Source organism: Dermacentor albipictus, chromosome 8 (genome assembly GCF_038994185.2).
Source record: "Dermacentor albipictus isolate Rhodes 1998 colony chromosome 8, USDA_Dalb.pri_finalv2, whole genome shotgun sequence".
Lineage (NCBI taxonomy): Eukaryota > Metazoa > Arthropoda > Arachnida > Ixodida > Ixodidae > Dermacentor > Dermacentor albipictus.
Window position 1 is genome coordinate 76089301 of NC_091828.1, and position 121896 is coordinate 76211196.

The 121896-nt window shown below is 45.8% G+C and overlaps 2 protein-coding genes across 15 annotated transcripts in view; both read right to left on the reverse strand.

The window, feature by feature from the left end:
- LOC135920974 (uncharacterized) overlaps window positions 1–49561 on the reverse strand; it is an 84699-nt gene extending 35138 nt beyond the window's left edge. For 5 of the 9 annotated variants that reach the window (XM_065455271.1, XM_065455275.2, XM_065455264.1 and 2 more), the window contains exons 1-7: window positions 49349–49561; window positions 46852–46868; window positions 45597–45733; window positions 36842–36939; window positions 33497–33628; window positions 16041–16287; window positions 1285–1447 (exon numbers count right to left, since the gene is read on the reverse strand). In XM_065455271.1, coding sequence (XP_065311343.1) covers window positions 1285–1447; window positions 16041–16287; window positions 33497–33628; window positions 36842–36939; window positions 45597–45733; window positions 46852–46868; window positions 49349–49352 — 798 coding nt within the window. In that variant the 5' untranslated portion in view covers window positions 49353–49561. The remainder of the gene's footprint in view (window positions 1–1284; window positions 1448–16040; window positions 16288–33496; window positions 33629–36841; window positions 36940–45596; window positions 45734–46851; window positions 46869–49348) is intronic. The other 4 variants (XM_065455289.1, XM_065455286.1, XM_070523612.1 and 1 more) reach the window with 3 other exon arrangements.
- A 10423-nt stretch (window positions 49562–59984) lies between these two features.
- On the reverse strand, window positions 59985–118842 carry LOC135921011 (uncharacterized). Of its 6 annotated transcripts, none has more exons than XM_065455311.1 (12): window positions 118654–118842; window positions 115423–115439; window positions 114490–114596; window positions 108631–108728; window positions 105504–105572; window positions 100670–100907; window positions 82810–82972; window positions 74940–75058; window positions 71566–71737; window positions 71060–71236; window positions 64014–64130; window positions 59985–60547 (listed from the first exon to the last, which is right to left on the reverse strand). In XM_065455311.1, exons 1-12 carry the CDS (start codon window positions 118655–118657, stop codon window positions 60263–60265), a joined length of 1566 nt encoding a protein of 521 aa, XP_065311383.1. In that variant the 5' UTR covers window positions 118658–118842; the 3' UTR covers window positions 59985–60262. The 6 variants fall into 6 exon arrangements, with proteins under 6 accessions (XP_065311383.1, XP_065311391.1, XP_065311374.1 ...); XM_065455319.1 differs by having other exon boundaries at window positions 59985–60457; window positions 105504–105575; XM_065455302.1 differs by having other exon boundaries at window positions 105504–105575.
- Between the last annotated feature and the right edge of the window lie 3054 nt (window positions 118843–121896).

Here is a 121896-nt window from a genome sequence, read left to right on the forward strand (position 1 = left end):
TTATACTAGCGTATCTGTCTAGTTGAGTTCCTATACGTGCCTGCGTTGCAGTTAGACAGCAGTTACCAACCCTGTTAGATGAGCGCCTATGGAGTGAAGTTGAAAGCCCAAGGTGGCGCTGTCGGTTGCGGCCGTGGTGTGTGTGTGTGAAAGCATTTATTGTAATTAGGTCCGGAGGCTCGACTTCCTAAGCCAAGGCGGGCCGCTCCCACGTTGGCACTATCAGGCCAAGCCTTTCAGCGACATCATGAGCCATCTGGACGGCCCTTAGTTGCTCCTGAAACAATGGACCTTGAATCCTTTTCTCCCACTGCGTCCATTCTTCAACGAGGTTGGGGAGAGTCGCGGGACACCCCGCCAGCATATGTCTGATTCCAATGATGCCATTACAATAATTGCGGCCCGATTGCTTTAAGGGCGGTGGGCTAGAACGCTCGTGTGCCACGCACTTTGGGAATTGCACAGCAGCTCAGGTGTCAAAATTTCTTTCAGAGTTTCCCACTACTGCATGACTTGTAGTCAGATCGCAATTCTTGCTCGTGAAACTGCGGAACGTTATATTTAAGAGCACTCAACAAATTCTTTACCTCGTAACAAGCCCGGACTTCTTAACTAAAGTACATGTAAAACGCAGGAATGCTCTTTAAAAAAAACTTAGAAGGTCAGTGAACCCAGTTGATTGGAAATTTTTGAAATGAGAATATGGGCAGTTCTACTTTCTCTAGCAGGTTCTGTTTGTCTAAGGGCAAGGAACTTTTTACAAAAATTTCTGAGATTCGCGAGTTTAAAACGAAAGACATACTGCAGGACAAAACCTACAAATACGCAATTCTACACCAAAGTTGGAGGTCGCCATTCGGTAAAGTACATCTGCTAGAGAATGTAAAGTGTACAAATTGGTAATATCAGTTTATAGGCAACGTGAAAAGTATACTTCAGAGTGGAATGTAATACATCCATTCTTTTTTCTCCTTAGATGTCTTAACAGGCGTAGCTTACACTACTGTGTTACTGTTTCATGTTTCAGAATCCAAAAGTTACATTCAAGCTTGTTTACTTTTGAATTTCACGCTGAGAAAAAAGCTTGCATAAATAAAATTAGTTCCCAAAGTGGTTTGATCTTTAATTGTTTAAGCTTTAGATCGGAACAAACTTTCTCAAACTCGGTGCAGTGTTTTGGGCGAAAACAATTTATCCCTCGGGAGGAATTTACATAGAAGATCCACTGGTAAGGTTTCCGCTTAAGTGTAAGCATTAAAAAGAAGGAAAAATAATGAGACTTACACGCAGTCGGTTCCATAGTCCCGCTGCCAGCGTCACAATGCTGAACGAGCGGATGTTATTTTGAAGGGATGCATAGTAGGAACATTTGTAAGTGTCCCACAGATCCTCGGTGATTAGTTTCCTCTTATCGTCAGTGTCGAATATCGATAAGCTGTCACTGGCACTAAATGAAAAGTGAGAAAATCCAGGTCAATAAAGGCAGCGCGAAGCGTTCAAACTTGCAAACAAATCTGAAAGAGCGATAATTTATCCATACTTCTTTTTCATATAATAAACGAAATTGATAAATGTTAACCCGGCGCAGATAGCACACTACTAATCATTCCACTAGACTGACGTAATAGTTTTGCGGAAACCCGAAAGGTGGAGAGAAGTAATTAATGAAGAGAAAACTAGATATCCAACTAATCGTAGAAATTTCTACTAAGAAAAACCATGCAGGTTCCTCGAAAATAATGCCTCAAATTTCAAGACCAGTTCGTCCTAGTCCGGCACACCTACCTGAGATCGCCGCTTTGCAATCTGAGCTAACCAGGCGGCAAGCAGATGGCATGGTGAAGTCGAACTTATCAATTCGAACCAAAGGCAAGTGTTTGACGTAATAGTATTGCGAAAACCCGCAAGGTGCAAAAAGTAATTAACGAAGGAAAATGAGTAGTAATTGCTACGATTGGGTAGATGTTTCATTTTCCGTTTATTAATTTCCACTAGATTGCTGGAATAAGCGGGTATTGCTTGCTAAATAAATCGAAGTTCATAGTGCACGAGATAACGGCCCTTCGTTCCTCACTGCCCCGTCATCTTTCAAAAGCGTCGTGCGCTACCGTCCGATCAGGCAAACTCGACCGCCTCCATCTTCTTAAGAGATGACCGTCAAGAAGGCCCTCGACAACGCCATACTGCTTGCTGAAGCAAAGTTTGACGCCCCCATGTTACTCACAGCTATCGCGTCGAACGTTGCTGTCGGAGCAGTACTGCATCATTTGCTCGATAGTGTTTGACAGCCGGTCGCTTTTTTTTTTACGGAAGACCTCGTCACTTGAGAGCCTTTACTGCGTCTTGGGTCGCGATCTGCTGGCGGCTTCATTGCGGAACGCGTTTGCGCCTCTTCCACGAGGGGCCGTAATTTCCTACCCTTACCGACAGGACGCTCAGGTACGCTTCTACAACTACCACGTCTGTCTACACTTCCCGTAAGACGCACCAACAGACTTGTACTTCAGAATTCACAAGCGAAATCCGACAACACGTCAGTGGGATGGACAAATCCATTGTGACATTGTGCCGTAGGCTAATGCTGGCGTGACTGCTGAATAGCGTCGACCTGGGGATTTGGCAGTCACGGCTACGCAACCATGAGCTAACTGCTGACACAATGACTCCAGCAAAACCTAATGGAATTCAATGATGAAAGTGCTCCAAGCTGCGCAGCTACCTTGCTTTGTAACACCTCCACAATTGCGTCCACGCCCACCCCCCTATCTCAGCATCATTTCTTCGGCTCTTCTTTGACACTTTGCACTCCTTGCACCATGGTGTCCGTGCGACTGCGCAACTCGTAATACGTGATGCCTATGACCACACAACTACTGATGTTTGCCGCTGGACACGCTGTAGTCTCCAATGCCAGCAAGCCAAGGTCCAACGACACACAATGACTGCCATCGGTACCTTCAGGCCTCCTGATTGGCGCTTCAGCGAACGTACACCTTCGCCTTGTTGGCCCATTGCCTCCATCGAAGAATGGCTGGTTCTTGATCTGGTCATGCTTTTTTGTCCTTGAACCAGTAACGCTCAGGATGCATTACTGGTTCACGCGTTGGCCTGAAGTTCTACCACTCAATGACATCACGTCGGAATCAATCGCCGCCGGACACGGTACGGTGTCGCCCGATTGCTTCCGAGTTCCCACGAATATTATCACCGATTGCGGTCGATCGTAAGTTCATCTCCTCGCTCATCCACACTTTGACCATAGAGTAACATGGCAAACGACAGGAGTGGGCACTCGAGCCACTTCGCTGCCCAGATATGGACATTCGGAGATTCCCCTAGGTAGCAGATCACATCAAGTTGCTGCGGGTGCGGCCATGGCGAGCAGCTGGACAGGCTAGCAGCTCGACAGGACCCGACACGACCGAAGCCCAGTCAGGCCCCGTCGGGGAGCTCGGGGTGTCGTTATTCTCTCAAATGCTCCCGAGAATCATTGTTGGATTCTTCTGCCAACCTCTGACACTACTGCTTCATCGCCGTTTTATGGTAAGGCCACAGGAAGTTCTTCTGCATGGTAAAGACTTATTATCTTCGTATTTCGTTATGTCACTGCTAGCTGCATGAAGGAGTGACGGACATGGCGGCCTTGAAGCCATAAACAACTGCTGGCCATTTGCAACGTTGAATTTCATTTTCCATTCTTCTTTTTTTTATCATGGGCAGCAATGAGAGGTGATACCAGCGATACCAGTGACGTGGCAGCATTTGAGCTGCGACGCACGTTTCAAACAATAAAATGATTTGTTGAGAAATACGGCCTGCGAACTCCTGCCATTAGGTGCAGAGATCTTTAAGTTGATTTATTCAAGAAGGTTAAGGACAGCGGCTTGGTGCGCCATTTTTTCAAAAGCAATGTGAATATTACAAACTCCGTACACGTGGAATATTTGCAGTATGGCAATATTGTGCGCGCTCTCCACCTCTGTAACAGGCTAGATGCGTTCAAGCGTTGTTGGCTGTTTTGCATCGGGCTGAAGATAAGTGTTTTCGTGTTTTGATTGCGCATGGGGTCCCTACAATAGACAGTTCCTTGTTTCTTAGCATTTCTAACAATGCCCTCTCGTCCTTTGATCAGAAAAATATGCATTATACAAAGGAATGGTGGATTTCCATTAAAAAGCTTTGACGGCTCCAGTATTGCTTACACGAAGGAATATAGCATCCATATTCTAAAGCTCTGAAGCCTCCAGTTTTGCTTACCTTCCGCCTTTCATTCTACGTATTGGAGGAATCTCCACTATTCCTTCTTCAAAATACACTCTACAGTCAAAGGGCATCATGGATATTCAAGGATAAATTTCCAAGTGTCAGAAGACGATTGCCAGGCTTCGAAGACAGCAGGCTAAGACCCCCCGACACAGTCGAAGTGCTTAACTGACTGAGATGTCAATACCTTGCAGCTGTTTAAGGAGAGGCTCATTGGATTACGCAGTCGAGATGAGGATGTTCGTGCGTGTCCAATTATTTTTGTAGCCATTTTATTTTGGCACGCAACCACCAGCGCAGCTTTGCTAGCTTAATTCACCTTCCTTCGTAGAAGTACAAGGAAAAGCGTCATATCTACTACTTCGAAAACAATCCTAGTTTGAGGAAATTATTTGCTGGCATGCCTGCGCAGATTTTTTTTCATTCTCTGGATAGTTATAACATGTCTTGCGTGTGTTGTTATGCTTGTGTCACGTTTACCGCCATTACGACATTAATTTCCGACTATTCTACATTACTTGCATTTCGCAATTTTTTCCAGTTTTTACGCATCTGCCAGTATTCTCACAATCTAACTGCAACAAACTGTCTATATTTCCATGTTCTTGGCTGTCCAGCAAGATGATTGATATTGGAGGAACATTGCACATTTATTTACGATACTCCTTTTTGGTGTGAGTTACAACAAGTATAATACCAGAAATGATGAATTTCTACTTCCTCAGGCAGAATTTGCATGAATGTTGCTCTATAAATTACAACTTGAAACATAACAAATATGAATTCAAATAAAACTAACACAATGTAAAATACGTTTGTGCGCTCGTCTTTGCACACATAAGTAGCTGCACAAGCGCCTGCATCAAATCGCTCTATTTATCCCACGTTATTGGTCACAAGAACGAAATAAGAAATGAAATGAAAATGAAATCTTCGCTTCAGAGATTCAGCGGCGAGCGGCAACAATCTTGGAGGCTGTTTCGTTTCGCTGATTCCGTAAGAGTCGCCGAGAGCCAATGTCGGCCGCAGGTACCTACGGGAGTGTCCACTTTTTACGTTTAATATATCACAGACATTGATACTCTCGCAGTGTAGTAACAATGAAGAAAACAGTCGCGATGCAGGAATGACAAAACTAACTTTTTATCGGGCGAACCTGTGCCCACAATAACAAGTCATACTCAAAGCACAACGATAGTGGCGAACACAGGAGGCGATTGCCGAAATCAGCTCTGGGGGGCAAGTGTGTCGGCTTTTCTATATAGGTTATCAAAGATTCCAGAATATTCGCTTGTGCTTGCGTGTTTTCCAGAAAGTTCTACGGAATTCGCGTCGATACGATCAGATTACACAAAGTTCAATGACAACAGACAGCGGATAGAACCCTCGATAACATTCAAGGATGTTCCGATACATGTAGGCGCGCCCTGCGCTGACCGATAGCATTTCTGAGAAGGTGAAACGTGGTTCCCCAATACAGGCAGATAAGTAAACATGTCAAAACAACGGAGGCAGCCCCTACGGTTCATTCATCCCGATCACATGTAGCAGCGTGCTACTAACTGACGATTCCTGCTGCGCAGCGAAGCTTGTTTTCCGCACCATTCTAAATGTACCTGGCTAGTGAGTTCTCTGACCCTTCAGTTGCTCAATCAGCCGATGTAGGAGGCCTCAGGGGTGCCACCCGCGTCGTTTATATAGCTCTGTAGAACATACACAACAACCGTTTATTAAAGGTGCTTTATTGTACGAACGTTTTTGTGCTGCACAATGAGATCAGACCACCACTGCCGGCGCCCTATGAAGGACCCTTCATAGCCACAAAGCGGTGGCCCAAGTGCTTTACCTTCCTATGCAAAGGTCTCAAAGACAGCGTCTCTCTTGGTGGAATTCAGCCGGCCTTCCTTGATACTGACGCCAATCCGAGAGTCGAAAATGGATCCGTGACAAATAAGCGCATGTTTTGCCACAACGCAGCGGTTACCAGCCCAGCGCTCTTAGGGACTCTTCGTGCACTTGGCCTCTTCCTTGCAAGATGGAACGGAGACCGGGACCACAATTTCGAGGATGAAGTTAAAGTTGAGCCTCCGCATGCTCAATCCAGCTGGAACGCGGCAGATCCTCTGGGCATCTTCATAACAGCGCCAACAGCGAATAGCTGGTGGTGTGGTCCTTCCGAAAGGGATTTAATAAGTGTGTGAGGCAAAGCCAGAGATACATCGTACGAGAAAGTATTTAGTAATTGAGTTCGTAACCGACTACTTATCCCACACATTGCAAATTTCCAATTGTATCCGATGTGCTCCATAGGCATATCCACTTGGAACAAATTCTGAGCTGAGCACCGCTTTCAAAATGTGCGCCTTCAGACATGCAGCACTGTTGCTGCACCTACGTTGTTTAGAAAAACCCCCTTTTATACATTGAAGCAGACAAATAAGCGGAGCAGCAATACACCTCATTGTATACTTTGGGAATGAGAACTTTGAAACTGGTGCTATCCTGAGAATTACAAGTGGATAGGCCTTGGGAGCTCGCCGGTTACCATTCGTGAATTGCAATATGCTTTGTAAAGACAGAAATAAGTAATGAAATTTCATTGGCCCAAGTGAAATTGTCATAAGTAGTGGATCTCAGGGAGAATTGGTGGTTTCAAGCCACTCAGACCAATTTCCTTCCTCTGCTCCCGGCTTGCACACAACTCCAGCCACTATCGCAACCACTGGTACTCCTCCGAGAGCATATTGAGTTGTTACTTGCACTTGTTTATCCTGTGGCCGAGCTGCATCACAGAAGAATTGCTATCGCTCAGCGCAGGCGCGCCTCACGTATCGGATGTTTCCGGAGTGTTAATAATTGGTCTTCTATCCACTGTCTGCTGTCATTGATCCTTGTGCAAGCTGATTTCATGTACGCCCGACGCTAATGGTGTAGAACTTTCCGGGAGACAATCGAGCACCAGCGATTACCCTAGAACGTACGAATACTGATGTATAAAAGCCAACGCCTGTTATCCGCTGATCAGAGTTCGACGAGCACCGACTGACTTCACCGCTGACGCTTTGCATTCAGTGTATCTTGGTTTTGTGGGCACCGGTCACCCAATAAGATGTTAGTTTTGCATTGACTATTTATTTTGCAGCAGAGGGCCGAAAGCCGACACTACAGTCTTCGACGACCATACGTGGAATACTAGCCTGGCGACCATGTTTGGATTTGCACCCCTATATTCCGACGCGGACTTAGCAAGGAGCTTTCACGCCGCTATTTTGAACCCCACCATATCACCCGACGCATTGGCGCACTGGACTGTGAGGATGTGCGAGACGGCATTTCGCAATCACAGCGCCACCGCTAACGACATGAAACAGACCATATTGTGCGACTTAAACCAGCACTAACGAACTTTGGTACTGCGTATAACTGAATTTGGACTTTGGACTTTGTTGCTTTGGACTTCGTTTCTTTGTAGTTTTGTTAGTTTTTATTTAATAAGTGTGCTTTTATTTTTTGCTCTCCTTTTATGTTTGTAGCATCGGAACGATGCTTTCTAACAGGGGGCCTTTGAAAGGTGCACTTGTTCATCGAGTGACCGCGGTTCATTGTTTAACAGATGTTATCGGTGAGTGCAAGACGTCCCTACATGTATCGGAAGTTCCTGGAACGTTATCGATTGTTATACCCGCTATCTGTTACCGAACCTTGGGTAATCTGATTTAATGTATGCGCGCCACGAATAGCATATAACATTCTGCAAGACCCGCAACACCAGCGATTACTTTGGAACCTCCGATAACTGATGTATAAAAGCCGACACGCTTCATCAGCTGCACATATGTGGATGATCGCCGGCCGTGTTCGCCGCTTTCGGTGTGGATTGAGTTTACCTTTTTTTCGTGGGCACAAGTTCGGCAAATAAGAACTTAGTTTCGTAATTTTGCCGCTTTCTTCGCCGTAACTACTACGGCGAAGTCTGTTCGTCTGTTTCCTGACCGATTCGTTTCCTGTTCCCATTGTTCCGATGTCGATTCCAGGCCTCCTCCTGCTTATCAGAATTGTCGCCATCCATACTGCCGCCTCAACTGTGGTTGCGGCGCACGCGAGCTCTCCTTTTAAGAGCTTCGACATGTTATCAGGCATGCGGCGCATCTAGCGAAGCGAGAGGAGGTGAGCGCAACGACGAGGAACGCGAGTGACGTCATACGAAATGGCAGCTGTTGAAATGCGTGGCTCTGCGCTGCGGCTGAACACCTGTGCCTCGGTGCTACTAAAGCCCCTTGATCATTTGAAAGTAGCGCCACTATCCTCCTCACGGCGCTTTCCTCCTCGATTCTCCTCGCCCGCCGGCTGCTCACGGCGCGCTTTTCCTCCTGGGCTACCGCAGACGGGCCGCAGGATTCTATGGAGGCGTGTTATTTTGGGCCAGTTGCTCGCCCCAGTGGGGTTGAAAATTTTGAGAAATGCTAATAACAGCATCGTTAATGCAGGAGGCAACGTTTATGAGGAGGTTGGTTTTTTCTTAAAGCCGTATGAACGGGGTATACCAATGTAAAGGGAGCTTTGAGGCGAGTTACTCCCCACACTTTTTCTGCCACATGAACAGATGCTTTACTTCGTGCGTCTGACCTAGTATTCCTTGTGACACATCCCTTTGCGCGTGGCTTATTAAGCGAAAGCCTTAGAACTCTGTTTTGAGGTCCCGTTGTGTGCTACAAAAATATCACGTGACCGAAGACCAAAACATGTGCAGCCGCGTATAAAAGATGATTAATGATTAGCAAAGTAATGATTGATTAGTGATTGGATTAAGATGAATTCGGGTGTCTTAAGGAGGATAGGGGTGGATTAAAGTAGATGAAGGTGCATTAGGGTGAATGAGGGTGAATTTAGGTGCATAAAGAACTAGGTTGGATCAAGGTCGTTGAAAGTGCGTTGAGGTGTATTAAGGACGTTTATAGTGAATTAGGGTGGATTAAAGTGCATGAAGAAGGATAAGGGTGGATTAAGGAAGATTAAGGTGCGTTGAGGAGAATTATGGTGGGCTAGGGTGAATTAAATTGAATGGAGGATTAGGGTGAATTAAGGAGCATTAGGGTGGACTAAGATAGATGAATGTGGATTCGGGTGGAATAAGGTGCATTAAGGGCGATTATAGTGGATTAGGATGGGTTAAAGTGAATGAGGAAGCATTAGGGTTGATTAAGGATGGTTAAAGTGCATTAAGGAGGGTTAGAGTAGATTAAGGCCGATGAAGGTGAATTAGGGTGCATTAAGGAAGACTTTCGTGGATTATGGTGGATTAAAGTGAATGAAGAAGGATTAAGGTCGATGAATGTGGATTCGTTGGATTAATTTGCATTAGGAGAATTATGGTAAATTAATCGGTCTTAATACTCAATGAACCCTAACTCACCTTAGTCCTCCCTAATCCACCTTAATACTCCTTCATCCACTTTTTACCAGCTTAATACTCCCAATCCACCTTAATACAACCTAATCAACCTACATCGCCTCTAATGCACTTAGCCTATTAGCCTTCTCTATACAATCTTAATCCTCCTTTATCAGCCCTAATCAATTACAATCCGTTTTAATCCTCCTTCATCACCTTAATTCTTATTAATGCATCTTAATCCAACGTAATCCTGCTTAATACTCCCAATCTACCTTAATACACCATAATCCACCTCTATCAAGCCTAATCCAGCTCCATGGCCCCTAATCAACCTTAATCTACCCTAATCCTTCCTAATCTTCCTGTATCAAATATAATTCACATTAATTATCCTTTATCACCCTAATCCTCCCTAATCCTTCTTCAGGCGCCCTAATGCACCCTAATGATTCTTAATACCCTTTCATCTACCCTTCACCTTTATCCACCATAGTCCTCCTTAATCCTCCTCCACCCACCTTAATCTTTATTCATACATCTTCATCCTTCTTAATGCACTCTAATCCACCTTAATCTTCTTTAATACACTTTCACCAACCTTAATCCTCCCTAATCCACCTTATGTCAATCACTGATGATGCATTAATTACCTTGGCTAATCATTCTCTCATACAGGGGTGGACATGCTTTGGGTCACCTCTGACCTTCCTTGGGTCACGTGATACTTCCAGTTTACAACGCGACCTTGAAACATAGAGATCTGAAGGCTTTCGCCTTAAAACAAAACCAAAAAAACTCTATGTTGACTAGCTAACGCTCATCACCTGCAATACCACGGGTATACTTGCCACTAATTTTTTCAGGGCACAAAGCAAAATCTATAATGCTGCACTTCCGACTGAATAACAACAGTCAGCGACATGCGAGGTGATGGAGCCGTCCCAGAATATTAAGCATACTGAGGGCAACCGTAACAAAAACGCTGGTGAGCAGGCCGGAAGAATGAAAAATAAATGCTGCATTACGGGATGTTTGCTACGAGCTCTATGAAAGACGCCTCAGCTCCTAAACAACGCTGTTCTTTGTCAGAACAAAGTTCTTTCGGCCAATCTCATGCAGCCACTGCTTCCTGCGCAAGCCGTCATGCTTTCCTTGTGGTATCATGAAAACGGGATAACCATCTTCAGGCTTCTTGATGCAGTTATATACCCAACAATCCGGCATAGCGCTAGCACATAGAGCAGGTAACACAGCGTACAATGTTCACTACGCCTAGCTAAAGCGCCGAGCCAGCCGTGCTCAGGAGGAAAATGGCACGAATGAAAAAGAAAAACACAAGCAAAACTCAAGATCCGCGCGTTTCCATGGGCAACGGCAGGGAGACCAATCGTCGTGCAGAAAAACGGGGGCAAAACTGGTTGCCGCGGGGGAACGCGCAAGGGCCGAGGAGAAGGAGAGGAGGTCGCACGGCGGCGGCAGAGTTCAAAGAGTGTCGCTACTTTCAAATTATCAAGGAACTTTAGGTGTTACTAGTGGCGCGGTCGCAGTAGTGACCAGGGAGCTAGCGAGAGAGAAATATCCGCGGCTAGGCGCGCGTTGTGACGTCATGCGCCTCCTCGGAGCACCGACACGGCGAAATCGCAAGTTTGCGGCCAGTAAAGCTTTCGCTTTAAGGCTGCTCAATGTAGGCAATGCTCTTCCCTTTGAAAGGAAAAGGAAGCGACATCCATCAAAAGAGAGGCGCGTTTGATTGGGCTTTTCAAACAACGCTGCGTGTTACCACCCGATGCGTGCGTCGGTGTTTACGTAAACTTGACGTCAGTGGATTGAAATAATAACAGGGGTGCCATAACGTAAAACTATTCTAAGCTTTCCTATTCCAATTTTGCAATCAGCCATCTACGATTGGTCAAAAACCTATTGGGACCACACCCACTTCACCTGTCTGTCACGCAACGTCACACTACCGCAAAAACTTACTGCGTCAAAGTGAGCTGCACGTGTTAAAGATGCATTTATGTGCCGAACACAACTGAATTTTCTTCTGAATAGCCGCAGGCCACCCCGTTCCCAAATGAAAAAATATGGCTACCGCCGATCGCCCAGGCACTGGCTACTCGTACCTACCAGAAAGCATGGGTTTATTTGCGTAGAATAAACCTTCTTGCGTGGCCGCGTAATATTTTTAGCACTTTGGGCACGTTTACAACATCGTTGTGGCAACTCTTTGCTGAGAATCCATTTTACGTCATTCTTAAGCTTCCGTTGCATGCCGCCGCGACATGCGACCAGTGACTGCAAGCTAAGTAAGGGAGAGCAGAGAAATTGCAGATGCCGGCACCACCCTCTTCAACAAGTTACAGATTTTCAGTGCAGTGGCTCTGCCCCGTCGAATCCCTCTCCATTGGAGCGTACTCCTCGCCTCTTGTCAGCCAATTAGATAAGACAAGACGCTCAGTGTAAGTAATGTTATTCGTTTATCAAGCAAACAAAAGTGACCTCCTATGAACGAGGAGAGCATTTGATTGGTCTTTTCAGACAACCCTGAGGGTGACCTCCCGATGCTTGCGTAGGTGGTTACGAAAATTTTACGTCAATAGATTGAAATAAGAACATATTGGAATAGTTTTACGTTATAGGACCCCAGATTGGAGTAGTTTTACGTTAGGGGGTCCCTAGTTGACATTTCTGCCATGCAGCCTGATTTGAAGTGTGTGCAGTATGTGGGTTCCCAAATGCTCATTCATTACCTGATGTTCAAAGTTTTATTAGGTTTTGCTCATACTTTTGACGCTAAATTAAGAACATTGCCTCGATCGCTGGTCCTCCTACAGATCCCCTCAAGAATGGTCTCACTTTCTGTTGGGTACCCGAACAAGCTAAGGCATTTTCAACTCCTTGCCTCAAAAACCCATTCGTTTTAGACCATTTGGATCCATCTTCTTATACAGTATTTCGGTCTGGCAAAAGCACCCATGTCCTTGACACTATTTTGTTGAAACGTCAGCGGTACGCAACTCGTGTAATCGCGCACGCCCGTCACCTTTAAGAGAAGACGAGTGTCTTTCGCCGGTTTCGGACATCCCAAAGTTGCGTCCTTATCTTTTCGACCGGCACTTCACCGTCTTCATAGATGACTGTGCGCTATGTTGGCTCACCTCGCTCAAATACCTAATAGACAACCTTCGATGCTCGGCTTTATGCCTACAGTACCATGCGTTCTCCGTATCCTACCGATCTGGACAGCTCAGTCAGGACGCCGGCTGCCTATCTCGCTGTCCTGTTGATTGACGTGGCCCTACAGAGCCCGAAGACAATCTGTGCCATTTTGGTGATTACCGACGTCGGCCCCATAGATTTAGAACACAGCTGCCACCCCTACTTACGGTCTATCATCGAGCGCATCACCTCACACGAACGCGACGCTTTTTAAAGTACAATCTTTATTACCCGCGTTGAGCCGAGTATCGCCGTCGCCAGCAATTGCACCTTCATTTGAATGCAGCCGCGCCGCAGCCTTGACAACGCATCACATGACTCGCCGCGCCGAGCTCCGCCGCCGCATCCGGCTTGACGGATGTGCTTTCCACAGCTGGGTCAAAGCCTGACTAAGTGATTCGGCGCGCGCCTGGCCAAAAGGAGCGCCACGTTCACCCAGTCAGTGCGAGCATGGCCATGGATAAGAGCGAGGCCGGGCTGTCTTCTCTGGCCGTTGCAAGGGAACGGGTGGCTTTGAGTCGTCGTCGCCAAGTGGCGTGTGACCACGCCGAGGACATCGCCCGGCGATGTGCTTCACTAGAGAGGGTCCGGAATGCAAAAGGCGTAGCACCATCGAGATCAATTTAGCAACTGTGTCCGCACCTTGTCCGTTTATTCTTCGACAATGCTCATGTTTACGGCTTCTCTGCATGTCTAACACTTGCGTTTTTCCTGTGACGCAACAGGTCTCGCACCGTCGAACGATGCATGTCTGCGCAAGAATAATCACTCTCATGTCAAGCAACCGACCTAGGCACAACTGCCATACTTGGCTTAACCTTCAGTGTATACATAAGTATAATAATGACAGTTAAATCAATGCTTAACCAAGTGAAACTATGAATTAACAAGACCAAACTAAGCTTTGTCTTTTATATCCAGGGTTGGCTGAGCCAAGCCGCCCCCAATTCTTGCACCTGTCGTCGCTGCAAGACATCTTGTGCAAGCGTAATGTGCAGACCAATGGGACCGAAATGCTCCTTGTTGTGCCCCACCATCTGCGCTTGACTATTCTCGTGAAGTTGCACGATGCCTCCCTCCAAACACGCCCCTCCCCCGTGGGCCATTTGGGTGTGTCGCGCACTTACGATCGAGTGCGCGGACGCTCCTTCTGGCCTGGACTATATAGTGCTCGGTTTCATGCTACGTCGTGGTATGCTGGCGCCTGCCAACGCCCAAATGAGAACCTCCAGGAAAGCCACCTAATTCACACGCCAGCGGAACCACTTATCGGTGTCGGCCTGCACGTCTTAGGCACTTGCCCCACCTCGTCTTCGGGCAACAAGTGGGTGGCCATCGCGACAGACTATGCCCCTGCATGCCATTACACGTGACCATACTCTCAGCTGTACAGCTAATTTAGCTGCTTTCCTTCTTAATGAAGTCATTCTCTACCATGGAGTTCCTTCTTAACTTCTCACTGACTGTGGACGCTGGTTCCTGTGAAGGAGTTGGATGATTTCTCCGCCCTAGCTCTACGTCTCACAAGTTCACCACGGCTTGCAAACCGTACACGAAGTAACTTGCCGAGCGCATCAACCGCACACCAACGGATATGTTCTCTATGTACATATTCAAGAATCACTGGAATTTACACTTCGCCTTTTCTGACGTTTGCATAGAACTCATAGCTCCATCACGCCACTGCCCTGCTATCTTCTTTCTAGCCGAAGGCCGCTGGTGCCTCTGGACTTCCTGGTCCACAATATACTACGCTCACGGCCACATTGTTTGCACCAGCCGCGGCACCTGACATCGACCGTGAGCACCTTCTGGAGTCTCAGACTGCTCAAAAACGGCTGACAGTGGGCGCTATGATGTTCATTTCATGCCTGAGTAACTTGTCTTGCTTTGGCTGCTTTGTCGCCGCTTCAGCCTGTGCGAAAAAACTGCTTCCACGTTTTACGTTGGGCCTTACCGGTTTCTTCGCCAGGTGACCAAAATGTCATGTAAAATACCGCCGTTGACACCACAGTCATCTGCTTTTCCATGGACCGACATCGTGCATGTTTCTTGACTGAAGCCTTATCACTCCAAAACAAGAACCTATAGCACACCGAAATGGTGCTGCAGCCGCTAGGGGTTAGTGTTACGTTGTATATTGTGATGAGTGCTCAAGTGAACAGGCGCTTGTACTCGTGTGCTGCGCCAAGAAGCAATTGCGCCAAGTCGTCAGATGCTGACGACTTTGCTGGCGCAAATGATTCCTATCGACATAATCGGATATTTAGGTAGTGTGTGCAGAATATATATATATATATATATATATATATATATATATATATATATATATATATATATATATGATAAGTATTCCTAATTTAAAATGAGGGCTCCATATTGAGGTGCGGCACTGTTCTACTGCAGAGAAATTGAAGACATTAAAGCTTTCGAGCGGTGTCGCCACATACACCCACGTGCACGGAAGTGGCAAGTAAAAACAGTACCTGTATGCGGAGATCACCAGATGTTTTGTTGTGAAAGTAGCGCGCATGTATTCAGTATGCAACGGAGGCAGGCGTAGCTTTGGTAATTCACATCAAAACCGCACTTTCGTCAGCGAGCAAAATATCGCTGGTGATCCAAAGCGATATATGTAATGTGTATTGTACCTTCAAGGTGCAATACACATTACACGTTATTACATGGAACGAACAATGCAACAAACGGGAAAAGGAACTCGCGAAAAGACGCAAATGACGCCTTCGAATGAATGCGTGGTAATGAGACATGCCAGGGAGCCGTACAGAGTTAACGTCAATAGAATGGTAAAATGCGCTCGGGGAACAGCCAAGCTTACGTAGATGAAACATATAAAGGGTCTTCACTACATCCGATAAAAGATCGCTGCAATTTTCGAAAATCTCTAGCAATCCGACTTATGCAAATCGGGCAGTCGGGACGACACTGACAATTTCGTTATTTCATTCGCTTTAAACAATGCTGAGTAGAAATAACTTCTTTGTAAGTGGGTGACGTTCTACAGATTTTTTTGCGAGCATTCTTCGGGAAGGAAAGTTCTAGCGATAAGCTGCAGTTTACTATAGGCGGGATCTATAAAACTGAGCTTTGTCGTTGTGTATTGGGCACAGAAGAAGCAAGCTTGAGGTGCGCGAAAACTTACTGAGAGTCGAAAGCCAGGCCCAGCCTTGTTCTCTTGTTCCTCGTTCTTGCTTCTTTAGCAGCGTCGAGAAACGCAGTGATAGCTCCTGTGGGGCTCCATGGTACACCTGGGCTGCAGGGCGGGTCTTTGCACACAGAGTCTAGGTATATCTGGTCACAAAAGCCGTCAGCAGGGAGTGGTGAACGCGCTGTATATTTTCGAATGTTGTACGTGCAGATCATCGGCGGCCCTCGTACGACTGGTGCAACTGCACGAAATACAAAAAGAAATAAACTGTAGGCGGACTGAAAGAGAGCGCAATTTGAAAACTGTCCATTAAAGGCCCGCAGGCAATTTGACAACGAGAACAAAAACAAGACGAGACTAGAGTGCCAGTCAACAGTCGGTCGAAATGTTGAATGGCGTGATCGCCGTTATTGTTTATGAATGCGTGACGAGCATCATGCACGTGACCCACATCTATTTCTTTTCAATTGTTAAATTGCATGTTGCTTCCAAATAAAAATTCATATTGTTAGAGTGGCGCTGGAATCGTTGTCTTTGTGTTGTCAGTTCGTGCGCTGCTAACGCAATTAAAAGAAAATCTAAGTGAACCCTAATAACGTGCTAACTTGAAATTGATCAATACTGGCGCATTACCAAAATAATATATTTATTAACAGATGTTACGGTAATGTAAAAGAGATTCTCACGAGGTAAATATAAAAAACAAAAACACAATAAATTCACCAACGCACATCGGTGTGGCTGCAAAAAAGTTGCATTTGGTGAAAAAAAAAATTTTCACTCACTAGCATGAGAATGATGAATAGTGCTGGGGAAAATCTTGCCAAACTTCCGCATGTCTCGAATTTCACTAATGTCTAACTTTTCTTTTATATTGCTACGGCACAATATGTGCGATCACGAAAGGCCAGCAGCGTGAAGACGACGACGACGATTTAGAAGCTAGCGCGGGCTGTTGCCTCTTGGCCAAGCGCAGCGTATTTTCCTTGTAAATATATTTGTACATAGCTTGTCGTCTGCGTCTTCCTACGTAACATATTTGGTGGAGGTGGACGTTCCCTGTACCTCGTCACGGAGCTTCGCAGTGGACGGTACGTCGAGCCTACCTTCATGGCTCCCGGCGACGCCAACCCGACTCCACCGGCTCCGACACCTGCTGCCACTTCGACGACCTACATCACCCTCTCCGCTCCGCGTGATCCTGGCGTATTCTCGGCAAAAGATGGGGAAGACGTCGAGGACTGGATCAGCCTTTACGAACACGTCAGCCGCAATAACCGGTGGGACCAAACTATCATGCTCGCCAACGTCGTCTTTTACCTCGGTGGCACACCTCGAGTTTGGTATCGGACGCACGAAGATGAGCTGACCAGTTGGGATTCGCTTAAGCAAAAGCTTCGAGACTTGTTTGGCAACCCCTACGGTCACCAACTTGCCGCGCAGAAGACGCTTTCCGGTCGTGTGCAGACGTCAACGGAGCCCTACGTCACGTACATTCAGGACGTCTTGGCTCTGTGCCGCAAAGTTGACACCCACATGACTGAGTCAGACAAGGTTTCCCACATCCTCAAAGGCATTGCCGATGAAGCCTTCAACTTGCTCGTTTGCAACAACGTAGCCACGGTGGATGCTGTTATAAAAGAGTGCCGCCGCCTGGAACTCGCCAAAAGCCGACGTGTTGACCAGCAGTTTGCCCGTCTGCCCAACACCCCAGCGACATCTTCCTGTGCCGACGCTCCTCGTCCCAACAACACTGCCGATGTTACCAGGATCGTCCGGCGTGAGATCGAGGCCGCATATCCGGCTGCCTTCGACTCCAGTCATACCACCACATCTGCAGTCACGGTCTCACTGATCCAGGCAGTTGTCCGCCAGGAGTTTGAAAACATGGGTCTTCACACCATCTGCTCGGCCCATCGCCCTGATACCCGCCCGGCTTCTTCGATTTCGCCCCGTCCCGCATCTTCTTACCCACCACGTTTCCGCAACCCAGCTGAATGGCGCACTGCTGACGACAGGCCTATTTGTTTCCACTGCCTTCGCATCGGGCACATTTCTCGGCACTGTCGTAGTCGCTGGAGTTCCCCGATCCGGTCTACTTATACAGCCTACTCTCGCCCCTCAGGTGGCCCTTCTCGTCCCTATGCCGCACGCTCCGATAATGCCGCCACTGATTCTCCTGCAACGAACCGCCCCTATTCTCGTTCGCCTTCGCCCCAACGCCGACAATCTCGCTCTCCCCAGCCCCGTCGCTCCTATTCGCCGACTCCCTTCGGACGCCGCTCCCAGCCGGAAAACTAGACGATGCAGTGCCTCGAGGTGACGCTGCATTGCCCCCTACGCCGCCAAATCCTCTACTGACTTTGCCCACTCATCTGAACCTTCTTGCCGTGCAAGTCGACGGTGTTTCTGTGTCTGCTCTCATAGACACTGGGGCGCATTTGTCCGTAATGAGCGCTGACCTTCGTAACCGGCTCAGGAAAATTATCACGCCCGCCACGACGCCTGTTGTCCGTGTCGCCGATGGCGGAACAGCCCCCGTCATTGGTATGTGTACCGCCCGCGTCTCCTTCGCCGATCGCTCAACAATCGTGCTATTCACAGTCATCGCCCACTGTCCCCACGACATCATCCTCGGCTTAGACTTCCTCTCCGCACATTCTGCTCTCATCGATTGTTCCGCCGGTACCCTCCGCCTTGACCTGCCTGTTCTGGATCCTGCTGAACCACACCCCAGTCGCCTCAGTTCCGCCGACTTCGTTCGCTTGCCACCTTCGGCACTGATCTACGTTGACCTAGTGTCATCCCCACCAGTCCCCGGCGGTCACTACATCGCGGCTCCTATGCCAGACGTCCTCCTTACACACGGGATCACAGTACCCCATACAGTTTTATCTATTACGGCGAATTGCGTCTGCCTGCCAGTGGTCAACTTTGGCTTGACGACACAAGTGCTGCCACGTGGAATGTCTTTGGCCCAGATTTGTTCATTCGAGGATCACTCAGTAGCATCCATTACAGTAGACGACACTTCATCCGATGCTCCTCTCCCATCGCAGTTGACAAATTGTACCATCGCTGACTTACGGAAAATGATTGCCCCCGACTTGCCCTCCGAGCACGCTCGTGAACTCTACCGCGTTCTGTTTTCCTACCACGATATTTTGACTTTAACGATCGTCCTTTAGCCCAAACTACAGCTGTCAAACATCGCATTAATACCGGCGATGCCCCTCCTATTCATCGCCGCCCGTATCGAGTGTCACCAGCTGAGCGTCAAGTTATTCACGCAGAAGTTCGCAACATGCTTGCCAAGAACATTATTGAACCGTCATGTAGTCCTTGGGCGTCACCGGTTGTGCTGGTAAAAAAGAAGGATGGCTCATGGCGCTTTTGCGTGGATTATCGGCACCTTAACAGGGTTACCAAAAAGGACGTGTATCCCCTACCTCGGATTGATGACGCCCTTGACTGCCTCCACGGTGCTCGCTATTTCTCCTCTATTGACCTTCGCTCAGGCTATTGGTTGATTGCCGTGGACGATCTCGACCGCGAGAAGACTGCCTTTGTAACACCCGACGGTCTTTATCAATTCAAGGTGATGCCGTTCGGCCTATGTAACGCTCCTGCCACTTTTGAACGCATGATGGACTCCCTTCTTCACGGTTTCAAATGGTCCACGTGCTTGTGCTACTTGGGCGACGTTATCGTATTCTCCCCAACGTTCGCTACGCACCTCGAGCGCCTCTCAGCAGTCCTGGATGTTTTTCGGCGAGCCGGTCTGCAACTCAACGCATCGAAGTGCCAATTCGGCCGTCGCCAGATTACCGTCCTTGGACATCTCGTTGACGCGAACGGAGTGCAACCGGACCCAGGCAAGATCCATGCTGTTACGCACTTCTCTGTTCCGAAGTGTGTCAAGGATGTGCGCAGCTTCATCGGCCTTTGTTCGTACTTCCGCCGTTTCGTGAGGAATTTCGCCGCCATAGCACGACCACTAACCGACCTTTTGAAGAAAGACGCTCCTTTCCAGTGGGGCGATACCGAGGCCTCTGCATTCTTTCATCTAATCGGCATTCTCACAACGCCTCCCGTTCTGGCCCATTTCGATCCTTCTGCGCCTACCGAAGCCCGTACTGATGCCAGCGGTCACGGAATTGGAGCAGTACTGGCACAACGCCAGCGTGGCCACGACCGTGTTATCGCTTACGCCAGCCGGCTCCTCTCACCCGCGGAGCGCAACTATTCCATCACTGAGCGTGAGTGTCTGGCCATAGTTTGGGCGGTTGCGAAATTCCGCCCATACTTATATGGCCGATCCTTTTCCGTTGTCACAGACCATCACGCGCTTTGTTGGTTATGCTCATTGAAAGACTCTTCAGGAAGACTTGGTCGCTGGGCCTTACGCCTCCAAGAATATTCGTTCTCTGTCACCTTCAAATCTGGCCGACTACACAAGGACGCTGACTGCCTGTCTCGCTACCCGGTAGACGAGCCTGACGACGCCGACAGTAGTACCGCCGGCGGCATTTTCTCTGTGTCTGCCTTCGCTAACATCGCCGATGAGCAGTACCGAGACCTATCGCTGCGAGTACTCATCGAGCGTCTGCGCTCTACACCTACCGACGCATCGGTTCGCCGATATGTCCTCCAGGGCGGCATTCTGTACCGAAGGAGCTTCCTCCCTGATGGCCCTGATCTTCTTCTTGTCGTGCCAAAACATCTACGACCGACTGTGCTCTTTGAGATGCATGACGCACCCACTGCAGGACATCTTGGGGTAACCCGCACGTACGACCGCGTCCGCCGCCGCTTCTATTGGCCTGGTCTCGCTCGCTCCGTTCGACGCTATGTTGCTGCCTGTGATCCATGCCAGCGTCGGAAGACACCTCAGGTGCTACCTGCCGGTCTTCTCCAGCCGATCACCGTCCCTGTGGAACCGTTCTTTCGTGTTGGATTAGACCTGCTTGGTCCCTTTCCCACGTCATCCTCTGGGAACAAATGGGTAGCCGTCGCGACTGATTACGCCACCCGATACGCTATCACTCGGGCTCTCCCTACCAGCTGCGCCACTGACGTCGCGGACTTTCTCTTGCGTGACATTATCTTGCTTCATGGCGCCCCGCGACAGCTGCTTACTGACCGTGGTCGAAACTTCCTCTCGAAAGTTATCGCTGACATTGTGCATTCCTGCTCCATTCAACACAAACTGACTACTTCATACCATCCTCAAACCAATGGCCTGACAGAGCGGTTAAACCGTACTCTTACCGATATGCTGGCCAAGTACGTTTCCAAGGACCACCACGACTGGGACATTGCCCTTCCTTACGTAACATTTGCGTACAATTCTTCCCGGCACGACACCGCCGGATTTTCTCCCTTTTATCTACTGTACGGTCGCGAACCTACCTTGCCCCTAGACACGGCACTTCCTCCTGCTGCGGTCTCAACAAGCGAGTATGCGCGCGACGCCATCGCCCTCGCCGACCATGCACGCCAGCTTGCCCATGCTCGACTTACGGCCTCACAGACCACTCAGCAGTGTCAGTACAACGCCCGCCATCGTGACGTACAGTTTTCACCTGGTGCGCTCGTGCTCCTGTGGTCGCCCTCTCGTCACGTCGGACTTTCAGAGAAGCTTCTTTCGCGATACACAGGGCCCTACCGCGTGCTGCGCCAGGTGACGCCTGTGACTTAGGGAATTGCTCCTGTGGGCTCAACCTCGTCCTCTCCTGTGGCATCTAGTGATGTCGTACACTTCAGTAGGCTCAAGGCCTACTACACTGCTTCCGAGTCCGATCTTTAGTCGCTCCGGGACGGCGCTTTTGCAGCCGGGGGTAGTGCTACGGCACAATATGTGCGATCACGAAAGGCCAGCAGCGTGAAGACGACGACGACGATTTAGAAGCTAGCGCGGGCTGTTGCCTCTTGGCCAAGCGCAGCGTATTTTCCTTGTAAATATATTTGTACATAGCTTGTCTTCTGCGTCTTCCCACGTAACAATATATTCTTCTATAGCTATATTTCTAACTGCATGAATTGTGAGATTGGCCAACTTAAACGTACGATAAAACGCAGGTAATGGTAGCGAGAAAAGTATACAAATGAAACCTCACGCATTTCTTTGATGCTTAAAAAGAAACAGGTCTCAGAGAAGCAAGAATATCTTTCAGAAAAGCTCACCCAGTTCCTGAAAGTTTCCCCACAGTGTTTTCGGCATCACCTTTCATCCTCGTACGAAAAAATGAGGTTCATTGAAACGGATGGTTGTTTTATGAGCGACCAATCAGAAATCGCCAACTGATGCAATGCTTATTTTCATTCTGTGTTCAGCCTTCCTAGTTCTTTGCCTCCGGGTTTCAGTACAGGAAGGTGCGCACTGCGATTTGACATGCTGGATGTTGTTTTGCCTGAAGAGGATATATTTTCCCTCTAACTTTATTTAAACACAAAAGTCGCCTGGGCCTGATTCTATTCCTAATGAGTTCATGAAGTGATATGCCGAAAGGGTCTCTAAATATTTACCTGTCATATTTAAGGCTTCTTTACAGCAATATTGCTTGCCTACTGATTGGTTACAGGCTAGAACAGTACCACTACACAAACCTGGAAGCAAGCACATTCCTGATGACTATTCACTTATTTTTATAACTTGCACCTGTTTGAAGAAACTTGCACATGTCTTAGCAAAGAGCTTATCCAAACACCTTGAGACACCAAGTAGCCAATTCCTAATCAACATGGTTTGACACGGAAGTTAAATGCTGTTAGCCAACTTCTAGAAGCACTGCATCATTTTTCCAAAGCAAGGAATGCAGAGATCAAGTGGCTATGCAATTTGCTTGGACATGCCGAAAGCATTTGACTCTGTTCCACATGAAGAGCTTGTTAATAAGCTGCTTGACATTGGTGTAAACAGAAATACTGTGTTGGGGATGAAAGCACACTTCACCAACAGGACTCAGTTCGTGGAGGTAACTTAATATCTGACGTCCTGGGGGTACCCTCTGGTTTCCCTCAGGGGTAAGTGCTAGGTTACATATTATATTTATGATGTGTAAATGATATTGCAGTTTCCATCCCGCCCCAAGTTACACTCCACGTATTCTCGGATGAGTGTTTATGTTAATCTGTTATTTTAAAACAAGAAGATCAGTTGACATTAAACTCTGGATTGAACACTATTGTTCATTGGTGCACAGCATGCGAAATGAAAATAATTATGCAACAACATCATATATTACAATTACAAAACCAAAAACGTATTTTTTATTACAAGATGAACAGGCAGTTTTTAACACAAGTCAACTATTCCAAATATTTAAGCGTCAATATATCATCAAATCTAAACTGCCATACGTATATCGCTAACATATGCTCTAAATACGAGAATAAGTTGTTGTTTACCAGAATAAAATTGATCCTTGCTCCCACAAAAGCAAAACTAACTTACTATCTCGCACTGCATGGTACGTCCAACACTGCAATATGGGAGCATCGTATGGAATCCGCACCATGCAAACACAGCTGGTAAGATTGGAAAAGTTCAGAGAACGGCAGCTATGTTCATATTAACTAGATGCAAATTTACAGATTCTGTGACTAACATGCTCCGTGAGCTAAACTTACGTTCACTTTCACGACGCAGAAAGGTCGCAAGGCTAAAATTTCTTAATCTGTTGCGAAATAATCGTTCCAACGTAAACACAAGCTCCTACTTGAAGCAGCGTTCCTTACGAATTGTGCGAACTTCTCACAAAAATAAGATTACATCCATGACGGTCCCAGTTAACTCCTTCAAGCACTCTTTCTTTCCGAGAGCAAAAGCTGAATGGAATGCCATGCCTCAGGACCTCTTACAAGCATATAAGCTGCTCAATTACGAACATTGCTTGTACCGTTACTTGTCCGAATAGAAGTTATTGTCATTCTCTGGTCTTTCTTGTCATGTCCTTCGCAGAATTTCCGATTTTGAGTGGTCTGAAACCCATCGTAGAGTTGCGACTATCAGTCGATAAATATGTTGTATTGGCGGCCTGTATCCGCATGGCCGCTGGGCGATTGTTTTATCGTGTTTGTTGGTTTCCAGTTGCTTGAACTAGGCTTGTACAAATGTTGTACTTGCGGCTGTATGCACTTGTTGGGTTGTATTGTTTGTATTTGCCCTGTAACGGCCTTACGGCTGACAATATTGATAAATATTAAGTAAATAATAGACTTTTTCTAATTTGGACACATCCGGGTGAGGAAACCTTTGGATGCGACGTCTCCTGGCTGTCTGACAATTAAACTCTACTTATTTATTAGCAATATACAGTTAAGCAAACCCGCCGTGGTCACGTAGCGGCTATGGCGTTGCTCTGCTAAGCACGAGGTAGCGGGATCGAATCCCGCCCACAGCGGTTGTATTTTGATGGTGGCGATGTGCAAAAACGCCCGTGTCCCATATATTGGGTGCACGTTAAAGAACCGCAGGTGGTGAAAATTAATCTGGAGTCCTCCACCATGGCGTGCTTCATAATCAAATCATGGTTTTGCACGTAAAACCCCAGAATTTATTTACCCTGAACTGTTTCCGTACCCCGCCCATTGGCCATCGTTAGCCCCCTAACGATGGTTTGAAACTAATGTTTCAAGACGTTCCGCACCACCCACCGAGACACTACGCTTTTGTACATGAAGGAGAACTATTCTTTTTTTTTAACAGTTCGGTTTCCCCCCCTTCCCCGGCGGAGATTTTTGAACGCGTTCCCTAGTTTTCGAGGTCGTCAAAGTAGCAAGCCAATATTGCCGCCCGCTATCGATGGATTGAAGCGCCGCTTTCGAGAACTTCCGCACCGCTCGCGGACACTCTGGGCCATCGGAGGGAAGGAGGACAACTATATTTTTGTTTTATAAGCAGTTCGCTTTTCCCGCGGAAAGCGTGAATTTCTAACGCACTTCGAATTTTCGCGACCGTCAAAGTAAAAAACAAAAATTTGCTGCCTCGGGTAGCGGCGCGCACGCTTCGAAAGATCGATTGTCGAATCTTGGACAAACAGATTGTAATACCATGCGCCAGAACCGAAATTACATTCAACATGGTCGCCTCCCTAACAAGGCCCCTTCAGCGAAACTGTCGCCTGGAACATACTGGAGTAAAAAGTGCCCGCCAGCAAGCTCACTACACCGGCCAAGCAGTCTGCTAATAGCGAGCCGCCAGAGGTAGAGGATCAAGCCGCACGGTTTGCACGGCTTCAAGCACTCCACGTTCCAGCAAAAAGAAATAAAATCCAAGATTCGATGATGGCAGTTCTCATAGGAGAAAGCCTACCGAAGCCATTTTATCTCCTGCGAATACACCCTAGCAGTGCGAAATAGCATGGGCAAATATAAAGAGTGCGCCGCGCACCGTCATTCCAACAACCTATCACGCACGGATAATTCCGAGTCTAGTGGACGAGATGGCGCAGTTATCCTTTGACTACGCGATATCGTGGTCACGCGACAGAAAAAAGAAATGTATAGGGACTGCGGCTTTAAGGTGGCAGACGTCAGCAGCAGCGTGAGCTAGGGCGCAGAGAACAGTGCACCCCCAACAACCCATTCCGGCAGCGCACCAGACGCTGCGGCGCTGTAGCGGCGTCACCTCGCGCTGCTCCCGATGATTAAATAGCGCTAAGCCGATGTTTGAGGTCTGGAGAGGCTGCGAACTAAAACGGACGCGCATGCAAGAGCAGACGTCTCAACACGTATCAGGCGCCTTTTTCACTTTTTGGCACTGGTCCGCGTTTTTTGCCCGAAGCCATGGTTCATTTCATTGCGTCCGCGACTGTAAATCGCCGACAAAAGAAAAAAAAAACGTCAGGTTTGGTTCCTTCACAGCGCGGCGCTTTGATGGGCTGCGGCCGTCCGCAACTGCGCGACAGCACTGAACTACTGGCGACTCACGCGCCCCTTCGTCCCGACCATCAGCAGCAGAGGAGCCGAACGTGGCACCAGAAATTTATCAAGCGCGACAAGCGCCAGCGCTAGAGCAAGGGTGCGGAGGAGAAGTTTGACGTCACTCGGGGTACTCTCGTCGCGAGCGCGCGAAGCGCGATAGCAGCGCCGGCCCCGCAGCCGCTCCGGCCGCTTTCGCCGTGGTCCATTTTATTCTGTCCGCGACTGTACATCTTGGTGTCGATTATTGATTTCTGCTACATGTGTTGCTTCTTGTTCGTGTTATGCTTAACTGTTAATCTTCCTGCATTATCTTGCCAAATGTCTATGGTAAAGTAAATATTGCACGCTCGTCCGATGATTTGCCGGGCCAAGTCCCTCGAGCCACTTGTGGCTTTGAAAGGCCTGCTTCTTGTATTCTGTATTACTTCGTGCAATAGACATTTCTTATTGGTATTATTACTATTAATATTGTTACGTAGGAAGACGCAGACGAAAAGCTATGTACAAATATATTTACAAGGAAAATACGCTGCGCTTGGCCAAGAGGCAACAGCCCACGCTAGCTTCTAATCGTCGTCATCGTCTTCACACTGCTGGCCTTTCGTGATCACACATATTGTGCCGTAGCACTACCCCCGGCTGCAAAAGCGCCGTCCCGGAGCGACTAAAGATCGGACTCGGAAGCAGTGTAGTAGGCCTTGAGCCTACTGACGTGTACGACATCACTAGATGCCACAGGAGAGGACGAGGTTGAGCCCACAGGAGCAATTCCCTAAGTCACAGGCGTCACCTGGCGCAGCACGCGGTAGGGCCCTGTGTATCGCGAAAGAAGCTTCTCTGAAAGTCCGACGTGACGAGAGGGCGACCACAGGAGCACGAGCGCACCAGGTGAAAACTGTACGTCACGATGGCGGGCGTTGTACTGACACTGCTGAGTGGTCTGTGAGGCCGTAAGTCGAGCATGGGCAAGCTGGCGTGCATGGTCGGCGAGGGCGATGGCGTCGCGCGCATACTCGCTTGTTGAGACCGCAGCAGGAGGAAGTGCCGTGTCTAGGGGCAAGGTAGGTTCGCGACCGTACAGTAGATAAAAGGGAGAAAATCCGGCGGTGTCGTGCCGGGAAGAATTGTACGCAAATGTTACGTAAGGAAGGGCAATGTCCCAGTCGTGGTGGTCCTTGGAAACGTACTTGGCCAGCATATCGGTAAGAGTACGGTTTAACCGCCCTGTCAGGCCATTGGTTTGAGGATGGTATGAAGTAGTCAGTTTGTGTTGAATGGAGCAGGAACGCACAATGTCAGCGATAACTTTCGAGAGGAAGTTTCGACCATGGTCAGTAAGCAGGTGTCGCGGGGCGCCATGAAGCAAGATAATGTCACGCAAGAGAAAGTCCGTGACGTCAGTGGCGCAGCTGGTAGGGAGAGCCCGAGTGGTAGCGTATCGGGTGGCGTAATCAGTCGCGAGGGCTACCCATTTGTTCCCAGAGGATGACGTGGGAAAGGGACCGAGCAGGTCTTATCCAATACGAAAGAACGGTTCCACAGGGACGGTGATCGGCTGGAGATGACCGGCAGGTAGCACCTGAGGTGTCTTCCGACGATGGCAGGGATCACAGGCAGCAACATTGCGTCGAACGGAGCGAGCGAGACCAGGCCAATAGAAGCGGCGGCGGACGCGGTCGTACGTGCGTGTTACCCCAAGATGTCCTGCAGTGGGTGCGTCATGCATCTCAAAGAGCACAGTCTGTCGTAGATGTTTTGGCACGACAAGAAGATCAGGGCCATCAGGGAGGAAGCTCCTTCGGTACAGAATGCCGCCCTGGAGGACATATCGGCGAACGCATGCGTCGGTAGGTGTAGAGCGCAGACGCTCGATGAGTACTCGCAGCGAGAGGTCTCGGTACTGCTCATCGGCGATGTTAGCGAAGGCAGACACAGAGAAAATGCCGTCGGCGGTACTACTGTCGGCGTCGTCAGGCTCGTCTACCGGGTAGCGAGACAGGCAGTCAGCGTCCTTGTGTAGTCGGCCAGATTTGTAGGTGACAGAGAACGAATATTCTTGGAGGCGTAAGGCCCAGCGACCAAGTCTTCCTGAAGGGTCTTTCAATGAGCATAACCAACAAAGCGCGTGATGGTCTGTGACAACGGAAAAGGATCGGCCATATAAGTATGGGCGGAACTTCGCAACCACCCAAACTAGGGCCAGACACTCACGCTCAGTGATGGAATAGTTGCGCTCCGTGCGTGAGAGGAGCCTGCTGGCGTAAGCGATAACACGGTCGTAGCACGGTCGTTACATAGGCCGATAACATGGTCGTAGTTTTCCGACAACCCACTTTGTGACTTCTGCGGGTGCAATGAAACAATCGCGCACCTTCTTTGTGAGTGCTCTCGTTTCAACCTGCAAAGAGCAGTCCTCTCAGCCACCCTAGACAAAATGGTCAAGCGCCCACTGTCAGAAAACAAGATCCTTGGACACTGGCCTACGCGAACATCAGCGCGATCGGCTATGAAGGCGCTGCTGCGGTATTTAAAAGACACTGGACTTTGTGACAGATTGTGACTTCACTGTGTGACTCAGGATTGTACGGTGCACTGCATCACAGTAGGAAGGCCTTTGCGGGGTGCGTGACGGTGCCCACAGAAACAGTTTGTGTGTACGTGCGTGTGTGTGTAGTTTTTTTTTAATGCTTCTCCCTCTCACCTATCGCTTCCCCTTTCCCCTCCCCCAGTACAGGGTAGCCAACCGGAGATAATCTCTGGTTAACCTCCCTGTCTTTCCTTTGCCTTTCTCTCTCTCTCTCTCTTTCTCGGTCGTAGCCACGGTGGCGTTGTGCCAGTACTGCTCCAATTCCGTGACCGCTGGCATCAGTACGGACTTCGGTAGGCACGGAAGGATCGAAATGGGCCAGAACGGGAGGCGTTGTGAGAATGGCGATTAGACGAGAGAATGAAGAGGCCTCGTTATCGCCCCACTGTAAAGGAGCGTCTTTTTTCAAAGGGTCGGTTAGTGGTCGTGCTATGGCGGCGAAATTCCTCACGAAACGGCGGAAGTACGAACAAAGGCCGATGAAGCTGCGCACATCCTTGACACACTTCGGAACAGGGAAGTGCGTAACAGCATGGATCTTGCCTGGGTCCGGTTGCACTCCGTTCGAGTCAACGAGATGTCCAAGGACGGTAAACTGGCGACGGCCGAATTGGCACTTCGATGCGTTGAGTTGCAGACCGGCTCGCCGAAAAACATCCAGGACTGCTGAGAGGCGCTCGAGGTGCGTAGCGAACGTTGGGGAAAATACGATAACGTCGTCCAAGTAGCACAAGCACGTGGACCATTTGAAACCGTGAAGAAGGGAGTCCATCATGCGTTCAAAAGTGGCAGGAGCGTTACATAGGCCGAACGGCATCACCTTGAATTGATAAAGACCGTCGGGTGTTACAAAGGCAGTCTTCTCGCGGTCGAGATCGTCCACGGCAATCTGCCAATAGCCGGAGCGAAGGTCAATAGAGGAGAAATAGCGAGAACCGTGGAGGCAGTCAAGGGCGTCATCAATCCGAGGTAGGGGATACACGTCCTTTTGGTAACCCTGTTAAGGAGCAGATAATCCACGCAAAAGTGCCATGAGCCATCCTTCTTTTTTACCAGCACAACCGGTGACGCCCAAGGACTACATGACGGTTCAATAATGTTCTTGGCAAGCATTTTGCGAACTCCTGCGTGTATAACTTGACGCTCAGGTGGTCACACTCGATACGGGCGGCGATGAATAGGAGGGGCATCGCCCATATTAATGCGATGTTTGACAGCTGTAGTTTGGGCTAAAGGACGATCGTTAAAGTCAAAAATATCGTGGTAGGAAAACAGAACGCGGTAGAGTTCACGAGCGTGCTTGGAGGGCATGTCGGGGGCAATCATTTTCCGTAAGCCAGCGATGGTACAATTTGTCGACTGCGATGGTAGAGGACTATCGGATGAAGTGTCGTCTACTGCAATGGATGCTACTGAGAGATCCTCGAATGAACAAAGCTGGGCCAAAGACATCCCACGTGGCAGCACTTGTGTCGTCAAGCCAAAGTTGACCACTGGCAGGCAGACGCAATTCGCCGTAATAGATAAAACTGTATGGGGTACTGTGATCCCGTGTGTAAGGAGGACGTCTTGCATAGGAGCCGCGATGTAGTGACCGTCGGGGACTGGTGTGGATGACACTAGGTCAACGTAGGTCAGTGCCGAAGGTGGCAAGCGAACGAAGTCGGCGGAACTGAGGCGACTGGGGTGTGGTTCAGCAGGATCCAGAACAGACAGGTCAAGGCGGAGAGTACTGGCGGAACAATCGATGAGAGCAGAATGTGCGGAGAGGAAGTCTAAGCCGAGGATGATGTCGTGGGGACAGTGGGCGATGACTGTGAATAGCACGATTGTTGAGCGATCGGCGAAGGAGACGCGGGCGGTACACATACCAATTACGGGGGCTGTTCCGCCATCGGCGACACGGACAACAGGCGTCGTGGCGGGCGTGATAATTTTCTTGAGCCGGTTACGAAGGTCAGTGCTCATTACGGACAAATGTGCCCCAGTGTCTATGAGAGCAGACACAGAAACACCGTCGACTTGCACGTCAAGAAGGTTCAGATGAGTGGGCAAAGTCAGTAGAAGATTTGGCGGCGTAGGGGGCAATGCAGCGTCACCTCGAGGCGCTGCATCGTCTAGTTTTCCGGCTGGGAGCGGCGTCCGAAGGGAGTCGGCGAATAGGAGCGACGGGGCTGGCGAGAGCGAGATTGTCGTCGTTGGGGCGAAGGCGAACGAGAATAGGGGCGGTTCGTTGCAGGAGAATCAGTGGCGGCATTATCGGAGCGTGCGGCATAGGGACGAGAAGGGCCACCTGAGGGGCGAGAGTAGGCAGTATAAGTAGACCGGATCGGGGAACTCCAGCGAGTACGACAGTGCCGAGAAATGTGCCCGATTCGATGGCAGTGGAAACAAATAGGCTTGTCGTCAGCAGTGCACCATTCAGATGGGTTGCGGAAACGTGGTGGGTAAGAAGATGCGGGACGGGGCGAAATCGAAGAAGCCGGGCGGGTATCAGGGCGATGGGCCGAGCAGATGGTGTGAAGACCCATGTTTTCAAACTCCTGGCGGACAACTGCCTGGATCAGTGAGACCGTGACTGCAGATGTGTTGGTGGGACTGGAGTCGAAGGCAGCCGGATAGGCGGCCTCGATCTCACGCCGGACGATCCTGGTAACATCGGCAGAGTTGTTGGGACGAGGAGCGTCGGCACAGGAAGATGTCGCTGGGGTGTTGGGCAGACGGGCAAACTGCTGGTCAATACGTCGGCTTTTGGCGAGTTCCAGGCTTCGGCACTCTTTTATAACAGCATCCACCGTGGCTACGTTGTTGCAAACGAGCAAGTCATCGGCAATGCCTTTGAGGATGTGGGAAACCTTGTCTGACTCAGTCATGTGGGTGTCAACTTTGCGGCACAAAGCCAAGACGTCCTGATTGTACGTGACATAGGGCTCTGTTGACGTCTGCACATGGCCGGAAAGCGCCTTCTGCGCGGCAAGTTGTTGACCGTAGGTGTTGCCGAACAAGTCTCCGAGCTTTTGCTTAACTGGTGAGCTCATGTTCGTGCGTGCGATACCAAACTCGAGGTGTGCCACCGAGGTAAAAGACGACGTTGGCGAGCATAATAGTAGGGTCCCACCGGTTATTGCGGCTGACGTGTTCATACAGGCTGATCCAGTCATCGACGCCTTCTCCATCTTGGGCCGAGAATATGCCAGGATCACGGGGAGCGGGGAGAGTGATGTAGGTCGTCGAAGTGGCAGCAGGTGTCGGAGCCGGCGGAGTCGGGTTGTCGTCGCCGGGAGCCATGAAGGAAGGCTGGACGTACCGTCCACTGCGAAGCTCCGAGACGAAGTACAGGGGACGTCCACCTCCACCAGATATGTTACGTAGGAAGACGCAGACGAAAAGCTACGTACAAATATATTTACAAGGAAAATACGCTGCGCTTGGCCAAGAGGAAACAGCCCGCGCTAGGTTCTAATCGTCGTCGTCGTCTTCACACTGCTGGCCTTTCGTGATCGCACATATTGTGCCGTAGCAATATTATTATACTAATTATTAATATTATTGTTATTGCTGTTGTTGTTGTAAGTCCCGAAGTAGCTTCTCTTTCGCCTGGTGTGTTTCGTAAATATGTCTTTAGATAACATGCTGCATTCAATGACAACAAACATAATTGGCCATCGTATGCGCATCGCCGTTCGCTGTCGAAGACTTAATTATTCGCTTCAATACACACATATATATATATATAGTTATTTAATTGGCAATACATTTAATATATATATATATATATATATATATATATATATATATATATATATATATATATATACTTCTACATTGTACATAAAACGCCATTCACGCTTTGGTTTTGGGGTTGTCATTGTTTGTTGACGTAATTTGATATACACACAGACACACACACACGCACATGTATAAACAAACAAATAAATAAATAAATAAATAAATAAATAAATAAATATATATATATATATATATATATCTATATATATATATATATATATATATATATATATATATATATATATATATATATATTGTCACGGTGTAGTGACGGTGAAGAAAGCAAGACTACGGTGGAATACAAAACTAGCTTTTATTGGGCGAACCTGTGCCCACAAAAACAGGCTACACTTATAGCACAACGATAGCGGCGAACACGGTCGGCGATCGTCGGAAATCTGATCAGCGGGTCAAGTGCGTTGGCTTTTATACAGCAGTCATCGAATGTTCCAGACTAATCGTTCGGACCCGCATGCCTTCCACAAAGTTCTACAACATTCGAGTCACGCGATGAAATCAGATAACACAAGGTTCGGCGACAACACAGCGGATAGAAGCATCGATAACTTTCCAGAAACTTCGGATACATGCAGACGCGTCCCGCGCTGTGCGATAACATTTGCTAGGCGGCGAAACTTGGTCGCCTGTTAAATATAAGTACACGTGTCAATATATATATATATATATATATATATATATATAATGAACGAGAAGAAAGGGGGTTAACTGAGGGGCCTGGTCTCTATTAATCAAAGCGTAAGAAGCCAACAAACAACGACAGCAAGGACAAAGCAGGGGAAATTATTTGTACTTACTAATTCAAATAAGGAAATAATAAATGAATGGCAGTGACAATGGATGAAAAAAAAATACAATTTGCCACAGCTGGGGAACGATCCCGCGTCGTCGCATTACCCGTGCGATGCGAAGACGTGGAATCGCTACCCATCTGCCGCAAGCTGTCTTTTTATCCAGTTTCTCTGCAATTTATCATTTCGCTTAATTCAATTAGTAAGTACAAGTAAGTTCCCCTATGTTGTCCTTGGTGTCTTTGTTGGCTTATCATTGTGTAAATATATATCACCCCAAGCAAACATTTTTATGTTCAGTGTGCACGCCTACACGTTGGAAGGAATCTTCAGTTTACCTGTCGTCGTCGAGCTGGGGGTGGTCGGCAACGTGGGCGGCAACGCGGGCGGCAACGTGGGCGGCAACGTGGGCGGCAACGGGGTCAACTTCTTAGTAATCGTCAGTGGTTTCGGCGGCTCCTTTTCGGCTGCTGTCGGCGTGCGAGAAAGAAAGCTTTCTGAGACAAAAACTAGAGCACGAAAAATGCGCCAAGCACAAGAATTCCTTCAGCCGGCCTATCTATATATGTACTGTTTGCCTAAGAAAGAAGGAGTAGCACGCATCACCCATGATGCCGAGCTCTTCTACAAACATATCTTATAACAAAGGAAATCAGAGTATGACAGCCTACAGCCAGCTGTAAAGACTGGGAGTGGCAACTGGAGTGGATTTTCAGCAGCTGTAATTTAAAGATATCCGGTGAAAATAATTTTGACGAAGCTCAGCCCTAACCCTGAAATCAGCTGTACAAACTTCTCCTTCCGAAAACCCGTTCCAAATGGCATCTGATCTTAGAGGCAATGGAAACATTTATTGTTTAGAGCCGATTTCACGCAGTTAAAAAAGATTTACAAAGAAACTACGGAGCTTATTAGAGTATTCAAGATGTTTAAAACACTTCTAACTTCGCCTTCAGGTCGCCGCAACTGCGGAGCGCGAAAAGCCTAAAATGTCTTTCGTAATTGCTATGCCAATATCACAATAATAAAACGAGCGAAAAATTATTCACATAAGAGCGCCGATGAGCCTGCACATTCGCTTGTCCAATACTCGAGCTCCTTCAACGAACAGACATTGGAAACAGTAATATCGGTCATTACTGCGCCTGTACGATGTCGGACAAAGCTTCGCTTGTTTGAATCGGACACGCGAACCATGTCCTTGCTTTTTTCTTTTAGTTCAGTTCAGGTAAGACGGTGCAGGCACGCAAGCACATGATGCTGGGCGTTAGTGCGTGAATTGTGACGGGTCTTTCGAACACTAGACATCACAGGGCGTTGTCTGAGACGGGAGCTCGGGGTGTCTCTAACATCGTGGGTGGGAAAATTTAGGGTGTAAATTGTTTAGCTTTGGAACTGCTAGCCCGCCAGGGCAGTGTCACATTAAGTTATGATAAGTCGCCCTCCTGTGGTCACTTGGCATCGGAAAAACTTCCAGCTGTATTGATCCCGAAGAAACTGCGCCAACAAACGTAAAGCTTTCATGCTCACTGTGCAAAGAAAGTGTGAGCACCTTCAGCAGCCGGAAGTGTAATATCTGTTGCCAGCTGTGATGCATGAAAAAATGTGGAAAACAACACCACGTGATGAAAGCGAACGCTGCCAAATATAGGCCCGGCGCTTTTTCATGTCACAACGTAATGTGTCGGACAGCCTTGCGCCTTGCAAGCGGACAAAAAAGGCGCGGCAGGTAATGGAGGCTACCGCACCAGCCATGCTGTAACGCGGGATATAAATACAACACTACGTACGCCTCCTGAACGATGAACTTAGTCGCTGTAGGAGGTGAAACGTGGCTAGGCGATATCCTAGCAGACAGTAGGAGGAAGCAATGGGGATAAACAGTACATGCAATGCTTATGGAAGATAACGGGCTGTTTATTAGTTACAGTATGCGTTCCGAATAAGAGAAGGAGAAAAGAGAGAGATGACAGTGGCCCCCGAGCTAAAAAGCTTTAGCATGTGGGCTCCTTTAGATTGCCACCTTGTGTTTTGATCCAGCAAACAGTCGGCATTGCGTCCCCGGCAAAAACGGCGAAGAAGACGACGAAGTGAAATTTCGCACGCCAGCTGCAGAACCGTCCCTCCTTGCCTGGCATTTTTCGTGTCTGGCTGCTGGTACTGTTGTTTACTCTTAGCTTAGCGCGTGACAATATCATCATCATCAGCCTATTTTATGTTCATTGCTGCACGAAGGCCCCTCCCGGAGATATCCAGTTAACCCTGTCCGGCGCCAACCGATTCAAACTATAGCACCCACGTATTTCCCATTTTCATCGCCCCACCTGGTTTTCTGCCGTCCTCGACTGCGCTTCCCTTCTCTTCTCACCCATTTTATAACCCAATCGGTCCACCGCATATGTAACCTACGCATTACATGCCCTGCCCCACTCTGTCTTTTCTCTTATTGTCCATTAGAATATCGGCTATACCCGTGTGTTCTCTGATCAAAACCACTCTCTTTCTGTCTATGGTAAAGGAGAGAACGTTTTTCTCGGCTACCACTGCACCAATTTTGGCGAGGTTTGTTGTACTTAAAAGAAAAAGAAAGTTAGATTCATGTTGCTGTTAGAAGCGGATTCTTGAGTTAAACCGCAAATTTGCTCTAAATGTTCTCGGAAATTGCAAATTTTCAGACAACGAACTGTCACGTTTATAACTCTGAAACTATCGCATATGAAATCACATTTAAAGCGAAAAGAATTGGTATAGTACACATCACCCTTCAATATTTTGAGAAGTAGCGTGCTGAAACTTTTGCTACTGGGCATAATTGTTAAAGGGACACTAAAGGGAAAAAATGTTTTCTTCTGCATCAGTAAATTACCTTTCTACGACATGAAAAACACCACTCTTACCCCCATAAGACGCTTAGTAAGCGAGAAAAAGTGCAAGAACTAAAGGCGGCTGGCGACGCCTCCTTTAAGTTCCACGCCTGTCACTGTGACGTCATAGATTTTGAAGGCATCTTCTAGGGCGTACTTAAGTATATAGTGGTACAGATTGACTACATTGTGTTCGAAACGAACCAAATAATAAATACGGGAAGTTTCGGGAGCCTTTACTCAGCCAACGCGGCGCAAAAGCGATAATACACTTTGGAATCCCTGACGTCCCACTGAAGTACCGGCGTCGGGGTTTCGGCGCGAAATTCAAATACTGATACTTCGACCTTCATTATCTCATCTAATAATAAAACTATTATTTGTAAATGACTGCCTGTAGAGTTCTACATCAATGCTGTAGTGTCCCTTTAAGGAGAATAATTTCACTAGCAATTGGCGCTGATTTTGCATTTATGAAATGGCCCTTAAATTGAAAGTGATCGAAAGGTGACAAGGGGAAATGTTTTATTTTTCATTGCGATTGGTCGCGAAAGTAATCCATCTCTAAAGACTGAATTGCGTGAATTTTCCGGATGCGACTGTATAAAAAAATCTCTTTTTAAAATGTACGCACCCTCTATATATCAGATACCCTGCACGAAGCTACAAGCACGTCGCTTTACGACTTTTCTAGATGCGCTAACACGCAGTATGTGTGGGATATAAATTAGAAAGTAGGGTGATAACTTTGATCCTTAAAACGTAGCAAAGCATTGCTGAGTAACCACAGTAGTCAATGATAAGCAGATGTGAACTCACGCGTCTCTTTCAAGAGATACCAAGTGAGAGCGATGGCAACCACGCCCACTGTTAGGATTGTGGCGATGCCGGCCAGGATCGTGAAGGCTGACATCCCCCTGTAAGGAATATTGCACGTGCGAAAAGCTATGTGAGTATTTCTCAAAGTTAGACGAAAAACGTAGACGTGGATATGAACCAAATCACTCCTACGGTAACAATGAAATGATGATTACGCGTTAGCCTTCACGCTTTTAAGGAATATGAATACTTTTTCTGAGAACGTGATCTCCACTTTGCAAATGGCTCTTATCTAAGTGTTCAAGTTACAGTGCCCGCTGTGAGGAGCTGCGACGTCATGAGCCGCCGATAGGTGGCCGAAGGAGAGTGTAAAACATAATTCTGGATTTTACAGATATACTTTTAGTGAACATACAGTGTTTTTAAAGATGGTGTTCAAACACGATTATACAGTTGTACATAAACATACACGATGCACGACCGTGCATGTATGTGTTAAGAATTCGCAAAATTCTTATCGTAATTCTTGGAGCGTATCAAGATGCCCAGACACTTCTGAATTGTCTTCGTACTTACGTACCGTGGTAATTTTATAAAGCGAAACGTACAAAATGGTTTCTGAAGAAAATATGTTTATCTGACAACACATTGCAAACGCTTTAGTGCGGATACATTAAATAGCCAAAAAATAAATTTTTTTCTGCCTAATTGTGCAAAACCTATCGAGAATAAGAGCAATCAACGAAAAGCAAGAAAAAAAAATCTGTGGCGGAAGCTTTTTCAGCAACAGCTTGAGTACACCTGGAAGGACACGGTTAGTCGGCTTCACCCCAAGCCATCTATCGCTTAATTTGGAATTTGTATAGGCGACTCTCGTGCTATGCGAAATGTAGCGGAATATTTCAGTTGCTTTAGGCCCCGTTCGTAACGTATCGGTCGGTCTTGTATCGGTCGGTCTCTCCTGAGCGTTCGTTCAAACGAACGCGATTCGCGTACCTGGCCCCCTGCTCGTCCAGCGCTTCTGCCTTAAAGAAAAAAACACCGCCGCCCCTCAGTTCTGGCCGAAGACGTTCAGCCAGAAACTGCGTCCTAATACCGAAACTAAGGAATGCACTTTTTTTCTGGTATGTTGGCTGTAGGCAACGCTCGTATGAAAGATGGTTTCGAATAAGCTCACTATTTATTTATTTATTTATTTTTAATAATGTAATAATAATAATAAACCGACAGGATATAATAACGCAGTTACAGACTGCGTTCTTCGATAAGCAATAAAGATAAACTGTGCGGCTAGTCTTTGAATTCGTTCCAGTTTAATTATCAAGCCCACTTCGCGCGGATCCTAGGCCATACATGCGTATTCCAGTGTGGCCCGTACAACTGTTTTGCACGCCTTGAGCTTTACCTCGGGTGTAGCATCTGTTAACTTTGGCCTTAACAGACAGAGGTTGCGTCGAGCAGAACCACAAATTTTTTTCAGTGCGTTCGTTCCAATACAAATTGTGCGTGATTGTGACTCCGTGATACTTAAGCTTACTAACATGTTGAAGTGGGCTCTTATTTATTCTGTAAGTAACAAGCAACATGAATTTTTTATTAGATGCGTTCATGTAAGCTGATTTATCGATATTAATTTTCATGTCCCACGTAACACACCAGTCATAAATTCCTTTGCAAGCATTCGTTCAACAGCACTTTATCCTTGGCATTCCTAAGCGACAGTAAATACGGCAATCACCGCAAATACACACAGTTCTATGTTCGGATGCAAGGCATCAGCAATGACATTTATATATAATAGAAACAAAATTGGTCCTAAAACCGAACCTTGTGGAACACCAGATAAAACAGGTAAAGAGGATGATCGTTCGCCCGCTATTTGAACATATTGCTTTCTATTTGTAAGGTACGCATGAATCTATTTCACGACTTGTGTATTAACTCCAAGGTAATACAATTTCTCAATAAGTTTTTGGAATACACCCATTAAAAAGCCTTCGAAAAATCTTATTCCTATAACATCAATTTGTTCCTTGTTGTTAATTGCGACCCCGAAAGCAGGAAACAACCTCAAAAAGCTGCGTCGCTGGTGGCATACGTTGGCGAAAGCCATGCTGTTTACTGTAGAATAAGTTATTTTCTATATACTCAACGAGATGTTTCCATGTTATGTGTTCTAACATTTTACACGCGGGGCATGCAATGGAAATTAGCCGATAGTTTTCCGCCAATAACGTATTGCCCGCTTTGAAAATAGGTATGATGCGTGCAAGGAGCCAATCTTCCGGAACACCTCTGATACGAAATGACATGGCAAAAATTCTAGACAAAAGATGTGATATCCATTCCCAATAACGCCTTTAAACTCATTGAGTATTTCCCCGGGGCCACAAGGTTTCTTGGTATCCAGTTTTAACAACAATGCTAAAATGCCTTCTCGAGAAATTACAGTATCATTTGTATCTCCACAGGGCAACAAACCATCGCTCGCATTTATAGGGTACCTATTACTGCCAGGTGTAAATACAGAGTTGAACATACTGTTAACAGTCTGTGCGATCAAAGCTGGTTTAGTGCAGATTTTTCCGTCTACCTTTATTTAATTAATGTTGCACGCAGAACGAGATAAGCAATTCGTGAAATTTTGAGGCGAGTTTTACAAGTAATCAACCAGTGTTGTTAAAAAAATGCCGCCTTCGCATCTTTTAATTCTTTTCTAACTTGCGTATTGAGATTGACTATTTCTGCACATCGCCTTGGCGTCCTTCTACGTGCACGATTCAGACGCCGCTTCAAATGAATAATGTTTCTAGTTACCCATAGAGTGGATTTTCTTATGTGCTTGATTTTGTTGGCCACATATTTTTGTAAACAGACGCGAACAACTGATACAAAGTATCTGCAAACCCTATTTATGTCATTATCCAACGGCATATTATCAAGAGCACGTTCTAAGTAGTCGATATCCGACGTGTCGTCAGCCCGATTAAAACTACACATATACAGAGCTTTTTTGCTAATTGCGTGTTACCTATACCTAAAATTAGTGCTACTGTTTTATGATCCGATAGGCCATCCTGTATGTCGACATTAAAATTAGCTGTTCCGTAAGTAAAAAATAGCAAATCCAGCGTAGATTGATTTTGCCTCTGTGTCCTGGTCGGCTCATGAACTGCCCGACCAAAGTTATGCTTAAGCATAATCTCGAACATTATATCAGCGCTAGGCTTTTCCACTTGCCCCACAATTCTCGCATCCCAATCAAAACCTGCTAACTTGAAATCCCATGTTGAAATAATTATTCTTCTGGCATTTCTTATGTTATTTAAATGCTGGTCCAATGCATACAAAAATTCAACACAGCTTCCGGGGCTCTAATGATAACGCCAAATATCAGAATGGCATTGCCAAGAAATAGTTTGCATCACACACTTTCATACCCGTTTATGGATGGCACGGTTTCATATCTTAGTGGTTTTATCCCTAGAAGCACCACGCCAACTTTTCGTCTTGCTCTATCTTTGCGGATTACATCGTCAGTGCGTATCGTCCTTCACATCACTCTGCAACAACGTTTATGTTATGGAAACGAGCTCTGGGTCATGAAGCAATGACAAGTATTCAAGCTGTTCTACTTTATTCACTATGCTCCATGCATTAATGTTAAGCAACCCTATTTCGGGCTGCCTTGCGCGCGCGTCGAATTTTCGGTTGCAGGTGGTCGTTCCTTGCGCAGTCTAACACTCACGTTCTGCTCAAAGTACCACGTGCAAGCAATGCTGTTGATAAAAAGCTTATCCTGAACAAGACTGACCTTTGCGCCATCGCGTTTGTTTGTCTGAGCCGATTTCCAAAGTAGCCTTCTTATTGCGACTGTTTCCGGCGAGTAGTCGTCAAAAACACAAATTCTTGTTCCTTTGAGTTTTTTGCTGTTCTTAACGATTCATCATCATCATCATCATCATCATCATCATCATCATCATCAGCCTAGTTACGCCCACTGCAGGGCAAAGGCCTCTCCCATACTTCTCCAACTACCCCGGTCATGTACTAATTGTGGCCATGTTGTCCCTGCAAACGTCTTAATGTCATCCGCCCACCTAACTTTCTGCCGCCCCCTGCTACGCTTCCCTTCCCTTGGAATCCAGTCCGTAACCCTTAGTGACCATCCGTTATCTTCCCTCCTCATTACATGTCCGGCCCATGCCCATTTCTTTTTCTTGATGTCAACTAAGATGTCGTTTACCCGCGTTTGTTGCCTCACCCAATCAGCTCTTTTCTTATCCCTTAACGTTACACCCATCATTCTTCTTTCCATAGCTCGTTGCATCGTCCTCAATTTCAGCAGAACCCTTTTCGTAAGCCTCCAGGTTTCTGCCCCATATGTGAGTACTGGTAACACACAGCTGTTATACACTTTCCTTCTGAGGGATAGTGGCAACCTGCTGTTCATGATTTGAGAATGCCTGCCAAATGCACCCCAGCCCATTCTTATTCTTCTGGTTATTTCAGTCTCATGATCCGGATCCGTGGTCACTACCTGCCCTAAGGAGATGTATTCCGTTGCCACTTCCAGTGCTTCGCTACCTATCGTAAACTGCTGTTTTCTTCCGAGACTGTTAAACAATACTTTAGTTTTCTGCAGATTAATTTTCAGACCCACCCTCCTGCTTTGCCTCTCCAGGTCAGTGAGCATGCATTGCAGTTGGTCTCCTGAGTTACTAAGCAAGGCAATATCATCAGAGAATCGCAAGTTGCTAAGGTATTATCCATCAACATTTATCCCCAATTCTTCCCACTCCAGGCCTCTGAATACCTCCTGTAAACATGCTGTGAATAGCATTGGAGATATCGTATCTCCCTGTCTGACGCCTTTCTTTATAGGGATTTTGTTGCTTTCTTTGTGGAGGACTACGGTGGCTGTGGAGCCGCTATAGATATCTTGCAGTATTTTTACATGTGGCTCATCTACACCCTGATTCCGTAATGCCTCCATGACTGCTGAGGTTTCGACTGAATCAAACGCTTTCTCGTAATCAATGAAAGCTATATATAAGGGTTGGTTATATTCTGCACATTTCTCTATCACTTGATTGATAGTGTGAATATGGTCTATTGTTGAGTAGCCTTTACGGAATCCTGCCTGGTCCTTTGGTTGACAGAAGTCTAAGGTGTTCCTGATTCTATTTGCGATTACCTTAGTAAATACTTTGTAGGCAACGGACAGTAAGCTGATCGGTCATAATTTTTCAAGTCTTTGGCATCCCCTTTCTTATGGATTAGGATTATGTTAGCGTTCTTCCAAGATTCCGGTACGCTCGAGGTTTATTGTATTCGTACAATTTTAGGATACCAGTTCTACCACGCGATGGTTTCTTTTGACCAGGCCTATGTGGTTTTTCAACTGATGAAATCGTGACTCCAAGATTGTCGGAAAAAATATTTTTTAGAACCTGCTGCTCGATGTCTTCACGTGCTTCGTTTTCAGTCTCGGGAACACCAAATACAATAACAGTATTCCATCGTGCCCGGTCTTCCAACTCAGCCAGTCGCTGTTGTTGAGGCTGAACTGTTCGCTTAACGTCTTCAACCACTCTTTCTAGAATTTCCACCCGATCTCATTGACTCGTAATTTTAACTAGGCTCTCTTCCAAATTGGCGATTGTGTTGTCCATTTGAATTTGCTTGTCCAAAATTTCTTTCAACGTTTCTTCCAAAGTTAGGCCAGGGTTTGTTTCTGCGTGCCCGGAAAGTAAGAACTTTAGATCCAACCCACCACATGCTCAAAAGTGCAAAACACTTCACAGGGAGCGGCCGCACCAATAGACATAGGCAATTTGACCGCAGTTTTGATACATGAGGGTAATAACCAACCTTTAAGAGAAGACATGCGTGGTTATGCGCCATTGACGCGGCCATGCTGCCGTGCTGCCGCCCCAACTCAATACGGTTTCAGATGTACAATTGCACATTTGTGTATCACATCACATGGTTATTCAATACATCGGCTCAATGCTTTCGATTTCTGCCATGTTTTGAGCGGTAACCTCATTGATGGTGTCAGTGGTGGATTGACCAGTAAGGGCCGACCAAGTCCAATGTGCGTCACTGCAGATGTGAATCCGCCCTTATGGAGGAACGCAAGCGCTCTATTGCCGGAATCATAGTGCGCATGTGTGACGGGATAATTGATTGCACATTGCTTTATCGGCAATCTACGGCGTCTCAAGGTCACGTTGCGTGCTATCTGGGCGTGTGGGAAACGCTTGTGGCTCCCAAATCGAGTCCTAGGTCACTGTTGCGACGCTGTGTCAGAGAGCAGTGTCTTCTAGGTTGGCCCACGAAAATGGCCTTCTACCCACCAGCAAAACCCTGTCTCGCTCGAGAAGAATTCTTCGCGTGATTGAGGCTTATACTTATAGTAAAATAATTGCAGTATTTAATATAGCACTCATAAATTAATTTGGGAGGGAGAGTTTAAATGAACGAAACTACGTTATTTACGTGAATTTACGTGAATATTCCAATACGAAATTACCGGTTTGTTCTGAAAATATTAAATGCACCTGTTTTTCGTTGCTGCGCCTTTTTTATACGCAAGGACAATTTTGTGCATGGTAAAAGCGTTCCAGTTTGGTACTGGGTATACTACGTGACCATACTGTACTACATATTAAAACTGTGGATTAAGTGTGCGCGTGCATTTCCCGTGTTGGCCCGAGCCGAATCGAGCTTTCACAGTGAGTACGTAGCAAGGCCGACGCGTGAGCTGAGGGTCCCTTGTCAGCAGAGAAACTGTCGCCGGTGTCGGGGGCGGCAATGTTCCTCTAAGAAAACTCATCGCGAACCCCGCATCCCGATCCCCGCAGGACGCATAGGCGTTACTGAACTAATTGAATATCCCAAAGTAAAAGGAGTCCGAAAATTCTGGAAGTACGACTTGCACACAACCTCCAGACATCATAGCGTTGGAATGTAATTTCAAAATACGAGAAAACATATGTTACGCGGAAACTCAAACACAGACCCCTATTCGAGCTGCCGTTCGAGGTCTGTCTTAGAAGGAGCAGCGCGCCCCATGAAGCTCTGGTTCGTGCCCAGCGCTCGCCGCCATCGTTTCCAGGAAAACATTACGGTTACATAAGCTGCACTTGGCAGAAAGCGTGGGAAGCAATCTGGGATCTTTGAATTCTATCGCGTTTGTTTGACGGTTATTTCACGACGTGCCTAATTTATTCTTTTTTCTTTTATTTAGCGTTTTAAAAAGCCAAATGGCGTCATGAAGACGACAATACAAGATTGATATGACGACGACGTGGTGATCGTGATGGATTAGCGACGACAGCATATTGACAGTCTCATGATGAAGTTGAATCAACGACAACGGAACGATCAAGACAACTTTACGACAACACCTCGACCATGCACCAATGCACGACGAGTAGTGTAAGACGACGACAAAATTACAACGGTGGCACGACCGCAGCATGAGGACAATATAACGACGACGATGGTGCGACGACCATAGTGTGACAACTGTAGGACAACGATTGTATGGCGACGGTAGCGTGAAGGACGACGGCACGCGAGGAGTCGAATGGTGACGCTGGAATGACCGTCTTGCAACGAACACGACGGCATCCCGTCCACGACAACATAGCTCTAGTAGAGCAACGTGGTAGAAAATTTGGGCAACTGCCCTAAGAGAGGACGGACGGACGGACGGACGGACGGACGGACGGACGGACGGACGGACGGACGGACGGACGGACGGACGGACAGACAGACAGACAGACAGACAGACAGACAGACAGACAGACAGACAGACAGACAGACAGACAGACAGACAGACAGACAGACAGACAGACAGACAGACAGACAGACAGACAGACAGACAGACAGACAGAATTACAACGGTGGCACGCAGGCAGGCAGGCAGGCAGGCAGGCAGGCAGGCAGGCAGACAGACAGACAGACAGACAGACAGACAGACAGACAGACAGACAGACAGACAGACAGACAGACAGACAGACAGACAGACAGACAGACAGACAGACAGACAGACAGACAGACAGACAGACAGACAGACAGACAGACAGACAGACAGACAGACAGACAGACAGACAGACAGACAGACAGACAGACAGACAGACAGACAGACAGACAGACAGACAGACAGACAGACAGACAGACAGACAGACAGACAGACAGACAGACAGACAGACAGACAGACAGACAGACAGACAGACAGACAGACAGACAGACAGACAGACAGACAGACAGACAGACAGACAGACAGACAGACAGACAGACAGACAGACAGACAGACAGACAGACAGACAGACAGACAGACAGACAGACAGACAGACAGACAGACAGACAGACAGACAGACAGACAGACAGACAGACAGACAGACAGACAGACAGACAGACAGACAGACAGACAGACAGACAGACAGACAGACAGACAGACAGACAGACAGACAGACAGACAGACAGACAGACAGACAGACAGACAGACAGACAGACAGACAGACAGACAGACAGACAGACAGACAGACAGGCAGACAGACAGACAGACAGACAGACAGACAGACAGACAGACAGACAGACAGACAGACAGACAGACAGACAGACAGATATCCCTAGAAAAGTGCATCACATAACCGTAAAATGCTAACGCATGAAACCGAAGCGTATCCCTGCTCATCTTCGGGTCTCAGCTGTGTAAATGTGCAACAGAATTTGGTCTCACGTGGCTGGAACCAGCGCTGCGGGTACCGCTGGGGCAGCGACGGCGAGCCCGGCGGTAGAGTTCACCTGGCCAGCAGCAGCAGCAGCAGCAGCAGCAGCAGCAGCAGCAGCAGCAGGGGAATCGTTTTCATCTCCACCCTGCGTCATTAGTTATTTGGTCAGGTTAATTTAGACATGGCGAACGAAACCAACACCTTCGGCGGTTTTATTCAGCATACCTCTCCGCAGGATATACTACACAATAGGCTGCAGTGGACTGTTCATGGCTTTACTGCGTCGCGTGCGACGGCCACGGAGAAAGATACGAGCAAGAGGTGGCTCGCAGCTTTTTATTTCACATAATGTGCGCATGCATTTAATTGCGACTAACCGGCCGCGTCTAGTCATTTCTAATTGCGTGTTACTCTGTAGAAGAGGCTCAGAGCAAATAACAAAAAAAATCAGTCAGTACACGTAATAAACACGACCTCCAATTTCGAAAGCGCTAAAATGCAATTTGCCTCAAAATAGGCACACGTTCAGCGTCCATTGTCTATTGACCGCTCTAAAGAATAGTCTACTGTTTTGCACCCGGATAAGAAGTCATGCATTCGGATCCCCTATCTGTATGCAAACAACACTGTTGCTCAGCATTCTACGGTTTTACGGGATGCGGTCCCAAATTCCTGAAAATTTCAATATTTTCTTAGCTACCTGCAGCCTTCAAACTTTTGCTGAGTCCTTGCTGCATGACCGAACCAACTTCATTATGCTGCTGCAACATTTAGTCCGACACTTTAACATTGATTTACAAAAGGCTTAATCTGCAGTTTAAAAATTTAGTAGTGTCAATTATGGCGAACAAAGCTGGCTTAAATTATCGCTCATAGAGATGCATTAGGAACATTTTACTACCAAATTATAGGGTTTTGCGCGCCAAAACTACTTTCTGATTATGAAGCATGGCGTAATCGGGGACTCCGGAAATTTTGAGACCTGGGTTTCCTTAACGTGCACCTAAATCTACGTACACGGGTGCTTTCGCCCTCCCCCCCCCCCCCCATAGAAATTTGGCCGCCATGTCCGGGATTCGTTCTCCTGACCTTGTGCTTAGCAGCCCGACACCATGGCCACTAAGCAACCACGGTGGGTGAATATTTTCCACAATTTCTTCGTTGAGGTATGAACTCCACTCACTTCCTTGCGTTATTTCCATTATCTAGTTAAGCGATTACTTAAAGAACACAGAAAATCGACGTCGTTAAACTTGTACTTACGGAGCCCTGTTCATCACCTGTTGAAGAGACAAACGTCATAACAAATATCAACGCTTCTTTTCTCAACATGCGAAATTTTAAAGGAACCTTAAAAAATGGTGTCGTAAAGCTAGCTGCGAACAATCAATGCATTCCACCGGCGCTAGCATATGGGACAGAAACTTTGAGACTTACAAGGAAGCTCCAAAACAAGTTAAGGGCCGCACGAAGAGCAATGGAACGAAGAATGTTCAAAATCACGAAATATCATTGGCACACGTTGAATATATTCTCCTACGGCGGGAGTACCATTTGCGTAATCAGGGAGCAACAACATCAATACGCTTCAGTGAAGCGGCAATTATTTTCGCAGACACTGTTTAATAATTTTACTAGTATTTGGCACCTCTACCCACTATTTCGTTTGCTGCTTTGTATCTAAACTGTTTCACTCAGTAATCAAGTACTCTACACATTTGAGCCACTAGGTATGAGCCGAATGCTCTCTTGACAAGCAGACAAGTACGTGCCCGAATAGCTAAATTGCCGTTGACGGGTGTCTGGCTTAGTGGAAAACTTCCGTACCTGAGTACGTACTGTTGGGTATCTGTGCCTGAACAGACCACTTTGGCATAGCATACGTGATACTGGATTGTGACCATTCTTCGTCAATTACACAGTATATATGAATGCACTCAGGTTACACAAGGGATGTGTAGCATTAAATATGTTAATGCGATAGTGCCTCGTCTGCTATCGGCTACTTTTTTAGCGCAAAGATGTTGCACCCAGTTTACTAGGGATATTGGGAGTTGCTACGTAAAGAGTTTAAACTAGGGAGTAGTAATTATGAGATACACTGTGTGCTTGTATGATTCGGCACTGTGTTTGGCAGCGGTACTGCCACTTCGTGTGTCTGCTGATGTGGCCACAAAGTTTCGCTATTGACGGATGAGATGGGTACATGATATGGTGATACAATAGTCAAATTGATAACCAGCACTACATAGGGACGAATTACACAGGCATAATAAGAGATTGGTAATCGCACGAAGGGCTCGAAATATCTAGAAAGGATGGATGTGCCAACAATTTTTTAAATATGACATTTAAGGCGCTGTATATTGCCGAATAGCTCTGCCGTGACTGCAAAGCGCAAACTCTACATTTCGTCCTCCCTCAAAGCGCATAAAGTAGGCAAGGAGCTACATTGGTTCACGCGACCTTTGAAAGAGAAGGCTGTTAGTTATTCGACAGCACATCTCAAAATAGATGTGCTTAATTTGCGATGATTACGATGCTGCACTGGCATTTCAGAGCTCGTTCGCGTGAGGACATTACGCACATAGAACAATGAGCTGCGCGTAAGCCGTCTTTCGTGGCGGGAAAAGAAATAACTTCATCAGTTGTTACGGGGACATTTTCAAGTCACCTAACTTAAGTACCACTGAGGCGCAAAAACTCGCCATGGGAACATGATGTTTTAGGGCTGTCATTTCTACAGAAGCATGTGCCGAAGCGATCATTCTGATACGTAGGAAGTGCAATGAACATAAGAGAATATATTTTTCCGCTCATCGCAAATTTGGTTACGAAACGCCTGTCACACCTAAATTTGATTGAAGAATCCCGTGGTTGGTCTGTGGCTATGACCCCATGTTACTAATAAACAGGTCGCAGGTGCGATGCCTAGGCGTAGGTACTACATTCCGACGGAGGTATCATCGCTTCACATGGAGCACATTGGACATATTAATGAACCCCGGATGGTTCAAATTACTCCGCTTCTCTCCTCTATGATGTGACTAATTAAGTTTCTATGGTAGAGTGTATAAGCGCGACTGAACGAGGACGTAGAAAGAAAGTGAAAAACAGAGAAGCGCTGTCTGTGTGTATCTGTTTCTTTCTACGTCCTCCTTCAATCGCGCTATCATGGATTCTGACCAACTAGCCCGCCAATGTATGATAAGTTTCGTTCACATAAACGACACCAGCGGGTCTGGTCAGAGATCAAGCTGACCCAACGTGACCCCGCCGCCTTTACATGTACCTAGCACAGCCGGTCGGACGAGATAACCTACCCATGGCAGAAATGACCTCGACGTTGGCTTGGCTTGACCTGCTGGCGCTCAAGTGAAACAGGCGACAGGGATTTTGGCCCGAAATCCGACTCGGCCTCTCTGTCTATCGGATTCACGTAAACGTAGCTTAAGCTTCTGCGATGGTTTTGAACGTTCAACGATGTCGAAACATGGGTCGGTCCCTTCACACCTTCCTATGAGCTTTTTCACATTGTGTTTAAAATCCGCGTGTTCAAAGCAACAGAGCACGAAGCGATTTTTTTTTCTCTGGACAGCCTAAATTCTCAGTAGAAAATAGAAGTTATCAGCAACAGTAGACGTTATGCGCACGTTTACTGCAAGAAAGTTCCAACAATTATAGGTAATAGTTTTCGTATTAGCGCTAACGTCGATAGTGAGGCCTAAGTGAACATGATAGAGTAGAAGTGAATGCCTACCCATGGTGTATGAAGCGCAGGTGGCGTATTGAAGGCGAAGACGTCCGGTGGCTGGTCTCGACGGTGAGGACAGGGTCAGTATGCGGGATAGACACGCCGAGACCAGCAACGCCTTGTATCTTCGGGGAACGTCAAGGCGAAAAAAATCGCTTTGTCGGAGGACAGCAGGAGAACGAGTGCTCGGAGCTGACGTCGTCGTCTTCTTCTGCCGATTGTCAGCCAACGCCTACGTGTTCACGCGGTGAAGAAGAAAAACCGCAGCATTTATTGCCGTGTTTATGGTAATGACGTTGATGAGGCTTAGAAAGACGGAACCTAACCATGGTAGGGGTCCAGCAAAAATAATCCGATGCTTTGAAGGCAAATTGATTTATTGGAACGGGGAAGGTAAATTCGAAAGTTGAAAAGCCTGGGAAGAAATTTTTATCACAGAATTCGGGTGTGGGAAATGTGTAATTGTATTTAAATATATAAGGTAACGGTCCCGGAATGATTTAGACTCGAATGAATTAACAATTTAATAGCACTTATAAGAAAAAAAAAACTGGCATCAACATGCAACCATCTTGGAGCTCGAATGTTATCACACACGGCCTCAAACACGCTCTTTTGGCTAAAACATAGTGTGAAAGCACCAATAGCGAGCACAACCAAAGCACTCGAACGTAATCCCCATTCACGGAGCTGATCTTCATGTAGCCATTTTTGTACTATTCATTGGCGGCAGAATTAAAGGTAGTTACTGGTTGATTTAGGTTTGCTGCGAGAACTGCGTATTCGAGAGATTACTAGACCGCACACGCGTAAATGTAGTTTTAAAGGAAGATACCGGAATGTTTCCTTGTAATCAATATCTATAATTGCCCCAATGGGCAAAATTGATTTCTCCAGGTAAGGCCGTCATGGTGGAAGCTTCTGAAGAATATTATTTATATTCCGATGAAGTTTCTATATTGCAAATATTTTTTAGCTTGTCACCGTGATGCAAGCCGACACTCGAAGAATAGAAATTACAGGTCCATTGAGCTATTTCCCTAAATAACCGATCAGCCATTTCGTTTAAGTATACGAAATAGTGATACAGTGCTCTTAGTGACCTCACCCTGATGTTATAAATGCAACGGAACTAATGAGTGGAACAGTTTTATTACCACAGAAATTTATGAAGCGCCAAGCGAAGAACGAGCTCAGGATAATCTGTTATGATAACTGCATTGACTGCGCTTAACGGGAGCTTGCACAGCGCGAAGCTCATCGCAAAATACTCAGCTTCTAAACCAGACCCGAAATTTGGAAGCCATAAAGAAAATAAGCAACCAAGTGAAAGGCGGCAAAATACGTACCCGAGCCTTCTTTTCACACAGTAGAGCATCTGTTGCGATTGTGTTACTAATTGATAAGTGTGCAGAACGTATTCCCACAAGCGATTATTTAAGTTTTTGAACAAAAAGTGAAATTTGTATTAAAATATTGATTTCATTCTTTTATGGTATAGCACCTTGGATATAGGCATTCAAAGGTTCTAATTAGCCTGAAGAAAAGATATTTACTGCTATCCGGCCCGGGCTTTGCACTGTTCTTGCACTGTTCTTATGTGTAAGTAAGGATGCGCCAGATATGCATACATAGAAAGAATGTTGTGTGGGATTCTTGTGTGAGTATCGTACCTTGGAATTTGAAGACATTGTCAAGCTCTTCCTGCACTTTAAACAAAGACAAGCATCGAGACCATCAAAGATGACGACGATCTTTGACAAAAAAAATTGGTCAAACAATAATTAAAGCACGCTGTTCAAAGTAAACATCTTCATGGAAGAAGGCAGCTTAGGGCAGTGCAACATCAGTGAAAGGTTTGAACGAAGAAAACTTATTTCGCTGAACAAGGTACCTGAAAATGGCCGTGCAATCTCAGCTCTAGCTGATTAGCGTCATTGTATTAAACTTTGCAGGCATTATAAAAAGTAGCAGACCAGTTTTAGCGTAATATAACGCAACAGAATACCACCTTTTTACCCACATATTTTGTAACAGCAGTTTTGAATACGTTTCTTCGCACGGAATTCCGAATGTCGCCTGGACATCTCTGTATATAGGCACAGCACTTCTATGGCACTCTGTGCGTCTGCAGGCTGTTTGGCGCACTACACGTGTGTAAAAAAAATCATGAGCCATTCCATTCTGTGAAGATGGATGACCTGCGAAGATGTTTACCACACGACACAGAGGTGACAGAGAATTTTGAACAAAGGTACGAACATATTTATTGCCCTGATCGCAGGTCACCGTGACAATAGGTACACACACACATTCTCGTATCACCTTTGTAGGCATAGAAATGCTGAAGCATTTGTTCAGCTGCGCAACGAGAAATTTGTCCATCGCGTAAAACAATGAATTGCTGATACCCCCGTAAGCAAGGAAAAAAAAATTCTACCTGAGGGTCTACTCATCTTGAAATTGATGCCTATTGATAAGTAATGCTCTGAAAGTGCATATACAGGTGATGACACGCATACGCTTTTGCACAGAATGAAGAGGTATTGCATCAAGTTCGCGAACTAAGTTTTTGCACACGCAAATTTGTTTACAGACAAGAAAAATACATTTACCATAGCCATAAAGAGCTTCGCCCAAAAAACTCGAGGTTTCTGCCTAAAGGCAAAGTATTGTTAGATACACTTAAGTATTAGATCACTAGACTATCACATGAGGTAATGTTGTTAGCTTGTTGAGGCCGTACAGGTTACAGTATGGCGAATGTAATCTAACCCTGGCACCATTTAACACCCGAGTTCCCTCGAGTGAAGCTAGCTCAGTCAGCCTTGTTGAGGAACTATGAAGCATTGTTTGGGATGTCATTGCCCTTATTGAGGTTAGAACTGGCGAGGCTTATAAAGTTGACTAATTCCACGTCCTCTTCTATGGAGGACTTCCATATAAAAAGCAGTACGGAGCATGATTCCTATTCCATAAGGTAGTAAAAGTCTACGATCCAATCTCCATTCATGATGAAGTAGATCAGTATTATGAAGATGTGGAATTAGCAATGAGAAAAGCTCCGACTATGTGTACTGTAGTAACGGGCGGCTGCAATGCAAAAGTGGGGCAAAAAGGAGGCTGGCGAAAAACAATCGGCAACTACGACGGCGATTCTAGTAATACTAGAGGAGAGATGTTGGTAGAATTCGCGGAAAGGAATAAGCTGCGCATAATGAACACCTAAATGCGACAAGTATCTTCTTCACCTAATTTCATTGTCATTAAGTTACCATTCCCTTAATTCATTCAGTATTCACAATTAATTACATTACTAATTACAAGTACAACTAACTAGTAAGTACAATTACCAGTACATCTGCAGGCTTGGAGCCTGCAGATGTACGCCTGACACTGGTGAAAGATGGCGAGAGTGAGTGTGGCCATGCTAATCCAGGTACAACCAAATTAGGAAGGCCAACTAAGCTTGAAAAAAGACACTCCCTCACCAGAACAGTAGTTGGTTTCCCTGGTGCAGCATACGGCAACAACCCGCCTGATATCAAGATATGACTAATCACCCTCACTCCCCAGCAGTTGCTGAGCTGCTGACCAAGGTGGCGGGCAGACCTGTAACGCAGCAGAGGCTGCTAAAAATCTGAGGGATTGGAAAGGGCGCCTGTGGAAACTGACAGTTGCAACGTTTTACGCCAGACCCCTCTCGAGTGAGGCTAGCCTAAAAGGACTCTTTGAGGAACTATCAGACATTGGTACATCATCGGCCTTAGTGAGATTGGAAGAACTGGTGAGGCTTATATATTGCTGAAAAGTGGACATGTCCTCTGCTATAGAGTTCTCCTTGATAAGAAGCAATACGGGATAGGATTCCTGATCCATAAGGATATAGCGGGCCACATTGACGACTTCTACAGTATTACTGAGAGGGTAGCTGTAGTCGTAATCAAACTTAATAAAATGTGTAAAGACAGTTCCAGCCGACCCTGCAACATCCAGGTACGAGGATGATGAAGTACATCAGTGTTATGAAGACAGTGAATTACCGTTGAGAAAAGTGCAAACTCAGTATACTGTAGTTGTGGGCGACATCAATGCAAAAGTGGGGAAAAAGCAACCTGATGAACAAGCAATTGGTAACTACGGCGTCGATTCTAGGAACGCAGGAGGATAGATGCTGGTAGAATTTGCAGAAAGTAATAAGCTTCGAATAATGAACACCTTTATCAGGAAGCGTAGCAAAAGAAAGTGGAGCTGCAAAAGCCTCAACGGTGAAACACGAAATGAAATTGACTTAATACTTTCTGCCGATCCCAGCACAGTGCAGGATGTAGAAGTGATAGGTAGGGTAAAGTGCAGTGATCATACGTAAGTGAGGGCTAGGATTCGCCCCAATTTGAAGAGAGAAAGAATAAATTTGGTCAAGAAGAAACAGGTCAACCTAGAAGCAGTAAAAGTAAGAGCAGACAAATTAAGGCTGGTATATGCAAACCAATATGCAGACTTAGAACAGAGATATTATGATGACATAGAGCAAATGAATGAAACCGTAACTATGCTGGCTTCAGAGGCAGCAGTTAAAGCGGGAGGCATGGTACCAAGTACAACCGGTAGGCAAACTCTCTCTAGTAAGAAAGGAGCTAAAAAAATGACAAAGAATGAAAATGTCAAACTGAAGAAATAAGACAGAATTCGCGGGACTGTCAAAACTAATCAAGAAGCCGAAAATAATTGATATTCGAAATTATAACGTAAGAACAACTGAAGCCGTAAAAAAGGAGGCTGTCTGAAATCAATGAGAACGAAAGTTGGCATAGGACAAACCATTACGAATGCACTGAAAGATAAGCAGGTTAATATCATCAGCTATCTCGAAGGAATAATAAAAGCACCGGAACAATTCTATACTGACTTGCAGGGTACCCAGAAGAATCAGGAGTACTCCATTCAAAAGAAGAAAGAACAGGATAAAGAAACTATTCCCATAACTAGACATGAGGTCAGAAGGGCCTTGGAAGACATGAAACGGGGAAACGCGGCAGGAGAATATGAAATAACAGTCGATTTAATCAAAGATGGAGGAAACATAATGCTAGAAAAACTGGCGGTACTCTGTACAATGTTTCTATAGAGTGCAAGGGTCCCAGAAAACTGGCAGAATGCGAAGATTACACTAATCCAGAAAAAAGGAAGTCGTTAAATACCTGAAAAATAATACACCCATTAGCTTATTTACAGTATTATATAACATATTTACCAAAACAATCTCCAATAGAATAAAGGCAGCACTGGACTTTACTCAACCAAGGGAACAGGCTGGCTTCAGGAAGGGATACTCTACAATGGATCACATCCATGTGATTAATCAGGTTATCCAGAAATCCTCAGAGTACAATAAGCCTCTTTATATGGCTTTCATAGATTGCGAAAAACATTTGATTCAGTAGAGATACCAGATACCAGGTGTACAAACAACTTACGTAAATACAACGGAAAATATATGCAGAGATTCCACAGCTACCTTAATTGTACACAAGTAGGAAGATACCTATAAAAAAGGGGGTCAGACAAGGAGGGACAATCTCTCCAATGCTATTCCTTGCGTGCTTGGAAGAAGTATTCAAACTATTAAACTAGGAAGGTTTAGTAATAGGGACCGACGGCGAATACCTCCGCAACCTTCGGTTTGCCGATGACACCGTTCTATTAAGAAACAGGGCCGACGAGTTACAACAAATGATTGAGGACCTTAACAAGGAGAGTGTAAGAGTGGGGTTGAGGATTGATATGCGTAAGACAAAGGTACTGATGAACAACCGGTCAAGGGAACTAGAGTTCAGGATCGCAAGTCAGCCTCTAGAGTCTGTGAAGGAGTACGTTTACCAAGGTCAACAAATCGCAGGGAACCCTGATCATGAGAACGACATTCACAAAGAATAAAAATGGGTTGGATCGCACATGGCCGACACCTTGAGCTCCTGACTGGGGGCTTACCATTATCATTGAAAAGAAAAGTATACAATCATTACATTTTACTGGTGCTAACATATGTGGTAAAGACTTGGAGACTGACAAAGAAGGTGAAGAACGAGTTAAGGACCACGCAAAGATTGATGGAACGAAGAATGCTAGGTATAACTCTAAGAGACAGAAAGAGAGCGGTTTGCATCAAGGAGCAAACGGGTATACACGACATTTCATTGACATCAAGAGAAAGAAATGGCGCTGGGCAGGTGATGTAATGCGCAGATTAGATAATGGTTTGACCGTTAGGGTGACAGAATGGGCGCCAAGAGAGAAGAAGTGCAGTAGAAGACGGCAGAAGATTAGGTGGTGCGACGAAATTAGGAAATTTGTAGGTGGTAGTTGGGGTCGGTTGGCACAGGGCAAGGGTAATTGGAGATAGCAGGGAGAACCCTTCGTCCTGCAGTAGACATAAAATAGACTTATGCTGCTGCTGCTGCTGATGATGATGATGCATTTCCCATATGTTGTCTTTGGTGTATGTTTGTTGGCTGCTGATGATGACTACTAAAAATCGGGCACTTCGATTAGCGCCATTTCTACTCGTTCGCATATTCTCGGTGATTAACGCTGCTACGTTTGAGACGCCTAAACGACGTCTTCATTGATAGAAAGGAACAATGCAAATAAAATGTTTAATTGCATTCATGACTTCTTATCTTTTATGGTTCCACGTAAGTACTTAGCCTGGCGGAGCAAAGTTTACTTTCCTTTGATACTGACTTATGCTTCTACAGGTCAGGCATGGACTGCTTATCAAAGGAAAACTATTTGGTTCATGGACCTAGGTCTGCACTTTGGTGACCACCATGTTAGAGTTACCAACGCTGTGCTACCAAGCCAGTGATATCCCATCATTCTTCGCATTTTGAACTGGTCAAGCCAGTGATAGTAATTATTTATTCTCCAGACGCTATGCGCGAATGTTGGACCAATGTGATCGATAACGTGTGCAAACTGGGCGTCCGCTTGTCTTGGTCCGGTACCCAAACAAGGCGTTCGTTTCCTTAGCGGGTGACGTCTTAGAATTGTCGCAATCTCGACGTAATTTGCTAGCGGAGCGGTGTAACAATTCCAAAAGGAAAGAAATTGCCGCAGAAACCATCTTATTATGATTGTCGGCGGGAATGCCATAGCATTGAATCAATATAACGACACAAATATTGCCGCCGTCAAAACGAGGTATGTAGTATGCATGTGCTGCCACCGGACGCCACCTCCATGCTTCTCTAAGAACACTCGGCGACATCTAGCGCCGCCACAGCGAAGCCTGCGCGTGGCCAGCGAAATGCATGGCGCCCGAGATTCGCGCCATGTAGCACCGGGTTCCTCTATGCACTTCTTTGTGGACTCGCTGCGCCATCTAGCGGCACTGCCGCGAAGTCCCGGCGGGGCTTCCGAGATGAGAAGCATGGTGTGCCAGCCCCGGTGAACGCAGAGAATGTTTCGAGCTTTATGCACTCTCAATGGCTCATACTAAGTAATGGAACTTGCCGAAAGGTTCATTGAAGAGTGGCGCGAATGTAATGCGTACATGGTGCAGCTCGCTAAAGCTAAACATTTCTTGAGACTGCTGTGTTTCGCGTATGAGAACAAAGTTAATGTGCCTGCTAGAGTTTCAGGGTATTCTGAAACTCTTCTCGAGTTGTGTTGGTGTCTTCAACTGCAAATATTATACGTGTGCTGGAATTCTTGAAACTGCATCCAGTGAACACTTACCAATTTACGCATTCATCACGTCAAACACAACTGAACGAAAAAGATTTGGCTCAAGTTATTACAGCAAGATCACTACCGACAAAATCAAGCCTTTTAAAAAGGTAGTTGCTGAAGCTCATTAGAGGCAAATTCACGAAATCACTGACGCTTCACTTCCGTGTGAAATATTTATTGTAAAACAGACAGTCTATAAGTTTGATTGTCCACCTGTATTGAAAAAGATGGACAAAAAAGCGAGAAACCATGGGTCACTTTTAGCCTCCCCTTTAAAAAGAATGAAACATACAGATGAACTACTCAACACCTTTATCAAAACAAAACCGATGGCGCACGTGATTCAATTTGAGCAGATAAGGAATAAGGTATTATTTTATATAAATCGGGAACGCATAAACTACTGGGAAAATAAGTTTACAAGCATTATGAATGATCAGAAAGCAGTTTGGAGTACTGTGAACGATGTTTTGGCAAGAGTGAATGCAAGTACTATTTCTGAAGTTTTAACAGAGGCTTAATTTCCCTCCAGGAACATTGGTCGCTGATATGTTCAACGACTATTTTCTAAGGTCGGAGGCATTTTCTGAGATCAGTATCGATAATCTCTATATATTGTACATCAGAAGTCGTATTAAGAAATGCATTTTTATGGCTCGCACAGATGAATCGGAGGCGAATTTAGTCATGATGTGCGCACGGAATAGTTGTTCTGCTAGTGATGGTGGTATAAAAGCAGGCCATTATAAGCAGTTTCACAGTGTATTAGCCTACCATTTTCACACACATGCAACTTTATTTTCATCACTGAAATATTTCCCGATAAGCTCATTATAGCCAGAGTGTCAGTGATCTACAAGGGTGGAGTCTAAAAGGACGTAGACACCAAATGCCAATTTCTGTGTTGCCCATATATTCCAAAATTATAGATCTTGCCCCGCAAAAAGTAATTTGAAACTGCTTGAAATAAACGTTGCAAACGCAACTTTCATTCGGCGCTCCTCTGTCGATGAAATCGAAGAAATGCAATTTATTTATTATTTATTTATTTATTCATTTATTTTATATTGAACAATCTTGTAATAAAGCACCATTTCGGATTGCAGAAAAGTCAATGTACCGAGAAGAGTTTGCTAATATAAAGCCAAATTAATTGATAACATCGGTAGAAAATTCAAAGAACTGGAATTTTTCTCGATGTTCAGAAAGCCTTTGATGCCATCAAGCGCGAAATTCTCTTGGAGATGGTAAACGAATAAGGAATATAAGAAAACAAATAAGGAATAAGGAATAATATGTGTTTGCCTCAAGTTAATGAGTAGTTATGTCACATATTGAGATCACAGCACTAGCATGCAGCACATGATATCAAAAACGGGTAAAATAATGTACGGTGTCCCACAGGGATCTAAAAAAGCCCCGTTTTTTTCTTGTTGTATATAAATGATACGGTATGTATACCACTAACACCAAACATCATTACATAAGCTGATGGCGCCAGCCTGTTTTTGTGGTAATAATTCAAGTAATGTAGAAAAACAAGATAATAAATTGTTTGATCATTGTCAGTATATGGCTAAAACAAATTTGAGTTAAACACAAATAAGACACGATATGTTGTTTTTGACAAAGAAGAAAGCGTGTAGTCCGCGAAATTCAAGTTATATTTCGACGGGTTTTCATTGAACGAGCTGCATATCAAAGTTCGGTTTTAACTTCCATGAAACATCTAAACTGGACATTCTAAGTCAACAAGCTTCGTATAGATACGGCACGCTTTGTAAGTGTAATGAAACAAATCAGGAGTTTATTGCCGCTTTAGGTAGCAAAGCAGCACTAATATGTGTTATGCTTGTCAGGAATCTATTTGTTATTTGGGGAACAGCCGCTCAAATAAAGTGCTCATGCATTCCAAAAGATAATCGTAGGAATAAATGAAGGCGTTCCACACCGAACGCATTCCGCCCAAATCCTTCACAAGCACCACAGTTTAACGTTTGAAAATATTTTTACAAAAATTGGGGACAAATATTTACGACCAAATTACCTCAAACAAGGATGTATTACGCGAAACCTACTTTTGGAAACACATACCGATAGATTCAGATTCACTACCAGTACACTGTGACAATCAGGTCAAATCACGGCAGTCAAAAACTTGCACACCTGGTTCATAAGCTAATGAGTACTCATCATGTTCATCATGAGCAGCATGACAGAAGAATGCCGCTCAATAGCGCTTTTTGGCAGGTGATCCACGTTTATCTACTTATGCTTCAGTGGTGAAGTTTGGTTATTGTGGGAAAATGAAGTTTGGTTTTTGGGGATTTTGTCTTTCCAGATGGATGTTATTTCCACAGGTGCGATGCGCGAAGGCACGCTCAAGTGCTGCAATGTTATGCATTGATTTAACTTTATAGCCTGCTTTTTGATTGTTGCACATTTGAAATGTGTATGACCTCATAGCTCGAATCAAGCGTTTCTAGTTTTATTTTTTTACGAGCTGTTCGTAAAATTATGTTTGTAAGTTTTTTATTCATAATTGTAAAAGTACGTACTTTTATTACCATTTTAATAAATATGTGGTAGCCTATGGTGATAATAAAATTTCAATAATAATGTATTAAATAAAATTTGACCGTAACATAACAATATACATTACTAAGCAAAACGCCCACTGAAACATTCCTCGTAATGCTTGTTCCTTTTTTTATTTTTCCTGGATTGCCCTTGCTTTATTTTCTTTTGGGTTTCCTCTTGCTTACAATTCTGAGAGCTTCGTACTGTCATTTTCACCAATTTTATGGCAATGTCTTTTAGCGCATTCTCGCATTTCTTCTTTACCTATTCAACAACGGAAATTCAATTCATTTCACATGTGCGAAAAGAAAAATACACAAGGCGGTGATCGCAACGAAATGACTGGCGTATTCTATCACACAATAGAGTTTTACACAAGGACTCTCTTATTGACTAAGGTAACGGCATGAAAGGAACGTATTCTGAAAAAAAACGAAAAAAACGTACAGTAAACATGTCGCTGAAATAGCATAGGGTAGTTAGATTATATAAGGAAGAGGTATATACACGCAAAAACAATGTGCAGTTTTCGCCAATAATCGTAGTCGACGATCAGGCATCAGTTCATTTCCCAAGGCCACGCTTCACAGCCACTGTAAACACATGCTAGGATACACTTTCGCAGTCCTTCTTGTTGGTGTATTTCTCCATGAAGCCGTTCAGCTTGCGGAGCAGCTTCAGCCTCTTGTATTGGCCCGTGTATTTGGTCTCATTGCACGGGTCTGATGACGCGTCGGCGTCAATGTCGTACACGGCGATGCCGAAGTGTAATTGTTTTGCTCTTTCCTTGTAGGCACACATCTGCGACAGGATGTAGAGTGCACAGACCTTGAAGCACATCATAGGGAAAGTGTAAGTCACTTCCTCGTTAGGCAAGCATCCAGGGCCTTTCTGGAAAAGGTAATTGACATTCTGCCTAAGCAGCCACGCTGTTGATAGCAGATCGCGTAATGTGTCCTCCTCTTATTTCCATTTAGAGATTTAGATGCGAGCTCACGCGAACAGCTCTTTACGGCAGGCTTGTTTGATAGTCATTGCTCTGATAATCAATGATAATCAATGTGTTTCATCGTTCACGCTCTTTTGCATTTCCGTCTACCTAAATACTCTGAAGAAATGGCTACGTTCTCGCGATCATGTGGTAAGCGCTGTTATAAAGAATAGAAGTATTTTAGGGCATCCGGTATTCCGGCAAGCGCTGACGGATTGCCGGTTGAGCGGGGGCGCAAACGTCAGCTTCCAGACTGGTCGCGCCAGCTGGCGTTCAAAGCTCAACCACACAAACAGAGATGTAATTACTACATTCTGCTTTGCTGCTCGTGTAAATTTTGGAGAGGGGCGTAATCATACTCACAATTACGCCGCTGCCGAAAATTTGCACCAGGAGGAAGCAGGATATACTGGATTACTGCAATTTTTGCTCTGTGCTTGTCTGGTTGAACTTTACACCACCAGGCGGCTGCACCGCTCCGGCCGCTCACGTTCACGCCTTCACATCTCCGGCAATCCACCCAAACCGCTCCCGTTTGCCGGAATCGCGGACACGCTAAATGTCTCTATTTGGTGGTCTTATCATCCAAGTTCAAGATAAAACGTTTGTTGCAAGGAAAATCTATATTTTCTTATTCGTAAAGCATCTGTTCTCTTAGTATTAAGACATACGACTGCGATATTTGCAGTAAACAGTTTCTTTTTTGCAGTTTCTTTTACCACCCTCACGGGAAAGCGTTCTTGTTCGCAATGATATTCGTGTCAAGATGTCAGATTAGGTACATCTGATATCTTTGTTGCAATATATTAAATAAATTATCTCACAGATTAAGGTTTTGGTCGCATGTCGGTACAAGGAATTTTCCCATAACGGCATGGTACAACAATGGCTTCCCAACTTGTATGGCAAAAAACTGTGGGAAGAACCTATCGTAGACGACTGTCGAAGTCGGCGACAGCATTTTTCGCGTGAGCCTTCCTTCTTTTTCCGCTCCATTCCAGTCATTCACGGCAAACCGATACTCGTAATTTCATTAGGCAAGTCAAGTATAAGTAATCGATATCCAGGGTTTTACGTGGCAAAACAGTAATCTCGTCACGTTGCCATTGTTGGGGATTACGCAATGATTTTGAGCATCTTGAGTTCTTTAAAGAGAAGGAGGAGATTTTAATGAAGAGAGAGGAGGAGAGGCCGGCTTGGACAGCGTGCTTCTAGCCTACTACTCCTCACCGGGTTGAGGGAAAGTGCAAGTGACAGATAAGGGAGACAATATACACAGACAATATACACTTTGTCCAATACGTGGATGCGCGCTATGCAGACCCACTGCATGCAGGAATAATCGTGCCCCGTAAAAACATTCCCGCGCAAGCACATTTCGCACGCTCTCCACATCCCGTGACAAACACAATCGTCTAAGACTCTCTGGCATAGAAAGTTAATAAGTGATTTTATGGAGCGTTGGACATGGGTTCTTCAATCAAGGTGCACCAAACACAGGGCGCCCGACAGCTTTTGCATTGCGCCCCTATAGTAACGCAGCGTGGTTGGCAACGTAACGCCATTGCCAGTAAGCAGCCCGGTGGGTGGTTAGATAAGCACCTTTCGGTATGCGCGCACTATCGTATACTACATTAAAGAAATTTCGATTCAGTAGGCGTGGCTTTCCCCGAGTTATGGAACTCGATAACAGTGTTCACACGATGAAATCAGAAATCCCTCTACCAAGTGCGTGACATCGGTTGACGCACACAGTGCGCTTGGCGACGGACGTTTTTACTCAGGTTTGCCAGGGCGTCGCTCGCATGCGTGAGTTGACAGACGGATATATAGGGAATCTCGCTTCTCGGAGTCTGCCTTTTCCATATAGGCGATACTGTCACGGAGGAGGAGGCGCGTTGCTCCGTATGTCTCTAGGTGACCTGCACTACGCGGCCGCAGGTTAATACTCCTAAATAAGATACTCTTTCCTGATGCTTCGTGTCGTGGCGGTCACAGCACTGCACTCCTTAATTTATAAGTCCGTGGTCCAAATCGCATGCTAGACAGTTTTCTTTCGTTCTCAGATTTTTTTTTCAAATGTTCACTATTATAATATTTTCCCGTTTGACTTCCCCAGTAGTTGTTTTCCATGTATACTTCCCCACCAGACTTGACAAGGTGATTTCCTGCCAAAGGGAGCAAAGCACGGAAAGGGGTAGGTGTGGAGGCGAGGTTAGGTAAATACTGCTTTAGCGGCCGCCAACCAGTAAATAATGACACATGGTTGCTGCGATTTTCGGCCATTTAAATTGCGCTTGTTGTGTTCTTGCTCATGACTGGATAGCGCCAGCCCAGGACGTGTCCATGCGGCACAACAACGTGGCACTGCAAGGCAGAGCGCCTAACACGCACTGCGAAGCGGCAGAGTGGACGCCACTTGCGCCACAATGGCACGGGCCAACCACTGACGACAAAAAAACGTTCGCTCGCCATTGCAGACACCGTAACTATCTCTGTGATCCAGTTTGGAAGTGTAAGCGGCACAAGAAAGCGATGCGCACTGTCCTCCGTAGTACCTAGACTAGCCCACATAAGAAGCATGAGTCCCGTGTGAAAAGCCCCCGAATTTCTCACTCGCAGGTCGCGATGAGCACGACGCTCGGCCTTATATGAAAAAGATGTTCTCGTTGCCGATCAGACACGAAACTGACGCGTTTCGCTGGCGTTAAGATGAGCGCGGTATGCCATCTGCAACGCAATACACTCTGCTTTGGCAAGGATAGAAAAAAATAAAACAAAAGAAAATCTGTGAGCTCATTTACTCTCTTTGGCGAATATGCCCATACGACACGCCACTTAACACTGGACAACAAAAATTCACCGACGATTACCGTACGCCTTAATGCAAAATTTGAGCGCTACTGTATACGTGTTTTCATTTCGCAACCTAATGGCTGGCGCGAACAATCCATCTCGCTCAGGACGTTGCAAACGGAGCCAGGTGTAGCGTGACTGCTTCGCTAATCTGGAGATCACGAGAGCCAGCGCGTGGGTCACTCGTGGGCGCGATTCACAGCAGCCGCCGCCGCCGACCAACTTCCTCACCGACACGCGCTAAGCTGGCGCCATCTCGTAGCCTTCGTCACCGCACTACGCTTTTCTTCTGCCGCTTTCGGCATACCCTCCTCCGCTCTCCGTTTCATCGTTCCACTGCGTCCTCCTCTCCACTTCTCCCCTTGCGTCTTTCATTTCCCGCAGCGCTGCTCGTTCGCTCGCTCATCATTCGCTGCCCTACTGCGATCGCTTACGCCGAGGCTTGCCGCGGGAACGGGCGCCGAAGAGCTGCTGCTCCTGAAACAAAGACTCTTGTGAGGTTTGACTCACCTTAGCCCTCAGTGCCTCTTCCGTGTCAAACGTAAAGACCCGAGTACTGTCGTTGAAAAACGCTGACTCATAGTTTTTATTATAGAAGTATTTGCCTCTAAGTTTGTGAACGCAGACCTTTGTTGCAGGGAAGAAAGAAACGAAATGCCAGCATAAGACTTAAGGTGACGAAGATCTTTGGCGGACGAACGAAATTGGTTCAGTCACGTCTACATGCAGGCGCTCGTTTACTCGGTTTAGATTAACTGTAGGAGCATATGATTCATTTTTGCTCTAATGAGTCCTCCAGTGTGATAAGGAGTGTGCGTTTACATAGAATAAAGAACGTATGGCGATGAAGACAGGTGCGTAGCTCACAATTTCTTGTTGAACTCAAACAATATTTAGACAACTCCGGGTACGCCGGCCGCAGATCCGGGTACGCCGGCCGCGGAGCACCGGTTTGTGGTTGCCTCCGTATGAACAGCTATTCAAAAGCAAGTTTCACACTGCGTGCACGCTGACCACCTCCTGACGCTCACGGAGAAGCTCTTGAAGAAACCGCAGCTTTGTCGAGAGATGCGTCAACTCGTATATTGCATTCCTCGAGGATGGCGTACTACTGGGGTACTATTTGGCGCAGAGGTGAACATGTTAGCAATGAAAGAGCAGGCACGCAAGCCCCCGATCTTTGAGACCCTCAGCATTTCCTAACTCCACAGCAGAGCGCCTGCTCGTAGTCATCGAGACAATCAAACATCCGGTCGAGGCGCGCCGCCGCATGGTCGATGCCACAGCCAGCCAGGCACCTCAATAATGCTTCGGAAAACTTTGATTGCCACAGTAAGTGGGACCTGCGTAATTCTTGGTGAAGTCTTGTCTACCAACTATGCAAATGCATTTTTTTCTGTTGTAGGGTTTGGCGTGGTTAGAGAAAACTGAAATTGCGTCAAAGTGGAATAATGTCAACTATTTTGTGGAACAGGAGTTTCTTGCACATTTAGATAAACTTCCTTGCAATGCTTTTTCGAGGGTAATCTCGCGCGGCATTCACTAAGTGACGGTGGGCGCAGAGCCGCCATTGTATGCAGTAGTGCCGTTATGAGAATGCTAGCACGTGTTTTTTGCAAGGCGTTCTCTAAAATGTGTGTTGACCTAAATCACGGTCATGGTTGCACAGGTACAGCTTACTTGCAGCAAAATGTGCGAAAGGAAAATTTGGCTACTACTTGTTGCAAATTTTTACAAGTTCGCTCGCATATAATGGATGCGCGAGTGTAAGTGAAATGCGAAAACGGATGACTCAAACTGTCACACAGCGAGAACAGGGCCCCTGTGGTCGGTCTTCCAAGTTTAGGTGCGTGCCGGTACAGCAAAATTTTATAAACTTCCATATCCTAAACAAGTACCCATGGTCAATGAAAAAATGTTTGGGCATAATAAGAATAATATTTGCTGCAGTACCACTCTGATGCTGAATTTCGACGTTAATGCGATTAGCAGAGAAGCAATGTAGCGACGCACAGTATTGCCATCGCAGAGCCGTGTCATTAGTAGGCGTGTATGCAGCTCCTCTGTCGCGTTTCGCTCTGGAGAGAACACACCACCTGGCGCCGCCGCCACGAAGTCCGCGCGAGGCGCTTGTGCAAGCACACATTCAGACAAGATCACTTGATTATATATGATGTGGGTGCAATTGTGCCCAGCACCGGAGAAACGTTAAATGCTTTTTTTATGCGAAGCATATTATTAGAGCTCAACCCAGCTCCTCAGGCGCGGCCGTGTCGCCTTCAATACCACGTGACACCATGACGTCACGACAGAGGAGAAACAGGGCTCCAACTCGCGCCGTCGCTCGCGGCGTCGCGGCGGTATATAAGCAGCTGCGCTTGCCTCTGCTAGACACTCACGAGGTGAGATGCCTCCTGGAGTCAGAGCTGCTCGTTGGAATGAGAAGCGAAGGTTGCGGCGTGCTACAGAGACTGTTTCTAGGTGGCTTTGCTACGGCGCAGCGACTACGCGCCCCGCATCGGACGCGGTGAGCGTCGAGCAACGCAGCGTTCGGCGCGATAACGAAATGTGCGCCTGAGCAAGCGCCGCACGCCTGAGCCGACGCCGACGACACCGGCTTTTCTGCGACACGAGCACCTTAACGCTGTCGCGTTAAAATAAAGGCTAGTATGTTTCGCATCCTGGGCTTAACCTTAGCTAAGCCACAGCCAGTTTTTTTTTCCATTCCAAAGTGGTACATACTGGGTGGCTCAGACCCAGTGTTTCATACCCAGTGACCCAACTCGGTGTCAGAGAGATTCATTGGTGCACAGCTGCTAACGACGACCAACCTTGACATTACTAGCAGCCCAACATCCGGTGCGCACCACAAAGCTTCGCAATTTATAATGCTGAGCATTATATGGCCAGTCACTTGAAAAATTGCTTGTTAATCCAGAAAAACCTTTACGCAATACAGCGTGAGCATTGTTAGTTTAAACCCATTGTATGCGTGGTTGTTGGCTGTCATCCAGAGTACTGTGACGAACGACCCATTTATCTGCGAGAATAGGCGCGCCAGAATACATTCTTCTACTAGTTCGTCCGCTTTTCCCTTTCCCCGTAAGCCATACGTAAAAATTAGGATTGCAAGCAGTACGCGTGAACAGGGATGGCAACCATTAAGGGACGTCCTAGTAAACCTACTATTAATGAGGCTGGAAGGGGACCAAAGCAAACCGTGTTAGATGTGTTGTCTGCCTTTCACGCTCTAGTGCGCGCGGGTATAAAGATATAAAAGTTATTTAACTTTTTTTGCCTATCTTTGACGCCAGAGGACGCACGCTTACAAAAAATATGACTTGTTTGTTCTGGAATAATGTAGTTATGAGTGCAGCGTGTGTCGTGTTTCCTTGAACTCTCTCCGCCTCGTCCTGTCTAGTGCAGTGCCTCTCCCACACGATATTATGATTACCCAACCACTTACCGAACTTTCCACATTACTATCATTCTCTGTCCAAGAGAAAAATAAAGACTGAATTGAATTGAAAGACTATCCAAAGGGTAGGTAGCCAAAAGGAGAGGATGCGGCACCCTTGCAGTAGTGACGCGTGCACGCACAGCCGCACCCTTTCGCTGCCTAGGACGTAATTAGCTCGTTGGTGATGCCGCGAGTTAAAAAGTAACGAAAAAGCTAGACTATGAAAGTTTGGCCATCCCCATTGCCTAAAGTAAGGTCTAGAACACCATATGATTTATGTATGCCGTCGTCCGCAATCCACTACTCATGAATATCATCTGCCTCTGCGCGAGCCCGCTTCCGACTGGCGCTGCGACGAGGCTGTAGTACTTAAAAACTGCGCATGTGCGAGATCCTCAAGGTTCGGTAGAACCGCTGCAGCTTTATATATATGTACAATTAAAGAGAAGAAAGGACACAGAGGGACATATATATATGTTTGCCTTCTAATGGTGTGACTAATAAAAATCGGGTCCCTCTCTGTCCTAAAGAACCTTGAGGATCTCGCGCATGCGCACTTTTAAGGTACGACTGCCGCGTCGTACCTAAAATTATATATATTGTAAGCACTATTAACGTACTTCGTCGTTTTCATTTGTACATAGCCATCATCGTCTTCCCTGTTCTTCTACTTCTTCGCCTGTGAGCTGGGGCGTTGCCTTTTTTGGAATAAACAGCGCTGGACAACTTGATCGGTCTCGGTATTATAAAGTGATGGAGGTACGTCAAGACCCCGACGTCCTCTCGCGTTTCCGTCCTCCCTGGAGCTCCGTTCCGGTCGCCGCCTGCACCCAGCTACCCCTACAACAATGGACACTTCCAACCCCGGCGCTTCCGGTGCCTCTATATAACCCTACCACACAGACGACCCCACCTGCGGCGCCCTCTTGGACTGTGGCAAGCCCCCAGCGCGATCCCCCTGTCTTTGCGGGACTCCGCGGTGATGACGTCAACGATTGGATCCACCACTACGACCACGTGAGTTCTTGCAACAAGTGGAACGACACCCAGAAATTGAGGCACGTCGCCTTCTACTTGACCGGTGTTGCAAAGACGTGGTATTTCAACCACGAATCCGACATCGCGGATTGGTCCACGTTTGCCTCCAAGCTGCGGCAAATCTTCGCTTCCTGGTCTGGCTGTGCAGAAGTCGCCAAACAGAAGCTGGGAATGCGCTGCCAACTTCCCCAAGAGTCTTACACCTCATACATAGAGGATGTCTTGGCCCTGTGCCGCCGTGCGAATCCTAGCATGACGGAAGCGGAACGCGTTCGCCACATCCTAAAAGGCATTGGGCCTGTCGCGTTCAATGCCTTAATCGTGCAAAATCCGGCTTCTGTCCAAGACATCACTTCAACGTGTCAACCCCTCGACGAGCTGCAGTCTATTCGTCTTCCACATGACAGCAGCGATCCTCAGGTTCCCCATTCGCCAGATCTACGTGCTCTTATCCGTACCATCATCCGCGAAGAGCTTCATCTACAAGACCTAAGGCGTCCACCTGGTGCCTGTGCCCCAACCCGCACCATCGACTTGCGCGAGATCGTAAAGCAGGAGTTGACAGTGATGAGTACACCCACGACGCATCTTGCTCCGGTAGCGCGCTCCACACCTACCTACGCGGATGTTGTTTCGCTGCCCACCCCTACCGTGACCTCCGTGCCTACTGGCGTTTCCTATGACCATTTGGCTTCGATGGGAACCAGAGCACTTGCTGCGCCATCGTACCCTCAGTGGCGTCCACCTCGTCCGGTTCGTTTTTATTGTGGTATACGCGGCCATATATCTCGCTTCTGCCACCATCGCCAGCAGGATGAAAGACGAGGCTATGCTGAGCATGAAAGAGACCGCACTCGCCGATCAGACGACTACTATCCAGGATCGTACTCGTTCCCTCAACAGCGTTCTCCGTCTCCTCCAGCTGCTCCCAATCTGCCTCATAGTTCACGCTCGGCCAGACGTCGTTGTAATGTGGGATGAGGACCTAAATCTCACTTGCCCCTCGTCACTGCCATGCCAACATCCTATCATATAGCTCATCATCCCTTTCAAATAGTTCAGCCGCTGTTCTTCTCATAGAAAGGATGTGCTGCAGTACCCAACAGTGCCTCCCATTCGACTTTTCTTTGCCGTGATGGTAATTTGGGTAAAGAAGGATGAGTCCGATAGCAGATACTGATGAGTCTGATGGCAGAGTCTAGGCAGGAAAGGAAAGAACACGTCACACGTGGTTTTGTCTGCGTGCTCTGGGGCATTCAGTGTTCACGGTTCGGGATAGGGTTGTCGAAGAGTGAAGGAGGGCATTGGAGAGCTGGACACAAAGTCCTGTCTCCAGGGCCCATTCTTGCCTAGTGCCTGCCCACCCTCGCGCGCGCTCGACGGAAAAATTAGGTCAGACTGGCCGCCGAACTTTCCAGAAAGAAGTATAAAAAGATGACTCAGAAGCGACGGAGGGCACGCAACTTCACCCGCGCTAGGAGTCGCTCTCTCCCCTTCGTTCTCACGCTCGGCATCGACGAAGCGAAAAAAAAAATCGAGAACCTCCCAGAATGGACGATTGCTCCTACTCAGCAGGAAGACGAGATCGGAATGGCAGAAGGAGTGAGTTTGTATGGAGAAGGATGGAATTTGTACAAGGAACTCTATGCGTGTGTGAACGCCTGTTTGGCGCTAGTAGCAAAGAGACGCGGCGCGCGTCTAAAAAAAGAAATTGATCGCGGGCTGCGATTCAGCCCCAAGCCGCCGGTTACGCTTGAATAAGCCCGCCCGCTGAGGAGTTCCCGGGCGACGCACCACTCTCGGCCAGCCACGGCCCATCCCGGCAGCTTGCACCAGTCATCAGGACGGCCACCGTTGGACAGCTGCGGTCACGTCAGACTGACGAAGTGCCCGGTCAAAAATTGGCATCCATTCATGCGAAAATGCTCGGTCGGAAGCATCAAAGTGGTGCGTCTAAACGAAAGGCGAAGTTGGAAAGAGAAGAGCTTGAAAAGAACCTGCCAAAATGACAAAGTACCTACTGAATGCAGCTTCCACGGAGCAGTGTGATCGCTCTACCCAGAGTCCATGTCAAACTCCCAATAGTACCAATTGTGCTTCTGTGGCGGACTTGCCAACTCCAACACCACGGTTTCTTGGCAAGAAGCAAGGTTTGACTCATCTTGGTTGTCTGGACCCTGTGAAAACGGTGCCAACCTCGGTAATCCATATTTCTCAGCAACCGACGCTAACCGAGCCCTGTCCTGTTTCTGAGTCCGCAACGTCTATGCTACACGGCAGGGCCCCTGCCACAGAGCTCCAAGTGTCCGGTCCGCCACACCCGATTTCTGCTACTGCTGATCAACACGTGCCAAACCTCCCCGATGAGCCTCCTTCTACTGACGAGATCCTGGAAACAACACTCCAAGAACCGATTCACTTGTCTCCTGTTAGTTTGGCTTCAAATAATCATGTTCCCACCCACAAAGTGTGTCTCGAGAGGACGAATGGGACGACTTCTCGTTGCGGCAACAGAATATAGACACCCCCGCAGCCAGAGGGACGTTGCGAGATCCTCCGAGGTGACCCTACTAAGTCGCCGGACGTTATTTCTGACAGCTTTTGGAGTGTATTTTTCAAGGCAATTCAGGGACTGTATGCGTTCTTTGCTGCCTCACCTAAGCAATGGAGGTATCTTTTGTACAGCATGGGCGGAACTAGCCAGCAGCTTGTTTTGAAAGGTCTACCAGGTGATCAAGACACGCTGAATCATGTAAGGCCATTCTGAAAATTTTCAGTGTAGTATTGTGTTGCCTTGAAGATATATCAAAGAACGAGGAATGAAGCGCACTCTTTCCAAGGAAATGACGAAACTAGAGAATGCATTCGTGGCTATATTCTGGAGGTAAATCTTGGAGCGCTTTGAAAAAATGAGCGTAGCACTTCAGAAACCAGCCCTAGACATTTCAACTGCTGTAGACCTGCTGAACTCTCTGAAGGCTTTGTTAATTCTTTGCCACCTCTCTTTGATACCTTTGTCATGATACCAGTGTCATATTAGGGAAAGGTCGACACTTACAGAGTCCGGTGATGCGTCCGTGGTTTTGTTGAAATTCGTGCACTTCTTGAATAATTCCCTGTTTTGGTCTGGGGGCCTTTCTGACGTAAACCAGCGACCTTTTAACGTCACCGACACCGATACCGGAACATTCTGGGACGCATTCAGAAGTTTTTGCAGGAACTTCGACGAGTCCTCCTTTACGGCCATGGAAAGAGAGACACGAAGGGTATGTATTCCGCATGAACACACATGTGCTTACATTTGCAGAAAATTTACCGGGAACATTGAACGTACGTGTCCTGACCTCACGTTTTATTGCAGAATTTCTTTATTCTCACATTCCTGCTTTTTTATTCTATATATGTATGCCTTCCCGTAGCTAGAAAAGACGCCCCGCCATGCGGTGGTGTGTTCAGCAAATACATCGATGGTTGGACCACTATTATTTAGCCGTTGCTGTTGACAGGGGTAACCCTTTGGCAAACTATATAAAACTGCAACGAAATTAGTGATTTCATACTTACCAAAGTGCCGTAGTAGGTCTGGTTGTAGTGACTGTTGTAATTATGTATAGTAGGTGGCACGATATAACAGTTCGTCAAATCAAAGCTGAGTTTATCGTCGTATGGTGGCAAGGCGTAGTTTGCGAACGATGTGTGGCTGATGATAATAAAATTAGTCCAGTACGGGGGCGTTCTGTAATGTATCAGTCAGAATTCTGGATTTTAGTAGACTGAATGGCTTTAAGCAACACTACCAATAAGTGACTAGGCCATGTGGTAAGCTAGGTGAAGGTATAGTGAGAATAGTGTATCTGTCCTCACTAAACAAAAAGAACTGGGACTCCTTGCCTTTAGCATAGTCAAGCATTAAGCTTAACGCGTTACTTGAATTTTTTTATGGTTACTATTGATAACTGTATGCTACTCTGTCTAATACAATTCTTTATATTTTTGCACGCTCCCCTATGTTGTGCGTTTGGCCTTGAGGATGAAATGAATGAAATAATAAATGTAATGACAACACTTCTAAATATTACGTTCACATATTCGTAGGTAGAGCAAAATATGTACAATCTAAAGAATTAAACAGCTGTTCACTGGTGAGGTGGTTGGAATTACTGAAATAGCGCTGGCAGGGCCCTTAACATGAATTTGCTACCTGTTATTTTGCTGCATCATATGAAGGTTAAAATTGTCGAAATTCTGCAAAAGAGTGTGGCAGGCATCTGAGACATAAAATTATTTAACGATGCGACTTCTATCTGGAAAACATTTTTGGTTTCAGTATCTACGAGGTGTATGGGCCAAAAAGTCATGACAAGGTGGTTTTCGTTTCGCCATTCATGCTTTGGCTGCGGCTGCATTCTTGCAGCGCAGTCAGATGAAACAGGCGCATTATGATCGTTTAATTTGAACTTCTTTCTTTGTATGAGCAGCATCGTCCTACGTAGGCCTATGGCTGCACAACGTAAGCATACGTTACTCTCTTCTATGGCTCACGAATATGTCGCATATCTGAGTCCAGGACGTCGAGGCGGAGTTTAGTTTCAGATTAGAATTCTGCCAACTGACTTCCAATCTTCACAATTGCTAAGTGTGTGTGATCTCCAACCTTGACAATTGCTAATTGTCTTGCTACAAAATGTGGATTACACGTATAAGGTTGTCTAAACGTACCTGCCATTAGTAGTCTATGAAAACCTAAAACACAAGCGGGCTTATGGAAACAGGTTCCACTGTAACTACAGTGTAAATATTTCATGTGGGGTTACTTAACTGTAAATAACGCTGTCATAAGCAAATAGCCTTGTGATTGAGGAAACACCATTATGGAGGTCATTGAAGTAAATGTGAAAGATTGAGAACCCTAATATCTAACCTTGCGGTACACCAGAAGTCGCTAAGTGCAATGAAGTGTCCGATAACTCATATTCATTGGTTGATGCATAATGCCTTGAAGAAACAAGAATTTAAATTTTAGACTTATTTTGCCAACCTTTGAGATAGTTGTTTACGAATGTGAACACACTCACTCACTCACTCACTCACTCACTCACTCACTCACTCACTCACTCACTCACTCACTCACTCACTCACTCACTCACTCACTCACTCACTCACTCACTCACTCACTCACTCACTCACTCACTCACTCACTCACTCACTCACTCACTCACTCAATCACTCACCCACCCACCCACCCACCCACTCACTCACTCACTCACTCACTCACTCACTCACTCACTCACTCACTCACTCACTCACTCACTCACTCACTCACTCACTCACTCACTCACTCACTCACACACACACACACACAAACTCACACACACACACACACGCACGCACGCACACACGCACACACACACACACACACACACACACACACACACACACAAATAATCTCAAGAATCAAGTGTTCGACGCGGTAACTCAGAATGAAAAACGACATCCCGTTTCTGTCAGCTTCTTATTATAAAAAGTCTAAAGCGTACTTTCTTGATGCATTATACACAGCTCTTCAATCTATGAGTAAAGCTTTTGCTATGTTCTGGGAAAGACTGTACATATTCAACGTAACCTGTAAATACATGCATCAGATTTGTCCGCTCTAGGTGCTCTAGAAATTCAATTGACAGAGATGTAGTATGTGTTTTCGGTGGACAGGTTTGTACATCTTTGGACAATTTTTCACTGGAGACCAATACAGTGGGCTCAGTTTTTTTTAACCTTACGTACATTTTTCCGAAGCTCCTGCGAAAATAACAGACTCTAAATAAAATTCTCCTTCTAGACTTGATAGAATGTAACTTTCCCTACAAACCACACAAATCTTGAAAGAACGCCAACGACATTTAGAGGAATTACGTATCTAAAGGGAAATTCTCTACCGAGGCAGACATCTGTAAAAAAGAAAAAGGAATTCCTTAACGAAAGAAATTATTCACAATAGTAAGCTTCATATGTATAAATGTTACGGAACAATTGTATATGAAAAGATTGAGGGAATCGTTACGGAAATAAATTTCAAGTATCTTAAATTGTAAAACGGCTACGTAAGCCGAAATACCTGATATCAATTTATTCGCTCAATTTACCCGAAAACGCACGCGGCCCGACGAAGCACGGCTCTCTGCCTAACATTTTCCTAGTTTGTAGCGCGAAGTGACACACACACTAGACTAGAAGAAGGCAGGACGAGCGCTAAGAAGAATATGTTGCCGTATACCAACTCACCACACTTTCTATCCTTTTGCATTATCGCCCTGTCTAACCCGTGCCTGACGCAATAGAGTGGCGTAAAATGAAGCTAGTGTTGCACTCACCTCTTCGCACGAGCTCATTCTGATTGGTGGCTGTGCGCAACTTCTTAGCGGAAGCATAGACACTTCAGCGGCAGAAGTGAGACAGACCGCTTTATCGAACAACCGAAGCTTTTTATTAAGCCACCGCGTCACAGTGATTTTGGACCGCTAAATGCGCTTGGTGGCGCTGCGTGCGTAATTATGTACACTTAATGAAGAATTTCAACCCAGCTATTTTGGCCTGCATAAACATTTTAAAATGTAGAAATGTAAAAATTGGAAACTAGACAATTATGACAATTGTTTTCAAGATTTCGTTCTGAACATGGGCAGGGACGTTTATAATTAAAATGTAAAGCTATTATGCAATACTTACTTGTTTTTTTTTGCAGTTGACATCAGTATCAGTAGATAATTCACATTTCGGTATGTAAATTGAGCAATGATTGTAGGCTTTTATTTTCAGAAAGTGATGAGCGTAATGAAATGGACCCTGCATTCTAAGTGGGAAAACAGAGTTACACCCGAGCTTAAGTTTCTTCTTAACCTGGGTCTTAGTAAAAATGAATGCCTGATGCCGCCTGTTCTCACCTCTTGTAGTCTTCAAGCACTTGCCTAACCATGCTTGGTATGTCCGTACTTGTGACACCCAGCACCAACCCGAAATCGTCTTGCACTCCCCTAAGGTTCTTCAGTTGCTCTCTTAAGAGCTATCAAAAAAGAAAAGAAACCAGAACGAAGGAAGTAAATCGGAGTTGCATAGGTTAGCTTACGCTTCAAATACAAGATGCCTTTTAAAAATCAGTGAAAGCTGGACAAGTACGCAAGAATTCATGGCCGAAATGAAACAACAGCTGAAGAGGCTCTTCACATAGTTCTGTTGCCAGTAGCTGTCGTTACAAAAGTAATTTTTTGCCCCCAAGAACACCGCAGAAATCATTGTTTAGCCTCGCACCACCTGATAACACAATTTTTACACAAGAATCATCTGAGAATCACAGTAGTTTGCATTGACACCACTGTCGCTGCAAGCTACAGCTGAATAGCATGACGGTCTAATCACACCACTGGGAGGAGGAAAGTGGTGTGATGGCGACATTGCATTATGATCGAGGCTATGTTCCTCATAGCCTCATATGGTCCAACTTCTGTAGACTATGTGGTGCATTGCAAATGTGGGATCAACACGTCGGCTCAGGTTAATAATGATATATGCAAAATATATGGCAATAATCAGCTTCTGATACGTTCCATAGAAACACCGCTGTATTCGTAAATAATTACCGCATTTCAATGCAGGCACGGATATGCAAGCATTTGAATCTGCTGCTTATACCAGTATTTGTACCTGAATATATGGCGGGTGCACTGACGGACTGATTGCGTAATATTCAAATGTGAGTATAAGCGAAAAGGTAAAAGGTATATTAAATGGGAGTGACCATAGCTGATAACTTATAAAAATATTTGGAATCTGTTTTAAAAGAGTCTGTCAAGTGCCGTTTTCTGATATCGGGTGCAATCTTTTCATAACGTGAGGTTGTCATGACCGGGTTACTTAAAAACTGAAAAACTGTGTGGAGCGGGACGTAATGGGGAATACACTTATGTGGTATTGAACTCATCAGTTACTTGAATCTTTAGTTCATATTTTTAACCCCTCAACTGCCTGTGGTGAAATTTCCGTTGACTTGCTTAAAGTTAGAGTAGGCCCTATATCTAATTACGGCTGCCAGTTATTTCTCTAAAACTACAGGTCTATGAATATTACTAGTTCGTGCAGCAAATTACAAGAATATGCTGTTGCCTATTAAATAATTTTGTCTTATCGGACGGCATCGCCATGTCACCAACAAGGTTTGCATGAAGGCCTTGTCAACGATTAAGCAGCCCGTGACTAATGTGAAGGATTTATCGCGCAGGTTCGACGAGTCGAAACACATTGATGTTCTTCCTCTGAGACCTTTATGAGGCATTTGATAAAGTCCCTCATACAAAATACTGCACAAAATACCACGTACATTGTAACGCAGGTTCATTATTGGATGTATAAGTGTTTATCACACTAACAGAACATCGTTGATGTCATAAAAAAACGGTGTGTCAAATGTGGTTTTTGTCAGTGTTGGTCTTCAAAGGAAAGTGTGCTGGGTCCGTTATTATTTCACATTTATATTAACGACTTCGTCGAAGTTGCATCCACTCATGTGATGATTACATTATTCACTGAGAATTTGTGTGGCATTTGAAGAAATAGCGTTTGCATCCTACGAAAATGGGCTACGTATTCATACGATGAAATTGTACTACAGACTTCAGTTTTTAGAGTCAATGTTTGATGTAGAGATTGTGATATGGTGGTGGGGGGATTACAAGAAAACCGTCCTGTCATACATTCTTTCGCATTTCCCTACAACCTTCATGATTGTCCAGTTGAACAAGTGGACCACTTTCAATACTAATTTGTCACATTTGCCGGTATTCTATCTTGGACAACACGCGTCTCAGATATTACTATTAGAGCGCATTGGAAGCTGTTGTTCTTAAAAAGACAGTTAAGCAAACCATCCTCGCTGCACAGAAAGACTGCCTACACTGGCTTTGTTTAACCTAGGAGAAAGTACGTGACAGTCAATCGAGACCCTTTTGCCAAAAAGATAGTGCGCGCGTGGAGCAGCTGCAATTAAGGGTTATGATGCTCATATTGAACAAACATCGACGGGGAGATTCTCATAACCTTTCCGACGCAAGGACGTGATGTTCCATTGTTCGAAACCTGAAGGAACTTGATCCGTTTAGTACTACGCGCAAGCGGCCTCTGTGCTGGCTCCGGCTTGTCTACAAATTTGTTCAATTAGCAACATGGGAAAAGAAAACGCTGAAAGTTGATGAGTAAAATCGTTAAGACCCCTTCATTCTTTTTCAAGTTCCTCTCGGAACAGAGTCTGACGCGCACATGCCTGAAATTGCGCTGCTGAAATGTTTGCATTTAGTCAATAACGAAAAAAAAAGGTTGATGAAGAACCTACCCCGCTTACTATTCAAGAATACATTGAGCATGCATTGGGAAGTGGTTATTTGTGGCACTATATTTCAATCTGTTATGGGCGGTGCTACCACATATCACCATGCCTTATCCGTGCACGGATGCCAACCGGCATTTCTAGCGCAACTTCTTTAAGCCACGCCGTCGCAACCTCATGCAACACCTGGCACCGCATTTGATCGCCGACTCTGCGACCAGACGCGCTTTCCCTTGAAAGCCATCTGGTTTGGGTGCACAATCTACGTGGGCCGAAGATTCGTAGCTTTTCGTGCGCTGTGTTTTTACCGCTCAGTTTGCGTTGAAGCGATAGACAGCACGAACGTCACTGCGCTCGATGCTGCTGCCACGATTCCTCGCGCCAGCGTTTTGACAGTGAGTATCCGTGGTGATCGACTAGGAAGTGTTTGTGTGTGCCGGTGCGCGCTGACGCCATGCTAGGTAATTTAGAAACTAAGCGAATGTTTACACTGGGGCGTTGTCCTCCGGCGGCTTCAAAGCCCTGTCTTGAATATGCTCTGCGAAGCGGACAGTGTAGGCGTCTAGGCGCACCAAGGGCCTATATATAGCGACGTGTTTGCCATAGCATCCATAGGCTTGCGCCCGCGCTCCTAAAGTTAAACGTCACTTTAAATGTTGCACACCAACTTATCTATAGGAAGATAATATGTGCGTAAACATTGAGTTATACACATGCCCCTAGAAAAGTGAAATAAATTAATAACTATAATAGAGGAAACTTTCAGCTAATCAATCATGAACTCACTCACTTTTATGAACATTTCGAAAAGTCCTACGCAACCCGTTCTGTAAATGCTAATTGGGAGCTCTATAAAAACACGTTGCTAAGCTTAAAAAACAAATATGTCCCTACAATAATTATTAAGTCCGACTCAAATAACCCATGGTTTAACAAACACTTGAAATCACTACTTAACCGGAAAAAACGCCTCTACAGAACCGCCAAAAGTAGAAATAGTCCAGAAGCATGGGAGCGACACCGCCTCTGTGAGACTGAATATATTAAAGCAATAAATGAGGACAAGGACAAATTCTTCTCTGTTGACCTAATTACAATGCTTCGCTCAAACCCAAACAAATTCTGGCGCGTCATCTCCACGAAACAACAAACTAACGAAATAAATCTCGTTGACTCAGATGACGAATTAATAAGCCCTACTAATTCCGCAGCAGCCCTAAATGAGTTCTTCACGTCGGTATTTCACGTTCCTAATCCCTGCACTATGGAACCTTTACCTAGCTTCTCGGCAAAAACAATGCCTGAAGTGCAACTAAACCCAGATGGCATATCTAATCTAATTCGCTCTCTTAAAATATCATCCTCAGCTGGCTGCGACGACATAAACAGCAAATTACTTAAAAGTACTATAACTCTTTCTACAAAATTTTTGTACCTTATATTTAAACAATCTTTAAACACAGGAAACGTTCCCGACGATTGGAAAAAAGCGAAGGTAATTCCCATTTTTAAAGCAGGAAGGCGCGATAACCCTACTAATTACCGTCCGATCTCTCTAACCAGTGTCCCATCTAAGCTCCTTGAGCACATTATAGCATCTAACCTAATGGATTACCTAGAATCAATCAATTTTTTTTACCCTTTACAACACGGTTTTCGTAAATGTTTGTCTTGCGAAACTCAACTTGCCGAATTTACCCACGACCTACTACTACACATGGACGATCACCTTCAAATAGATGCAATTTTTCTAGATTTTTCTAAGGCCTTTGACCGCGTGTCTCACAACCATCTCCTTGCAAAGTTATCCTCTCTCGGTATCCGCCCCGAGATTATCAAATGGATTGAAAATTTTTTAACAGGACGCGTTCAGTTTACATATGCTAACAATTTTCAGTCAACCCTTACCAGTGTAACTTCCGGGGTTCCCCAAGGCGCAGGTTTATCTCCTCTATTGTTTTTGATTTACATAAATGACCTTCCCACTAACATATCAACGAAGCTGCGGCTTTTCGCAGACGATTGCGTTCTTTATAACCCCCTTCATACATCTAACGACACAATCGCCCTACAACACGACCTTGATACTATCGCTTCTTGGTGCGAAAAATGGCACATGCCTCTTAACCTCACTAAATGCAAGGTAATATCTTTCACGCGCAAACACACCACCGTACACCACACTTATCGCATTAACTCTGTTCCTATTGATCACACGTTACTTACAAATATCTAGGAGTTCATATGACGCCATCACTTTCATGGGTGAAACATATCCAAACAAGCTTCACGCACACTAGGGTATTTGGGGTATACCCTAGTGGGTATACCCCAAAGCACCCTAGGGTTCGCACCCTAGGGTATACCCTAGTGTGCGAAGCTTCACGCACACTAGGGTATTTACGACGTAACCTAAAATCTGCATCGTCTGAAATAAAACAACTAGCATATTTAACGTATGTGCGACCCAAACTTGAGTACGCATCATCTATCTGGCATCCCTCACAAGCTTATCTCGCCGATGACTTAGAAGCCATACAAAACCGCGCTGCTCGCTTCATTACGTCACAATATTCTAGACATATCAGCGTAACCACCTTAAAACAAACTTTGTCTCTGCCATTGCTTGCTTCACGGCGCGTAACTTCTCGTCTTTGCCTTCTTCACACTTTCTTTTACTTCACCCATTCAGGACACGCCCTCTTAAAACGCCCGTTTAGAACATCATCCCGTTTATCTCATAGTCGCCCCTTGGCGGCGATAAAGTGCCGGACGACGGCGATGAGCAGCTCATTCTTCCCCCATGCCATAACACTTTGGAACGCACTCCCGGATCACATTGTTTCGTGCAGTGATCGCAAAATATTCCGTGAAAAACTAAACGATTTTGATAATGCCAACATAACCACATGAATACCACATCTATTTATTTATCACCTTGTTGTTATTGTGTATATGTTCCACCTTCTTCTTTTTTGAAATTTTCTTTTTATATACCTATTACAACTAATGTGCACTTTATTATGTAACTTTCTTATGAAGCTGTTTTACTTTGATGCACGCCCCCCCTTATGTAATGCCTTCGGGCCCTTAAGGTTGAATAAATGAAATGAAATTGACAATATCTTGAGCGTTCGCTAAAGAGGTCGAAAGCGAAAGTCTGCGTGCTTGCGAGACATTCATTCAATTTACATTCTCATTCGCATGCGTTGTTACTTCTTATTGCTTGCTTTCTCCCACCAAAGGTCGTGGGTTCGAGTGCCTTAACTGAGGTTACCTTGACTGTACTTTAACTTTGCCATATCTAACGATTGGAGGGTGCGAATCTCTTCAAAGGTGGTGAGTTCGAGCACCTTAGTTAGATGTATGACGATTAACTGTGCCTTAATTAACTTCTTATCAACAAAGCTTACACCCGAGGGCTCGACTCCCACCGAAAGTCGTGGTTTCCATTGGCTGATTTATTTTCGTCTCTTTATGAGATGGTGTGTGGCGTCGAAGCCAGCTGTAGAAGGCAACGACGAACGCGCGAAGAGTGGCACGACCGCGAATCTGCGACCGCGTGATTTTTTTGTGCCTTTCTTGCCGACGACGCGTTCTCGCTGAGAGACTTTGAAGTCCGATTGAACGATGAGACGTATAAGGCCTTCGCCTTAACAAAAACGACCCCTGATTAGCACCCATGTTTCCACGAACTGATACCTGTAAGTCCAGTTTTTTGTCCCCAAGACTGCGATAGAGTAGAATGCCTTGCCGTGGAAGATGTATGCTTCTAATGACATTGCAGAAGCGCTTGAAGATTACGTGAAGTAGTAAAGGCAAGGCGCAGAAGACCAGGACTCCAGAAGAAGAACACAAACGACTGGACCGGCGCCTCTGTGTTCTTCTCGAGTCCTGGTCTTCTGCGCCTTGCCTTTATAACTTCAAGCATGAACCAACTAGCCCAAGCAAGAGTTTTACTTGAAGATTACGTCTTCATTCTTTAACGGTATAATGAATTGTACTGTTTTTGCGCTGTTAAGTATTTTTTTGTTTGGTCTTTTTGGCATTACAGAAGAACGTTCGACCTATTATTCGATGTTTTATAGTGCATTGAAGTGTTTTCACGTTGTAATTCATGTAACGCTTTATTTTTTTGGACCTTTCTGGAAAACGTTCGAATTGTTTGCGATGATTTATAGTGTATTCTACTCTACTTAAAATGTTCTCGTATATTTCTTTTTTTCCTCTCCTTCTTAACTTTAACTATTGGTTCACAGTATGTATAAACAAAAAGTAATAAAATAAATCAAGCACTCTTTGTACTCGAAGCATGGGGCATTTAAAGCAAGGCGTCAAATTTTTCTCTGCTATATCCCCTTCTAATATTTTCGCAGCCATTACTGAAACCGCTTATACAGGCAATAAGCAATCTGAGCAGCGCGTGCGTGGCTGTCGCATTGAGTTCTCCTTCAGGCAATCATTGCAGTTAGCTGCATTTTGCATGTTCAATACTGCTACAACAATCGGTTACCAGCTGCGTTAGATGAGCGCCTATGCAGTTAACTTGAAAGCCCAAGGTGACGCTTTCGATTACGGCCGTGGTGACCCGATTCCTTCAAGGGCGGTGGGCGAGAACGCTCGTGTACCGCGCAGTTTGTGAATTTAAAAGCAGCTCAGGTGGCGAAATTTGCTCTAGAGTTTCCCACTACGGCAAGCCTTGTAGTCCGATCGTAATTCTTGCTCGTAAAACTGCGGAACGTTACATTTAAGAGCAGTCAACAAATTCTTTACCTCGTAACCACCCCGGACTTCTGAACTAAAATGCATGTCAAACGCTGAAATGCTCATCAAAAAAATTATCAACTCAGTGAACCGAGTTGAGTGGAATTTATTGAAATGGGGAGAGTATGCTCAGTCCTACTTTCTCTAGCAGGTTCTTTCTGTCTAAGGGCAAGGAACATTTTACGAAAATTCCTGTGCTTCGCTAGCTTAAAAAGAAAGACATACTGCAGGGCAAAACTTAAGATACGCAAGTCTACACCAAAGTGGAGGTCGCGGTTCGGTAAAGTACATCTGCTAGAGAATGTAAAGCATGCAAATTGGAAATATAAGTTGACAGGCTACGTGGAAAGTACATTTCAGAGTGGAATGTTCTTTTTCTCCTTAGGTGTTTTAGTAGGCGTAGTTTACACCATTGTGATACTGTTTCATGTTACATAATCCATAAGGTTCATTCTATCAAGCTTTATTACTTTTGAATTTCACAATGAAAAAGAAGCTTGCATAAATAAAATTAGTTCCCGAACTGGTTTGATCAATTAAACTCTCTCAGACTCAGTGTGGTGTTTTTCGACAAAAAGAATTTATCCCTCGACAGGAATTTAGATAGAAGATCCGCTGGTAATGTTTCTGCTTAAGTTTGAGCAATAAAAAGAAGGAAAACTAACGAGACTTACCAGCAGTTGGGTCCATAGTTCTGATGCCAGCGCCGGGTCGCTAAATGAGCGGATGTTGTTTTGAAGCGATGCATAGTGGGAACATTTGTAAGTGTTCCACATATCCTCGGTAATTACTCTCCTCTTATCTTCATTGTCGAATATCGATAACATGTTACTGGCACTAAATGAAAAGTGACAAAATTCAGATCTATAAATGTGGCGCGATACGTGCAAACTTGCAAATAAATCTGAAAGAGCGATAATTTATCCGAAGTTCTTTTTCATAGAATAAACGAAATTGATAAATATTAACCTGTGGCAGATAGCACACTTTTAATCATTCCACCAGACTGACGTAATGGTTTTGCATAAACCCGCAAGGTGGAGGTAAGTGATTCATAAAGAGAAAACGAGACATCCACCTAATCATAGATATAGCTACTAACAAAAACCATAACGATTCCTCGAGAGAAATGCCTCGAATTTGATGACCAATTCGTCCTAGCCCGGCACCCAAACCTTGCGCGCCGCTGTTCCGGGGCAGCCGCTCTGCCATCTGAGGTAAACAGCCGGCAAGCAGATGGCAGGTTGAAGTCGCACTTCAAGCGTTTGACGTAATAACTTTGCGAAAACCCGCAAGGTGCAAAAAAGTAATTAACAAAGGGAAAATGAGTAGTAATTGCTACGATTGGGTAGATGTTTCATTTTCCGTGTATTAATTTCCACTAGATTGCTGGAATAAGTGGGTATTGCTTGCTAAATACATCGAAGTTCATAGTGTACGAGATAACGGCCCTTCGTTCCTCACTGCCTGGCTATCTTTCAACCGCGTCGTGCGCTGCCGTCCGATCAGATAAATCCGACCGCCTCCATCTTCTTAAGAGATGACCGTCAAGGAGGCCCTCGACAACGCCATACTACTTGCTATTTGGAAACATTGGTTGCGCTTTTTAGACAATCACAAGGAAGGAGGACAGGACAGGCGCAGGCGCCTGTCCTGTCCTTCTTCCTTGTGATTGCCTAAAAAGCGCAACCAATGTTTCCAATTACAATGAACCAACTTGCCCAACAACGCATTCTGCCTTACTACTTGCTGAAGCAAAGTTTGACGCCCCCATGTTACTCACAGCTATCGCGTCGAACGTTGCTGTCGGAGCAGTACTGCAGAATTTCATCGATAGTGTTTGACAGCCGGTCGCTTTTTTTTACGGAAGACCCCGCCACTTGAGAGCCTTTACTGCGTCTCGGTTCCCAATCTGCTGCAGGCCTAATTGCGGGAAGCATTTGCGCCTCTTGCACGAGGGGAAATAATTTACTACCCTTATGTACAAGACGCTCACGCACGCTCCTGCAACTACCACGTCCATCCACACTTCCCGTAAGACGCACCAACACACCTGCACTTCAGAATCCACAAGTGAAATCTGACGACACCTCAGTGGGATGGACAAACCCATTGTGACATCCTTTCCTAGTAAAATGTCAGCGTGACTGTTGACTGGCGTCCACCGGGGGATTTAGAATTCACGGCTACGCAACCATGAGCGAACAACTGACACACTGACTCCAGCACAATTTAATGGAATTCAAGGACGAAAGTGTTCCCAGCTGCGCAGCTACCTTGGTTTGTGACACCTCTACCGATTGCGTCCCCCTTATCTCTCAGCATCGTTTCGTTGCCACCTCTTTGACATTGCACTCCTTGCACCATGGTGTCCATGCAACTGCGCTACTCGTAATACGTGATGCCTATGACCGCACGACTGCTCACGTCGGTTGCTGGACACGCTGTTTCCAGCGACAGCAAGCCCAGGTCTAACGACACACAATGACTGTCATCGGTACTTTCAGGCCTTCTGATTGCCGCTTCAGCGAACCTACACCTTCGTCTGGTTGACCCATTGCCTCCATCCATGAACGTCTGGTTCTTCAACTGGTCGTGGTTCTTTGTTCTTGAACCAGTAACGCTCAGGATGCATTATCGGTCCATGCGTTTGCCTGAAGTTCTACCACTCAATGACATCACGTCGGAACCAATCACCCCTGGACACGGCACGGTGCCGCTCAATCGCTTCCGAGTTCGCACAAATATTACCTCGAATCGCAGTTGATAGTAAGTTCATCTCCGCGCTCATCCACACTTTGACCATAGAGTAACATGGCAAACGACATCAGTGGGCATTTGAACCGTTTCGCGGCCGAGGTATGGAGATTCGCCGCTTTCGCTAGGTAGCAGAGCACACCAAGTTGCCGCCGCTGGGGCCATGGCTAACAGCTGGACAGGCGGCACGAATCCACATGGCCAAGCCCAGTCAGGTGCTGTCGCAGAGCTCGCGGCGTCGTTATTCTCTCAAATGCTCCCGAGAATCGTTGTTGGATTCTTCTGCCAGCGTGTAACACTACTACTTCGTCGCCGTTTCATAGTAAGGCCGCCGGAAGTTCTTTTGCATGTTAAAGACTTGTCTTCGTATTTCGTCATGCCATGGGGCATTGACGAGTGAAGGACATGGTGGCCTTAAAGCCGTGAACAGTTGCTGCCCATTAGCAACGTTGAATTTCGTTTTGCATTCTTTTTTTATCATGGGCAGCAATGAGGGATGACGCCAGTGAAAAGAGCGACGCGGCAGCATTCCAGCTGCAGGTACGTTTGAAACACTTACAAGTTATAAATTAAATTGGTTTGTTGACAAATGCGGCCTACGAACAGATGCCATTCGGTGCAGAGAACCTATTCAAGAAGGTTATGGACAGCGACTTGGTCGCCATTTTTGCAGAAGCAATGTGACTATTACAAGAGTTGTCCACGTGGGATATTTGAAGTATAGCAATATTGTGCACGATCTGAACCTATGTAAAAGGCTAGATGCGTTCAAGCGTTGTTGGCTGTTTTGCATAGGGTTGAAGATACGTGTTTTCGTGTTTTGATTGTGCATGGAGACCTTACCACAGAAAGTTACTTGTTTCTTAGCATTTGTAACAATGCTTTCTCGTCTTTTGATCAGAAAAATATGCATTATAGGAAGGAATGCAGGATTTCTTTAAAAAGCTTTGACGGCTCAAGCATTGCTTACACGAAGGAACGCAGCATGTACATATTATAGCTCTGAAGACTCCAGTTTTGCTTACCTTCCGCCTTTCATTCTACGTATGGGAGGAATCTCCACTATTCCTTCCTCAATATACACTCTGCAGTCAAAGGACATCATGCATATTCAATGATAAATTTCCAAGTGTCAGATGGCGATTGCCATGCTTCGAAGACAGCCTGTTAAGACCCCCAACACAGTCGAAGTGCTTAACTGACTGAGATGCCAATACCTTGCAGCTGTTTAGGGAGGGACTCACTGGAATACATATTCGAGATTAGCATGTTAGTGCCTGCCCAGTTATTTTGGTAGCCATTTTGTTTTGGCACGCAACCATTGGCACAACTTTGCTAGCTTAATTCACCCTCCTTCGTAGAAGTACAAGGAAAACCGTCATATCTGCTACTTCCTAAACAATCTCAGTTTGAATAAATTATTTGCTGGCTTGCCTGTGCATGTTTTTTTTTCATTCTCTGGATAGTTGGAACATGTTTTGTGTGTGTAGTTATGCTTGTGTAACGTTTACCGCCATTACGACATTAATTTCCGACTATTCTACATTACTTGCATTTCACTGTTTTTTCCAGTTTTCATGCGTCTGCCACTGTTCTCACGATGTTCCTGCGAAAAGTTGTTGTCTATGTTTCTGTGTTCTTGGCTGTCCAGCAGGATGATTGATATTGGAGGAGCATTGGACATTTATTTACGACAGTCCTTTTTCGTGTGAGTTAGAAGTAGTACAATGCCACAAATGGTAAAGTTCTACTTCCTCAGCCAGAAGTTGCATGATACTTGCTCTCTAAATTACGACTTCAAACATAACAAATATGAATTCAAATACGACTAACATAAAGTGAAACACCTTTGTGCACTCGTTGTCGCAACAAATAAGTAGCCACACAAGCGCCTGCATCCAATCCCTCGATTTATCTCGCGTTATTGGTCACTGGTCACAAGAAAGGAATAATAAATGAAATGAAAGTGAAATCTTGGCCTCAGAGATACGGCGACGTGCGGCAACAATCTGGGAGGCTGTTGCGTTTCGCCGATTCCGCAAGGTGCACTCAGAGCCAATGTCGGCCGCAGGCACCTACGGGTGTGTCCACTCTTTACGTTTATAATGTCACAGACGTTGATACTGTCACCTAGTAGTGACAATGAAGAAAACAGTCGAGATGCTGTGAACGACAAAACTAACTTTTTTTATTGGGCGAACCTATGCCCACAAAAAGAAATCATACTCAAAGCACAACGATAGTGGCGAACACAGTAGGCGATCGCCGAAATCAGACCTGCGGGGCAAGTGCGTTGGCTTTTCTATATAAGTTATCAAAGATTCCAGAATATTCGCTCGGGCCTGCGTGTTTTCCAGAAAGTTCTATGGAATTTGCGTGGCGCATACAATCACATTACACAAGGTTTAATGACAACAGACAGCGGATAGAACCCTCGATAACATTCAAGAAAGTTACGATGCATGTAGGCGCGCCCTGCGCTGATCGTTAGCATATTTTAGAAGGTCAAACGCGGTCCCCCAATAACGACAAATGAGCACACGTGTTAATGCAATGGAGGGAGCACCTACAGTTCATCCCGCTCAGATCTAGCAGCGTGCCTGACGAGTGCTGCCGTTCAGCGAATCTTGTTTTCCGCACCATTCTAAATCTACCTGGCTACTGAGTTCTCTGACCTGTGGGTTGCCCCATCAGTCGATGTAGGAGGCCTCAAGGGTGCCATACGCGTCGTTTATACAGCTCTGTAGAACATACACAACAGCCATTTATCAAAGGTGCTTTATTGTACGAATGTTCCTGTGGTACAAAATGCGATCAGGCCACCACTGCCGGCGCCCTTTGAAGGACCCTTCAGAGCCGCAAACCGTTGTCCCAAGCGCTTTACCTTCCTACGCAAAGGTCTCAAAGACAGCGTCTCCCTTGGTAGAATTAAGCCGACCTTCCTTGATACTGACGTCAATCCGAGAGTCGAAAACGGGTCCGTGACAATTGGGCGCAAGTTTTGCCACAACGCAGCAGTCACCAGCCCAGCGCCTTTAGGGATTCATCGTGCACTTGGCCATTTCCTCGCAGGATGGAACAAGGTTGGGGGAGAGGGGGGCTACGCAGAGCCGGAACTGCAATTTTGACGATGAAGTTTAAGTTGAGCCTCCGCATGCTCAATCCAGCTGGAACGCGGCAGATCCTCTGGGCATCTCCATAACAGCGCCAACAGCGAATAGCGGGTGGTTTCGTCCATTCCAAAAGGGATTCAATACGTGTGTGAGCCAAAGCGATAGATACATCGTACCGGAAAGTGTTTACTAATTGAGATTTTAACCGATTACTAACCCCATATATAGCAAATTGCCAATTGTATCCAATGAGTTTCATAGGTATATGCACTTGGAATGAATTCTGAGCTTAACACCGCTTTCGAAATATGAGCCTTCAGACATGCAGCGCTGTTGCTGTGCCTACGTTGTTTAGCAAAACGACCTTTTATACATTCAAGCAGACAAATAACCGGAGCATCAATAAATCTCGTTGTATACTTTGGGAATGAGCACATTGATACTGGTGCTATCCTGCGAATTACAAGAGGATAGGCCTTGGAAGCTCGCCGGCTACCATTCATGAATTGCAAGATGGACAGTAAAGACAGTTAGAAATTTATGTAATGGTATTACAGTGGCCCAAGTGCAATAATAAAAATAGTCGAGTTCAGGGATCTCAATATCATATATCATATATATATATATATGTATATATATATATATATATATATATATATATATATAGATCTTTTATTGATGGTTTTAAGTCACTCAGGCCTAGTTCCTTCCTCTGCTGCCGGGTCGGACACAGCTCCAGCCACTATCGCTACCACTAGTACTCTTCTCCGAGAGCATATTGAGTTGAGACGTGTACTTGTTTATCGTGTGGCCGAGCTTCATCGCCGAACAACTGCTATCGCTCAGCGCAGGGCGCACATGAATGTATCGGAAGTTTCAGCAGTGTTGTTAATTGTTCTTCTATACACTGTCTGTTGTCCTTGACCCCTTGTGTAAACTGATTTCATGTATGCGCGACGCTAATAGTGTAGAACTTTCCGGGAAACACGCGAGCACCAGCAATTACCCTGGAACCTACGATTGCTGATGTATGAAAGCCTACGCTTATTATCCGCTGATCCGATTTCGACGAGCACCGACTGGCTTCGCCGCTGCCGCTTTGCATTTAGTGTATCTTGGTTTTGTGGGCACAGGTCACCCAATGAGATCTTCACCCAACTACAGTCTTCGACGACGATACGTGGAACACTAGCCTGGCGACCGTGTTTAAGTTTGGACGCCTATAGGCCGACGAGGACTTAGCAAGAAGCTTTCGCACCGCTATTTCGAACGCTACCATTTAACCCGACGCATTGGCGCACTGCAATGTGAGGTTGTGCCAGATGGCATTGCGCAATCATATCGCCACCGCTAACGACCTGAAATACACCATGTTGTGCGAATTAAACCAGCACTAACGAACTTTGGTACTTCGCATAAGTGAACTTTGGTCTTTGGATGCGTTTCTTTGTTGTTTTGTTAATTTTTCTTGAATAATTGTGCTTTTCTTTTTCGCTCTCCTTTTATGTTTGTAGAATAGGAACGATGCGCTCTAAGAGGGGGGCATTGCCAGGTGCACTTTTTCATCAGGCGACGGCGTTTCACCCTATAACAAATGTTATCGCTGAGTGCAAGGCGTCCCTACATGTATCGAAGTTTCTGGAACATTATCAATTGTTATAGCCGCTGTCTGTTGTCACCGAACCCTTGGTAATCTGATTTAATGTATGCGGGCACGAAGAATGGCGTAGAACTTTCTGGAAGACCCGCGAGCACCAGCGATTACTTTGGAACCTTCAATAACTTATAACTGAATAACTGAATGAGCAGCTGCGCTCGATCATCTGGTCATATTTGGACGATCGCCGACCGCGTTCGCCACTTTCGCTGTGGATTGAGTGCACTTTTCTTTTGCGGGCACAAGTTCGGCAAATAAAAAGTTAGTTTCGTAATTTTGTCGCTTTCTTCACCTTCACTACACTCTTAGGCAAAGTTACACCCTTTGGCTTGCCCCTTCTGCCACACAACAATAATCGTTATCTGCCTTGATGCGTTTCCTTTCTTTAACGCTGCGAGCCCGGAACATTCCAGTAACGAACGGTACGCGCGTTATCAGAAGGGGCACTACAAAGGGTGTAAACTGTTTTATGCTGATAACGCACGTGCCGGTCGTTACTGGAAAGTTCCGGGCTCGCAGCGTTAAAGAAAGGAAACGCATCAAGGCAGATAACGATTATTGTTGTGTGGCAGAAGGGGCAAGCCAAAGGGTTTAACTTTGCCTAAGAGTGTACTACGTGATGGTATGGTAACGAACGCTCCAAACGTGAACGTCATCCACTTTGTCTTTGCTTTGTGCCACCCAATGCCAACCTTGCTACTCAGAGGAAAAGCCTCAGCCATTCGCCTTCGCGCCGACACCGTACGTCCCGTTCACCTGCATATCGACGACCTCCGTCGCCACCCTACTGCAGTCGCTTCCCGGAAGATTAAAGAATGGAGTTCGTGTTCCTGAAGGTGAAGCTGAACTGACCACCTGAATTTCAAAACCTCTGTTGACCCATGGTCCCACACGCAACCTAATCGCAGTTATTTTTGTTATTTCTGTTCGAGCTCTTGTTGATGCTGGAGCTCAAGATTCAATAACGCGCTATGATCTGCATAGCCCTCTCTGTAAAGGTCTAACACTTGCTAACTGCCTGTTGTGCCAGTAACCAATGGAAGCATGACAGCCGTGACTGGAATGTGCAGTGTCTGTCTTATCATGGGTCTCCCAACATCAGTTTGCTTCTTTGTTCTCCCCCAGTGTCTTTATGAAGTGATCATAGGAATTGACTTCATGGCAGTAAATTTTGTGCTTATCTTCTCTACTGCTGGTATTCTCTACCTTGAACAATACCCGCTGGCCTGCCGATGCTGCCGCATATCAGTTTCTCCTTCGTAGTGTCAAATTTGTTCGTCTGGAAACTACTACTCTGGCCTACTTCAGCGCGTACCCTTTCCTGCCCCTTCTTGACGACCAATACGTAGCATCATTGATTCATGATGTCGTCATTAGCAGTCGCATAGCGCTTCCAAGAGCCTTCGTCAGTGTCACCGGCTATCGTGCCTGGCTTCCCCTTTAGAACTTTGGGTCCACTGTGCAAGTACTTAGTCAAGGTCCCTCGCTCGCCATACTGTCCTGACTGGAAGACGGTATCATTTCGGCTTTAAATGCTGATTGCAGGTGCGATGCTGTTGAAACTTCTGTGCCAACCATCTCGTGTTCAGGACAATTTGCGAAAATATCTTCCGATCTAGGCCATACCTATGTTCCCGCTCTAACAAGTCTACAGGTTTTTACCACGATTTATTTGCTTTTAGATATCATCCGTTGGTCGTCCTTGTGTTTCCACCTATGTTATATACACTAGCGATGCCTCTCTTATTCACCGACGGCCTAAGCGCATGCCAGCATTTAAACGGCAAGTCATATAAACAAAGGTGCAAGAACGATCTCCAAAGACATCATTGAGCCCTGCGGTCACTGGGCATCACCCGTCGTCCTGGTTTGAAAGAAGGACAATACTTTGAGGTGTTGTGCTGGTTGACGCAACCTGAACAAGATTAGGAAAAATGATGTGTACACTCTTCCAGGTATCGATGACGCGTGAACTGATTACATTTTTGGAGTTGTTTCTATTCGATCGATTTACGTTATGGTTACTCGCAAATTGCAGTCGATGAAAAGGATTGCCAGAAAACCGTGTTTGTTTCTCAAGATGAAGTGTACCACTTGAAGTCAACGCCTTTAAGACTGTTTTACGCTCCTGCAACAACCGAATGCATGATGGACACCCTTCGACACGGAATCATGTGCCACACATTCCTATGCTATCTTGACGACGTGATTGTCTTTTCAGCTACATTTGACAGGCCTCTCCAACGACTTTCAGTGATTCTATATATTTTCCAACGCACTGGCCAGCAGCTTAGTTATGTTATATCCGCAGTAGCCATAATAAAAGGGGTTCGGAACACGGAACGGAGCTTATTTAAGAGGACCTTGCGCGCAGCGCCGTCCGAAGTCATCTCCAGTTACTCTCTTTCGCGCCTGCTCTTTATGTCTCTCCAGGTGCCGGCGACGAGCGCAGAGTCTGGAGACGGGGAGAAGGTGCGTCATTGGTGCGAGAGGAATTAGGGTAGCTTGTTAACATAAAAAGTCCTCCCCCTTAGTTCTACTTTTGTCTGTGGTCTGGAGGGCTTCGCTGTCATGTCTACTTTCGTTGAGGGTACGCATTGTTGTCTGGATCGCAACTGTGGCTGGTTTTCTCCGCCGGATCCGATGGCTGTGTCGGAAATGTCGGTTCAGGGGCGTCATCTTCTTTGATGATAGCCATATTGAAAAACGCCTGAGGAGGGCTGTCTTTGACGGTGTCAGACGGTGGGGAATGTTGCTGCTAAGCGGCGTAGCTGATTGAGGTATAGGCGGGTAACCGTCCCGTTGACGTCGACCATCCAAGAACTCAGGTCGATGCGCTTATACAGGATAGCGGAGACCCACGCGTGCTCTTGTTGAAACTGGTGGGCAAGCACTTGTTCATTCTCGAGTTTCCTGCAGCGCAGAGCGTCTTGGATTCCTGGAGCGACCTTTGAAAGAGGTTGCGGCAGAAGAGCCGAGATGTGCGTTCGAAGCTCGCGGGAGAACATTATCTGCGCGGGGCTCTGGCCCTTGGTATTCTGCACGGCTGTGTGCTGCTTCAACAGAAAGCGTGCAGTGCGCCGCTGTAGTAGCCCTGTAGGGTGTCTCTCGAGAGCGCGTTTTCCCTCTGCAACGTAGCGCTCAGCCTGTCCGTTTGTGGCTGGGTGGTACGAAGCAGGTGTTACCACAGTGATCTCGTTGTCACTGCATAATTTATTTCTGTCGACACGAATGCGGTTCCGTTGTCTGACACCACTTTCTAGGGCGGCCCAAACGTTGCAAACACTGAACGTAGGGCTTCGACGAAATATATCGATTTTGAATTCTTGTTGCGGCCAACTTGAACTAAGTTACTGTAGGCGGCCACAACCAACCGAAATGTGGACCCGTTAAGTGGGCATGCGAAATCGAGGTGCAGGGTGTGCCAAGGTGTGTTCGGTCTGTGAAAATCCGGAACTGGGGCTCGTGGCAGAGCGCGTTGAATGCTCAGGCAAGCTGTGCACTGTGCCGCCAGCGCCTTGATATCCTTGTCTATTCCCGGTCGTCACATGTAGCTGCAGGCGCACTCCTCCATTTCGACCATGCCTCTGTGTCCGGCGTGGATGAGAGCCGTGGGTTGTTGACGAATTGGGCTTGGAGTGAGAACTCGTGATCCTAGCGTGATAACGCTACGATGGCAGCTGAACTCCGTAGCTCTCTGGCGAATAGCGTTGAAGTTGTCTACTTTGAGTTTTTGAACCCTGCCTTCCTGTAGATCTCTGTACAGCGTGGACAACGTCGGGTCATGTTGTGTGGCCGATGAGAGCATGTTGGCTGTTAGCGGAGGCCTTGGTAGCGCTTCGAACATCAACACACAAGTAACTTGAGGCTGGTCCTCCATTGTTTTGCTGAGGGGTAGACGAATCTGCGCGTCGCTGTTTTGGGTCTTGCTTCCGGGGAGGTACACGCGATCGTAGTCATGCGCCGACATCTTAATGCACCATCTGACCATACGGGAAGACAGCGTCTGCGGAGTCTGCTTCTGCAGCCGCAGGATGCCCAAAAGTGGTCGGTGATCGGTCAGAATGGCCACGTTAGAATGGCGTCTGGCAACGATATGTTGATGAAAATGGGTGGCATCATAGACGATGGCCAGTCCTTCACGATCGAGCTGAGAATAATTGCGTTCTGCAGGTGATAGCGTGCGGGAAGTGAAGGCAATCGCTGCTTCTCTACCTCGATCATCTCTTTGTGAGAGAACTGCACACACCCGTAGGGTGACGTCTTCCAAGCTGATAGTTAAGGCAACGTCTCATCGTAGTGCCTGTGCACTGCACTGTCACGGAACAGATCTTTCAAGGCTTTAAATCCTTTCTTATGGCGTGGCGACCAATTCGAGGGAACTTCATGTTTCAGCAGGCTGTAAAGGTCGTTGGCCACTGTTGATTGTTGTTATATGAACCGTTCATAGAACGTTAGGCGCCCAAGGGAAAGTTGTAGCTCCTGCTTGTTAGCTGGAGCTTTTTCATCCGCTATGTCCCGAACCTTGTTTCTGGTGGAGTGAATGCCCTTAGGATCGATCAGGTGACCAAAAAATTCACGTTGGGCCCCGCGAAGCAATCGTTATTTATTCTCACGAGGAGGTTAGCGCTAGCACGCCTTTCCAAAACATTTTCTAAGCGAGCTGCATGTTTTTCACTGGTTCTTGATTACTGATCACTGATGACTACATAGTTAAAGTAGCCGCACACGCGAGGAGTAAAGTTTTTCTTCCTCCACGTGGTTCTTCTGTCTTGGTGTTTTAGTTCGTTCTCGGCTTTCCTAAGCCACTGCACTGTTCTCAGCTTCGGTATTCCGGGACTAAAGATGCTGGATGTCAATAATCTAAACTGAATTTATTTGAAGGCACGCATTAGCGGTTACACTCAGTATACATTAAACAATGAAAACGGGTTCACATTTACCAATGTGGCTAAGCAAGGCCTCGAAGCAGGCCGTCGCTGTCTCGCGGTCCATCGTCTCTGAAGCCTCAGGTCACACTACCCGCTCAGCCGCGCACATTCTTACCCCCAGCCGCGGGACCATGACCGGGCTGCGAAACTCGAACCGGTGGTGGCCGCCGCTCGAACCCCCTCGCGGCGCCTCTGCCCGAGGCAAATACTCCCCAAAGACTCCGTTCTCCAGATGCCGCTACAGTGGCTCGCTGCACGATTTATAGCGCTCGCGAAAACCAGTGCGCGAGAACCCCTGCCACTCCCTTTTTCGCCGAACAGCGTCCAACCCACGCCTTCCCAAAGTAGGCGCTCTCTGGAAGCGGCCTGGGTACAAGCCAACCACACAACATTGCAATGGGACAGATACACAAACACAGAGTGGACCCCAGAGAAGTCGAGCAAGCACGCACTTCAACCAAACAAAAAGAATGCACACATGAGCTCAACCAAGGCGAACATTCACAACGACCTCACACCCCGCACCCAAGACCGTTATTACAATCGTACTGTTTGTAATGCACGATTAACTTTAGGCGTCGTCATGAATGATGCATACACACAAGTGGAAACAATACCACAAAAGGGAAACAATAACTTAGAAGTGAGCATTTGACTACATGAAAGCACTCTTGGGAGCATGAAAGATTTCAGTATGAAAGATAAACGACGACATTGAATACGGCATATATGCGCACCGCTACCTTAACAACAGAAACACACCGTAATGACATAATATTAAGCACTGCTAAGTATGTACATTCCATGTCAACGCACATATAGTCTCTCCGGGTGACTCCCGGGCTTAGCGCCAAGAGACCACTGGGTGAAGTACTCTTGCATTTCGTCCCCTGCCCACCTTTCCTCAGACTCCCAATCGGCTCTCATCAGACGCGATAACGCATCGGCATTCGCGTGCTTCGTGCCCTTTCTGTGGCTGACGGTGACATTGTACCGTTGTAGTGCCAGCGCCCAGCGGACAAGCTTCGCGCCCCCGGAGTGCGTAGTAGTTACGTAGGTTAGGGGGTTGTGATCAGACACGATATTTCTCCGGGCGTCGTATACCCGCGTGTCGAATTCACGAAGGGCCCAGGTTACAGCAAACGCCTCCCTTTCTATGGTTGCCCATCTCAGCTGAGGAAGGAAGGGAAAAGTGGAGAAGGAAGGCAGGGAGAATAACCAGTTTAGCTTAACCGGTTTGCTACCCTACACATGGGAGCGGGTTGGGGGATGAAAGATGGGGAGAAGAGATAGAGAGCACATAACACGGCACGCACATATGCATATGTGCGTGTCAACTCGCATATGCCCGGTCCGCCTCCACGCCCCAGGGAATCTGATTCGGCACTTTTCTTCCTTTCTGTTCAGTTAGTCGTTTAGCAATTTACGCGCAATCTCTTACATAAATTCTGTGATACACACAGAGACCCAAAACGCTCCTGAGTTCACGCTTTGTTCGTGGTCTCTGTAGCTCCTTGTTGGCCCAAACTTTTTCCGGGTCTGGACCATGTTGCCCTGAGCCTACGATATGTCCCCGGTATTTTATATGATGCGCCCCGACCTGGAATTTCTTCAGACTGGCTGTCAAGCTTGCCTCGCGCATTGCGATTAGAACATGTTCGAGGTGTTCATCCCATGGTGATTCATGGGCAAGGGCAGAACCTCCTTCTTTCTCTCACCAGGCAGAACTAGCTGCTAGAGACCTTGGCGGCAATTTTCTCATTGTGAAAAAGCAGACCATCGCGACTGCTTGCTTTACCTTGTTTCCATGCACTGACCAGGCTCACATCTGCTCTCTGTGCCTCCCGAAAGGCCTGATTTTGCTCTGTTCTCCTCGAGTGGAAGCTCGCCTCTCTCTGCACCACTGAGCCAACTTTGGCAGCTTGATCTACATCTGCGCTCGAAGCAGGGTCGCCTAAGCTCTTCTCCTCTCCCCAAATATCGGAGGTGAGGTCCAAAGCAGTTTCGATCACTCGCCCGCTTTCTATACCTGTACGTGCTTCTTTAATCATGTGCCATGCCTCTGCCGAGAGCAGGCAGCCAGCTTTGTTCGTCGCTAATTCCTCAGTAAACGCGCAGATTACAGGTACTTCCCTAGATAGGTGAACACTCCCGCCCGCATCCAGACCTAGCACAACGCGCGCCAACTTCGCCACGATTTTTGCGCCGAAAGCTTCCACCAGCGTCACATTTCCCATCTCATGTCTCACGCTATCGGGCACGGCGCTTCCTCTGAGCACCGTAATCTCTGCACCGGTATCAACCAGTGCCCTAACTGAAGCAACGCCGCACCTTAAGCTGACATACTCTACAGCAGGTACTTCGCGTTCTCTTTCATTTCTGGTTGATGTGCCCCAGCAGGCGGGCCCAAGCTCACTGCTTTCGAGTGACACCGACTGCTGACAACCGGGCACCGCATCCGATTAGCGGTCTTTGCCAACCCGGTTCACGGTTTTTCCCCGAATCGCTGCCCTGTTGAGGCGATTTCACGCGAAGTGCGGTCCATATCATACAAAACACGTGGCCTGCGTTTTCTTCAGAGTGGCTCCCTTGTTCACCGACGGCACACAAGGTGCATCAACCCTCGCGTCATTCGTTGTGCTCGCTGTGCGCCCGTATTCTCCCATCGTTTTCGACGTTGTCATCTGCCTCCGCGATGAACCATTACCGTCGATGTCTTCATATGCTTCAACGAACATTGCAATTTCGTGTGGCGTTGCCCACCCGTTACCCTCTTCACTCTTAACGTGCTTCCACGCTTCCTGGCTCAATGTTTGTTTAATTTCGTCAGCAACTTGAGGCGCAAGCAGACCTTTGAACGTCTTTACGTCCCGCACCGCCATGTAGAAGGCATAATAACTCTCGAGCCTAGACGCAAAATGCTGCCAAGTCTCGTTTCGCATCGGTGTTGCAAACCAGAACTGTCTGAGATAATCGCCCGGCGACAGCCTCAGCTCGGACAAAATGGTCTTCTTTACTTTAGCGTAGCTGTTCAGTTCGTCAGTCGACAGCTTCAAAAAAATGTGCCGAGTCCTCCCTGCCATCAGCGGCAGTACCAGGTGACTTTTGATGCTCTCGGGCGCTCCGTACGACTGAAAGACGCCCTCAATGCCCTCCAACCAGACCTGGAACCTCTGGATCCATTGGGATAGGAGTTAAAAGGCTTCTTAGCATTTTGGGAAAACGCCTTAGGGTCCCCTCGCGGGATTCTGGATGCCTGTTCACTGCTCAACTCGCAACTGAAGCGTCCAACGCTCCAATTCCATTGAAGCTATTTGTGTCTCATTTTGAAATTCGAGTTCTTGCCGGCACGCCCCTGTGGCCGACCCCACCCCAGCACTGGGCCTCGTAGCTTCCCCGTCACTACTCATGATCAACACCCACTAGTCCCAATTACAGCTAGTGGTCTCTTTGAACCATGCAGGGAAAGTCACCCACCTTGTTTCTAGTCCCTGGAGACCGATGAAATGGGTCGCTTTTCCCGGTCGTCACCACCACGCAGCTCTCCGCGGGTTTTCTCTAGTCCATCAGAGGGTGACGCAGTGCGGCCACTAGTCCATCAGTAGGCTGCACTGTGCGATGCGCACTCACAAGTCCATTAGTGAGCGCTCCCCGTGCATCAGTCTGTCGACGCACTATTCGGGCTCGGTGCGTTGGCCCGTTGACGCTTACGTTCGCTACTCGCGTTCACGTGAGCAGCTCGACTTTCCGCTTCCTCGTTTGACCAGGCACAGTGGTGAAGTCATCGCAGTTCTGTGACGTCGTCCCAGTTCTCTCACTTTCGTGAGTTCTGAATGGTTACCGCCTCAAACATTTTTCCATGTCGGCCTGCACCTCTCGGGTCCTTGCCCCACCTCGTATTCGGGCAATAAGTGCGTGGCCGTCGCGACAGACTATGCCACTGGCTATACCATTACACGTGCCCTTCCTATCAGCTGTACAGGTGATTTCACTGAATTTATTCTTCATGAAATCATTCTCCACTATAGGTGCTCCTTGACTTGTCACTCACTGTGGACGCTGCTTCCTGTATAGGTATTCGAGGATTCTCCGCCCAAGCTCTACGTCTCCCAAGTTGACCATGGTTTACAACCCACACACAAACATACTTTCTGAGCGCATCAACCGCACACTAATGGGCATATTCTCTATGTACATATCTAATACTCACTGGAATTGAGACATTACATGGCCATTTCTGACGTTTGCGTAGAACTCATAGCTCCATCACGCCACTGGCCTGCTATCTGCTCCTGCTGCCTCTCGAATCTCTGTTCCACGAACTTCTACGCTCATGGCGCCATTGTTCGCATCGGCCGCGGTACCTGACGTTGCCCGTGAGCACCATCTGGAGTGTCAGACTGCTGAAACACGGCTCTCTGACAGCCGACAATGTGATGTTCCTTTCATGCCTGAGTAAGTTGTCTTGCTTTGGATACTTTGTCGTCGCTTCAGCCTGTGCGAAAAAACTGCTTCCACGTGTTACGTTGGGCCTTACCGGTTTCTTCGCCAAGTGACCGAAGTATCATATAAGATATCACCGTTCACACCACAGTCACCTTCTTTTCCAGTGACCGATATCATGCATGTTTCTCGACTTAAGCCTTATCACTCCAAAACAACCTATAGCACACCGAAACGGTGCTGCAGCCACTAGGGGTTAGTGTTACGTTGTGGATTGTGCCGAGTGCTCAAGTGAACAGATGCTTGTATTGGTATCAGTCCTAACTAAACGCCCAGGTGTACGCATATCCATATATATATATATATATATATATATATATATATATATATACATATATATATATATATATGCGTGTGTGTGTGTGCGTGTGTGTGTGTGTGTAAAGGAGATGAATAGGAAGAAGAGGCCTAATTTAACAGATAAGAACGCCAAAGAAATCATAGGCGAAAGTATTTTTTTGTATTTAAGTGTAGAAACAATAAGATAAAGGGATCCGAATGAATATAGATAAAACGCCATTTGCCACCGGTGTGAACCAAACCGTCAACCTCCGCGTTACACGTACATTGCACGAAAAATTTTACTAAGGCACTGCGGTTCCAGATACGGACGACTTGGCGCAAATGATACCTATCGACATAATGGGATACTTAAATAGTGTGAGCGTAATACATAGGATGAAATATTCCTAATTTAAGATCGCGGTTCCGTAGTGAGGTGCGGCACCATTCTGCTGCAGAGAAATTGAAGACATTAAAGCTTTCCAGCAGCATCGCCACATGCACCCACGTGCACGGAAATGGCAAGTAACGGCCACAAATAAGGCGTTCAACTGAACACCACGCAGAACAGGACCTGTATGCGGAGATCACCAGATGTTTTGCTGTGAAAGTAGCGCACATGTATTCAGTATGCAACGGAGGTAGGCGTAGCCTTGTTGTTTCACATGAAAACCCCACTCTTGTCAGCGAGTAAACTATCGCGGCTGCTTTAAAGCGACATGTAATTCAAAGCGATATATGTAATGTGTATTGTAACTTCAAAGTACAACACACATTATACATCATTTATCTGGTCTGTCTATGGGAAACAGTATGAAAGTGGCTGATGGACCGAACAATGCAACAGCGGCAAAAGGGACTCGCAAAGAGAGATGACGCGATCGAATGACGCCATTGCCAGGAAGCCGTACAGAGCTATGGACGTCAGTAAAACGACGAACTGTGCTCGGGAAACAGCCAAGCGCACTTACATGCAGCACATAAAGAGCCTTCACTATATCCGATAAAAGATCGTTGCAATTTCGGACAATCTCTAGCAATCTGACTTATGCAAATCGGGCAGTCGGGAGGACACTGACAAATTCATGGTTTCATTCTCTTTGAACAAAGCGGAGTGGAAAGAACCTCTTCGTAATTGGGTGTTGTTTTACAAATTTCTTGCGAGCAGTCTTAGTGAAGAAAAGTTTTAGCGATAAGCTGCAGTTTACTATAGGTTGGATCTTTGAAACTGGGCTCAGTCGTTGTGTCTTGGGCGCAGAAGCAAGCAAGCTTGAGATGCCCGAAAACTTACTGAGAGTCCAAAGCCAGGCCGAACCTTGTTGTCTTGTTGGCGGTTCTTGCTGTTTTAAGAACTTCGAGAAACTCAGGGAGAGCTCCTGTGAGGGTCCACCGTATACCTCTGCTGCAGTTCAGGTCTCTGCACACAGAGTCTAGGTATATCTGGTCACAAAGGCCGTCGCTAGGGAGTGGTGACTTCTTTGAGAATTTTTCAATGTTGTACGTGCAGATCATCGGCGGCCCCCGTACGCCTGGTGCAAGTGAACGAAATACAAAAAGAAATAAACTGTAAGTGGATAGAAAAAGAGCGCGATTTCAAAGCTGTTCATTAAAGACCCGCAGGCAAGCTGGCACCGAGAACAAAAACAAGACGAGACAAGAGCGCAAGTCTACGGTTGGTTGAAATATTGAAAGGCGTGATCGCTGTTATTGTTTTTGAATGCGTGACGAGTATCATGCAAGTGACCCACATCTTTCTTTTCAATTATTAACTAGCATGTTATTTCTAAATAAATATTTGAATTGTTAGAGCGCCGATTGAATGGTTGTCTTTCTGTTGTGAGTTTGTGCGCTGCTCACGTAACTAAAAGAAAAATCTGAGCGAACCCTGATAACTTCTTAAAATCAAGTTTATCATTATCACTGTCGTATTACCGATATAATGTGATTATTAACACATATTGCGTTATTGTAAAAGAGATTCTCCCATGGTAAATATAAAAAACTTAACCACCACAAATGCAACAATGTAGTACATCGGTGTAACAGCAAAAAAAAAATTGCAGTTGGTACAAAAAAATATTTTCACTCAATAGCATGAGAATGATGATTAGTACTGGAGAAAATTTCGCCAAACTTCCGCATGTCTCGAATTTCACAAATGTCTAACTTTTTTCTACATATTCTTCTCCAGGCGTATATCTAACTAGATAAATCGTGAGATTCTCCAGCCTAAACGTACGATAACATGCAGAAAACGGAGCGAGAAGAATATACAAATGAAACCTCGCGCCTTTCTTTGATGCTTAAAAAGAAGCAGGTTTCAGAGAAAGATGATTATGTTTCAGAAAAGCTCACCCAATTCATGAAAGCTTCCCCACAGTGTTTTTGGCGTCACCCTTCACCCTCGTACGAAAAAATGAGGTTCAATGACACGGATGGTTGTTTCATGAGCGACCAATCAGAAATCGCCAACAGATGCAATGCTTATTTTCATTCTGTGTTCACCCTTCCTAGTTCTTTGCCTCCGAATTTCAGTACAGGAAGGTGCGCACTGCGATTTGCCATGCTGGATGTTGTTTTGCCTGAACAGGATATATTTTCTCTCCCACTTAATTTAAACACAAAAGTCGCGTGTGCCTGATTGTATTCCTAACGAGTTTCTGATGCGATACGCCGAATGGGTCTCTGAATATTTGCCTGTCATATTTAAGGCTTCTTTGGAGCAATATTGCTTGGCAGCTTATTGGTTATAGGCTAAAATAGTCCAATTACAACAATCTCGAAGCAAGCACATTCCTGATGACCATTGACTTATTTTTATAACTTGCACCTGTTTGAAGAAACTTGCACATGTTTTAGCAAAGGGCTTATCCAAACACCTTGAGGACACCAAGTAGCTAATTCCCAATCAACATGGTTTGAGACGGTAGTTAAATGCTGTTACCCAACTTCTAGAAACACTGCATGATTTTTCTAAGGCAATCGATGACAGAGATCAAGTGGATATGCAATTTGCTTGGACATGTCCGAAACATTTGTCTCTGTTCCGCAAGAAGAACTTGTTAATAAGCTGCTTGACACAGGTGTTAACAGAAATACTGTGTTGGGGATAAAACCACACCTCACCAACAGAACTCAGTTCGTGGAAGCAAATGACTCAATATTTGACGTCCTGGGGGTACCCTCTGGCGTCCCTCAGGAGTCTGTGCCAGGTTACATATTAATTTTATGCTGCATCAATGACATTGCAGTTTCCATCTTGCCTCATGTTACAGTCCACCTGTTCGCGGATGATTGTTTAATTTATTAGGTTATCTTAAAACAAGACCAGTTCATATTCAACTCTGGATTGAACACTATTTATTCACTGGTGCACAGTAAACAAAATGAAAATTGATTATGCAAAAATATCATATACTGCAAGCAGAGACAAAACGAAACAAAATGTACGTTGTTTATTACGAAATGAACAGGCAGTTTTTCACACGAGTCAATTATTTCAAATATTTAGGCGTCACTACACCATAATATCTAAATTGCACACACATATCAATAACATATGCTCTAACACCGAAATTACCTATCTCGCACTGGTACATCCAACACTGAAATATGATAGCGTCGTATGGGATCCGCTTCATGCAAACCAAGTTGGTAAGATTGGAAAAGTTAAGAGAAGGGCGGCTACGTTCATTTTAACTAGATGTAAATTTACAAATTCAGTGACTGACATGCTCCGTGAGCTAAACTTACCTTCACTTTCAAGCCTAAGAAAGGTCTCCAGGCTAAAATTTCTTTATCTGTTGCGCAATAACCACTTCAACCTAAAGTCAAGCCCCTACTTGAAGCAGCGTTCCTAGCGAGGTGTGCGAACTTCTCACAAAAATCAGATTACACCCATGAGGGTCCGAATTAACTTCTTTATGTACTGTTTCTTTACAAGAACAATAGAGGAATAAAATTACCTGCCTCAGGACCTCTTACAAGCCGACAACCTGCTAAATTTAGAGCATTGTTTGTACCGTTACTTAACCGAACCGAAATTCTTGTCATCCTTTGGTCTTTCTTGTAATGACTTTCCCAGAAGTTCCGATTTTGAGTGTTCTGAAACCCTTGACTCTCGGTCGATAAAGATGTTGTATTTGCGGCCTGTACCCACATGGCTGCTCGGCAATCGCGTTATCGTGGTTGTTGGTTTCCAGTTTATTGAAGTAGGCTTGTATAAATGTTGTACTTGTGGCTGTGTGCACATGCTGGGTTATTCGCATTCACCCACTAAAGGCTTTACGGCTATCAGTAATGATAAATATTAAATGAATGAAATGAAATTTTCTAATTTGGACTTATCCTGGTGAGGAAACCTTTGGATGTCACGTCGCCTGGTTGTGTGACAAATAACTCCACTTATTTATTAACGATATACAAATAAGTAAGCCCGCCGCGGTCACTTAGTGGCTATGGCGTTGCTCTGCTAAGCACGACGTGGCAGGATCTAATCCTGGCCTAGCTGCTACATTAGCATATCGCCGGCGCGCAAGGAGGAAGCGCAGAAACATGCACGCTTGCAGCCTAGGAGGGACAAGCATGCGCGCAGGCGTCGGTCTCGACACCAGGGGTGCGCGGCTAGAAGGGAAGGAGTAGGGGCGTTTCGCTCCTTTCGCACCGCGCTTAGAACGACAGAAAGCTGAGCTAGTTGGTAAGGATTCATTATGCAAAATAGAAGTGAGGCTACACTATATTGCCACACTGTATATATTGCCAAACTATATGGCACACTATATATTGCCACACTATATTGCCACACTATATGGCCACACTATATTGCTCCGCGCTGGCGCGCCCCACAATATACTGTGGCGGAGTGTACATGCCGCGTGACGGTTTTTTTTCGTCGCTTAAGTAACTACCGCGAAATGCACAATGAAACCAGACAACCCGGGTCATGAGCTTCCGTATTGCGGCGCTCTCAACCGAGCTTCGAGCGAAATACCCGTGCGCGTGCATTGGCGGCGAAGTGAGTGCCCGCGGGTTTAAAAGGCATCGGCGTCATGCGTCACACTACGTCACTGCGCGCGGAGAGGAGGCACTGACGTCCCTGATAAGATTTAGGCTTACCACGCGAGTGGTTCTTACGCTCGAAGCATGGCCGAGAGGGCTGTAATACGATAGCGCATGATCACCGTCGCTTGGTTAATGTCATATTTCTCGGTCATTCTTTAGACGCCGAAATAACACCTAGCCTGCCTCAAAAAGTGAATCGGTCTTTTCTGAACCTCCTGTATTCGTAATGAATGAAATGCACTTGGCCCTAAAGTAAATATTAAAAAAAATGAATTGTTCTTAGTTCATCAACTAATTGCGCGGAACATAACAAATGTTCAGGAGCGGCATGGGACGGCAAACCATATGTCGTTTGTTGTACCGTGCTACAGTTAACCACTTCTTTTAAACCGTTCATTCAAGTTACGTGAAACAGCGCGTATACCCCGAGAAGAAGGGGAACCGAGGGGCCCCGATTTTCGTGAATCACGATCACATGAAAACAACAGACGATGACTCAAAGGAAACCTTAGGGTGAATTACATGTTCTATTGTAATACAAATATAGGAATCACAAAAAGAGGGCAATGAAAGTCCCTTTATTTATTATTTCTACATTCCGATGAAAATGTCATTCACGCTATCGTTTTCGGGGGTGTCATTGTTGATTTAATTTGATATGTATGTATACATATATAATGAACGAGAAGAAAGGGGGTTACCAAGGGGCCCGGTTCTTATTAATTTAGAGCATGAGAAGCCAACAAATAAGGACACCAAGTGCAACACAGAGGAAATTACCTGTGCTTACTAATTCAAATGAAGAAATAATGAATTAATGGCAGTGAAAGTGGATGAAAATTATAATTTGCCGCAGCTGGGGAGCGATACCGCGTCTTCGCCTTACGCTGGTGAATCGAAGACGTGGGATCGTTGCCCATCGGCGGCAAGCTGTATTTCCGTCCAATTTCACTGCCATTTATCATTTCGTTTAACGCATTTAGTAAGTACAAGTAAGTTTCCCTATGCTGTCCTTGGTGTATACATATATATATGTAACCACAAGCGAACATGTCTATGTTCACCTGGCGACGGTGTGGGTTTGGTGATCGTCTTCTTAGTTGTCAGCAGTGGGTTCCGCGGCTCCTTTTCGGCTGCTGTCGGCGTGCGAGAAAGAAAGCTTTCTGAGACACAAACTTGGGCACCAAAAATGTGCCAAGCACAAGAATTCCTTGAGCCGGCCTATTTTTATATGTACTGTTTGCCTAAGAAAGGAGTAGCACGTATCACCCATGATGACGAGCTCTCCTAGAAACATATAACAAAGGAATTCCGAGCATGAAAACTTTATACAGCACACTATAACGAACGCGAGTGGTAATTGGCTTGGATTTCTCGCGCCGTTTTAAAACGCCGTACAACGTGAATATCTCACCAAAGAATCTGACATTTAAAAATGCCCGGGACAAATGAATTCGGCAGCGCTCAGCCCTAAGCCTCAAGTGAGCTGTACAAACTTTCTCTTTCTAAAAGCCCGTTCCAAATGGCGTTCGATGTTGCAGGTAAAATAGGCTATGGAATCATTTAATGATTCTAGCCGATTTCGCGCAGTCAGAGAAGCTTTACAAAGAAACTACAGAGTTGATTAGAGGATTCCAGATGTTTAAAACACTTATGACTTCGCTTTCAGGTCGCCGTAACTGCGCAGCGCGAGAAGCCTAAAATGTGTTTCCCAATTGCTACGTCAATTTCACAGCAATAAACTAAACGAAAAACTATACATACAAGATCGCCGATGAGCCAACACGTTCGCTTTTCCTGTATAGCCGAGCGCCTTGAACGAACGGATAAGGGAAACATTAATATCGGTCATTACTGCACCGATTCTAGGTCGGACACGGCTTCGTTAGTTTGAATGGGGCACGCGAACCATGTTTTTGTTTTTGTTATCTTTTAGTTCAGTTCAGGTAAGACGTTGGGCGCGCGGCAGCACATGATGCTAGGCGTTAGCGCGTGCATTATCACCGATTTTTCGAACATTAGAACTCACAGGGCGTTGTCTGAGAGTGGAAGTTGAAATGTCTCTAAAATTTTGGGCGTGAATATTTCGGGTAGATTGTTTATTTTTGGAACTTGAAGCCCGCCGGTGTAGTGTCCCGTCTAGTTATCACAGATCGCCCTCCCGTGGTCACTTTCGATGGGAAATGCTTCCAGTTGTATTAATCTCTATGGAACTGCGTCAGCAAACGTGTGTCTTTCATGGTCAGTGCGTAAGTGTCGGCCTTTAGCAACCGAAAGTGTAATGCTTGTTGCCACCTGTGCGATAAGAAAAAAAAAACTGGGAAGTAGTACTACGTAATGAAATCGAACGCTACCAAAGTAGGCCCCGCACTCTATCATGTAATAATTTAGTGCATCGGGCAGCCTTGCCCCTTTCAAGCACACAAAGAAGGCGTGGCAGATAATTGCGGCTTCCGCACCAGCCACGTAGCGTGGTAGATAAATGCAAAGCTACGTGCCTCTAGTGAACGATGCAAAGAAGTCCCTATTTGAGGTGAAACGTGGTCAGGTCATATTATAGCGGGCAGAAGGATGACGAAATGGGTTTAGGCAGCACCAGTATTGCGTGTGGAAGATAACAGGCTGTCTACTATAGTTACAGAATGCATTCGAAATAAGAGAAAGGGGAGAGAAGATAGCAGCCCTCAAGCAAAATAGCTTCAGCTCTTGGGTTCCTTTATATACACAGTTGGTAAAGGAAAGACCCCTTTTCTCGGTTGCCAGTGCACCAAATTTGGTGGTGTTTATTCTATTTAAAGGAAAAAAGTTGGAAGCTTGGGGGTGTTGGAAGGGGATTCTTGATTTAGGCTGTCGAATTTTTTATAAAGATTGTCGGAAATGGCAAAATTTAGAAAAGGAACTACTAAGGTTACAACTCTAACTCAGCAATGAAAACTGATATCACCATGCTTTAAGTTGTACTTGAAAGCACATTTAATGTGAATACAATTGATGTACATTCCGTACTTACGCGAGTATAATTTTTGCGAAGTCATCGTAGACATTGTAACGAACTCACATAAGCGGCAAAATTATACAGCCAACTTGTGCGCTTCAGATGCTCTACTGGATGCAATCTACAGAATTGCGATATCTGGTTTTTTGCGCAGAGGGAAAAATTTGCAAGCCTTTGGCTTCCGTCTTTTTTAAACTTTCACCTTTTAAAAATTTGTAAGAGCTTTCACTGACGCAATCAAAACTTCCCTTGATACCGCTTGACACAGTCAGTAGAGTTTAACGTTCTCGCAGAATAAAAAAAAAAAGCTTTGATTAAAATAGACCCAGAGGTTAACTCAGGAAAGAGTTTCGATGTTTTTCATGCATTTGAATAGGCGGCATTGGTGCTCGCTCGGGGTTAAAGCTTCCGCTTAAACGCTGTCGCTTTAACTCAACCTCAAGGCTCGGTTCTCACGTCCAAGCACATGTTTGTGGCGCATAGCAGCATGCATTTATTGGTACAGTTTCTATGCAGTAAGGCAACTTTCATAAAACCAGTCTCTCATAATATCTCAATTTCAAACTTTTTGTTACGGATTGCAAGGCAAGGATTGCATAGATAGCCCCGAAAAATGCCTGAAGTTTTCTATAAGTGCTAAAGCAATAATAACATCGCAATTATTCACATTAGGAGGAATTTTGTGCTTGAACACAAGCCCGGCCGCTAGGTGAGTCATATCTGCTTATTTCTTATTTGATTTGTAGCACATTTTTAGAACAGGTATGCTAACACTGGTTATGGTCTCGGCATATTTGTTAAGGTTAAGAATTCAAGTAGCAATTGGCCCTGATTTTGCAATTATGAAATGGTCCTCGAATTGGAAATGTTCGAAAGGTAACGGGGTGAATTTTTTATTTCTCCGGAAAATGAAGTTTGTCGCAAAGGTAATCTATCTCAAAAGGCCGAATGGCGGTATACTACGTCGATGCTATTCTATAAAAAAGTTACTCCTTCTTAATATGTACGCACCCTGTAAATATAAAGTATCATCCATGAAGCTACAAGCACGTTGCTTTCGGACGTTTCGAGAAGCGCTATTATGCAGTATGCGTTTAAAAGAAATTAGAACGCATAGTGAACACAGGGATCCTTAAAAAGTAATAACGCATCGCTGAGTAACCACAGTAGTCATTGATAAGCAGATGCGAACTCACGCGTCTCTTTCAAGAGATACCAAGTGAGAGCGATGGCGGCCACGCCCACTGTTAGGATTGCGGCGATGCCGGCCAGGATCGTGAAGGCTGACGTCTCCCTGCAAGGAATATTGAACGTGCGGAAAGCAATATAAGTATTTGTCAAAATTAGACGAGAGAGAGAGAGAGAGAGAAACTTTATTTGTTTTTTTCAAGCATTTAGCGTCTCGAGGTCTGCGTCGTCTTCTTGGGCACCGGCAACTTGGAGCCTCTTCCGGCAAGACGAAAAAAAAAATACAGGTGCATATGAGCGAAAGAACTCCTACGGTAAAAACGAAATGGTGTTTAAGCCTCACCCTTCACGCATTTAAGCATTATGAATACTTTTCCTGAGAACGTGATCTAAACTTCGTGAATGGCGCTTATCTAATCGTTCAAGATACAGCGCCCGCTTAGAGGAGCGGCGTTGTAAGAGTCGCCGACAGGTCGCCGAAGGACAGTCGCCGAAGGACAGAGAAAAAACGTGATTTTGGATTTTACAGATTTACTTTTAGTGAACATACAATGTTTTTAAATGCGGTGTTCAAGTACGATTTTACAATTGTACGTAAACATTTCTGAAATCACACCATAGCATTTACGGTTCCATCACGCGGCATCAAATTTGTCCCTTGCTAGCTGCCAGACATTCTTATTGTTATTCTTGCAGCGAATAAAAATGCCTAGACACTTCTGAGTTGACATGGTACTCACGAACCGTGGTAATTTTATGAAGCGAAACAGAAATAATGTTCATCTTGCCATGCATTTTTTCTCTGGTCTGTTGCCTGTAGGCAAAGCTCGTCTGAAAAATAATGATTTCCCACAAGTTCAAGATTTTATGTTTTCAAAGCTACAATCACACATTTGTATATCACATGACATGATTATTCAATTCATCTGCTCAATGTTTGCGGTTTCTACCACGTTTTTACCAGTGACATCACTGAAGGTTTTAGTGGTGGATTAACCGGTAAGGCTGGAGCGAGTCCAATGCGCGTCATTGCTGTCGGGAATCAGCCCTTATAGAAGAACGGAAGCGTTCTACTGCGGCAATCAGAGAACCCAGGTGCGACGACATAGTTGATTGTGCATAGTTTTATCGGCAATCTACGTGGTCTGAAGGTCAGATTCCGTGCTATCAGGGCGTGCGGTAACTGCCTGTCGCTCCCTAACGGAGTCTTAGGGCACTGTTTGAGACGCTGTGTCAGAGAGCAGTGCCTTCGAGATCGGCCCCACGAAAATGGCCAGTTACCCGCCAGCAAAACCCAGTCTCACTCGACAGGAATTCTTCGAAATATAAAGGTTAACCATTATAATAAAACATAGCAGTATTTCATTAGGCCCTCAAAATGATATGCGAGGAAGACTTTCAAGGAACGAAAGTGTTCTCTGATAAAGTTAAGGGCTCTCCTCTTCCCCGTTTCGTGTTGATGCACTTGAATACTTCTATAGGCATTACCGCTTCGTTCCGAAAATATGAATGCACGCATTTTTCCTTGCTCCACGCTTTTTTATATTATGGGCAACGACAATTTGGTACCTGGTAAAAGATTTCCAGTTTTGTACTGGGCGCCTTGTGAGCCACGTGAGCGCCATGTGCATAAGAAACCTATGGATTAAGCGTGCGCGTGCCTCTCCTATGTTGGCACGTGTCGAATCGGGCTTTCACTGCAAGTGCGCCGCAATAATAACGGGTTAGCGTTAAGGGTTTCTTGTCGCAGAAAACCGGCGTCAGTGGCGGTAACGACGTCCCTACGAAAAAAATCATCCCGAACCCCGCATCCCAATCTACGCAGGCCCTCCACGTGATGCATAGTGGTTACGGAACTAATTGCATTCCTCAAAGTAAAAAGTGTCAGAAACTTCGCGCAGTACAAATTACGCACAACCTCCAGCCATGATGGCGTTGGATTGTAAATTGAATATACGAGAAAACATAATTATGTTACGCGAAAACTCAAACACAGACCCCTTTTTCAGCTGCCGTTCGAGGTCTGTCTTAGTAGGAGCGGCGCGCCCCATGAAGCCCACCTTCATGCACAACGTTAGGCGTGGGCGTTTCTAGGAAAACATTACGGTTACATAACCTGCAGTTGGCGGTAAGCGTGGGAACCAGTCAGGGATCTTTGAATGCTATCTCGTAACACTCTTAAAGGCGAAGCTTAGGGGTACTCCAAATTTTGTTCTTCAACCTAAAGGGACAATAAAGGCAAATATTAAGTCAAGCTAAAGTGACAGATTAGTGCTCGAGAATATCTAAGGCCTGCATATGATCGCTGACAGAGCGTTAATAATTCCGAAATTGAGGTTAATGCGGGACATGATTAGAGGCATTCCTGGCACATTCAAGTACTTGCCCTATGACAAAAGCACTCCTCAGTTAAGTTCTGTCGCTAGTACTGAAACACTCGTTGCAAAAAACTTTCTTGTGTTATAATACAAGACGAAATAAAACTCTACTTGTCCATTTCTATCTCATTTTAAGGAAAAGGAACTGCAAACACGCAAAGAACACAAAAGAACGCACGCAAAGTGCGTCGCACGGCCAGTCGCGCGGCCATTTTGCGTACATTTGGGACTTTCTTTCACGCTCGGAAACTCTTTTATGTATCACGTACTGAGCGACAGAAAGCTGTATCGGGAATTTTTCATGTTGTTATACAATTTTATTATGCCCACTTTTCACCTAATTACAATATTTGAGAAGTTGATTAAATAATTAAGAATAATTATTTAATTAGACGGAATGGAGAAGCCCGTTAGAGTATCTCCAGGCGTCGACTAACAACATTACGCTTGTTCACTGCAGCTACTTGGCATTTGCACATTCTTAAACCCTGACTAAAGTTGGTTGGGACACCTTGTACAACGACTAATTGGCACTGTGGAAGCGAGTTAGGTATAGGGCGCGTACTGCGACGGGATTCTTCTTTCGCGCTTCCCCAGGAACACTCAGCGACATTTAGCTCGTTCAGTGCCTAGCCTGCGCGAGACCTCCAGAATGGATGGCGCGCCGGTGCATGCCAACACTGAGAAACGCGTCGTGCGACAACGAGACTCCGCTTTATAGCTTCGTTCCCGACATGCTGCGCCATCTAGTGGCACTCCCGAGACATGCGCGCATGGCCTCCGAGACCAGAAGCGCGGCACGCAGAAACGGGCGAACGCTGAGAATTGTTCCTCCTCTCGTCGCACACTCAGTGGCACGTAACCAGTGAGCCCAGTCGACGAAACGTTAACTTAAAGGGAAACTGAAGATTCTCTCGAATTCAATAAGACGCTCATTGACGGATGCGGGAACCTTATAAGCCACGCAGGTGAATTTTTTTTTTTGGGGGGGGCGATTTTTTACTTAGGAGCGACGTAATCGTCGGTTAACATTGCTCTGTCGCTCCGCCCCCCGTCGAGCGCCGCGCGCTGCTGCTGACGATGCGAGAGGGGCCCGGGAACCGCGGCGTAGTGACGTCAGCACTGTTGTTCCGTTCCTTCGCAGCCTCCGCGACCGTGCCTGACCGTGCAAGTTTCTGCGTGCGTGCCGTCATAAACTGCTTCACTCGACCTCGCATTCCTTTGTTTCTGTCTATGCAGAGTGGTAGTTGACGCGCGCAGCATCAATCGAGGTGGTGGGCCCGTCGTGCTGCCGTTCAGTGCAGTCTGCGGTTGCACGAACACCAGCGGCCGCGACGATGTTCCGATGCTTCATTACTTCCCGCAAGAAGGTTTCAGCTAAGTGGGAGGCTGCTGCGAACTGAAATTTCTAGCGCTCAAGAACAACAGTGCTGTGCTCTAACCACTTTCCTGACGACGATTACTACCTGAGTTTATCAGTGATGCGTGAATTAGTGAGAGTACGACTTGCTGCTAGCAGGCTTTCTAAACGCAGCGCGAAAAGGTCGAAGCAAGGAACACATGAAGACGGGTGCGGGCGCAGGGATCGTAACTGGGACCTTATGAATACACGAACTCGTCCAAACCTTGATTTTGATTTACTGCTAGATCCTTCGTGTTAGCAAGCTGAACGGAAGGTGCATATTTACTTCCCAGCCTTGACGCAGGTTTACCTTGACGCAATTTTCTATTCGCACGTGTGTTGTGGAACAGCCTACATGCAGCTACAATAACCCAGTGCAAGTGTAAAATTTGCATGTGTTTGAAAGCCAGCGCATGCCAGGACGCTGCGCTCCCTCTTCTCTCGCGCACAGAGAGAAACCGGCCATCCCATGTAGCCCACGGAATTCACCGCCTTTACGGCTCCAGTTACGAGTACATATCGTCGGGATGGAGCGCTGATGAAGGTCACTACACGTGTTGCAATAGCCGGAAAACTATTCCCGCATGTAAACCGTCTGTGTAGATTGCCGACCGCTTTGGGGCAGCGCACAAATGGCGACGATCGCATCCCCGCTTACGTTCCACGAGGAGGCATGTAGGACCATAACAGTGCAGTTGTTTGCCCGGAAACGAACTTATTAGATCGCTGAATGCAGCTTTGCAAATAACATACTCAGCAAAGAACATTTCTAACACGATAAAATCCTCTTTCATTCCCGTCGAAATCACTGCTTGCTACCAGCATCTTTTGCTTCTTCGACAGGCCGGCTCCTGGCAATCGGCTCCTACATGTAGAGAGCAACGCAGAACTTCTCAGAAAAACGCAAGTTATCGAAATTTACCACTACCGTATCAGTAAAACAACAGCGCCAAACCACCTTGCACCGTGCTTCATGTGTAGCGGCAGCGGTCGGTCCAGATGAACACCATTTTTGACGTCACGAGGCACCCGACTAATCACAGGCGCAAACGAGGCGGGCGAGTTTCCCCGAGTCTGCTGCTACACGTTTCGTTGAAATAAGGTCTGTTGCGCTTTCTTTCGCTCAATTTCGATGCGATATTCGAATTCAGAGGCTTAAAACCCATTATGTACAGCTCTTCACTCATTTTTTCTGGAAAACCCTTCAGCTTCCCTTTAAGGGCGGCACATTATCCAGTGCATTAACGGTGCAGCTGGCTAAAAGATTGGCTTAAAAGACATTGATTGAAAAGTGGAACATAGCCAGTGCATTTTGTCACGCAGCCTGGAAATGCGTCGGGTTGTTTCCTTTGAGGAACCCTTGTGACGTGGGCTGGATTCCGTTCAGCACCAAAGAGAATCGAGATATTTTTTTTCATTATTGTAGTTACATACCTGGTTACCCAAGTTCGCATAAAAGACATTCATTAAAGAGCGCCAGGCACCTACTGGCACATATTTGGGGCAACAAGTTGGCATCAAAGAGCTTTGCTGGAGACCAGCACCGACTGAGTGGCGCATGCCCGGTGCTCCTAGTCGGCGCAAAAGACTTTCTTCATACAGCTGCACCTACTTAGTCAAGGGTCTACAGCGAGCCATGTCGGCGTGTAAAAGGTCTGTTGAAAATTGGCACGTATGCGCACATTGCCACATTCTCAGTGACCCCAGTTGGTGTGATGGTCGTTTTCATTGGTGTTACCTCAGCACAGCAGCCCGATGGGCTACCCATCCCACGACGACCTATCCAGTGAATCCGGTAGGCGGAAAACGGATGGATAGATAGATAGTTTGATAAATAGATAGATAGATAGATAGATAGATAGATAGATAGATAGATAGATAGATAGATAGATAGATAGATAGATAGATAGATAGATAGATAGATAGATAGATAGATAGATAGATAGATAGATAGATAGATAGATAGATAGATAATCGCTAGAAAGGTGCGTGAAATACCCCTAAAATGCTAACGCATGAAACAGAAATGTATCCCTGCTAGTCTGCGGGTCTCAGCTTTGTAAATCTGCAGCAGAAATTGGTCTCACGTGGCTGGAACCAGCTCTTCGGGTGCCGCTGGGGCAGCGTCGGCGAGCGCTGCGGTAGAGTTTGCCTGGCCAGCAGGAGCGACAGGGGAATCGCTTTCATCGCCACCCTGCGTCATTAGGTTTTTGGTCAGGTTAAGTTAGGTATGCTGTACGAAAGCAAGGCCTGCGTGTGTTTTATACAGCATACCTTTCGGCAGGGCACACTACACAGCAAGCTTATTGGGATTTCTCATGGCCTCACTGCGTCGCGTAAAACGGCCATGGTCAAAGATACGAGCAAGAGGTGGCTCGCAGAACTTCATTTTACATAAAAGACGCATGCATTCGATTGCGACTAACCGGCCACATGTAATCATCTCTAAATGTCTGGTAGTCTGTGTAATAAGGGCAGAGCAAAAAAAAAAAATCAGTCAATACACCTAATACTCACGAACCCCGAAATAAAAAGCTCTAAAACGTAATTTGCATCGAAATAGGCACACGTTCAGCGTCAACAATCTATTGACCGCTCTAAATAAATGAGTAACGCTTTTGTAACCTGAATAAGAAGTCACACATTGGGATCTCCAGTCTGTATGCAAACAACATTGTTGCACAACACTGTACAGTTTTACTAGATGCGATCCCATATTCCTGGAAACAACTTTGTTATGCTGCTGCTCCTATTTTGTGATTTTAACATATTGATTCATAAAGTGATTCATCTAGATTTCATACATTAATCAATATAAATTCTGGCTAACAATGTGGCCTGAAGTACGCTCTGGCGCACATGTAAAACATTTTCCACAAATTCTTTGTTGAGGTAGCAACTGCACTCACTTTAACGAATGTTACTGTCGGCGAAATCTTCCTTGAGTTATTTTCGTTCTCTAGTTAAGTGATTAGTTAAAGAATAGAGAAAAGAATTCTCGTCGTAAAACTTATACTTACGGATGTTTGCTCATCGCCTGTTGAGGAGAGAAATATTATGACAATTTAGGCGCTTATCAACACTTTTCTCAAAACCATTCGAAATTATGAAGGGAATATGAAAAATGCACAGTAAAGTTAGCTGTGCAAAATGCTTCATTGCGGAGAGAAGTGTAAGCACGGAAGTGTTCCCCCATAAAGGAGCGCTAGCCGTCCAGGCAAGGTATGATACGGTTATGACACTAGGCACAGCGTGAGAAATACGGAGGCAATAGCACACGCAAACAGCGCAGTCTACGTCTATTCCTGCCCGGATTGTATTCATCGTGGTTTACCTGCAATGATGGACCATCAAGCCCAACTTTCTGCACTTCTGGAAGTAATGTGGTTAATTGCGTGAGCACGACGTGATTTTCGACGTCGGCATGATCAGCTAAATTTGTTCAAAATATCAAGTGTTCGAATGCTCCGAAAGGACCATTCTAAAGTACACTTGAAAGATTGAGATGTGGTAAAAGATACGGATCGTCAGTATTTAGGTTAGCACAGAATAATTCTACTTTATACAACATGGCGTTGCCTGCTCGCTTTAGAAAGAGTCATTCCGTAGCGCATAGTGCTTTCCTTTCATTGCAAACCTTGAATCAGTCCCCACAAACGAACAACAACATCATTAAAAACATGCGCTTTGTTATGAAACAACATCATTAAAAACATGCGCTTTATTATGAAGAGGGCCTTCTCTACATCACAGCCTAACAAGAATCATTCCGTTATTATATTGAGTATTGGCGCTTTGGAGACGGGAAATATCCGGTCAAGCAGGCGGCATTTTTGTTAAGCGTTTGTCAGAGCGCATAAAACAAACCATTGCACTGGACAAACTGCCATTGGTATTTCTTAGTGAAGTTCCATTCAGCTTGGAGAAGTGCCCGTTTCACTTCAGTGGTGTAAGAAAAACTTTTCGAAAACCCGAAATTTCCCATGCTTATGGGGTCTACATTCTACTACGTTGTTAGTACCATTTGCGTTTCCTGCGAGCAAAAATTTCCATACGCTTCAGTCAAGTGGCAATTGTTTTGGCAGACACACTTTAGTGATTTCCCCATTATTTGGGATCTTTGCCCACTTTTCGGTTTGTTGTTTTGTATCTAACCTATTTCCCTCAGTGATCAGGTACTCTACTTTGATGGGCCACTAGGTTAAGTACTGACTGCTCTCTTGGCGACCAGATGAGTATGTGCCCGGATAGGTGAATTGCCGTTGGCGGCTGTCTGGCTTAGCGGACAACTTCGCTGAATGAGTACATGCTATTGGGTATTTGTGCCTGAACAGACCACTTTGGCGCCACATACGTGATACTGGATTGTGAACATTCTTGGTTAAATTACACAGTATATATGGATGCGCCAAGGTTACACAAGGGATATGCAGCATCGAATGTACTAATGCGATAGTGTCTCGTCTGCAAGCGGGTACTAACTCAGTGCAACGATATTGTAGCCATTATACTAAGGATATTCAGAGTTGCTATGTAAGGTGCTTCAACCAGGAAGTTGTAATTATGACATATAATGTATGGTTGCATCATTCGGCACTGTGTTTCGCATTGATATTGCCACTTCGTGTGTCTGCTGATGTGACCACAATGTTGCGCGATTTACGGATAAAATGGGTATATGACATAGTCATACAATTGTCATAATACTAATAAAAAAAAACATATGGACCCATTAGAAATCCATAACAAAATATTGGTAATCGCACTAAAGTTTCGAAAGATCTCGAAAATGAGGATGCGCCAACAATTTTTTTAAATATAATATTAATAGCACTGTATATAGTCGAATAGCTCTGCCGTAACTGCAATGTTCAAACACTGCATTTCGTCCTCCCTCAAAGTGCATGATGTAGGCAAAGAGCCACAGTGCTTCAGGCGACCTTTGAAAAGTAGGCTGTGAATTACTCGACAGCACATCTCAAAGTAGGTGTGTTTAATTTGCGATTATGAGGCTGCTGCACTGTCACTTAAGCGGCTCGTTCACATGAGATTAAGCGCCGAGAACAATTAGCTCCACGCAAGCGGTCTTTCAGGGCGGAAAAAAAATTATTTTATAATTTTTACGAGGACGTTTCAAGTCGCCTAACTTAAGTACTTCTGAGGCACAAAAGCTCGCCATGTGAACATGATGTTCTAGGGGTGTCATTTCTACAGAAGCACATACCGAAGCGATCATTCTGATATGTAGCCATAACAATTATTATAAGAAAATATAATTTTCCTATCGTCAGAAAGTTGGTTACGAAACGCCTGTCGCGCCTAAATTTGATTGAATAATCCAGTGGTTGGTCTGTGGCTATGACGCAGTGCTGCTAATAATGAGGTCGCAGGTGCGATGCCTGGGCGTAGGTGCTACATTCCCACCGAGGCAGCATCGCTGGATATGGTGCACAGTGGACACGTTAAAGAAGCCCGGATGGTTGAAATTACTCCCTTCTCTCCTCTACGATGCGACTGATAAGCTTCCATGGTAGAGTGTATAAGCGGGACTGAACGAGGACGTAGAAAGAAACAGATAAACAGAGAATAAGCGCTGTCTGTGTGTATCTGTTTCTTTCTTCGTCCTCGTTCAGTCGCGCTTATGCACTCTATCGTGAATTATAACCAGCTAGCCCGCCAACGTGTGATAAGTTTCGTTATCGTAAAGTCGACACTAGCGGGTCGAGTCAGAGACCGAGGTGACCCAGCGTCACCCCGCCGCCTTTATATGCACTTAGCAAAGCCCGTCGGACGAGCTGACCCGCCTGCGGCATAAATCACCTCTACGTTGGCTTGGCTTGACCTCCTGGCGCTTAAGTGAAACCGACCACCGGATTCTGCCCCGAAATTCTACTCGGGCTCTCTCTCTATCGGATTCACGTAAACGTAGCTAAACTCGTGCGTTGGTTTTGAGCGTTCAATGCTGTCGATGAATCGCCGCTAACGAAACATGCATCGGTACCTTCGGACGTTCAGATGACTCTTTAGGTTGTATTTAAAATCCGTACGTTCAAAAAACAGCAGGACGTGAAGTAATTTTTTTTTTGCACTGCCTAAATTCTGAGTAGAAAATAGACGTTATCAGTAAGAGTAGACGCTACGCGTACATTTCCTGCATGAAAGTTGCAAGAATTAGAGTTATATAGTTTTCGTATTAGCGAAAACGTTTATAGGGAGGCCTAGGCAATGATAAAGTAGAAGAGAATGCCTACTCATGGTTTCGAGAGCACAGGTGGCGGATGAAAGGCGAGGACGTCCAGTGACTGGTCAGGTCGCTGAGGACTGGGTCACTATGCCGGATAGAGACGGTGAGACCTGCAACGCCTTGTACCTTGGGGGAACGTCTGGGCTCAAAAGTCGCTTTGTCGGAGCGCAGCAGCAGAACGACCGCTCGCGGCTAACGTCGTCTTCTTCTTCTGGCGATTATCAGCCAATGCCCACGTGATCACGCGGTGAAAAAGAAAACCGCAGCATTTATGGTCGTGTTTATGGTAATGACGTTCATTAGGCTAACAAAAATCGCACGTAACCATAGTAAGGGATCAGTCGAAAATTGGGTGGTTTGAACGCAACTTTGTTTATTGGAACGAAAAATAAATCCAAAAGTTGAAACGTCTGGGAAGAAATTGTTGTTTATTAGAGTACTCGAGAGTGATAATTGTGTAATTGCATTAAAATATGTAATGTAAGGTTACCGGAATAACTTAGACTTGAACTAATTAACAATTATAATAGCGCTTATACGAAGAAAACTGGCATCAACGCGGCAACCATTTTGTAACTCTAATGTAATCACACACAGCGTCCAACACGTTCTTTTGGGTAAAACATAGTAGGGAAGCTCCAATAGGGAGCTTAACCAAAGCACTCAATTGTAATCCCTATTTACGAAGCAAATCTCCTATAGGCTTTTTTTTACTATTACCTGGCGGCTGAATTAAAGATAGTTACTGGTAGATTTAGGTTTCCTGAAAGAACCGTAGTCGCGAGATTGTCAGACTACACGCGCGCAAATGTAGATTTTGTCGGAGATACCACAGCGTTTTCTTGTAATCAATACCTCTTATTTTCAAGATGGATACCGTTGACTTCTCCAGGGAAGGCAGAGGTCTTGCAAGCTTCTGAAGATTGTTATTTATATTCCGATGAAGTTACTACATTGCAAATATTCATTTGCTTCTCACCGTGATGTGAACCGACACTCGAAAACTAGGAATTACAGGTCCATTCAGACATGGTCTCCCTAAATAACCAATCAGCCATCTCATTTGAGTATAGCAAACAGTGAACCAGTACTCTTAGTGACCTGATCCTGATGATATAGGTGCGACGGAAGATTTGTATTACCACTGAATTTTATGAGGCGACAAGCAAAGCACGATCTCGAGATAATGTGTTATAATAACAGCAGTGACTGCGTTTAATGTGAGCTGGCACAGCGCGTGACTCATCTAAAAAATCTCAGCTTCTGAAGCTGGCCTGACATTTGGATGTCATAAATAAAATAACCAACCAAGCGAAATGGGCAAAAGACGTTCCCGAGCCTTCTCATAACACAGTGAAGGATCTGTAGGTTTTGTGTTACTAATTCGCAAGTGCGCAAGTTAATCCTGCAAGCGACTCTTTAAATTTATCTACAAAATGTGAAATTTCATTCAAAATTTTCGTTTGATAGTTTTAGGGAAGAGCGTAAAATCTTCTAATTAGTCTGTAGAAAATATATTTATTGCTATCCGGCCTCGGCTTTGCATGTGTCTTTCTGGTATGCAGCGCAGACTTCACGACAGCGGGTTTTCTTGTTACAGCTATGTTGTTCTTTACGTAAGTTTTATGTGCAAGGAAGAGTTCTTTTGTGTAATAAGGGTGCGCCAGATATGTATACACAGAAAGAATGTTGCGTGGGATTCTTGTGTGAGTATCGCACCTCGAAATTGGAAGCCATTGTACTGCTTTTGCTGCATTCTATACAAAAAGAAGCATTGAGAGCATCAACGATGAAGACGACGTTTGTCAAAAAAAAACAAAAAAAACATCTTGGTCAAACAATAATTAAAGCATGCTGTTCAGTGTAAACATCTGCATGGAAGATGGCAGGTTACCGCAGTGCAACATCAGTGAAAGCTTTGAACGAAGAAAAGTTATTTCACTGAACAAGGTGCCTGAGCATGGGCATGCAATCTCAGCTCTAGTTGATACGTGTCATTGTATTAAGCTGTGCAGGCTATATAAAACTTAGTGGGCCAGTTTTCAGGTAATATAACTCAATAGAATGCCACCTGTTTAAACATATATTTTGTGACAACAGTTTTGAATATGTTTCTTCGCACGGAATTCTGAAAATGGTATGGAGATCTCTCTATTTAGACACAGCACTTCTACAGCACTTAGTGTGTCTGCAGGCTGTTTGGCGCGCTATCTGCTAGAAATAAAAGAGAAATCATGAGCCATTCTATTCTGTGAAGATGGATGACCAGCGAATATGTTTAAGCACAAGACACTGAGGTCACACTGAATTATGAAAAAAAGGTACGAACACATTTATTGCCCTGATCACCGGTCACCGTGAAGACAGGCACGCACACAGATTCTCTCACCACCTCCGTAGACATAGAAATGCTGGAGCATTTCAACGCCCACGCAACGAGAAATTTGTCTATCACGTAAAACAAACCATGAATTACTGATATCCCCGTAAGCAAGGAAAAATTCTACCTGACAGTCTAGTGAGCTTGAAAATCGCGCCTATTATAACTAATCTGCTGGAACTGCATAAACAAGTGATGACAGGCATAGGCTTTTGCATATCATGATGAGAATTTGCATCTAGTTAGGGAGCTGAGTTTTTGCACACGCAGATTTGTCGCCAGACAAAAAATGCATGCAACCGTAGCCATAAAGAGCTTCGCTTTAAAAAGTCGCAGTTTCTGCCAGAGGCAAAGAATTGATAGAGACGTAAGTACTAGACCACTACACCATTACATGACGTATGGTTGCTAGTTCTTTTGATGCCGTACATGCTACAGTATGGCCAATGGAAACTGACCCTGGAAACATTCAACACCAGAACTCTCTCGAGTGAATCTAGTTCAGTAGTGCTCTTTGAAGAACTATCAGGCATTGTTTGCGATATCATTGGCCTTAGTGAGGTTAGAATAACTGGTGAGGCTTACACGGCTGACTATTTCCACGTCCTCTTGTATAGAGGACTTCCAGATAAGAAGCAGTGCGGAGAAGGATTCCTCATCCATAAGGACGTAGCGGGCAATATTGACAATTCTCAAGCAATAATGAGAGGCTAGCAGTAGTCGTAATAAAATCTAATAAGAGGAGTAGATTAAAGGTACTACGAGTCTGGGCTCCAATCTGCAGTCATGATGATGATGAAGTAGACCAGTTTTATGAAGATGTGGAATTAGCGATCAGAAAAGCGCAATTTCTGTGTACTGTAGTTATGG

Bases quoted from the DNA above. Each gene is read 5' to 3' on its own strand.
- LOC135921011 (XM_065455302.1), bottom strand. The intron at 105,576-108,630 runs GTGAGTTCGCAT...GCACGCCGACAG, and splicing joins GTATCTCTTGAAAGAGACGC to CAGCCGAAAAGGAGCCGCGG. The intron at 60,548-64,013 runs GTGAGTCAAACC...TACCTTTTCCAG, and splicing joins AAGAGGCACTGAGGGCTAAG to AAAGGCCCTGGATGCTTGCC.